The sequence below is a fragment of the Nomascus leucogenys genome, chromosome 18 (assembly GCF_006542625.1).
Source record: "Nomascus leucogenys isolate Asia chromosome 18, Asia_NLE_v1, whole genome shotgun sequence".
Classification (NCBI taxonomy): Eukaryota; Metazoa; Chordata; class Mammalia; order Primates; family Hylobatidae; genus Nomascus; species Nomascus leucogenys.
The window spans coordinates 6,522,962-6,667,140 of record NC_044398.1 but is presented as its reverse complement, the minus strand read 5'-3'; the positions used below and the strand labels follow the sequence as shown (position 1 = coordinate 6,667,140).

The following is a 144,179-nucleotide window of genomic DNA, read 5'->3' as shown; positions in this document are numbered from 1 at the left end:
ATAGCTACTTTCTTTTGTATTCTTATGTCTCTGAAAAATGTATTTTCTCCATATTGAGAGTTAGATACCCTTCCTAGAAGAATTTAGATTCTTCAACTATGCTTACATTAAATTTCTCATACTATGGTGAACACTGCTGGATAGTTACAACTGGGACTAACACAGGTACCTCACAGAAAAACTGTTGGGCCTTTGGTGGCTGGCTGGCTGGCTGGCTGGCACACCCTTTAGAAGCCACGTGCTTTTTGGTTAAAATGTCACAGGTTACTGTGCCAAGGAAATTTGATCTTTGGCGTTTTAGAAATCAAAAACCCACATTCCTACTTGATACAGTATTTTTTGTCATGTAAACTCAGGATAATTTCCTTTTTCAGGTGAGTTTATGTAAATTAACAACTTTTGTGATTTATTTATACATTAAGATCTGGATGGAAAGTCCTGCTAATAATATACATTGTATGAGTAGTGCTATTACCTACCAGTGCATTCTTTCTTTCTTTCTTTTTTTTTTTTAGAAAACAATTTCAGCTTTAGACATTCATTATTTTCAAAATTAAACTTTGGGCTCCAGCTTTGAGATAGACATAAATATTTTTCCCCTGGTTGTTTAAAAGGAAAACATACTTTGCTTCTTTATTAGAATAGAAACACTCCTCCCCAGTACATTTTTAGAATTCTTCAGACCTTTAAAGGGATGTTGCTGCTGACTTTACTACCAGAACCCCATTTGCCTTTTCCCCCAGCAATAGTTTTATGAGAATATAAATAACCTGTTTCACAACGTACTGTTTCCCACATAAGCCTTGTTTGCTTCCAAGGTCATTGTGATTTCAGTGGTTGTAATTTGGTTCAGCTGGTCCTACGATTTTCTGCAGTTTGGAGCTTCCTATCTCCCACTGATTCCCTGTAGCTTCAAAACCACAGCCTTGCAATAGAGAATGAACAAATAAGAAAGCTAGGAATCTAGTGGCCAGATCCAGGGATGGAAAGCAGAGCCCTGGACTATTACACTCAAAACGCACAGCTGGGGAAACCACACATGCTGAGCTCCCAATGTACCAGGCAGAAGGCAGAATTCTGGGCTCTTATTTCTTCCTTTTCTTCTATTTTCATTATTACTATCTCCCTCCCTTCTTTTAACCTACAGTCCTATTGCGTACTTATCCCATAGATCTATGGCATTGTTAGATGTTCCAGCCTTTCTTCAATTCTTCCCTTCCGTGCTGCCCCATCCTAATCCTATGGGGACAGCTGTACCCACTGCAGATGCACTGCACCTGTATTAGTCTGTTCTCATGTTGCTATAACTACTTGAGACTGGGTAATTTATAAAGAAAAGAGGCCAGGCGCAGTGGCTCATGCCTGTAATCCCAGAATTTTGGGAGGCTGAGGCGGGCGGATCACCTGAGGTCAGGAGTTCAAGAGCAGCCTGGCCAACATGGTGAAACCCTGCCTCTACTAAAAATACAAAAATTAGTCGGGCATGGTGGCAGGCATCTGTAATCCCAGCTACTCCAGAGGCTGAGGCAGGAGAATTGCTTGAACCCCAGGAGACGGAGGTTGCAGTGAGCCAAGATTGCACCATTGCATTCCAGCCTGGATGACAGAGTGAGACTCCAACTCAAAAAAAAAGAAAAAGAAAAGAGGTTTAATCAGCTCACGGTTCCTCAGGCTGTACAGGAAGCATGGCTGGTGAGGCCTCAGGAAACTCACAATCATGGAGGAAGGTGAAGGGGAAGCAGGCACGTCTTACATGGCAGGAACAGGAGGAAGAGAGCTAAGGGGAAAGTGCTACACTTTTAAACAACCAGGTCTCGTGAGAACTCACTCACTATCACGAAAACAGCAAGGGGGTAGTCAGCCCCCATGATCCAATCACCTCCTCTAACACTGAGGATTACAATTTAACATGAGACTTGGGTGGGGACACAGAGCCAAACCATATCAGCACCCTCTGGTGTTTATTCAATTGGGAGGAAGAGAAGTAGCAGGAGAGGCCTCCCTGGCTTCCTAGAGGGACAGTCCCTAACAGCACCTGGACCAAGATGTACCAGGATCATCCCTTCAGTACAACTTGCTCCTTTAATCTAGATTCCTATCTAATTGTTCATATATGAAAGTGTTATTTTCCACAGTGTAGGTTCAGCATTAGCTTTCTGTAGACAAGAAACGTGTTTAACCCACTGTGTCGTACAAAGGGCTTGGCACATGGTAACTGTTTCAAGAAGTTCTGACTTAATAGGATGCAGAACTTCCTCCAAAAAGATTACAATTCAAATGAGGGCAGTAACATGGGGCATTATAGTTTTATAAAGATTCCTAGAATGCCTCAGCAGTTATTATTCAGAGGCAAAAGTGACATATAAAATCTTTGTTGCATGTTTTTCAGACTTCAACCCAGGAAGCTGGCTTCTCACCTTGCCTATAGATGAGAACCCCCTGGAATGTTTTTTGAAACTACACATGTCCCACCTGCTTCATTCCCCTTACTACCAATTTTGATTCATTAGATATAGGACACAGTTGGAAACTAGGCAATTAAGTTGCCCAAGTGATTGTCTCATGCCTAGCAAGAGTACACTGGGTACACTGCCCCCACAGAATGCTGAAATGCAGAGCCCTATACTAACAACGTGGCAAAACTAATCCTTCTACACCCTGCAAAATTGCTGGGGAGGCTGTGGGTGTAGCACTCCATGGTCTTAACACATTGCCTTACGGCAGAACTGGAACCAGGCAGGGTGGAGATTCAAGTTGATCATTTACACTAAACATAGATTGACTGTTGGTGTTAGAGGTGCCTCCTCGTTGGTAAGCAACAGAATTTTCCCTTGTGTGATAAGCTCCTTTTACATGCATGACATTGGAGACTGAGGTATGTATTTGAGGCTGGCGTGCTGATAGTCCAAGTAATTAGGTATCATTGGCTGCAAAATGAAATTTTCTTAAGAGGAAAATGTATGTAAAGGGAAGGAAGAATGTACTATTTGAAAGATCTATGTTTGCCTATGTATTAGGCAAACATCCAGATGAGTTTGACTGGAAAAGGAGGAATGGTCATGCCTGATGCTGGCTTTGATCCAAGAATGTATCCTGTCTTTCCAGACTCAGGGTCCTGACCTTCACTAGCCCTGCCCTCTCCCCTGCTGACAGGGGACTCTCTCAATTAGAGAAAGGTCTTTCTTTCATTCCTCAGCTCCTCATGTGTCTGTCTGGCCTTACCCATCCCCAGCCCTACAGCATGGGTAAGTCAACAGAACTATCCGAGTTCTGTTGAGCTCAGACAGTTCTGAGTTCAAAAGAACTACTGCCATAGTACTTTTCCAGTGGCAATTATTATTCATTCACACACAGTAGATACAATAGCCATACTGATCCAAGCAATACATAGCTATATTCCCATTAACTGTCAGGATTCCAAAACACCAAATCAGTCCTGTCTCAGCCTGGTCACCTTTATTATAAAGACAGTCATATTTTTAACTAATGCAGGAAATAGGCTTGTGAACACAGAGTTAGATGAGGCTGGCTAACAGCCATTGCATTTAACTGACCAAAGAAGGCAGGGCATTCAAATCTCATTTTTCATATATCCTAACAAATAGATTTATTATGGCATTTTTGCATATGGAAGAAATATTTCTAATGTCATATTGAAAAATTTTAGAAATATCATTCTTCAATCTGTTAATAGTTTTAGAGATATGCTGCTTGAGATAATGCCTGCTTCTCCACACACTGACTTTACATTTGCTTCTTCAAATATTGCAAGACATTTTGCTGACATTCTTATCTGGAGAAAGGGAAGGCATACTATTAATATCCTATTTGATAGTGGTGAAAGATTCCAAAAAGTCAAACTGGGAGAATGAAATAGAAATTAGATGGAGGCCTCAAGTCCACGGTTGCCACTAATTAGGCATATAACCTTGCATAGTCTCTTAGCTCACTGAGCTCACTTTTCTCAGTCATACTTTTCTTTTCATTCAACATAATTTTTGGAATTATGTGCCATTGTTTAGAGTCAAAAGAGTCTCACAAATAAATTGCTTCAGGAGTTCATGCTTTTGGTTTGGAAAGACAGAGAAGTCTCATACCCTTGAAGCCAAAAGGAAGCTGCACCTGTGCCTACCTTATGCACAACAGGGCCTGCTCTTATCTTCATAAATGCTTACAGCAGTTCATAAGTCACTAACATGATGAATATGGCCCTTTGTTATAGAAACAGATGTTTCTCATTATTCTTATTAGCTGCATTAAAATAAATCACCCTAGGGTTCAGTGAGGATCAAATCAAAAGGCTTGGAGTTCACTTCATGGAAGATAAGTCACTCCAAAAGTAATTCAGAATGGTAGTTTCGACATTCACATTTAGGATCAAGTTATACCTGATGCTCCGGATCTGGCTCCTCCCCTCTTGCCTCAGGGCAGGCTGAACATTTTTCTTAGTAACTGTGGTCAGTCCCATAACTTACATTGAACGTCCTGGCTGCACAGTCCCCATCCTTGTCCTTCCAGTTGCACATCATCTGAAAGATAAAAGCCCTGGGTTTGGGAGATAGAGACCTGGCCATATATGGCACATAGTAGGAACTGAAGACAAAATTGATTCATTGAATCGAGTCTGTGTTCTGGTCTTGGATTTGGTGTGTGGTTTTGGGGAGGAGAGGGTCTAAACCTAAGTTTTCCCACATGTAAAAGTAAGAAAGTTAGACTTTGTCATTTTGACTATCCCTTTTGGCTCTATGATTTTATTATTTTTATATGTCAGCTTTACCCTAAACTTGGATCCATAGTCTAATTTTCCTGTGTGGGACCCAGTATATTCTGAACTGCTCCATAAAAGTGAAACTCTGAGTTTTGTTGTCATCATTTATAAAGATGTACAACAATATATAGGGCTGTTTTGTGGCTTAAATGAAATAAGAATGTAGGTGCCTAGCAATATTCCTGACACAAAGAAGGTACCCAAAAAATGATAGTTGTTGCTATTTTCATTATTATTATTATTATTTTTTTTATTTTTTTTTTTGAGACGGAGTCTCACTCTGTTACCCAGGCTGGAGTGCAATGGCACGATTTTGGCTCACTGCAACCTCCACCTCCTGGGTTCAAGTGATTCTCCTGCCTCAACCTCCTGAGTAGCTGGGATTACAGGCGCCTGCCACAACGCCCAGCTAATTTTTGTATTTTTAGTAGAGACGGGGTTTCACCATGTTGGTCAGGCTGGTCTCAAACTCCTGACCTTGTGATCCGCCCGCCTCAGCCTCCCAAAGTGCTAGGATTACAGGCGTGAGTCACCGTGCCCAGCCTTGTTTTCATTATTAATGACAGGTTTTCCTCTACAATTTTAGCTAATGAAGCTTAAATCAATTGGTTTTAACTACAGTATATAACTTTTTGTTTTTTGTTTTTTGTTTTTTTTTGAGATGGAGTCTCACTCTGTCACCCAGGCTGGAGTGCAATGGCGTAATCTCAGCTCACTGCAGCAACCTCCACCTCCTGGGTTCAAGCAATTCTCCCTCAGCCTCCTGAGTAGCTGGGATTACAGGAGTCTGCCACCATGCCCAGCTAATTTCTGTGTTTTTTAGTAGAGGCGGGGTTTCGCCATGTTGGCCAGGCTGGTCTCAAACTCCTGACCTCAAGTGATCTGCCCACCTCGGCCTCCCAAAGTGCTGGGATTACAGGCGTGAGCTACCACGCCTGGCCCTACAGTATATAACCTAAATCTCTAGCTGATTTTTCAGTCATAGACTCCAGTGTTGGGCAAATCCAGATTCCAGTAACAGCTCAGCCATTTACTAGGTGCGTTACCTTGGATGGGTCACTTAACCACTTAGAACCTCAGTCTTCTTATCTGTAAAACAGGCAACATTATGCCTCTCTTGCTGGTTTTCCATGAGGATTAATTGTATGTAAAGAGCCTGGTATAGGAATGGCTTGATAAATACCAGCTATAATGGCAAGTCTGTGATGTTGGACAAGGCTGGACCCAGACTTTTAAAACTTCACTGCCAGGCACAGTGGCTCACACCTGTAATCTCAGCACTTTGAGAGGCCAAGGCTGGATAATCATGAGGTCAGGAGTTTGAGACCAGCCTGGCCAACATGGTGAAACCTTGTCTCTACTAAAAATACAAAAAATTAGCTGGGCGTGGGGGGGTGGGGGGGCCTATAATCCCAGCTGTTTGAGAAGCTGAGGCAGGAGAATCACTTGAACGCGGGAGGTGGAGGTTGCAGTGAGCCCACATATCACCACTGCACTCCAGGCCAGGCGACAGCGTGAGACTCTGTCTCAAAACAAAAAACAAAAAACAAAAAACCTCACCATCCATGGGAGAGAACAAACATGTGCAATGTATTAAATTCTATTCTCCCAATTATAGCCTACAGTGATTTCTGCCAGCATTCCCCATGATGGTTTTATTTTCCCTATGTCACCTTTATCTGGGAACTTCCAGATTATTATCATGGATCTGAAAATAAGTGGGTAAGAAACTTTTAGCGGATTCCAAAGAGAAGAATAGTTAAGGCTACCTCCTTTCTGATACAGTGCTGCTAAAATACAAACCTGGAGCATCTATGCAATCCGAACCAGTGAATAATACAAAAATCATTTTGATTTGACTTTGAAACGAAGCTTGGGGTGTTTTGGCAACAATCTTCCTCTCTAATTAAGTTCTGCCCAGGATAAAATCAATTCCCATTTCCTGAGCTCACATCAACTGAAAGCAGAAAGAGGCTGCTCAAAAACCTACTTGGTTTCAGAGAAGCCCACTTTGCTCAATGTTTAGTATTTGCCACAAAAATCCTTCAGCTATCCACAAAATGCACAGAACCAGACTATATCTACTGATTAAGTGGGATGTGCACAGAATATTGATTTAATGAATTCAGCAGGCACTGCCCAATCTCATTCACATGCATCTGTATCCTTCCTGGCCACATAAAGGTCAGGGAGCAGCTCTGAGAGACACTCGACTGCTGACCCTGCCATCACCAGCTTGTGGAAGGAGGCTTTCCCCAGGGGCCCTTGGGTTGTCCACTATGGAATGCCAGTCTTCCTGGCACTCTCACTCCCTGAGGATAGGTGTGGGGACATCTCTACAGGCTGGTTAGACCCAAAGACAAGCAACATTCTGTTTAGATCACAGCTGATAAACGATTTGACCAGGCTGTGCTTTTGAGAATCAGAAAAGAATCTGCAGCTCAAAAGGAGAGAAGTTTTGAAGGGCATCTCTTCATTCTTATTCAAGCATCAAAACCTGCATCAAAATCCAACTGTTCAAGTGCCTGAAGCAGGCCTTTATGCCTAAAGAGTCTGAAATAGGGAAGTCATGACCAAGTGAAGAAAGAGCTACATTGATTTGAGTGAAACAGACTCACTTCTGAATATTATAGGTTATAGTATGTACTATATTATAGCCCATAGTTTCTGGGTACATTTTAGGGAGATGAGTACAGTTATACTTTTTCTCAATACCTGATAGTGACAGGTGACAGCATGCTGGCAGTCCTCAGAGCCCTCGCTCGCTCTCGGCACCTCCTCTGCCTGGGCTCCCACTTTGGTGGCACTTGAGGAGCCCTTCAGCCCACCGCTGCACTGTGGGAGTCCCTTTCTGGGCTGGCCAAGGCGGGAGTCCGCTCCCTCAGCTTGCAGGGAGGTGTGGAGGGAGAGGCGCGAGCGGGAACCGGGGCTGCGCGCGGCGCTTCCGGGCCAGCTGGAGTTCCGGGTGGGCGTGGGCTTGGCAGGCCCCGCACTCGGAGCAGCCGGCCGGCCCTGCCGGCCCCCGGGCAATGAGGGGCTTAGCACCCAGGCCAGCGGCTGCGGAGGGTGTACTGGGTCCCCCAGCAGTGCCGACCCACCGGCGCTGCGCTCGATTTCTCAGCGGGCCTTAGCTGCCTTCCGGCGGGGCAGGACTCGGGACCTGCAGCCCGCCATGCCTGAGCCTCCCACCCCCTCCATGGGTTCCTGTGCCGCCCGAGCCTCCCCGATGAGCGCCACCCCCTGCTCCACAGCGTCCAGTCCCATCGACCACCCAAGGGCTGAGGAGTGCGAGCGCAGGGCGCGGGACTGGCAGGCAGCTCCACCTGCAGCCCCCGTGCAGGATCCACCGGGTGAAGCCAGCTGGGCTCCTGAGTCTGGTGGAGATGTGGAGAACCTTTATGTCTAGCTCAGGGATTGTAAATACACCAATCAGCACCCTGTGTCTAGCTCAGGGTCTGTGAATGCACCAATTGACACTCTGTATCTAGCTGCTCTGGTAGGGCTTTGGAGAACCTTTATGTCCAGCTCAAGGATTGTAAATACACCAATCAGCACTCTGTATCTAGCTCAAGGTTTGTGAACACACCAATCAGCACCCTGTGTCTAGCTGGAGGTTCGTGAGTGCACCAATCGACACTCTATCTAGCTGCTCTGGTAGGGCCTTGGAGAACCTTTGCGTCCATGCTCTGTATCTAATTGATCTGATGGGGACGTGGAGAACTTTTATGTCTAGCTCAGGGATTGTAAACGCACCAATCAGCGCCCTGTCAAAACAGACCACTGGGCTCTACCAATCAGCAGGACGTGGGTGAGGCCAGATAAGAGAATAAAAGCAGGCTGCCCGAGCCAGCAGTGGCAACCCCCCTTACACACTGTGGAAGCTTTGTTCTTTCGCTCTTTGCAATAAATCTTGCTACTGCTCACTCTTTGGGTCCACACTGCTTTTACGAGCTGTAACACTCACCGCGAAGGTCTGCAGCTTCACTCCTGAAGCCAGCGAGACCATGACCACCAAGAACGAACAACTCCACTGCCCTTAAGCTGTAACACTCACCGCGAAGGTCTGCAGCTTCACTCCTGAGCCAGCGAGACCACGAACCCACCAGAAGGAAGAAACTCCGAACACAACCGAACATCAGAAGCAACAAACTCCGGACACACCGCCTTTAGAACTGTAACACTCACCGCGAGGGTCCACGGCTTCATTCTTGAAGTCAGTGAGACCAAGAACCCGCCAATTCCGGACACAATAGTATTCATACTCTAGAGATGAGGCTTTTGCATAAACTTTAGAAACGATGTTTGTGTGAACTTTGGAAACCCCACCTGTCAGATAATTCGACTTCAGTTACTCCTGGAAAGGAACTTTTTTTTTTTTTGAGACAGAGTCTCACTTTGTTGCCAAGGCTGGAGTACGGTGGCGCCATTCGGCTCACTGCAACCTCCGTCTCCTGCGTCAAAGCAATTCTCCCTGCCTCAGCCTCCCGAGTAGCTGGGATTACAGGTGCCTGCCACCATGCCTGGCTAATTTTTGTATTTTTTAGCAGAGATGGGGTTTCACCATGTTGGCCAGGCTGGTCTTGAACTCTTGAACTCAGGTGATCCGCCTGCCCAGGCCTCCCAAAGTGCCAGGATTACAGGCGTGAGCCACCATGCCCGGCCTGAAAAGCAACATTTTTTGACCTGATTCTTCTAAAGACATTCCGTATTTTCCCGGAAGGAAGGTGAGTTTGGGGCACTAAGTGGTGTGCAGCAGGGGCAGCTTTGACCTGAGTTTCTGGCCCCAGTCCCAGAGCCCCTGCCATGGGGTAGTGAGAGAGGAGGAGCCCCCCCGCGCTGTACTGTGTATTGAGCAGATATTCTTTGCTAGTATTGTGGCTGAGTGATAGTCTGAACCATTAGCTTATGTTTTTTTCCAAAACGTTTTCTGTTCTCTACCACTGCCCACTTCTCATTCTCTTTTCGCTGCCGCAGGAGAGGCTCAGGGCATGATGGGTAGCAGAAGAGTTTTTGTCCAAGAACCAAACCCATGGAAGTGGACACAGTTTGAGGAAGAGGCAGAGGCCTGGGGGACAGGAGAAGGAGAGCAAGCCTCCCTCTGGATTACAAAAGGGATTTCCCCCAGGGCACTGTCCAGGAGGAGAGAGTACACTGCGGACCCTGCTGGGATCTGTACAGAACTGGGCCCTGCTCTGAAGAGGGACTAGACTTCAGACTTTAGCTGCAGGGTGCTCCTAAGGAGGACACCCTTGGGCCTTGAGTACACAGCTTGGGAGGCAGACATGACAGAAGTAGAATCATTAGACTGCCCCAATGTGGTGCTGCCACAGTATTATAGACTAAATGTGTCCTCTCAAATTCCTATGTTGAAGCCCTCACCCCTAATTGCTAGTATTAGCGTAGAAAAGCCTCTCTGATTCAAGCTGAGACAAACCCTGAGCCAGGCTTGTTGGTGGAAAAAGGTATATGTTTTGTGGGTCATGGAGGCCAGTGGCCACAGGAGAGGAAAGGGGTAGTTTCAGAAAGGACTGAGACTGAAACCCGGGACAGACAGCAGCCAGGTACACAGAGAAGAGGAGGGCCAAAAGCCACTTTCTGATTTGGTGAGACTCTGGGAGTAGAAACAGAAAGAGCTGTGGAATTGGCCCAAGGCGACCTAGAAATTTACTCCCTTGGAGGGCGTTCTGCTGTAGATAAGCACTTCTGAGTTCCCTCTGAGGGCTCAGCTCATAGGTTGCCTGCATAAGCGACTGATACAGGCACTAAACAGAGGCGGCCAGAGGACTCACTGTCAACATCCTGCAGTGGACAATGCCTTTGACACCAGCACTCACACAGTCTTGGATTGATTGGTTGGAAGCATCCCACTGCTTGGGAGGCCATAAGGCCCCTGGGTTATTTTAAGTTTGGGAGACTCACAACAGATTACACTTCTGAGAGTGGGAGGGCTCAAAAGGAGATTCTGTTTCAGCCAGTCAATGAGTGGGGCTGGATTATGCCATAAGTTTACAGCCTTGACTGAACTTCCGGGCTGATATTGTTTGAAAAAAATAACAAGAGTTCAGCTGGACCATTGTCACCACAGTGATTTCTGTGAAGCCTCTTCTGCGCAGGGTAACTCTATAGCCTGATGCACCTTACTGGTTAATAAACATGCAAGCTTTGGAGGGGCACCCAGATGCAAACGTGGTTCTACACCTTACAAGATAAAGCACTTACTAGACAAACCTCTCTTAAGCCTCAGCGTTCTCATCTATAAAAGGGGAATACCTCCCTCATAGAGTTGCTATAAGGATTAATTTCATCACACCTGTAAAGTGCCTAGCGTACCACTTGATAGGTATTAAATACTCCACAAATTATTGTTTTTACTTTAAGGGTCTTTGGTTCTTTCTATATATGAGTTGTAGCACACAATAAACTATACCCATCTAAATCTAAATGCCAAATAATTTCTAGTTTTATATATGTTTTTCTAACATTGTGTATTTGCTTTTTTAAAAAATCTGCTTTTAAACCACTCCTGCTTTTTTTTTTTTTTTTTTTTTCAAACAGAGTTTTGCTATTGTTGCCCAGGCTGGAGTGCAACGGCGCAATCTCCGCCTCCCAGGTTCAAGCGATTCTCCTGCCTCAGCCTCCTGAGTAGCTGGGATTACAGGCATGTGCCACCACGCCCAGCTGATTTTCTATTTTTAGTAGAGACAGGGTTTCTCCATGTTGGTCAGGCTGGTCTCAAATTCCTGACCTCAGGTGATCCGCCCGTCTCAGCCTCCCAAAGTGCTGGGATTGCAGGCATAAGCCACCGCACCCGGCCTAAACCACTCCTGCTTTCTTAAGGGTCTTATTTTGTAATAATGTGGACCGAAGTCACCTTCTTCTGTTGTGTTCGGGAGGCAGTGAGGCCTTAAACAGCTATTAATGACATTTCCTCAGCAGAGTGGCACAGCATGGCTCACATCAAATGGCAGGGCAAGAACACCCACAAGGAGAAACAGGAACCCATTTGCATTATAATCCTGCATGTGGCATTTTTAATACATGCCCATATGAGGTGGATGCTGAAAGGGGTGACTGTAGGAAAGGCAGAAAAATAAAGGGAGTTGAGGATCTGGAGGCAGGAGTAATAAGAATCAATATTTTTTGAGATTCTTGGTTATTGGCAGTTCTGTTCCTGGCCCTTTGTACGCATTTTTCTCACTTCATCCTAATAATGACTATGTGAGAGGTGGCTTATTATCCTTGTTCACTGATTAGGAAGATACGTCTCAGACATATTAAGTGACTTGCCTGAGGTCACACAGGCAGGTTCTGCATCCAGATTTTTCTGACTTCAGAGCTCATTCTCTTACTGGAAAGAACAACAATGCCTCAAGGAGGCTGGTCCAGAGTCTGCACTCACTGTGTTAGGACCATACCTCTTGTTCTTTACCGTTCCATTCAGGGGTAGGACAAGATGACCTCCGTGGTCCCTCAACCTGTCACATGCTGCCCTTGTTTTGGGAAGCTCTGCTCAGGGGTTCAGGGAAGAAAAAGAAAGTGCATGGAGTGGTTAGTAATTCATACACAAATTTCCACTCAACTTTTGATTATGAAAAAAAATCAGGGCTGGGTGCAGTGGCTCAGGCCTGTAATCTCAGCATTTTGGGAGGCCGAGGCAGGCAGATCACCTGCGGTCGGGAGTTTGAGACCAGCCACCAGCATGGAGAAACCTCATCTCTACTAAAAATACAGAATTAGCCAGGCGTGATGGCGCATGCCTGTAATCCCTGCTACTCAGGAGGCTAAGGGAGGAGAATCGCTTGAACCCGGGAGGCGGAGGTTGTGGTGAGCCGAGATCGCACCAGTGCATTCTAACCTGGGCAACAAGAGCAAAACTCCGTCTCAAAAAAAAAAAAAAAAAAAGAAAAGAAAAAGAAAAAATGAAACACATTCAATGATTATTAACATTTTATCATATTTGATTATTCTGCATTTATCTATATGTACTTCTATCTGGATTTTGAAATTAAGTAGTAGATACCTTGAAACTTTATCCCTAAATATTTTGTTCTGCCTCTCCTAAGAATATGGACATTTTCTTACATAACCATATTATTATTATCACACCTAAGAGAATGAACAATCGCTCCCTATTTATACTGAAGTTTAATATCCTGCTCAGGTTAGCATTTTCTTCTCTTCAAAAGGTCTTTATACTTTTGTTTTTTGAATCAAGACCCAATCAAGTTTTACCTGTTGTGTTTGGTTAAGCAAGTTAAACAAGATCGGTCCCTCAAACTTTGGCGTGTGTTTTGTTTCATGACATTGACTTTTAGAAGAGTCCAAACCAAAGTTTGGTACATTAAGCCATATTCTGGATTTGTCTGATTGTTTGCTTGTGATGTTAGTTAACTCCCTGCTCTCTCCCAATTTTTCCCGTAAACTGGAAGTTCAATCTAGAGGCTGAATTGGAATTAGGTTAATTATTTTGGCAGGGATACTTCACAGGTGGTTTGTACTTCAAATTGCAACAGTCAGGAGGCACTTAATGCCAGATTGTCCCACAATGATGACATGAAATATGATCACTTGGCTACAGTGATGACACACAAGTCCTTCCATTGTAAAAGTATGGAATTTCCGTGAAAGCAGCCAGCAATTGGTAAATAATCGGTTCCAAAGTAACCTTATATTTGATGGTATTAGCATCCATTGATATTTATGTAATTATGTAGATTATTTAATAAATGCAACATGGTAATTTTTTAAATTATAATTTCTTCTTTATTTATTTGCAAACACATCTATGTAAAGAAGAGCTTCTTACCTATTGGGGATGAATTATATTTCCTTTTAAAAAGCCAGGCTAAGTGCTTAATTCTTTCTCTTTGCTAATTTTCAGAATAAGGAGTTGCTGCAACAGTCACCTTAAAGGGTGGCAAATTAGTTTTTTTGTCTCTCTTTCAACAGATGGACTATGTGGATTTTTACTTATTCAATTTTTATAATCAGTTGCAGTCACTGATCTTGGTGTTCAAACTGACCCAAATTTGGCTTCCTCCTGTGTCCTTTTGAGATATCCCCATCATTCTTTGGGCATTTTTTGGCGAAAGACAATGGCCAGGTTGGGCCAGGCGCAGTGGCTCTTGCCTGTAATTCCTGCACTTTGGTAGGCCGAGGCCGGCGGATCACGAGGTCAGGAGTTTGAGACCAGCCTGGCCAACATGGTGAAACCTCATCTCTACTAAAACTACAAAAATTAGCCAGGCATGATGGCATGCACCTGTAATCCAAGCTACTCAGGAGGCTGAGGCAGGAGAATCATTTGAACGCGGGAGGTGGAGGTTGCAGTGAGCCGAGATCAAGCCATTGCACTCCAGCCTGGGTGAGGGGGGTGGATCACTTGAAGTCAAGAGTTCGAGACCAGCCTGACCAACATGGAGAAACCCTGTCTCTACTACAAATACAAAAATTAGCCATGCGTGGTTGTATGTGCCTGTAGTCCCAGCTACTCGGGAGGCTGAGGCAGGAGAATTGTTTGAACCTAGAAGGCAGGTTGTAGTGATCCGAGAATGCCCCACTGGACTCCAGCCTGGGCGACAGAGTGAGACTCTGTCAAAAAAAAAAAAAAAAAAAAGATAAACAGTAAATGTGCTGTGTTGCAAAGTCACTTGAAAGTCACCCATGTGTAATGCAGTTAAGATAATTTGCTTCAGTTTGATTTCAAATTTAATTTGCTTTAATTTTTCCCTGTAATACATTTTAACAGGTAAAACATGTTTGAGCCATTATTTGAATTTGAGCCATATAGCTCAAATTTCAAAGTATATAAAAAACCTGATTAGGAAAATCTACTATATTCATTCATATCCCCTTCACCCTGTCTCCATTCCTCTCCACCTCCTGACCCTTCTAGGTAACCAATTATTTTGTCTCTTTTTGTTTGATGTTTTATTATATATCTGTATGTATAGTTTCCTTCCCTTCTCACACAAAAGACAGCAAACTGTCTTCCCTGCTCTGTGCCTTGTTTTTTTTTCCTCCCTAACAATATTAGCAATCTATCCTGGAAAATCCATGTAGTACATATATACCTTCCTCATTCTTTATTGTTACTGTATGCTTCAGTCAGCAGTCCTACGCTGTTCTTGTTGCTATTTAGTCTCAAAACAAGTGGTTTAGTTTATATTTTCTTACTTGCCCTTGTTGCCTTTGTTTATACCCTCCTGGTCCTCATCGGCATTTGAGGTTTCTGCTAAGGCTTTCCAGATGGGCAGGGGCAGAGAATGCCAGGTACAGCTGACTCCTAGAGAATTCATCACATCAACTCCACTTGCCTTTGGAGGAGATGAAGATAAGCAGGACCCCCATTGCTGCTGTTTCCCCCATTTCCAGCCCCATCACCCTGAGCTTTTTCAAGTTTAGGTGGGAAGACGAAGAGGGATGAATGAGGGGAGGTGTGTGGCTTTAATACACCTTGGTTTTAGCTTCTGCATCTATTCCTTTTCTCTTCTATAGTAGACATAAGTGGGAATCACTTCCCTCTTGTGCTAATTTAAAGGCAATTTTAAAAAAGAAAAGAAACCTGAGATTTTACTAACATTTAGAAGTCACACCATTTGGTTTTAATGGGAAGCAAATAAAAATATTGCACAATGAAGCTAGAGCTTCCCTTTCCAAAAACAAATGTTTCTGATCTCTCAGAATAGCTTTAAATGTGTGTATGTGAATTCTCTTTATATGGATTTTTTTTTCCTTGCTCATCTCCAAAGGTCATAGCACACATATTCTCCAGTTGTTGTTGTTTTTTTCTTTCCTGCTGTGTTCCATTTACCGTTCTCATAGAAGCCTGGTTCTCCCTTTTTTTTTTTCCCCCTGGAATAATAAACTAATGTTCTTTCTTGCTGGATAATTATTTTGCAAATCTCTTTCACAAAGCTCATTTTTTAGGTTGTTTGTCCTATTTCTGTCCTACTCTTTTAAAAAATGGTGGATAAATTAATTTGGTTAAATTTAAAGATTTTTTTTTTTGCCTGATTTCCTTCCAACCTTTATGAGAGTGAAATGGCAAAAAGAAAATAATGCAATGAGGTGTGTTTATCAGACAATTGATGCATGTTAGGTGCATGATTGTTGCCTGGCTTGTGAATTTCTTATGCTTTAGCACATGCAGAATAAATTAACCATGCTCTCAATATATCACCCATTGGTCCTCGGAGGATAACTGTTACATGGGACTTTGGAGAGTCCTGTGTGAGGGCTGGCATCCTTTTTAGCCTTTAAGTCAAGCAGAAGGTGAAGCAATGATAATTTCCCAGCCTGAAAAAAAGGGGAAGGGGTCCTCAGAGAGAAGAAGAACACGTATGGGGAAAGGAGATAAAAGAGTAGATGTGAGAGAAAAGTGGGGAAGAGGGAGAGAAGAGGAGAAAGGGAGAGGATTGGGGGATAGCACAGAGAAGAATAAAAAGCATCTAAACTATGCTAGAGACACAAGTCTGATGGAAAGAATTATCTGCTGAGAGTTGGAAGTCATGTTTTCCAATTCTGTTTCTGCACATCTTGCTATCCAGGGAATCTAAGGAATTTGGTGTAAATCAAGCACTTTGGGAAATATAGTGGCTTTTAAAACTTTTTTTAAATTTTTAAATAGAGTTGGGGTCTCGCTATGTTGGACAGGCTGGTCTTGAACTCCTGGTCTCAAGTGATTCTCCCATCTTAGCCTCCCAAAGTGCTGGGATTACAGGTGTGAGCCACCGAACCCAGCCATGTCTCTTTTTATTAGTAGCTAATAGTTATGAGTGTTGACCTTGTACCTGGCACTTATTCAAACACTTGGCATGGATTATGTCACTTAATTCTCATCCCAAGCCTAGGAGTTAGGTTTTATCACCATCTCAATTTTGCTGATATGGAAATCAAGGCGCAGATGCTGCTATGGTCTGAATGTTTGTGTCCTTCTCACCCCAAAATTATATATCGACACCTAATCACTAATGTGATAGTGTTAAGAGGTGGGGGCTTCTAGATGATTAGGTCATGAAGGTATAACTCTCATGAATGAGATTAGTGCCCATATAAAAGAGATCTGGAGAGCTGTCTAGCCCCTTCTACCCTGTGAGGAGACAGCAAGAAGGTGCCATCTATGAACCAGGAAAGAAGCCCTCACTAGACACGGAATCTGCCTTGATCTTGGACTTCCCAGTTTTCAGCACTGTTAGAAATAAACTCATGTTGTTTATAAGTTACCCAACTTATGGTATTTCATTACACCAGCCCAAGCTGACCAAAACAGATGTTAAGTAATTCACCCAAGACTGCACCAAGCAAATGACTGTGGCAGTCACTATTTGTTGCCACTCATCCCCCACTATCCTTCTTGCTAGCAGAGCCTCAGTAGTTTCAGTCCCAGGGGATGAATGATAACAGACCTTAACCTGTTGTGGCTCTCCCATTCTCCTTCTTGATATGCATTTTCTCAGCCTCCTTTACAGATGGCCATGTGACCCAGATCTGACCAGTGAGGTATAAGAAGTCTGCTGGAGTACTTCTGGGGAGGCTCTTCCTCCCTGATAAGAGGAAATCATATTTTCTGCTTGTCCTCTTCTTTCTTCCTATTTGGGATGATGGTATGAAGATGCCATATTTGAGGTTGTGGCAATCACCTTGCAACCATGAGGTGGTAACAAGCCAAAGGAAGAGCATCATGCAGAAGATGGCAGAATGGAAAGTGGAGTGTTGGGGGCTTTGAGGACATTGTTAGACTGATGTAATAAACCTGATTTAACCTCCCTGTACACATCTTGTTATGTGAAAGAATCAAATGTCACCATTGCTGTTGGAAATTTGTCAGATTTGAACAAACTTGCAGCTGCACGTGTATCAACTAATATGGGAACACAAGCAGATTTTGGAAACAGGAAGCCTGTCTTCATTTTAGGTTGATAGGCTGCTATTTAGTGCTGCAGAATTCATTTCCTCCAGCACCTCCCCCCCCACAACCTTGACTACAAATACAACTGTTACTCTTAACTGAGGGACAATGGCAAAATGTAGCAAATTATAAGAAAACTGGCACTGATGAGATTTCAATTTCCTAAACTATTACTTATTCTACTATACTATCTAAACCCAGAACAGTATTGCAAGTAAACTTTAGATCATCCCTCAAAGATTCCTTTCAAAGACCCCAGATTCTGTGTCTCTTTGCATGGTTCTCACACAACCACTCACTCATGACCTTTGTGCTTCCAGGATTCCAGTTTGTGCTAGCTAAAACTGTTTCACCCCATCCCCCAACACACACCTCTCTGTTTTATTAATCTTCATATTTCCAGCATCTAGTACAGTGTCTAGTATATATTAGCAACTTGATAAATGAAATTAAAATTGTCCAATATCCTCTGTATTGAACAGCTACTTAAGTCATCGGGTTTTTAGGAATTACCAGGGCATATTAACATTTTTCTGGTTTTGAGAGATGATTTTTAAAAATTAATTATTTATAATTTAAAGAAATGCAAATTGCTGAAGAGAGGAAGTTTGATAAGTTACTGATAAAGAGCAAGTGTTCAACAAATAAACTGAATTGAGCAGAATGGTCTTTTAAAAAGCTATGTGTTCTGGGAAAATGTAAACTGATTAAAGTAAAATAAGGCATTTCACTACATTGTTCTTTGGACATAAAGAACTTAATGAGCTTTAAAAATATGTCTGATTGCCAGACATGGTGGCTCATGCCTGTAATCCCAGCACTTTGGGAGGCTGAGGCGGACAGATCACTTGAGGTCAGGAGTTCAAGACCAGCCTGGCCAACATAGTGAAACCTTGTCTTTACTAAAAATACAAAAATTAGGCGGGCATGGTGGCATGCATCTGTAATCCCAGCTACTCAGGAACCTGAGGTGGGAAAACTGTTTGAACCTGAGGGGCGGAGTTTGCAGTGAGCGGAGATCGTGCCACTGCACTGTCCCGGGCCATACAGTGAGACTCCGCCTCAAAAAAAAATGTCTGATTTACAATCAGGGGGCAATTAACATGGGAAAGACTAAATGCTGTCAATGAGTGCTTCGTTTTGTCATAAACTTCATGATACCTGGGTTGGATAAGGGCTTCTGAGTAGAGTATGTTGAATTTATAGGAAAGTGTTCCCTGACATCAGTGTTAAATCTATTTCCATTTAATGCAAAAATGCTTTCCCCTTGAAAGCTGCTATTTAAACCCAAAGACTGTCATTGCAGTACAGACCAGAGTGATATTTGCAATTTGAATTGCCTCTGAATGTATTAGATGGAGATGGACACAAAGAACTGAGGAAAAGAAGTGGTAAGCTAATGTTAAGGTGTCTGGTTTTTCTCATCTGTGATGTTACTTTCAGGAAAAATTTGAGAAATTTAAAGGCAAGGACTTAATTGTTCTTTTTAAACTCTTTATGGTGTTAAAAAGCACTAAAAGCAAATGTTCATAATTTCCATTCAGTAGGCCCCTCAAAAATCACAGGAAAAAGAATAATAAAAATAATTACTACATAAATAATAACACTTTGTTTAACCTGACTTTTCTATTTTCTCTAATTGTGTCTGTATGTAAACATTTTCTTATACTTCCTCTATTGCAATTACTTTAAATGGCTTTTATGCCTAGCATAATGAGAAATTATAATGAATTCTAAAAACTCATTAGCAGTGTATTTATGAGGAATCAAAATAGTTTCTGAATTCAACAATAACCTAAATGCAAATTTTATGTTTATTATAACATGGTAATCATTTACAAAGTGGTGAACTAATAAAACCAAAATGTAGAGTATTGGAAATCCCTGTAACTTGTGTTGCCTAGAACTATTTCAGCAATAATCAACATCGAATATTTATTTTCTTATAGTGTTGTCATCTCCTGACCTGGAATGCAATCTTGGAAAAGCGTATATATATATCATCTATACTATATATAGTATATCATATATATATATATCATCTATAAAATAAATATATACCATCTATATATTAATCAAAAACAAAAATATCTATAATATTTTTGGTTAATATATGGATGATATATATTAACCAAAAAAGATGGCTAGGAGAGTCCTACAAGATTAAAAAACAAAATAAAAATAAAGAACAAAAAATAATATCTGATATTTTCCTTTAAGCGCCAAGCATACTTGTAACAATATGTTCAGTATCATCTTCCCCAATTAGGCCATAATTTCCATGAAGGTAGGGATTGTGTTTGATTTACTGCTGAAACCCCAGCATCTAGCATAGCATCTGGCAGAAACTGAGTGAATATAGCTGCAAGAAATGAACTGCACACAAGGGCTTCAGTTTATCCAGTGGTTACCCTACCAGCATATCTCAAAGCTTCCTTGTTATAGTTGCAGGATGGCAGCTGTGCCAGTCACCTCTCTTCCATCTCTTATCTTTTTCAGTTTGCTGACTTTTCCAGTAAGAATGAGGTGCTGGGGGAATGAAAGTGTTTTCTGTTTTTTGGTGTTTTTTTTGTTTGTTTGTTTCCTGTCAGATAGGATAAAGAACCCTACTGGTTGAGGGGAATGTGAACTGATTCAAGAATATGTCCTGGGTGGGCTCCATGGCTCACGCCTGTAATCTGAGCACTTTGGGAAGCCAAGACGGGAGGACTGCTTAAGCCCAGGGTTCCAGACCAGCCCGGGCAACACAGACTCTGTGTCTACAAAAAAATTAAATAAATCAATTAGCCAGGTGTGGTGGCGCATGCTTGTAGTTCCAGCTACTCAGGGAGCTGAGGTGGGAGGATCACTTGAGCCCTGAAAGTCAAGGCTGTAGTGAGCCATGATCACACCACTGCACTCCAAGCTGAGCAACAGAGCAAGATGACCATGTCTCTATTAAAAAATATATATATATACACACACATACATATACGCACACATACACACACATACACACACACACACACACACACACACACATAATTTACTTCCATTCCTTAATCATGAATGTTGAAAGTTCCATTTAATTCAGGGATTGGTTAGTAGGGTTCCTGTTAATTAAGATTTTATTTGATCAAGAATAGACAGAATTGGCCTGATGAAACAACATAAAGCAGTAGATAAATTCTCTTTTTATGAAATTCAAGCTGCATTATTTGACTTTATTGCTGCTTCATTTCACATATATTCTTTTTATCTTAATTATGGCCTCTAAACTTCGATAACATCAAAAAGACTTTGTTAAGTACTTTAATTGAACATGGCGCTGTACAAACAGGCTTATACAAAACCAGATACTTGTTATTTAGAAAGTTAAAATCACACACGTGAAACAAATATTTATAGGGCTTATATGCTTTGTGTGAATGCAGGCCCTTCCCTGATTTATTTTGCGTAATTAATAATACCTAACACTTACTGAGTCCTAACTACGTGCCAGGCATGGTGTCAAAAACCACTGTACATACATCATCTCTATTAAGCCCTGCAACAACCAGGAAGATAAGGAAGATGAGGTATTGGTAAGTTAAACCAGCTGCCTAAGGTCATACAGCTGTGACATTAATGCAGGTGTGGCTTCCCATTCCTCAACCCCTCTGGCCTACCCCTTCCCTTAACCTCCTCTCCCACAAATCTATCACCCACTAACAGCCAAAGGTGCTGACTCAGCTTTTGAAGGAGCAACCACTTGGAATAGGAAAGGGATTGTGACAAGCATGGTTTGTGCACTGTGAAGTCCCTTGAAAAGTTAAATCCCTGGGGAGTCAGGTAATATTAGTTAAGAACAGGGCAGCCCTAACAGAACAAAATTATCAGTCAGATTCAATTCCATTCTAAAATTAAAATCTGGGCCAGGTGTGCTGGCTAACACCTGTAATCTTAGCACTTTGGGAGGCTGAGGCAGGAGGATTGCTTGAGGCCAGGAGTTCAAGAGCAGCCTGGGCAACACAGCAACACTCTGTCTCTAAATAAGTAAATAAATAAAAATAAAATTGGGATGGTTGAGACTTCAAACTGCTTAAAATAACTCTTTATTTAATCTGTAGATAAAACTTAATGAAGGATATTTATGTTCCTTGATTCCCTTTATAGCTTCTGCTCTTGATCTCTCCCTCTACCATCAAATTTCCAAAGAGGAGAGATGGAGGATGTATCATTGCCTCTATTACCTCATCGGGTTCCAGTCCTCAAGACACTGCAATCTGGCTTCTGTCTCCACCCCTCTACTGGAAGCGCTCTCACAAAGGTCAGTAATGATAATAAACTATTACCATAATAACAGCTAGTGCTTCTTGTGAATTTATTGGGTGCCAAACCCTGGGCTCAGTGCTTTACAATGGAGAGAGAAACCTGGAGGCCCATAGGGCTGTGCCTGTAGATGGGGAGTTTAGTGAGCAAACCTGAGTTTAGTGGGCTCAGTTTTTAAAAATCAAGCCAACATTCAAAAACCAGAATACTTCAGCTACAGTCCTCATGGTGCCCACCCTTTGCACGAAGTGAATATATTTGCACTTGGATCTTCCTCACCTCCCTAATCAATATCACCTGCCTGATCCCTAAAGAAGCATGAGTTACTACCCACGCTTCACATAGGTATTCTGGTCAGGATTTAATAGTTGAAAGAAAATAGACCCACTTAAACTAGCTCAAGATAAAGCAGGGGGATTATGAAACAGCAACTCAAGGGCAGGAACTATGGCAGACTTGAACTGAGACTGGAAGCAAGACAGCTGTCAGCCTCCTTGTTAGTGTCTCAGCTTCTCACTACATAGTGACTCCTTTTCCTTGGGCCACAGACTAGCTTCCTCTTTTTACTCATTTCAGTCCCTTCATTGCCTCAACTTGCTCAAAGCTTCTCATCCCAACCCTATCCCAGCCTCATACCATCCCCCTTTATTCTATTGCTAACTGCCTTAGTCTTTAAATTTTCTAACTATAAATTCCTAAAAGAGGAATTTGAAGGACCTGCATGTATTTTCCAACCTGGTCACATATGTTGTAAATTACAAGCTGCAATAGGTCATGCCAGGGGAAGTACACAAATGTGGTCCAAATATTCCAAATATCTGTGACCAGGTAGCCTGAGAGTTTCCTTTAGAAGGGCTGTGGGTTGACAGGCACTATATGGCATGACTTAAATAATATCCTAAGGGTAGTCAATTATCGTTAGAATACTGATTGATAGCCATTATTTATACCCATTTTATAGACAAGAAACTTGAGGCTTATGGAGGTGATAAAATTTGCCCAAGGAAAGTCTCTATTTTCAATATAATCTTTCTTGACTTTCAGGCTAACATTCTTATGTAGTCTCTACATTTTGAAACTTAAAATTCTTCTCTTGGTTTCTGTGACAGTATACTCTTTCAGTTTTGTACTATTCTGGTTGCTCCTCTACTATTTTTAATTCCTTGTTCTTCTTCCAATTCTTAAATGTAGGCGATCTCCAAGGGACTCTTCATGGCTCCTTCTTATCTCTTTCCATATTTTCTTCTTAGGCAAAATAATAGGCTTCTGTAGATTTAGATGTATTCAGACATCATGATTTCTTAACCTGGGGTTCTTGGATCTCCCCTCACCCCCAGCCTAAAGGGACTTGATAGAATTTAGGGGGTTCATGGACTTGAATGAGAAAAAAAAATCACATCTTTATCTTTTCACTAAACTCTAACTGAAATTTACCAATTCCTTCAATTATGAATGTAGTTAATAAGCCATTGTAATAGCAGCAACACTGTGACTTTGTTACCAATAGAAATTACAGGGATTTTAATATTTTCCAATGATTGCAAATATCTCAAAATTTTATCTTTTCCCATTACTATTTCAAAATCATGACGGCCATTTGATCCACCACTCAATCTTAATATTTAATACATTAATAAAGAATCATACATATTATCATATCAAAATTTTAACATTTTGGTAATTGTTTTGCAGTATAGTTTCCTTTGTAACCTTATACTTTCAAATTTTCTATATTCAGAAACTTTTTTTTTGAGAAACCACTGATAGATTTCATCAGACTACTAAAGGGTCCTTGGCACTCCTCTTCCTCCCACACACAAAAAAGGTCGAGAACCCCTACTTTAAAACATTCTAGCCATATGGTCTATCAGGACTTGTAAAGGGGATAAAGTCCTAGGCAACACAGGAGCCACTTTCTTCAAGCCTAATGACCTGCTCAATTTTCTTAGTCTTATCTTTCAGTTTTGGCTACCCGCTCTATCTGTAGACCTTATTTGTCAGACTGGCGTCTAATACTCTCTGTGGTCTGATAACCTGGTGTTGATCTTGGACCTCTATCTTATATCCTAGATTGCGTTCTGCTCTGTTACTCTTCCACTTTGTTTACTAACTCTGGGTCTCAACTCCATACTGGCCTTGCTGTTTTACTGGATTGCTAACATATTTTCTCCTGCATACAAGGTCGAAAGGTGAACCTTTTCATTCAGGGTGGAAAAAATGGAGGATTCTTCTTTAAGTATAGTTCTGATTATATCCTTCTGTTCCTCAGAATGCATCTGGACACAGAATGCTTATGAGCTTCTCAGGGCACTTTTGGTTCCATGAAACAAAAACTATTTCAGGTGACTTAAGCAAGATGAGGAACTTATAGATACAGGGAAATTACACAGCCCTCAAGAGCAGGGATATACGAACAGGTTGAACAGGATCAGAGATTGGCAAACTTTTTCTGTGAAGGCCAGATGTAAATGTATTAGGCTTTGTGGGCCATACGACCTCTGTCAGTCTACCATGGACAATACCAAGAGGAATGTGTTCCAATAAAACTTTATTTACAAAGCAGGCAGCCACGTGCATTTGACATGCAGGTCATAGTTTGAGGACCCTTAGATTACAGTATTGTCAGGACTTTTTCTCAAACTTAGAGCTATTATCTTCAACTCTTTTTTACAAATTCTCTGTTGTTCTCTTTCTACTGACTAGCTTCTTCAGCTTCCCTGATTCTCATGTTGGAAGCTCTGAGCTTCCATGTCACAAATTCAAGCTCTCTTGTTTTCCCAGTTCCAATTCTGAATCTTTAGGGTAGAAATGTTGCTTGGCCTTGCCTGGCTCAGGTGCTCACTCCTAGATCAATGAGCTGTGGTCAGAGGGTTAGGCCCTGCTGTATGCACAGGGCTTTGGGGACCCTTACAACCTCTAGAATCAGAGGAAAGGAGCAGAAATCCCACGGAGCTGAGGAGATAACCCAGTGAGAAAGTCCTTTGTTGGCATTCATTCAAACCTACTTTTTCAGCATTGTCCTCTTCTAGTCCCCTCATATTCCTTTCTGAAGCAAAACCAACTCCTTGCTGTTCTCACACACCCTGAATAGTCTCACCCTGCATCCTCCCTATCTGCAGACAGAAATTCTACTCATCTTTAAAGTACCTTCTATAATGGCCACCTTTTTCCTTTACATCCACACAACACTGTATTAGTACAGTGTGTCTTGTTCTGTCACTATTTCTGTTTCTGTCTTTTTCTTTCCCAGACAATAGGTGCTCTGCTGACAGAGAAATGACTTGTTCAACTTTTTATCCACTCTTCTACCTTTTGCAGAGTAGGCTCTGAGTTCCAATTATTTGAGTTTAACTATATCTTCATAGCTGAATATTTCCAAACTGAAGAAAATGCTGACTTTCATAAAGACTTGCATTTATATTGGAAATATGGCATCTACTTTTAAGAAAATTATTTTCTACTTTATAAACATGCATTTCCACATTTATGGTAGCAAAATTAAAGTACATTTGCCGAGAGATATGAAAGACAGCAAAACTTCTATTTAAAATTTTAAACACGAAGAAGAAATAAAGTCCCATTAGGACTGTCTCTTCTATTATTGAAGGAAATTTAAAAAGATTCCTCCTACAGAAATGGCTTTAAGAAAAGCAAGAGGAAAGGCTATAAGCTTGAAATATTCATAACTGCTCTAAAAAATACTTCATAATGATTGCTCTTTGTGCAAGAAATGTATCAAAGAGCCAGAGACCTCATCATCTAATTTCTTACTTTTTCTTAATTAACATTGTTCCCAGACCTCTGCTAAACTCCCGTGTTGAAAGGAAAAAAGTAAATACAGTACAGCAGGGAAAACTGGTTCCTTTCAACAAAACTGTGAGAGAGGCTTGAGCTTTTGTCAAACAGAAAGCACTTGATAAAAAACTATTCCTAAACTATTAGCAACTATATAAAAGCTTTTTATTTAACAGCATCCTCCTGGGAAACTGCGCTGGAATGTGCAGCGGTTCTGAAAAAGGCACAAATTTGGCTGAACTGTAAATATGAAGTGCACAGAGGCGAAGCCATTGTGTAGGGAGGGGTGGGGCAGATAGGGTCCTGATTTCCAATGTTGATAGAAGGATTCCAATTTCGTTTGGTATTTATTTTTTCCTACTACAATTACAGTTTTGCTAAGAAAAATAAAATATTGGTTGTGCTCCCACCTGGGTTTCTAATTTTCGGTGTGTACAGACGAGAGAAGACCTCTCATTTACCCAAAAGAATCACCTTTCTGCAATCTCCAGTGCTACTGGACAAACAAACGAGCCCAACCCCACCGCCCACAACTCCCGAGCACCCGGGTCGCCGATCCCGCCTGCTTCAGGTAGCTGGGGTTTGCCCGGTACGCCAGCGGCCCTGAGACGATGTGTGCCCGCAGCTCGATCGTGTCTGTTGGCATTTCTGGGTGTGGATGCTCCAAACCAGTAAACCACAATACAGAACCCAAGCCTGGACTTTGAACCGAGCCCTTTTGCCTAGTTTGCTTTTTCCTCGTCAAGCCAGGATCCTTGCCAACCCAATTCACAGCTTCTGCCCGGGCTGCGGCTCCCCTCCAGCCACCTGCGCCTGTTCGGGATCGAAGCGCAGTCTGGAGGGGAGCTCAGTCCACCAGCCACTCCAGGGAGAGACGGAAACTACAACTCCCATCAAGCCCCGCAGCCGGCTCCCTCCTCCTCCCTCTCCTTCCCCTTCAGCCTGCGGCCGGGCGGCGCTGGGCTTTTATCTGCGGACCCGGCGGGAGGGAGCCAGATCCCAGCGATCTTCCCCGACGGCAGCGCTTTACCTAGAGGCTGCCGGCGGCCCGTAGCGGGGTTCAGCTCTGCGTCCACACCAGCCCGGAGCCCAGGGGGCAAGGGGTCTGTCCCGGGCGCACCGAGAGGATGGTCATCCGCGTGTTCATCGCCTCTTCCTCGGGCTTCGTGGCGGTGAGCGCGGCGGGGGCGGGCAGCAGGTTGGGGTCGCGGGGCGCGGGTCCTGCGGGAGGCGCGCGGCGCTCGTCACTGCGCGTCCTTGCGCTCAGCGCGTCCGCCCGCGGGAGCCCGCACCCGGCAGGTGATCCATCACAGTCCGTCAACAATGAAGAGGGCGGGGAGGAAAGGTGGGTGGGGGACCCCGGCCTCACCCAAATGCCCACCCTGCCTGGCCTGAAAGGCAGACAACGCGGCCTGAAAATGGAGTCCGAGGGAAGACCCCAGCTCCTGTTGTGTGTGGCATGGAAATTTGGGGAACGGGTTGTTCAAGAGCTTCGGGGGTCCCCCTTCCCCTAGTTTAGTTCTTCCCGATTTGGGACCTTCAGACTGGTTACGTTTTGCACGGGAGCCTTTTCTGCTGCTTTGGTTTGTTAACCTAGCTCCTGAATGAAGCAAGTTTAAGTGGGAATTGCTCTCTGTCCTCCCTTCCCCGCCAGCAAGTGCATTTGTTTAGTTTTATATCTGCGCAAAGAGAATAGTAAAATTAGGTTTGTCCTGCTGTGGTAGGATTGTTTGCTTTCACTGTCTTTTTTTTCTTAGGGTGCCATAAATATTTTTACATCTTTATGTAAATGTGTGTGTATGCACGCATTTTCTTTCCACCTGTAATGCTGTGGAAATTTTATCCTGGGGATCTGTGAATTGTGGTTTTCTATTTAATTATTTTTAGCTATTCTGTTTGGTGGATGTTCTTGAATTTTTTTAGACAAAATTTTTTTTTTTAAAGAAAGAAAAGTTAAATAGCTAGAGATGTCAGAATTTAAGGAAAAATTCAGTAGTTAGTATATTTGACAGCCCACTAAGGGACATAGCACATGTGTTTTACATGATTATTGAGACTTGGTTTGCTTAACCAAGAGTTCAGCTATAGATTTAAGAGCCTCCTTTGTGACATATATAATCAAGTAACATCAAAAAATGCATTGTAGATTGCTTAAATTTGGTCTGGTCAGTTGTCTGCCCAGTAGCTCAGTCAGATTGTTCCAAAATTTGCTTCTTAAGTGAGTGGAGTGGAGGACGGAATAAAATATTGTTTGAAAATCCTTGTAAACCACTGAAGTTTTTTATTTAAAAAGAAACCAACACAATCATACAAAGCCCCTCCACCCCCATTTGTACTAGAAACAATAGATGGGAAAATCCAACTTATCCGTATGTGCAGACATGTTGGGGTCCTCAGACTTCTGACAGTTTCTGGTGTTTCTAGCTATTTGGGTTGCTTAGTCATCCCTGCCTTTTGTAGATTTCCCCACTGAAGCCACACTTCATGTGTTTGCAAACTGGCACTGTTTCAAGGGTAGATTTGTTCAAATGCACTCCTTACTCAGAATGCTACAAAGCTCTTGGTTTCACCACCGACTTGCATGCTTCAATAATTGTCCCAGTAGCACTATACTGATTCTGGAAGGAATGGTTTTTATCCCTTCCACAAGAGATAAAGCCTAGACTACTTTGAGCAAGTCAGACCAAGTCAAGGTAGTGACTTGGCTTATCCTATTAGTAGGTAGTATATTGAGATGGTTTTGGTACTCCACATCTTTGTTTTTTCAGTGCCATTAGCAAATATTTATTGCCTGCCTGCTGTGTGCCTTTTTAACTTTTAAATTTAATGTTTTGTGTTTTGCACATGGAGCTAAAATTAAGAGACTTAAGTTTTAGTGTGGGCCCCGACTAGTGCAGTGTAAGCTTGGATAAGGTGCCTCATCTCTGCCTGAGTTTCTCTTCTGTAGAATGAAGGATTTTCATGGGTAACTCAGAATCGCACTCTAGCTTTAAAGTATTTTGACGTCACCAGGTGAGTAAATGTGGATGAATCCTTGTAACAGCTTCTTTTGCTTGAACAATATACCTACCTATTAGTCTCAAGGTGAATTTCTTTCCTTGGACATTTTACTGTGAAGGCCCAGATCCCCTCAATGCCCTGCCTCGTAGCATGTGTTCTGACATGGTTTCGTTTGAGTTAGGGGACATACGCAGTTACCACATGGTTACAGACTATAAACACTAATTATCTATTTTAATGTTCTGCTGTTTGAAGATCCAGTCTTTTCAGGTTTTAGAAAATCCTTGTTTGTTGAGTCTCCTCAATTATATCTTATATTAATACACAGTTATTCATTGAGTCTCCCCTTAGAAAATCCTTGTTTGTTGAGTCTCCTCAATTATATCTTATATTAATACACAGTTATTCATTGAGTCTCCCCAATTGTAGTTTTATCTCCTATATCAGTACACAGTTTATCTGTAATATCCATACTTTTAGTGATGTTAAGGTTGTGTTCATATGTAAGAATAATGATTTCTAAGAACCAATGAGGGTATTTAGGTCAATTCTTGGGCTGGCGAGGCTAATGGGGCCAGTAGCATTAAGCTATATTAAGCTTTAGTGGCATAGCCATGATGTGTTCCCTCCAGCAGTGTTGGGTTGACTGTTGATAGTGATTCATTTGGTACCCAACTGTGACCAGCAAGTGCATGGGAGAACAAATAATTTGATTCTTGAGTCAGTTTGGTTTTAGCTGAAGTTTATTAAACCGCAGGGAAGGGATGTGACCAGAATTAGACTTAGCCAAGTAAGTCCCAGGATTTCCAAAAAGCTGCTCCGCTTCAATCATCAGTAGATTTAAACAATCTATTTAGAGAAAATCATCCTATTTTCTTCTGATTCCCCTAAGCTCTCCAGCTTCAGCACTTGGAATAACTAACACCAGGGGATGATTCCTCTTTTGTCTTCCCTGGCTCCAGGTGAAGTCAGCTTTTACTAGGAAACAAAAGCAATGCCATATTATTATGCTACAGATACCTGAAAATCGGATATCTTACTCAACTGACCATGTTGCTATTCATTCACATTGTATTGTAGGGAAAATTTTTGTTCTCAGTTCTAAGAAAACAGTATATTCATAGAAATGCCATTTTAAAATTTAATTTATTCTGGATGTATTCCTGAAAGGGGAAGTCTTAGTAACTTTGTCCAGGAAATATGTGAATATGACTTTTTACTTTAAAAACACTGAAATCCATCAATTATTTCATTGATTCCATCAGTCAGTTATTTCATTTACTCATTCGACAAGTATTTTCTAAGAAGCTGCTGCTTGCCCAGCTCTGTCGTTGGTCTTGTGGGAAGCTAGAGAATAGAGGGTGTGATCTGTGTCTCCAAGGAATTCACAGGTAGGAGATGAGTTGGGAAAGGTAGTAAAGTACAGCCTAAGGACACATGCTTCTTGCAGGAATATTATTCCAGAGATAGAAATAACATAGGAAGCAGAGAGATGCATTGCAGGATGTCAGATAAAGAGGAAATGTGCCAGAAATCATCAAATATGCATGTGGGAGCCTTAGGCAGATGGCAGGGAGAGGAATTGGGTTAGATTTGGAGCCTGGGAGAGAGTTCTTGAGCCCATCCTGCTCAAGCTGGAAAGGGGGAGCTTTGGGTGGGACGGGGTAGACTCCTGAAAGAAGACGGAAAGAAGCCCGTGCTGACAAACTCTGTAGTGCTTAGCATCTCAGAGATGTCTTTAGTTTCTGCAGCTTGTCTGCTGCCTGGAGCCTTTTGTTTCTCAGGGAACATGGAGCTGCCTGGCATTGGGGGAGCCCTAGTTGTGTGATTTCAGAAGAATCTTTACCTTCCTACTTGCCTTGACTAACATTTCTCAAAAAGTAAATAAAATCTTTTACTCCTCATTAAAGTTCCTGGGCTCTGTTAGAGTTGGACGGAAATCTAAAGATATTTTTAGTGAAGCCCAACCACCTAATTTCTTAGGAAAGGAAATTTAGGCATAGAGATTAAGTGGCTTTCCCGGAAGCCATTTATGTCCAGTCAGTGCAGAGCTGAGATTTCATAGGAAGCCAGATTCCTGATGTCTGGATGCATTCATTCATGCATTGAATGATTCATGTATTCATCAGACAATCACTGAAAACTTGCTTACCCAGGCTCTGTGTTAGGTGATGTTAGGTGCTAGGTGTATGTGATGGTCAGAACAGACATGGACTCTGCCCCCATGGCATAAATCAGTGCTATCTCTCTCCAGTTCAGAGACTTGGGATGCAAACTGTTTAATCAAGGATAGTGAAGGATTGATGCTGGCTTGGGAGATGTTTCCAAGGGGCAGGGTGAAGTGAGCTAGACATCGGTATATCCCTGGACGTTGGAGAGCAACCATCACTGGGAGCAAAAGATAGAAAGGTATTGGAAGTAAAGTTGGAAATCATGGATAGGAGTTCAAGTGAGGGTGGGTGTGGAAGGGGAACACATGGAAACCATGCTCAGAGTTGTCTTGCTGTTTGCAACTGTAAAAAGTGCATACCTACTGCTTTGGGCGATTTATAACTAATTTATACACAAAATTACCAGGTAAGGTGTTACATCCCCGTGAATGTATTCATTGAGGCTTCCCTGTGTAAGGACACCTCAGAAAAGAGTTCTAAGGCAGTTAAAGTCAGGATGTGATCATGTAGAATAGAGTGGGTATTAATTCCTAAGTTACTCTAATAACATGAATGACAGTATAACTGGCCACTTTAGGATCTTTAATTCATTGGATCCTCACTGACACGTGGCAGGGTAATTATTATTTATTCCCATTTTCCAGAGGAAGAGACTGCAGCAAGCTGACCAGACTGAGATCATACTCAGTAGGTGGGGGGACCTTTAATCAAACCCTGGTGGGCAGGTGGCTTTAGAGCTGCTAGAGTAGAAGTTCTCCCTGTGGGCTCTGTAGCATGCTGGGGGAATGAGAGTATCAGGGGTACTTCACATCCTACAGTGTGTGGGACAGCTCTGCACAGAGACCTGCCCTATCCAAAATGCAAGTGGTACCCAGTGAACAGAAACAGGGCTGAGGGACATTGGCAGAGCAGGGTATGGAGTGAGGTTAGAGAAGAGTTGGGAGCATACAAGTGATCAGAAGAAACAGGAGTAAGTTGGGGGCCCAAGGAGAGGATGTGGTGGTGATGGAAGGTCAGAGTGAGGAAGTTTGTATATTAGTTCTCTAGGGCTGTCATTAACACAATACCAAAAGCTGGGGTGCTTAAATAACAGAAATTTGTCTCAACATTCTGGAAGCTGGAAGCCTGAGATCAGGGAGTTGATGGGGTTGCTTCCTTCTGAGGGCTGTGAGGGAGAGTCCTTTCCATGTCTTTCTCCTAGTTTCTGGTGGTTTGCTGGTGATCTTTGGCATTCTTTGGCTTGTAGATCTATCACCCTCATCGGTGCCTTCACATTCATATGGCATTCTTCCTCTATGCATGTATCTTTGTGCCCAAATGTTCTGTTTTTATAAGGACACAGCCATACTGAGTAGAGCCTACCCTAATGATGTCATCTTACCTTGATTATCTGCAAACATCCTATTTCCAAATAAGGTCACATTCATAGGTTCTGGGGGTTAGGGTCTCAGTATCTTTTGGGTGAGACATAACCTATAATAGCATGCAACATGAGGATTGAAATAAAAAGACTAATTTATGGAGTTTTTCTCATTTAATTGGAAAGACTGGGCCACATTTCTTGACACTTAAAGGCAGCAGTGGAATATTGAAGTATATGAAACTATTGTCTATGTATGAGGTCTTTTGCTAGAAAATGGGATTTATTAATATCTCAAGTGAAGATCTAACCTCAGTTTTTCTAGTACATTTTAGTATTTCCCAGATTTGATGTGCTTTTAATCCATTCTTCAGTAACATTTAAACTTAAAAATATAATCAAGGGTATGGACTCCGTTATGAAATTAGGAGCTGTTTACCCATTTGTATTTGGATACTTTAAGCATTTCAATCTACTTGAAGAAACTAATTTTTTTTTAGACAAGATAAAATAATTTATTTGAAAATCAAAATGTGGCTGGGCACAGTGGCTCATACCTGTAATCCCAGCACTTTGGGAGGCTGAGGCAGGTGGATCACGAGGTCAGGAGTTCGAGACCAGCCTGGCCAATATATAGTGAAACTCCATCTCTACTAAAAATACAAAAAGTAGCCTGGTATGGTGGCAGGCACCTGTAATTCCAGCTACCTGGGAGGCTGAAGCAGGAGAATCACTTGAACCCAGGAAGTGGAGATTGCAGTGAGCCGAGATTGTGCCATTGCACTCCAGCCTGAGTGACAAGAGTGAAACTCCATCTAAAAAAAAAAAAAAAGAAAGAAAGAAAATGTATTTCACTTACAATTACAGAAGAAAACAAATCGAGTTGATCAAGAACTATGTCTTTGAGTGCAGAGAGATTGGTGGTGTTTTATTTCCCTGAAATTCTCATTGACCCAGTTATTCAAAGAAAAACATATATGATAATGTTTCAAAATTATATATTATTAGAAAGAAACATTAAGATAAGCTTTAAATTCTGGAATGATACTTCAAATTCTGCAAATATGCTTTTACCCATCATACAAACTATTTTTATTAAGAAAATAGAAGAATTAGAAGTTTTTTTAACTGACACATAATTATACATATTTATGGGGTATCTAGTGATATTTCTGTATATATAATGTATAGTGATCAAATCAGGGTAATTGGCTTATCAGTCCCCTCAAATATTATTACTTTGTGTTGGGAACATTCAAAATCTCTCCTAGCTATCTGGAAATATCTTACAATGCTATAGAATGCTAGAACTTACTCCTCCTATCTAGTTGAGAACATGTATTTATCTTTCTGTCCCTGGCTTATTTCACTTAATGTAATGTCCTCAGGTGCATTCATGTTGCCATAAGTACAGGATTTTATTCTTTTTATGGCTGAATAATATTCCATTGTGTATATATATCATATTATCCATTTGTGTGTTCAACACTTAGATTGAGTCCATGTCTTGGCTATTGTGAATAGTGCTGCAACAAACACGGGAGTGCAGATACCTTTTTAATATACTGATTTCCTTTCCTTTGGATAAATTCTCAGTAGTGGGATTGCTGGATCAAATGGTAGTTCCATTTGCAGTTTTTTGAGAAACTTCCATACTGTTCACTGTAATGCTGTACTCATATACTGCTTCCCACCAGCAGTATATGAGTTCCTCTTTCTCTGCATCCTCATCGCATTTGTTACTTAGGGTCTTTTTGATAACAGTCTTTCTAACTGGGGTGAGATGCAATTTCATTATCGTTTTGATCTGCATTTTCCTGATGATTACTGATGTTAAGTTTTCTTTTTATCTATTTCTTGGCCATTTGTATGTCTTCTTTTGAGAGCTATCTATTTAGATCACTTATCCAATTTTAATTGGATTTTTTTTTTTTGCTGTTGCTTGGGTTCCTTGTATATTTTCAATATTAATCTTCTGTTGACACGTAGTTTGCGCCTTTTCTTGCGTTCTGTAGGTTGTCTTTTCACTCTGTTGATGGTTGAGGAAACTAAATTTTGACGTATATTTATAATATGAAAAACAAGGTGGTTTGCACATTGCAGGAAGACTCATGTAAGATGGTGTATTGATTTTTTTCTGTTTTTCAATTTTTAAAAATCAAAAATTGAAAAGGAAAAGAGCTATTGATGGTGAAAAACTCAGCAGGCAACAGGAAGCAGTGTGAGATATTAATTAAACAATATTTCTTCCTTAGTTATTTTTCATCTTTGATTTATAAGAAGTTCTTAAATGAATTGTGTTTTTTTCTATCAAATTAGAAATGGGTGACAGAATAGAAAAAAATCTAGATTCATAGTGAATGTTTCACTTTCTAAAGTGGAAATTAGCATGACTTACTGATCATTGTATATGGAAGTTTAAAATACTTTATTATGTGCCAGGTGCAGTGGCTCATGCCTATAATCTTTGCACTTTGGGAGGCTGAGGCAGGCAGATCTCTTGAACTCAGGAGCTCGAGACCAGCCTGGGCAACATGGCAAAACCCCATCTCTACAAAAAATATAAAAATTAGCGGGGCATGGTGGCATGCGCCTGTAGTCCCAGTTACTTGGGGGGCTGAGGCAGGAGGAGTGCCTGAACCTTGGGAGGTCGAGCCTGCAGTGAGCCGAGATTGCGCTACTGCACTCCAGCCTGGGTGACAAAGTGAGACCTTGTCTCAAACAAACAAACAAACCCCAAAACCATCACCACCAACAACAAAAATACTTTATTTTGAAATACATATTTTAAAATGGGGTCTAGAAATTATTACTTCACTTGCTAAATGTCAGTTTTTAAAAAAATCACCCTCCAAGCTCTAAACTCAGGAGACCCTTTTAGGCTTCAGGAGTTTTTCAGCAGGAATTCCTTTAAATGGGTATTATTTTAGCTGGAGAGTTAGAGATTTAAGTTCTATTTAAGCCACATTCCTGTATTCATTTTTTTCTGTGATTAATTTTATTTTATACTGTTTATCCATGATGCAAAAAAAGAGGTTAGCCTTAAAAATTTAGTGAACATTTTCTTTCTTCTGTGACATGGCAAATGCTTGTTAACTTTTGTGGGGACTCTTCTACTTCAGGTTATATACAGTTGTCTTTTGAGGGTCCTCCTTCTAGTTTTAGCTTAAGAACATATCAATGAGCCTTTCTGTTTAGTGTCTTTTAGATAGTGATGAATATGTGCCATGTCTTAGTTTCTGGGGGGCACTGGGGTGGCTGGGAGGAGTAGGGCAGGAGGGGAGGAGCTGGAGATTGGAAGCCTGTACCAGCTAGAAACTGCACAACCCAATTGAAGGCAGTGCAGTTTCCCTTCTGTCTCCCTCTCTTAATAGGCTTATCTGACTTCATCTGTGAGCACTGGCTAGTTTCTCAGGAACTGGACTGTGGTAATTTACAGGGTTAGTATTGCTATCTCTTTTATATTTGATTGGTTTTATTTTCTAACTCTAAAAAAGAAATAAAGCTTGGAAAAGCACTTAATTGAATGTTTCCCTTCTGGCTCATGACAGCTTTGCGGTGGGATGGAAAGCTGAACTCAGACGCCAGCATCCAGGCGGATGGGGCCCCACCTCCCTACAAACTTAGGCACTTTTAGGCTGGCACAGCCTCTGGGACAATTTGGGAACAATTTTGTTGGTCACCTTTGTTACTATTGACAGCTTATTCCCAAGGGGATCTGACTCTTTTTGAGCTGGTTCAGTATTTGGCAGAACTCCAAGGGGTTGTTTCCTGGAGCTGACCCCTGAAGTGGAAGGTATCCAGCAGGGTGTGTCTGCTTTGCTGTGGGGTCTTGGCGGGCCCTCTGCCAGCATTGCTTCTCAGCTCTTGGAGCAGACAGGGAACGTTGGGGTGCGACTGAGGGCAGGGGGTTCTAACTACTTTAGGATGTGTTTGCCATTTCCTCCTGGGTCATGGCCCAAATCTGAAATGACTTTTTGTCATCTTCAGTCTAGTGGCTTTAAGAGTGGAGGACTGAGAGTAAGAGACACACAATTAGGTGACTTGATTGACAGGTCAGTTCAGTGGTATTTGATAAATGCAAATATAGTTAAAGTCAGCAGCTATTGCTACATACTGATCTAATATTAAAAACAAAACAAAACAAAACAAAAAACCCAAAGAGCAATAAGCATAGCTTTTGAGTTATCTTGTTTTCCTTCTGCATGTTCCACAAGGCGTGGGAGTGTGGTCTTCTTCATTCATGACATTCCCATGTGTATTAAAGCTCAGTGGTTCGCTCTCTTGCCCTTTTGTGTGTGTGTGTGTGTGTGTGTGTGTGTGTGTGTGTGTGTGTGTGTGGTTTGTTTTAAATCACAGTCTCTGCTTATCTTTCACTGGTTCTCTTTTAATAATTATGTTCATTAGCACAGTTTCTTCACATGGGAATTGGCCACCTTTATAAGCCTGGGCCTTTCATTGATGGGAGTTTAGATTTCACTGTTCTTTTATGAGAAACAAACTGCTTACTAGCCAAAATAAATGTCTGGGTTGAGTATGCGCTGATTTCTTTAATTCTGGAGTCAGTTTATATTCAACCCATGCACCTACCTCTCTGTCCTGGCTATGGGAATCTATCATTAGAGAACAGTGTTATGGTTAAGGCAGGGGCTGAGTCCAAATCCTAGCTCTGCCACTGATGAAAGGCATGACCTTAGACAAGTAACCTTAGCCTCTTCATTTGTAAAAGTGGGATAGGAATGGTATTTTATGCATAGAAAAGCTCTTATGAGCTTTGAATGAATGAATGATTTTGCATTAGGCATTTAGCTGAGTGCCATGACATACTGAGTACTCAGTGCATGTTACCTACTTTTTCTGTATCATAATCATCTTCAGTAGTAGTAGTAAAACAGTAAAAAAAAATCACGATGACCTTGAACTGTGTAAGTTGTTTAACAATCCAAAAATTATATACAGTACATACTACTTACTAGGCTGAGAATGCATACAGGTATAATTTTGGGAGAGATTTTAGTAAATTTAAGTGTAAAGGGCTTTCTACTTAAACGTATAAGAACATTATAATTTGAGCAGGCCATTCACCAAACATACCATTTAGTTAGAGTTCTGCTGTAATGTTTGGATATTTTATAGGTACATGGCATGTTGTGCATGACCCATTCAGATCACATTTTCACTCCCTCTAAAGTGCTTACTACTATGCACATGGTCACTATTCTTTGCTATACATAATACAGTCAGCCCTTGGTATCTGTGGGTTCCATATTTGTGGATTCACCCACCTGTGGATCAAAAATAATCAGAAAAAAAGTGGACAGTTGCATCTGTACTGAACATGTACAGACTTTTTCTAGTCTTCATTCCCTAAATAATATAGTATTACAACTATTTACATAGCATTTACATTGTATTAGATATTATAAATAATCTACAGATGATTTAAATTATACCATGTTTTACATAGGTTATATGCAAATACTATACGACTTGATGTAAGGGACTTGAGCATCCAAGGATTTTGGTATCTAAGGGACACCAAATATACTGTGTGTTGTTTTTTTAGAGCCCTGGCTTGATTTAAGGATTGCTGAATAATGTATAGATTTCATCCCAAATGACAACTCTGACTGTTGGATAGTAGCTGCCTGGAGAGCCGGGAGAGAGGTTTTGGCGCCTTGACTGGGATCAGCAGGAAAACAGTGCGATTGATTGTTGATGCCTGCTCTGGTACCAGAGAGAGGATCAGGGCTTATGCCACGTATTTGCCATCCCTGCCTTAGACTTCATGTATTCAGACTCTGTCTTTCAGATTCTTGTAACTGATATAGAATATGTTGAGTCTGTGAGTAACAGGGAAAAGGCATATGAAACACCAAGTTGAATTGATGGATATCCTCTGCAAACATCATGCCTTGTCTGTCACCCCAAATTTGGTGGGGGTTGGGGGCAGTGAAGGGCCAGGATTTCTGTGTTTAATGAAGATGAATGGAATTTCCTAGAATCCTGACTGTGAATCTGAACACTGTGAATTTTGAATACCTGTGAAACATAAGTTGGGCTGGCAGATGGGCAGATAGATGATGGTAAAAGCAGTAAGGGGGCTTTGTGGAAAAATGTGGGAGACAGGAGAAGGAAAAAGACACCTGGAAGAGGGGACCCATTGTGCTGAGCCTTGGAACACTGAAAGGGCAGCTGAGCAATTACTCTTTATCTGTGTCCAGCAACGTGGTACAATATTTACTTTATGTCATTTCATCTTTACAATTGTCCTACAAACTATGATTTCTTGTACTCATTTTACAGATGATAGTGTTGAGACACAGGGTAATTAAGTAGCATGTCTAGGATTATTCAGCTCAGTGGTAAAACCTAGACTCAAACCCTTTTCTTCTGATTTTGCGCCTGGTACTTTTTTTATTGCCCCACATTGCTTACCAGAAGAGCCCCTGACCAAGAGACTGGTGAGAACCTGGGTTGTGCTATCGCAACAAGCATGCTAGAATAACAGTGTCTGAGCTCAAGCTGTAATAAAGAGAGGGAATTGTGCAGGACTCCTGAGGAGTGGTTCCAGGGGTCTCCACTCAGCTGCTGAGCTGATAATTGTAGGCATGATGTCCTTAGAGCATGTGAAAGCAATGGCTTTGCTTCTTCAGAGACTGATGGAAGCTAAAAGGAGTATGATTTAAAATTGAAAACTAATATTTTGTGATAATAATAATGAGTACCATTCACATGTGCAGGCAGTACTAGGGGGCTTGCGTTTGTTATTTGTATTCTTTAAAGTAACTTGGTATAGTAGCTGTTCGTAATTACCCTGCCTCCTCACAGAAGAGTAAGAAACCCAAACTTTAAACAACTTGCCTTGTCATAGAACCCAGAAGGTTCAGATAGCCAGATCTGTACCATCTTCTTCCTATAGGCCATGTCCCAGAGGAAGACTTCAGAAGTTAAAGGAAACGAGAATAGGCAGTGCTCCGAAGAGACTGTTTAATGTTTTGTTGGATGTCCTGAAACTAAATGTATGATTTCCTTCGAATGTGGTTCTCTTGCTGTGTGTGATAAAGTTGAATAAAACCAACTTGATGGGTTGAACTGGAGGGAGCAAGATTGGGTGGGAGGGCAATAGGTAATACGGGGAAAGAAAGGTTGGCCAGGATGGCTGTAACCCAGAGATGGGGTCATAGGCAGAGATATTTAATATATTGGGGCCTTTTGAGCAACAGATCCATGGGGACAAATGGTTGCTGTGGAGGTGTGCTCCCTCATCCTTTATGTCTTGAACCCTAGGTTACTAGGAGAAATGTTCTCTATGGGCTGAGTATGCCCTGTTGTATGCCCTGCACAAAAGTGTTCTTGTGAGTGGAAGAAGTTTATCAATATATTGCAGCCTACTGAGGGAATTGAATGCAAGAGAGGGCGTAGAAAGTAGGAGGCCAGAAGGGCCTGGTGGAAGGGAGGGAATTGAGGGTCTGGGGGAGTGTAGACAGCCTCCATCTGTAAAGGGAAAGATTCAGTCAACACACACGGGTAGGGAGGAGGTCTGCAGGAGTGGTCAGTGAAGCTGCTGTTTACACTCTTCATCTGTCCAGTTTAATTGCTCCAAGATCATTGCGCTTTGTTTATTGTCAACCATCTCTCTAATATTAGATTATTTATATGTAAGTTATTGAGAGAGCCTCATAAGCTTGGTAGATAGAAGAAATTTGTGTGATGCAAGGGCAGTGATGAGTAGAAAATGTAGACTCTAGGGGCAGAAAGACCTGGATTTGAATTATGGATCTGATACTCTAATGGGCAGTGTGGCTGAACATGCCTTTTTACTTCTCTGGATCTCAGAAAATCTACTTGTAAAGTTGTTGAAGCTTAATGAAATAGCAGCCATTATTATTATTGAGTGTCATTTAAATTTAAGTTGGCAATAATTTTCTGATTTTTTTCAACTTTAAATGAGCTATAAAGATTTAATTAAGGAAAAAATAATGTTCAAATAATCACATAATAGGTCCTGAGTTGGCTGGGCGTGGTGGCTCACCCCTATAATCCCAGCACTTTGGGAGGCCGAGACAGGCCGATCACCTGAGGTCAGGAGTTGGAGACCAGCCTGGCCAAAGTGGTGAAACCCTGTCTCTACTAAAAATGCAAAAATCAGCTGGGTGTGCCAGCGGGCTCCTGTAATCCCAGCTACTCAGGAGGCTGAGGTAGAAGAATTGCTTGAACCCAGGAGACGGAGTAGGTTGCGGTGAGCTGAGATCATGCCACCGCACTCCAGCCTGGGTGACAGAGTGAGAGTCTGTCTCAAAAAAAAAAAAAAAAAAAAAAAAAAAAAAAAAAAAAAAAGGGGCCTGAGTTAGATGGAACATAGCCTTAGGAACACCCCAAACTGTCATTGTTTATTAAGGTTAGTGTAGGCTGGAAGTCAAAATCTGGTTGCAAGTCTGAAACACCCTCTTTCGAGTTAACATACCACTTTAAATTCTTTTGAGCAAATATTTTAAATACTGGGAGATATCTTTCTTAGACACAAACATAACCTGGATTTCCATACTTCTTAAGACATCTGAAGGTTACTTGATCCTGGCACCTCACTCCATTGTGGCATCATGGCATCTTGGCATGGATCCACTGGAACTGAGTAGTGATGCCCCCTTGCCTTAGGGCCTGTATCCTTGGTGTCTACACAGCCCTTCATCATTCTCACCATTTTCCCAACTCTGAGCCATTTGTTACTGAGCTTGTATATTCTTTTATCTTATATTAGAAAGTATTTCTTGGCATCTATGTCTATCAAAAGTGGGAAACCATAAGATTATATCGAGAAGGCTATATATATGTTTCAAGAAGAATGGGAGCCAGCAAGTTTGTGTGTGTGTGTTAAAGGAAGGAAATAATAGTTTTAAATGATTATTAGTTGTTTGCTGGCTTCATTATTTCACATTATTAACTGTCTGACTTCTGTTGGCATTTGAATATTTGATTCTTTGGAGAGGTTGACTACTGTGGGGTTAAAAAGTACCTGTCTATTTACTATGTGCTTGGTGCTAGCATGGTGTCAGCCTCTAGTCACTCTGTAATCTCAAAACTGCTACTCTGAGGTTATTAACTCTAGGGTGGAACTGGCTTGAAAAGCTTGAAAATAGTTGATCATACCCTAAACCAGGGTTTGTCATCAGTGGTATTATTGACATTTTGGGCTGGACAACTCTTTGTTGTTGGGGGTTGTCTTATATATCGTAGATATAGAGCAGTTTGCCTTATTTCTACCCACTGGGTGCTAGTAGCACCCTTCCTCCTGGTTGCAACAACCAAAAATGTCTCCAGACATTCTCAAATGTCCCCTAGGGGACAAAATCGCCCCTGGTTGAGAACCACCACTCTATAGTATCAGAGAGGAAATGGTCTCAATCTGAGAGGACTCAGATTGCTTTAAAACTGGAAGGAACTGAAGAGATCATTTAATTCGTCTTCCTCTTCTGATAAGGTATGACCTGTTAATGACTAGTTCAAGTCTACATTGCTTCCAAGCTCAGGATCCATTGTCCTAATACTTCTTGAACAGTGTATTGTGGAACTAGAATACTGCATTGGAAGTTGGGAGACTTGGAATCTGGTTCTGGCGTTGCCAGTTAATCAGCTTTATGTCTTTGGACAAGAAACTTGGCTTCTCTGGGCTTCAGGTTTTTTGTTGTGTTGTTATTGTTGTTTCGTAATTGAGATATAATTCACATGCCATAAAATTAACTTTTAAAAATTGTATGTCCCAATGTGTTTTTTTTGTGTGTGTATGTTTACTATGTTGTGCAATAATCTAATTCCAGAATATTTTATCACCCCTATTCATGCCTATTAGTAGTCACTCCCCATTCTCACCTCCCTCTAGCTCCTGGCAAGCACTATTCTGCTTTCTGACTCAATGGATTTGCCTCTTCTGGACATTTCATGTAAATAGAATCATAAATGAAACCTTTGATGTCTGGCTTCTTTCACTTGGCATAATGTTTTTAAGGTTCATTCATGTTGTAGAATGTATTAGCACTTCATTTCTTTTTATGGCTGAATAATATTCTGTGGTATGAATATACCAGAGTTTGTTTATCCATTTATCAGTTGATGGATATTTGGGTTGCTTCTACTTTTTGGCTATGATGAATAATGCCACTCTGAACGTTTGTGTATAAGTTTTTGTATGAACGTATGTTTTCAGTTCTCTTGGGCATATACCTAGGAGTGGAATTGGTGGTTTGTATGATAATGCTATATTTTGTGTTTTTGAAGAACTGCCAAACTGTTTTCCAAAGTGGCCATTTCATTTTACATTCCCACTAGCAATGTATGCAGGTTCCAGTTTCTCTGCATCCTCTCCTATATTTGTGATTATTTGTCTTTTTCATTGTAGCACTTTTAGACAATGCAGTGGTATCTCAGTGTGGTTTTGATTTGCGTTTTCCTAATGACTAATAATGTTGATTTTTTTTTTAAGAAGTGGTTGTGGGTATCTTTTTTTTTTAAATCTCTTCTAGCTCTGGATTTCAGATTTTTCTTCTGTTCCTTGCACAGACCATATGAATAACAGAATTGAGTCTTTAGGGAATATATATTTTGGAAACTAATTGGGTTAATCAACTCCTATGTATTTATGAATATCTTTTATTGTCCAGTGTTCAGCCATGTTCAGGATGCAGAATGAGTATATGGCATGATCCTTTCCCCCAAACAACTCTTAATCTTGGGGAGCAAAGATGAACATAGAAAATTGGGACAACACAGGCTCGTATGGAATATAATCCTAGATGTACTCATCCTGTAGGTAAATCAGGAGGGCAGGTGTATCTATTTGGATGAAGGCAAAGAAAGTCATCAGAGCCAGATAGAAAAATAGCAAATCTTGAGTTGGGAAGGTGGCTGTTTTTAAGATTCTAAAAAATTTTACTTATTTAAAAGACGCCAGTGGAAAGTTAAAAGACCTAAATATTTTGTATTTATTGTGAATTGGAACAGATGTCGCTTTCCCTGTTCTTTTTTGTCGAATAAATGAATTTGATTTGTATATCCACGCTGCCCTTTGTTTTAGACTTGATGACCCCTTTTTTCCATTTGTATGTATTTCCTGTAGTGTGAGAGCAAGACAAGTGGCTACACTGTAGTTAATTCCACAGCAATGTTTTAATAGCGAGCTTGGTTCTAAGAGATAATTAACACGAATGAAATGATTAATAATTCACCTTTGAGTTCTTTTTCCATTAAAGGGAAAAAAATCATCTTGTTAACAAGATTAAATCTTGTGTTAGGTTCAGAAACCTAGAAAAACTGCACTGACCTTTCAGAGCTTACAGCTTCCAGGCCTTTTTGGTCTGGCATTTTGGGCCCTATGTGATCTGATTCTGACCTACCTTTGCAGCATTTTCTCTCTCTATTCTTTTGGCATCTATATATGTATAATATTTGACTTATATATATTATATATTTTATGTATATTACATATATGTGCTGCTTTTTGCTTTTTCTCTCAATTTCCTATCCCTTTCTCATGCTATTTCCTTTGCCTTATTGTGCTCACTTTGCATTGTGTCTAGTAAGATTGCCTCATTTCGTCAAAGCCAGTAGCATTGCTATTTCCTGATGAAGGCTATCCTTTCCTCTCCCTTCCACCTTTGCCCTCCAAACTGAGAGACTTTTTCTTCCACCTCCCTCCATGCTGTAGATTGTGGAATGTTTTCTCCTGGCCTCAACGCAGTCAAGGTTCTTTGAGTTCCTAGTTCTTCACGGTTAGGGACCTGTTCTGTTTATCTTTTAATTCCCCCACGTTTCCTTTTAGAGCACTTGGCACATAGTATTTTATTGAATGAATGCAAAAGAAACACTGTTTCTGTATTTTCCGTATTAGAATAAAGCTAATCAAGAGTTTATGACCATGTCAAAGAGGAACGGGATTAGAGTGTAGCTAGAAGTCTACATTGGAAAACATAAAGGCTGTGAGGGACATGATTTATTTTACTGCTCTTAAATAAGTGGCAGGAAGAATCTATGTTATTAAAGATAACTTTATTGTAGAATTCTATTTCGATATCAGAATTCTAGAACCATGTAGAATGAAGCAGGAGACCTGGAAGGAAGCAGAAAAGCCACTGAGAGATGATTAGCTCTTCATTCTACATTCTTCATGGCAGAGGGCCACCCTGTAGGATCACCTCACCCAGAGGACTGTTAATGAAACAGGCAGAAGTCCTCAAAGCCCAAGTGAGGGAAGTCATAATGGGAAGCTCTGAGAAGTGACAGCTCCCTTCTTAAGGCAGAATTAGAGATTTCCAGAAGCATAGTTTTAGACTGTGTTTGGCATAGAGTGAAACAGCAGACTTCTACCTTTGAATGGACTCTGGAAATGTCAGCACACCAAATCAAAGTACAAAAATGGATCATCATGAAGATTCTTAGTCTAGAACAGATTAAATCAGGTTTGGCATATTTTGGTTTGATGTCTCTGCTTTACAATGCAGAAACATATGTGGTATATTTTAGAAAGATTTCTAAGTAGAAGTAGTTTAAAATAAAATATAATAGTAAATTTGTGTTTGGCAGGGTGAGCTTCAAGTATACAGAAAACCTTAATTTCCAATCCCAGGAGAAAGTCGGTTATTTGCTCCTAACTCTGGCCCCCACATTTGCAGCTCCTTTTTTGCCTTTCATCGTCTCTTCTTTCTACCTTTTGTTATAATACTTACAGACTTTCTTTTCCCATCATCCTAGGAGCTGTTCTTTTTGTGTTTCTCCTTTTTATGTTTCTGCTGCTGTGCTTCTCTTCTTTGTCTACACATAGGTGTAGCATTTTAGCCCCCATGCACTTTTCCCTTTGATTGCACTGGCTCTATAGGCATGCCTCTGTTAATGCCAATTGGAAATTGAAGTTACTTGTAAGCAAGCTCTGTCTCTTCCCTTTAGACTTTGCACTGCATCAAATTAGAGGCTTTGTTTTGTCACCTGTGTTTCTCTAGTTCCTCGGGAAGTGTCTAGCACATTGAAAGTCCTTGTAAACATCTGAGTGAACCTCTTGACCTTTTTAAAGGGTTTTGGTTTGTTATTTTTAATGCTAGTTCTTATGTACTCTCTGTCTCTCTCTCTCTCTCTCTCTCTCTCTCTCTCTCACACACACACACACACACACACACACACACACACACAGTTACCCTAATTCTCCTTTGTTAATTTCTTCACTTTTTCTTTGGAGTCAAGATGGAATGGAGAATTATCTGGCTGAAGATAATAGAGAAATTTGAGGTGGAGAGACCAGAATTTGGAAGCATACTCCAAGTTGGACATTCTTCTATTTGGAATGCGGGAATTAGGATCATCTGAGGGAAGGGCAAGTGCCTGTAGAGATTTCAGAAAGATACGAAAGTTCCTAGTGGCAGTTATGTAGGACAGAAATAGCATTGAGTCTCCAGCTAAAGTTAGATAGTTGGAGTTTTGAGTAGACAGGGAAGCTAACATTACTCAGTAGCCCAAGGAGGGAGGAAAGCACCGATGAGATGACCAACTCAAGACAGAAGGTGAGTCCATAGAACGCAAGTGTCTTAGTCCCTTTGGTTGCTATAAAGGAATACCTGAGGCTGGGTAATTTATAAAGAAAAGAGGTTTATTTGTCTCACAGTTCTGCAGGTTGTACAAGAAACATGGCACCAGCATCTGCTTCTGGTGAGGGTTTCAGAAAGCGTCTATTCGTGCCAGGCATCATATGGAGAGAGGAAGGACATGAGAGAGAGAAGGGAGGAAGGTGTCAGGCTCTTTTTAAGAGTTCTCAAGGGGGAGACAAGAGTGAGAACTCATGCACTCTGGTCAGAATGGCATCAAGACATCCTTGAGGGATCTGCCCCCATGACTCAAAAACTTCCTGCCAGACCCCACTTCCAACATTGACAATCAAATTTCAACGTGGGATTTGAAAGACAAATATCCAAATTATCAGCAGGTGAGGGCATCCAGACCTTCCCTTAAGTATATCAATTTATGCCTACTATGGAAATGTGAACTAATTATATAAGTATACATAATTATATAAATATATAAATATATATAATGTATAAATATATAAATAATTATGCAAATATATAATTTTATAATTATTAAAGTGTAATTCTGGAAATCATCCTGTTCTTTATTTTTTTTCAAACGTAAATAGAAGTATTTTTTAGATAATCTGTTAGGATAACTTTTCACACAACTGAGGACTGACTGATACAGAAATGAGAACAACATATTACAAAACACATTGTGTTGCAGAGTGGCATCTACGCACATTGATAAAGGCATGGCCTTTGGCTGGTGTCCTGCAGTTCTTGTCTATGGAAAATACTATCCTCAGCAGGATTTCCTTCTTACTGCCGAGGATTTTGACTATACAGCAATTTTTGCTGTAGCTGCTCTTCTACAAAGTATCCTCTAATTAACAGGAGGCACATGTATGAAGAGTTGTATATAATTTTCAGAGAGAATCTCATCAAATAGTGGCATTGTAAATTCATATTTTATGCTTGGATGACTTTTTTCTTTAGAAAATAAACATACAATCTTGACAGGAAATGTAAAAACAGTAAAATCCAACCACCCTCATCTTTCATTCCATGGTTCTGCTAATGTTTTATTAAGGCTTTACATCACTAAGTACTAAGGTTTTTTTTTTTTTAATGCAGACTAAAAGTAGTTTGTTATACACATGTTGATGGAGAAAGTAGTTAGAGCCACTTGCATTACATCAAACAGGGGAATAAATCAGCTGCTGGGCATAAGCAGCCCCTCTGAAGCTACCCAACTGAGACCCATGGGGGTGCAGATGTGATGTGCACATTGTCTTCATCCTCCAGAGAGGTTGATGGTTGTCAGGGAAAGAGGCACAGACACATGCGACTGTTATTAAACAGTGCAAGGCTGTATATTATTAAATGCTAGTTTGTGGTGACCGTGGGTATAAATGGGAGTTTGGTGAAGGAGATGATTCTGGAGGGCAGTAGTTAGCGTAAATCAGGGTTTCCCAGCCTTGGCATTGCTGGCATTTTGGGCTAGATAATTCATTATTGTGAGGGCTGTTCTGTGCATTTTAGGATGTTTTAGCAGCATCCCTGGCTTCTACTTATAGGTGCCAGTAGTATCCTTCTCCCAAATTCCCTCAGCTGTGACCACCAAAAATGTCTTCAGGCATTGCCAAATGTCCCCCAGGAGAGCAAAATCACCTCCAACTAAGAACCACTGGGCAGGCTTAGTTGCGTGCAGTGTGGATTTGAGGCTGAGTTGTGAAGAATAAATAGACCTTGGATAGGAAGTATGGACAATATGGAGGAGATTTTAGTGGAGAAGAACCTTTAAAGTGAAGACTCAGAAGTGTGTCTGCAGCAGGGCTACTCAAGGTGTGGTCCATGAACTTAACTGTGTTACCAGTGTAAGTACTGCAATTGAGGGTAATCATTTAGAAACTTTTATGGTGACTTTACTGAGTAATTTTATCAACTATAGTAATGAAAACTTCAGGTTTATAGCTTATCTTTGTTATTTAATTTTTCTAGAAATTAGTTTCTCATTTTATAAAAGTATCATTCTGCAACAGATTGGAACATTAGTATAAGAATGACAGCAAACTGGTCCTTGGCCGCTGAGACTTTGAGAGAGGCTGTGACGAGATTGGATTTCAGGTGTACAGTAGGACATAAGGTAGGCTAGGTGTGGCCCAGATGGAGCATGGAGTCAGAGTGATTTCTGAGATCTCTCACGGTGCCTGACATCTTAGGCTGGTACTCAATAAATATTTTCAGACGAATCAATGCCTGGAAAACCTCCATGCAGAGGAGAATGGACCTAGCAGTAAGGAGGGGGTCCCAGTGGATATTTTGGGTTGGGGGTGACTTTTAGAAAATTTTTTTTTTTAAATCAGGAACTATAATCACATCATATAACACTATGTAACATTCTATATTTTTGCCTGCTGATATGTAACATAGTTAAGTTTATTACAAACATTATTTCCTACGACTTATGGTATAAGTGCTCCTTTTCAAGTATTAACACTTAATAGTGTTTAATCTACAATGTAACATTAGGTAAATCAATGATAAATGTATATAATGCAATACACTGTGCCACCTCTCCCTACCCTGTGTTAAGGTATTATTAACAAAATCAATTAAGAAAAAAACAAGACAACTATTATAACTGAAACGAGGCTATGAACATCACAGATGCATGACTGAGTAGATAAACAGCATTTCCCCTTAACATGAAGGTCATTTTGTCAGAGACTCCTATATCTTTAGGTTAGCATTGTTATAGCAGCAGCTAGTCTTCAGGACAAGATCAAAAATTTCAAGCAAAAAAGACAACGAGTTACTCTGAGAAAAAATCGATCCACATTACTAATAAAAGAAGCAAACTGCTGGTTTCACCTTAACATAAAATTGGGTGTGTTCCCTTTCACATGTGATTCATATTAATATCATTTTGTCTGTCTCTGTGGTTTCAGTCTTTAAATCATCTGATTATCTCCACTTAGGAAACTTTCTAGTTGCTTACCCTGGAACCATAATTATTTGAAGCTGTGATTTATTTATTTTAGAACTTATTGTCAAATTATGTGTGTCCTGGCTGTTGGGATTTGTGAACAGTCTAATGTCTGGCATGAAGTAACTTTTGTGATTATTTGGCAATATTTATAGCTGTCCTTTAAAGAAATAAAGGAGAGTACATTTTGGTTCATTTACATTTTCTGTGAATAGAGAAAGGCCTGTGCCCTTGGCACTGTTTTCATAATGAAGTTAGTGGGTCTTTTGCCTGAATTAGCAGTGAAATGAGGAAAGAGATGGGGTATGGAAAAGAGTAATTGAAAGGAGCTCAAGAAAGAGTGGGCATAAACACAGGAAACCGACAAAGATTTGGAAAGCACCCCAGAGATGGCAGCAGCAGGTTTTGGGGTGGAGAATGGTCTGGCTGTTGGCCAGGGTGACTGAGCCATGTATGTCTCATTGTCCAGCTGGCTAGCTCAAGCTTCTTCACTCGGTGGTGGTCTCAAGGTTCTAATAGTGGTAAGAAGGAGAGCCCCAAGTACTTTTCAGGATTCTGTTTATATCAGTCTTGCTAATCCATCAAGATTCAAGGGATGGAGAAGTAAACTCCATCTCTTGGTGAGAACAGTTGCGTTGTCATAGTGTCAGGGTGTGGAAGCACAAGGTAGAGAATTTGTGAACACTTTTATAACTTGCTGTAGTGAATGAAAGAAGAAATAATTTTTTTCATTAATACTCCAAATCTTAAAATTACTCCAAATCAATTGCCACTTATTTTAACATAGCTGGTGTGAAGTACTGTGGCTTACAATCCTATTTTATTCATTTATTTATGAAATATGATTGTATTCACTGAAGTTTTGAGAAGGAAAGGTAAGAATATTTGGTGTGGCATTACCACACTGTGATTTATTTTTGCTAAAGATCAAGTGAATTTTCCAGTCCTTTCCAGTGAACAAATGGATGGAATTTGTGTGGGATTTTGTTTGACAATATGTGCATTGTAGCTCAGAGTTCAGAATCTTTGTTTTGAATTTTACAAATGCTGTTTTAGTCCCTGTTCTGTTTTCTTTTCTCATAGTTTCTACTCCTTTACAGATAAACACTGATGGTGAACCCCCTAACTTCATATGCTGTTGTTGTTCCATCTTGATCACGGTTTTGTTGGGTTTGCTAAGCCAAAGGTGAGCTGAATTAAACCCACCGAATAAATTTATGCTTCATCTTGGTTGTTTTCTTGGCTATATTATTCTTTTACTCTCCCTACAAGCTTCAAGAGGTCTAGGAGAAATGTTTTGATAGATGTTTCTTTGTCTTCCTCTTGGAGAACTTGAGGCACACCTGGACAAAAGGACGAAAGAGCAGGTGGGATTGCAAGTGTCATGTACGTGCTTGAGGGGGGTGGTGTTAAGGTTTGATCCCTTTTACTTTTATTCCTCTCTGGTGCAGATATCTGATTCTATTATGGCTTGCCCCGGGAATCTGTCTGAGAACACTGTGGCAGTTTTTCCTTGTCTGACCTGGTTTACATCCTAGCAGGAAGGTATACTTTAAGTAACCTATTACTTAATTCATTAAAAGTGTAATTAATCTTATAAAGGGGGAATTAATGACACAGTGAAAATGTTTACAAGCAAAAATCTTACCGGAGATGTGGTCTCACTTTGCCACCCAGTCTAGAATGCAGTAGTGCAATACCTGGGTGCTTTTGTCAGGGAATATTTAGTTGAGAGGGTGACCTTAAAGCTGAGGGCCTAAGAGGGAGCATATGAGTTAGCTAGGTGAAGCTGGAAAGAGGTTTCATGGGCTGCTGACTACCTTATGGGAAGTTTTGATACAGGAAGGTTAGTGGTTCCCCTAAACCACTTTTGTACCATGGGTACAATTGAGCAGATGAAGGGAGACTGCATAGGGTTAGTGTAGAGCAGTGGCCCCTTAAGCTTAAGCATTACTTGGGAACTTGTTATATTTGTAAATTCATTTTTTTTTAAAACAGCACTATTGAGATATGATTAGCATATCATTTAAACTATTTAAACTATACAATTCAGTGGCTTTCAGGATATTTGCAGAATTGTCAGCTATCACCACAATTTAAGAACATTTTTATTACCCCACAAAGAAATCTCACACCCCTTTAGCAATGGGTCCCCAAGCCCCCCACCTTTCTCACTCCAGCCCAAGGCTACTACCGATCTGCTTTCTGTCTACAGGGTCACCTATTCTAGACATCTCATACAAATGGAGTCATATGATATGTGATCCTTTATGACTGACTTCTTTCTCTTAGCATGATCTCAAAGTTCATCCATGTTGTACATGTATCAGTACTTCATTTTTATGACCGGATGATGTTCCATTGTTTAAAGATATGAAATACAGATTCTTGAGCCCCATTCCAATCTTCCTGAATCTGAAACTCTAGGGCCTATGCACCCTTCCGTAATCTGTGCTTTAACAAGCCCTCCAGGTGACCCAGATTCACCCAAGGGTAGAGAGCCACCTGCAGAGGGAGTGGGAGGGGGCAGGGAGTCGGAGAGTTGGGCACTTCTTATCACTGCCTGGGCCTGGGTATGGACTTTTTTCTTCATCTTAAGGATAATGAGAAGTTACTGAAAGGTTTTTAAAGCATAGGAGTGAAACCATCTAATTTATGTTTTTTAAAGAAATTCATTTTAGCTTTTCCATGTAAAGTGGTTTAGAGGAAATCTAGCTAGAAGAAAATGTAGGAAGCTCTAGAGGAGACATGAGGGTTTGGCATGGGCCAGTGGCAGTGAAAATGGAGAAATGTGGATGGGTTCAAGAAAAAATTTGAAACCAGAGAGGTCATGACTTGGTGGTTAATTGCATCATCAAGGTGAGTCAATGATGATGTCCAGGTTTCTAGATTAAGCTGGTGAATGGGTGGTGGTGCCATCACTAAGATCTGAATTTTCTGGTTTTCTGATATGTGAGTAAATCTTAGTCACCCATTCTTCCTTCTAGAATACACTCTTCCAGGCAATTCCTAGAGGAAACATTGGATAACATTTGAATATATACCATGTGGAAAATACTCTTGGGAAGACATATCACAATACATCAAGGACCATAAGTACAGTTGGCCCTTCCATATTTGCAGGTTCCACATCCTTGGATTCAACCATCCATGGACGAAAAATATTCAGAAAAAAAGAACAGTTCAACAATAAAAAAATAAAAATTTAAAAAACAATACAGGGTAACCACTATTTACATAGCATTCACATTGTATAAGGTATTATAAATAACCTAGAGGTGATTTAGAGTATAAGGGAGGATGTGTGTAGGCTACATGCAAATACTACACCATTTTATATCAAGGACTTGAGCATCCTTGGATTTTGGTATGGGGGTTGGGGGGAGCTCCTGAAACTAATTCCCTTCAGATACTGAGGGACAGCTGTAACATAAATATGAATGTGTGTGCACACACTGAATCTGCAGTAACTATATATTAAAATAAAGAACATACATGAGAAAGTGGGAAATAAAGGTGTCACCAAATTGTTTAGACTTAGGGGTGTGTGTACAAGTCTTTTGAAACCTGATGAATTTGCATAATTTAGAGAAAAGAGATGGAGCAAGAGGTTTGAGATTGCAGTCAATTCTGAAAGGAATGCACAGCAAGATTAGATTCCAGGGTTCTGAAGATGCGATGAACATGGGAATGGCTGACGAGAGTAGGACCAGGAGACTATGGAACTTTTTTTTTTTTAATCAAGAGCCAATGAGGAGTATAAAATTCTGAAAAAGCAGTGATATGCGCTTGAGAAGAACACTCTTGTCTGCTTTTAGATGGGAGAGAGTAGGACAGTAAAGAAATGCTTGGAGGTATCAGCATCAGTGGGATAGGAAAGGGACTGTAGCAATGGGGGAAATAGGCAAGATATAAGGAATAGTAGAATTTCCAGTATTTGGTAGCTGAAGGAGACAGTGAAGAAGAAAGAAAAAGAGATGACTTTGTGGTTACTAGGAAACCAGAAGAGGATGTGGCTCTTGTAGCTGGTGGTGGAGGAGTTGTAGGGAGGGAGGGCTGTGGAAGACGCTGATTTTAGGCTTTTAACATGAACAGATAATTACAGAATTAAAACTTAAACATAGTTTTGAGAAATAAATTTATTAAATTTGAGGTAGCAGGTTTTATAGACTTGTTAATTTTTTTAAATTTTTTTTTTTTGAGGCGGAGTTTCGCTGTTGTTGCCCAGGCTGGAGTGCAATGGCATGATCTCGGCTCACTGCAACCTCTGCCTCCTGGGTTCAAGCGATTCTCCTGCCTCAGCCTCCTGAGTAGCTGGGACTACAGGCACCCGCTACCATGCCTGGCTAATTAATTTTTTTAAAATTTTAATTCAGTTCTAGTATTATCCTACTTAGCTATTTTTAAATTATACAAATAATTAAAAGCAAATATTGTTTCATTAATGTATGATCTGGAATATGAAGGGAATTGACTAACCTATTCTGGAAATACAGTTCCCAGTTGGAAAATATGTACAGATAATAATTTGTTAATGGTGGATTAGATTTAATTCAAGTTAATAGGAAGAAGCATCCAGCCATGGGCAGGGCAGTAGTAACCTCTTTTTGATCCGTTCTAAAATATGCCTTTAAACTCAAGAACAGTAGACTGTAAATTCTGACACCTGCCCAAGTTTCAGTTAAGGAACTAAATGAAGTGATTGGATTTATTTTATTTATTTTTTATTACACTTTAAGTTCTAGGGTACATGTACACAGTGTGCAGGTTTGTTACCTAGGTATACATGTGCCATGGTGGTTTGCTGCACCCATCAACTCATCATTTACGTTAGGTATTTCTCCTAATGCTATCCCTCACCCAGGCCCCCACCGCCCGACAGGCCCCAGTGTGTAATGTTCCCTGCCCTGTGTCCAAGTGTTCTCGTTGTTCAATTCCCACCTGTGAGTGAGAACATTCAGTGTTTCATTTTCTGTCCGTGTGATAGTTTGCTGATAATGATGGTTTCCAGCTTCATCCATGTCCCTGCAAAGCACATGAACTCATCCTTTTTTATGGCTGCATAGTATTCCATGGTGTATATGTGCCACATTTTCTTAATCCAGTGTATCATTGATGGGCATTTGGGTTGGTTCCAAGTCTTTCCTATTGTGAATAGTGCTGCAGTAAACATATGTGTGCATGTGTCTTTATAGTAGCATGATTTATAATCCTTTGGGTATATACCCAGTAATGGGATTGCTGGGTCAAATGGTATTTCTAGTTCTAGATCCTTGAGGAATCGCCACACTGTCTTCTACAATAGTTGAAATAATTTACACTCCCACCAACAGTGTAAAAGCATTCCTATTTCTCCACATCCTCTCCAGCATCAGTTGTTTCCTGACTTTTTAATGATTGCCATTTTAACTGGCGTGAGATGGTATCTCATTGTGGTTTTGATTTGTGTTTCTCTGATGACCAGTGATGAGGAGCATTTTTTCATGTGTCCATTGGCTACATAAATGTCTTCTTTTGAGAAGTGTCTGTTCATATCCTTTGCCCACTTTTTGATGGGGTTGTTTTTTTCTTGTAAATTTGTTTAAGTTCTTTGTAGATTCTGGATATTAGCCCTTTGTCAGATGGGTAGATTGCAAAAATTTTCTCCCATTCTGTAAGTTTCCTGTTCACTCTGCTGGTAGTTTCTTTTGCTGTGCAGAAGCTCTTTAGTTTAATTAGATCCCATTTGTCAATTTTAGCTTTTGTTGCCATTGCTTTTGGTGTTTTAGTCCTGAAGTCCTTGCCCATACCTATGTCCTGAATGGTATTGCCTAGGTTTTCTTTTGGGTTTTTATGGTTTTAGGTCTAACATTTAAATCTTTAATCCATCTTGAATTAATTTTTGTATAAGGTATAAGGAAGGGATCCAGTTTCAGCTTTCTACATATGGCTAGCCAGTTTTCCCAGCACCATTTATTAAATAGGTAATCCTTTCCCCATTTCTTGTTGTTGTCAGGTTTGTCAAAGATCAGATGGTTGTAGATGTGTGGTGTTATTTCTGAGGGCTCTGTTCTGTTCCACTGGTCTATATCTCTGTTTTGGTACCAGTACCATGCTGTTTTGGTTACTGTAGCCTTGTAGTATAATTTGAGGTCAGGTAGCGTGATGCCTCCAGTTTTGTTCTTTTGGCTTAGGATTGTCTTGGCTATGCAGGTTCTTTTTTGGTTCCATATGAACTTTAAAGTGGTTTTTTCCAATTCTGTGAAGAAAGTCATTGGTAGCTTGTTGGGGATGGCATTGAATCCATAAATTACCTTGGGCAGTATGGCCATTTTCACGATACTGATTCTTCCTATCCATGAGCATGGAATGTTTTTTCATTTGTTTCTGTGCTCTCTTATTTCCTTGAGCAGTGGTTTGTAGTTCTCCTTGAAGAGGTCCTTCACATCCCTTGTAAGTTGGATTCCTAGGTATTTTATTCTCTTTGTAGCAATTGTGAATGAGAGTTCACTCATGATTTGGCTCTCTGTTTGTCTGTTATTGGTGTATAGGAATGCTTGTGATTTTTGCACATTGATTTTGTATCCTGAGACTTTGCCAAAGTTGCTTATCAGCTTAAGGAGATTTTGGGCTGAGACGATGGGGTTTTCTAAATATACAATCATGCCATCTGCAAACAGGCACAATTTGACTTCCTCTTTTCCTAATTGAATACCCTTTATTTCTTTCTCTTGCCTGATTGCCCTGGCCAGAACTTCCAACACTATGTTGAATAGGAGTGGCGAAAGAGGGCATCCTTTTGTGCCGGTTTTCAAAGGGAATGCTTCTAGTTTTTGCCCATTCAGTATGGTATTAGCTGTGGGTTTGTCATAAATAGCTCTTATTATTTTGAGATACGTTTCATCAGTACCTAGTTTACTGAGAGTTTTTAGCATGAAGGGCTGTTGAATTTTGTCAAAGGCCTTTTCTGCATCTATTGAGATAATCATGTGGTTTTTGTTGTTGGTTCTGTTCATGTGATGGATTACGTTTATTGATTTGAATGTGTTGAACCAGCCTTGCATCCCAGGGATGAAGGCGACCTGATCGTGGTGGATAAGCTTTTTGATGTGCTGCTGGATTCAGTTTCCCAGTATTTTATGGAGGGTTTTTGCATCGATGTTCATCAGGGATATTGGTCTAAAATTCTCTTTTTTTGTTGTGTCTCTGCCAGGCTTTGGTAACTGGATGATGCTGGCCTCATAAAGTGAGTTAGTGAGGATTCTATCTTTTTCTATTGATTGGAATAGTTTCAGAAGGAATGGTACCAGCTCCTCTTTGTACCTCTGGTAGAAGTCGGCTGTGAATCGGTCTGGTCCTGGACTTTTTTTGGTTGATAGGCTATTCATTATTGCCTCAATTTCAGAACTTGTTATTGGTCTATTCAGAGATTCAACTTCTTCCTGGGTTAGTCTTGGGAGGGCGTATGTGTCCAGGAATTTATCCATTTCTTCTAAATTTTCTAGTTTATTTGTGTAGAGGTATTTATAGTATTCTCTGATGGTAGTTTGTATTTCTGTGGGATCAGTGGTAATATTCCCTTTATCATTTTTTATTGCATCTATTTGATTCTTCTCTCTTTTCTTGTTTATTGCTAGCAGTCTATCAATTTTGTTGATCATTTCAAAAAACCAGCTCCTGGATTCATTGATTTTTTGAAGGGTTTTTTGTGTCTCTATTTCCTTCAGTTCTGCTCTAATCTTAGTTATTTCTTGCCTTCTGCTAGCTTTTGAATTTGTTTATTCTTGCTTCTCTAGTTATTTTAACTGTGATGTTAGGGTGTTGATTTTAGATCTTTCCTGCTTTCTCCTGTGGGCATTTAGTACTATAAATTTCCCTGTAGACACTGCTTTAAATGTGTCCCAGAGATTCTGGTATGTTGTGTCTTTGTTCTCATTGGTTTCAAAGAACATCTTTATTTCTGCCTTCATTTCGTTATTTACCCAGTAGTCATTCAGTAGCAGGTTCTTCAGTTTCCATGTAGTTGTGTGGTTTTGAATGAGTTTCTTAATCCTGAGTTCTAATTTTATTGCACTGTGGTCTGAGAGACCATTTGTTGTGATCTCTGTTCTTTTATATTGGCTGAGGAGTGCTTTACTTCTAATTATGTGGTCAGTTTTAGAATAAGTGTGATGTGGTGCTGAGAAGAATGTATATTCTGTTGATTAGGGGTGGAGAGTTCTGTAGATGTCTATTAGGTCTGCTTGGTGCAGAGCTGAGTTCAAGTCCTGGATATCCTTGTTAACTTTCTGTCTCATTGATCTGTCTAATACTGACAGTGGAGTGTTAAATTCTCCCATTATTATTGTGTGGGAGTCTAAGTCTCTTTGTAGGTCTCTAAGGACTTGCTTTATGAATCTGGGTGCTCCTGTATTGGGTGCATATATATTTAGGATTGTTATCTCTTCTTGTTGAATTGATCCCTTTCCCATTATGTAATGACCTTCTTTGTCTCTTTTGATCTTTGTTGTTTTAAAGTCTGTTTTATCAGAGACTAGGATTGCAACCCCTGCTTTTTTTTTTTTTCTTTCCGTTTGCTTGGTAGATCTTCCTCCATCCCTTTATTTTGAGCCTATATGTGTCTCTGCACATGACATGGGTCTCCTGAATACAGTACACTGATGGATCTTGACTCTTTATCTAGTTTGCCCATCTGTGTCTTTTAATTGGTGCGTTTAGCCCATTTACATTTAAGGTTAATATTGTTATGTGTGAATTTTATCCTGTCATTATGATGTTAGCTGGTTATTTTGCCCATTAATTGTTGCAGTTTCTTCATAGCATCAATAGTCTTCACAATTTGGCATGTTTTTATAGTGGCTGGTACCAGTTCCTTTCCATGTTTAGTGCTTCCTTTAGGAGCTCTTGTAAGGCGGACCTGGTGGTGACAAAATCTCTCAGCATTTGCTTGTCTGTAAAGGAGTTTATTTCTCCTTCACTTATGAAGCTTAGTTTGGCTGGATATGAAATTCTGGGTTGAAAATTATTTTCTTTAAGAATGTTGAATATTGGCCTCCACTCTCATCTGACTTGTAAGGTTTCTGCCAAGAGATCCACCGTTAGTCTGATGGGCTTCCCTTTATGGGTAACCGGACCTTTCTCTCTGGCTGCCCTTAACATTTTTTTTCCTTCATTTCAACCTTGGTGAATCTGACAATTATATGTCTTGGAGTTGCTCTTCTTGGGGAGTATCTTTGTGTTGTTCTCTGTATTTCCTGAATCTGAATGTTGGCCTGTCTTGCTAGATTGGGGAAGTTCTCCTGGATAATATCTTGGAGGGTGTTTTCCAACTTGGTTCCATTCTCCCCATCACTTTCAGTACACCAATCAAATGTAGATTTGGTCTTTTCACATAGTCCCATATTTCTTGGAGGCTTTGTTCGTTTCTTTCTATTCTTTTTTCTCTAAACTTGTCTTCTTACTTTATTTCATTAATTTTATCTTCAATCACTGATATCCTTTCTTCCACTTGATCAAATCGGCTATTGAAGCTTGTGCGTGTGTCACGAAGTTCTCGTGCTATGGTTTTCAGCTCCAGCAGGTCATTTAAGGTCTTCTTTACACTGTTTATTCTAGTTAGCCATTTGTCTAACCTTTTTTCAAGGTTTTTAGCTTCCCAGCAAAAGGTTAGAACATGCTCCTTCAGCTCGGAGAAGTTTGTTATTACCGACATTCTGAAGCCTACTTCTGTCTACTCGTCAAAGTCATTCTTTGTCCAGCTTTGTTCCATTGCTGGCAAGGGGCTGCGACCCTTTGGAGAAGAGGTTCTCTGGTTTTTGGAATTTTCAGCTTTTCTGCTCTGGTTTCTCCCCATCTTTGTGGTTTTATCTACCTTTGGTCTTTGATGTTGGTGACCTACAAATGGTGTTTTTGTGTGGATGTCCTTTTTGTTGATGTTGATGCTACTCCTTTCTGTTTGTTGGTTTTCCTTCTGACAGTCAGTTTCCTCAGCTGCAGGTCTGTTGGAGTTTGCTGGAGGTCCACTCCAGACCTGTTTGCCTGGGTATCACCAGTGGAGGCTGCAGAACAGCAAATATTGCAGAACAGCAAATATTACTCCCTGATCCTTCCTCTGGAAGCTTCGTCCCAGAGGGGCACCCACCTATATGAGGTATCAGTCGGCCCCTACTGGGAGGTGTCTCCCAGTTAGGCTACACAGGGATCAGGGACCCACTTGAGGAGGCAGTCTGTCCATTCTTAGAGCTCAAACATCGTGCTTGGAGAACCACTGCTCTCTTCAGAACTGTCAGACAGGGACGTTTAAGTCTGCAGAAGTTTCTGCTGCCTTTGGTTCAGCTGTGCCCTGCCCACAGAGGTGGAGTCTATAGAGGCTGTAGGCCCTGCTGAGCTGTGGTGGGCTCCGCCCAGTTTGAGCTTCCTGGTGGCTTTGTTTACCTACTCAAGCCTCCGCAATGGTGGCCACCCCTCCCCCGGCCAGGCTGCTGCCTCGCAGGTTGATCTCAGACTGCTGTGCTAGCAGTGAGCAAGACTCCCTGGGCGTGGGGCTCACCAAGCCAGGCACGGGAGAGAATCTCTTATTCTGTCAGTTGCTAAGACCATAGGAAGAGCACAGTATTTGGGTGGGAGTGTGCCGTTTTTCCAGGTACAGTCTGTCATGGCTTCCGTTGGGTAGGAAATGGAAATCCCCTGACCCCTGTCCTTCCCAGGTGAGGTGACGCCCCGCCCTGCTTCAGCTCGCCCTCCAACCAATCCGAATGAGATAAACCAGGTACCTCAGTTGGAAATGCAGAAATCACCCGTTTTCTGCATCGATCACACTGGGAACTGCAGACCAGAGCTGTTCCTATTCACCCACCATGGAACGGACTTATGATTGGATTTAATGTTTAGCTCTTTTTGCATGCCAGGCACTATACTATGAACTTTATGAACATTATGACATTTAAATTTCACTGCAGTTCTCTATGCTGAATTATTATCTGTGTTTTACAGATGAGGAAACCAAGGCTTTGGTAGAATAAGTAACTTGGCCAAGGTGACACAGACCCAACCCTTTTTGACTGTTCAGGACTAGAACATTAATAAAGCCAACTGGCCCAGTTGAGGATCAGGCTGCTGTCTTTGGCGTCACTGTCACCGTGTTCAGTCCAACAGAGCCACATGTTCACAGACCAACCAGCGTCCCACACAGACCTCAGTGTCCTGCTTGCAGCAGCCAGAACTACTTCCCATTCGTCAGTCATATAAAGGTTTTTGTTAACAGTTTGATAGTTGAAATCATGTTATGTTCCATGATATCAGTTAGCTATTCCAGGAAACCAATGGAAAGATAGAAAGATGTTACATTAAAACAACTCACTGAAATATTTCATTTGAAAGACTTTAGGAGACAAGATTTAGAAAAATCTGTGTAAGGTCCCTGTGTTTTAGTACTGCTAGGTAGACCACTACTAATAACCATTTGTTATCATTGAAAAAGTTGCCCAGGCGTGGTGGCTCACGTCTGTAATCCCGGCACTTTGGGAGGCTGAGGAGGGCGGATCATGAGGTCAGGAGTTTGAGACCAGCCTGACCAACATGGTGAAACCTCGTCTCTACTAAAAATACAAAAATTAGCAAGGTGTGGTGGCAGGCGCCTGTAGTCCCAGCTACTCAGGAGGTTGAGACAGGAAAATCGCTTGAACCCAGGAGGAGGAGTTTGCAGTGAGCTGAGATCGAGCCACTGCACTCCAGCCTGGGCAACAGAGAGAGACTCCATCTCTAAATAAATAAATAAATAAAAAGTCAGCAAATTTGAAACACTTACATTTTTTATAAAACATCTTTAGAACACACCGAAATCTCCAATGTTAGAATAATGTTTAAATACATTAGCATAAGTCCTCAATATAATTCATACATGCAATAAGATAACTATGGAGATTTTAGAAACAAAAAATATTTGTAATACAACAGAAACATCCTTCCCCAAAACATTTGTTCTGATGGCAACTATATAAAGTATACTTCTAAATGTGGACTCCCTGGAAGGTTCTATGAAAAATAAAAGCCTCAGCGTGATGAGATTATGTGCTTTTTAAAAGTAAAAAATTTCAAATGGGAAAGATGATTTACCATGTTATAAACATGTAAAAAAGAAACCAATGTAAATTGATCAAGAAAACAGGACCAAAAATACTGACTGGTTAAAAAGAAAACCAAAGTTAAAAGTATGAATTCAAGCTTAATAATACTTATTTGTTTAATACAAATATATGCCTATGTTAAGTGCCAGGAACTGTGCTAGTGATACATAGATGGAAAACCACAGCATTTTCTATCATTAAAATTATATTGTTTCAATTTATAACATGTACTAACAGTTTTTCAAAAGTTGACCTTTATTTCATAATCTGTCTTTCTGACAGTGATTTCTATAAAACTCAAGCTTCCGTCTTTTGTAAGTCAGCCTCTTTATCCCTGGCTTGGTAATCTGGTATTTGCTTTCTAGTAAGGTAAACTGAAATAGAAACTGGAGACACTGTACTTTATGTATAATCTCTCATTTAGTTAAGCAGCATTAGAACATTGCCAGTTAGCAAATGGCTTCTTGGGGGTTACTCTACACCCCCGCCCTACTCCCCAACAATGAGGCATACTGCTGAGGGTTTCAGTTAGGAATGTGTTCATTTGCAAGTAACAGAGAACCTGTCTAACTTGAGCTTAAACAGAGGTGTTTCAGTCTCTCCTGGTAAGTCTGGAGGCTGAACTTGTTGAGGGCCTGCCTTGCTGGGATTCTCTTGGCCTTTTCTGATGCCTGTCACCTCAAGGTGGAAAGGCTGCCCCGCACCGCTAGCCCTCACATCTGGATGCCAAGCTGGAAGAATGAGGAAGGGCACGGACGAGGGGCCTTAGCAATGTAATCTGTCGGCTTCAGCAGGAAAGCCAAGCTCTGTCCAGAAGCTCCACCTAGCACACTTGGGTGTACACCTCACTGGCCAGATCTGGGTCACATGGCTGCTTCAGCTATAAGTGTGGCTGGGAAAACTGGAGCTTTAGTTTTTTAGACTTCACAGGGCAGATCATGAATGGCTTTGGTGTAACTAGGCTAATGTCTGCCACAGTACTTTCTGCCATTTGCATCCTCTTTTATGACAGCATAATGCCTAATAAGGCCAAGGATGGGGTTTTATTTAAAGAATTTGCCATGAAATTAGGTATATTTGAGGTACCCTACTCAATCACTGGAAAGTTCCTGAGGTCTTTGACAAGGGAAAGAGCCTCAGTCCTTTCCTCCCTTTTTAATTGAAAGGAAGAATCGTCTTAGGGCCTTCTACCTTCCTTAATCCAGTCCAGGCCCTCCTTTGTAAATTTTGTCAAGCTATTTAAAAAAAACTTTCCCCTTCTATTTTCTCTCACTGTCTTTGACTTTTTTCCATTTGAGATACGTAAGAGGTCCTAATCAGCCTTATGTCTACCCCAAGTCAGAATAAAGAAAGCTGTGTGTTTGAACTGTGAAAGCAGGTGAAATAAAGAACTGTTGTGTTGAATATCTAAAGCCTTTGAAAGCACTCAGAGGTTACTATATTTTTGACAGAGGCCATATCTAGCACAAAGATAGAAAAGCTAGTATGTTTGAGTGAATGAAACAATTGAGCAGGTGCCCATTACTGTTTAGGCCTTTTCTTATTTAATTTTCTAGTGAGCCTATAGAAAAAAGATAATTGGGTTCTGTTAAAAGCTTTACGCAGATTATATTTAACAGAGTTTTATTGAACCAAGAATATTTTGTGAATTGGGCAGCCCCCTGAACCAGCATAGGTTCAGAAGGACTCTGACACTGCTTCATAGTCACAAAGAATTTATGTACAGAAAAAGGAAGTTAGGTACAAAAACGGGAATAATCTAATGGAAGTTAGATTGGTTACAGCTTGGTGCTTGCCTTGTTTGGACACAATTCGAATAGTTGGCTGCCTTAATTGGCTAAAATGCTGTGATTGGTCCAAGAGTAGGTTACAGTCTGTTTACGTATCTAGTTAGGTTACAGTTCACTATGGATGGAGAAACCTTTAGGCTGAACTCAAAATATGTAAGAAGGTAGCTTTAGGCTAAGTTTGTTTTTTTTTTTTTTTTTTAATTGAGACAGAGTCTCACTCTGTCACCCAGGCTGGAGTGCAGTGGTGCGATCTCAGCTCACTGCAACCTCCGCCTCCTGGGTTCAAGGGATTCTCCCACCTCAGCCTCCTGAGTAACTGGGATTACAGGTATATGACAGCCATGACAGCTGGCTAATTTTTGTATTTTTAGTAGAGATGAGGTTTCACCATGTTGGCCAGGCTGGTCTCGAACTCCTGACCTCAGATCATCCGTCCACCTTGGCCTCCCAAAGTGGTGGGATTACAGGTGTGAGCCACCGCTCCTGGCCTTAGGCTAAACTTAATTTAGCAGTTTATTTCACAGGTTTGGAAATGGAAGCTAAGAGAGAAGCCAAGTAATATCTCCAAGGCTACGCATCTATCAGGGTCAAAATTAAAACCAGGACAACCTGACTCTAAAATATATACTTCCCCCGAACCCCCCTCCCCCCCGGTTTTCCTCATTGTCCTCTGTGGCTCATTTGTCTTCAGTTAAACTTGCTATCCCATTATTGTTCGTATTCAATCTCAATGTTAAAAAAAACTCTTATTCAAATTGATTATGTCTCTTTATTTCCTATTGAGTCCCAAGGTTCCAGCATCAGCTAGTGAGTCCCATGCTGCAGCATCAGCTATGTATACCCTGGAATTCAAACATAACTAGACCTGTCCGGAAGCCTATGGAAGGAATCTGGCAGGCTCTGCTTGATTATATAAGTTAACTGGCATCCTCCCAGGAAAGAAGTAATCCTACAAGAAGAGAGTAGAGGCGTGCAAGTTTACTTAGCAGTCAGTGCCACAGAGTAGGGGGTTAAGGCTGAGTCACGTGCAAGGTAATTATTTAGCCTGTCTTCTGATCCAATCCCTAGGGACTCTTGGGCCAGGAGGTTGCCAGTGAAGGTTCCAAGTGTCTTCACTAAGATTTCCACGGGTCATTGAGTTTTCACTCGGAGTCAGGAGACTCCGCAGCTTACTGCCCAGGGCCCTGTGGGGGTGAGTCACCAGGGCTTGGGTGCAGGCATTGGGGTCCTCAGGAGATTGACAGATCTGGAGTCAAAGGGTAAAGGCTTATCCATTCAGTGGCCAAGAAGGCTGCTTCAAAGCACATCTGAGGGAGGAGTTTGCTTCAGAGCTCCTGAAGTTAGTGGGGGGAAGTGGTTGAGGGTAATAGAGTACTAAGGCCGTAATGGGAAGCAGATTCAGGGAAATACCCTGAATCTCAATTGCCATATTTGCAAATGTATCAACAATTTGATAAAACCATTTGAGCAAAGCAAAACACTTTTTGTTTTGTTATGCACTTGCAACTATTAAAATTAACTGACAATAGAATTTATTTAAACATGCAACTACATACTAGTTTCTTTTTCAATCATTGTCAGAGTTAGAAGCAGTCTTTATTCGCATTAGGGTCTAGAGACTCTTCTGAATTATTTCAGCTATGTACAGTTAAATGGAGCATCCTAAGCACAATGCTTTTCAAAACTGTGCTGCTTTGGGATTGAGAAAGACTGTCATTTGATCCACATTCCTGTTGGGCTAAATGTAAGTTACATTTGTTCCTAAATTAAATTACTCACTTAGTTTGAATAGTTTCTCTTGACCATCACCTGGAAATCTTTGATGTTTAGGACTGGAATAATTCTTGAATCATCCATTCGGTTAATATTTATTGAAGGCCTCCAGCACGCTGGTCTTTCTGCTTCCAGAATTGATGTTGTAGAGAGAGAGGTGAGAACAAAAACAAGGAGACATATAAATAAATAAAATTTTAATAAATTTAGGCAATAAAACTTCAGCAAGGTGGTTAGAGAGGGCTCTTTGAAGAGGTGATACTGAAGGTGAGCCCTCAAGGATAAAAGAATCAGCCCTATTGTTGGTTGGGGGGAAAGTTCCCCATCTCACAGGCCTTTCTACCTGTGAACGTCTTGTCCAGTCCTTAACAAATGTTTAATAAAACTGACAAAATCTCCTGGCCTTGGGGAATCTATATTCTTTTTTTTCTTTTTTTTTTTTTTTGAGACGGAGTTTCACTCTTGTTGCCTAGGCTGGAGTGCAATGGTACGATCTCTGCTTACTGCAACCAGGTTCAAGTGATTCTCCTGCCTCAGCCTCTCAAGTAGCTAGGATTACAGGCATGCACCACCACGCCTGGCTAATTTTTGTATTTTTAGTAGAGATAGGGTTTCACCATGTTGATCAGGCTGGTCTCAAACTCCTGACCTCAGGTGATTCCCTCGCCTCAGACTCCCAAAGTGCTGGGATTACAGGAGTGACCCACCACACCCAGTCGGGGGATTTATATTCTAGTGGGGGAGATAGACAAACAAATACATAATATCTACAGTCTGTCAGATGCCAAGTGCTGTGGTGAAAAATACAGCAGTGGAGGGGAAGTAGAGAGTTCTGGGGTAGCTGGTAAAAGTGTAAAATCAGGTGGTCAAAGGAGGGCTCACTGAGAAAGGGAACTTTGACCCAGAAATGGAGATCTGTGATCTAGCTCAAAGGTTGGCAAGCCTTTTCTATAAAGGGCAGCTAGTCAATGTTTTAGGCATTGGGGGATCACACAGTCTCTGTTGTAACTTCTCAACTCCGCCATTGCAGGGAGAAAGCAGACATAGACAATATGTGAGTGAATGGGTGTTGCTGTGTTCCCATACAGCTTTGTTTATGGACACTGGTGTTTATATTTCATATAACTTTTACATGTCATGGAATACCATTATTCTTTTGTTTTTTGCCCCCAACTGTTTAAAAATATAAAGACCATTTTTGGCTGCAGACCATGCAAAAATGGTCAGTGGGCTGGATTTGGGCCTTGGGCCATATTTTGCCTACTCCCAATCTAATGCAAAGGGTTCTGTGTTCCCTTTAATTGCTTTGTATGGTGTGTAGTAGTGTTTGAATGTTAGGGTGAAATGCACTCTTCATCCTTTTAGATAACCTGCCTGTTTTAGTTCCAACATATTGGTTGTTGCTCTATGGAGTAGGTTAAGCAAATTCCTGTTTATCCAGTGACAAATATTCACTCACATATATTAAGTTTATGTCTTACAGCTTTTATTGCCAGGCTCTACTGTGCAGTAATAGCTGTTATTTTCAATCCTTCATCATAATACAGGATTTCTGAAGTCATTTTAAATAGCAATTAAGAATTGCATTTGAGTGCAAGCTATAGAAAACTGGATGAAGAGTGGCTTAACTTATTAAGGGTTTGTTTGTCTAATACAGAAAGGTGTAGAATAGGTTGTGCATGAAGAGACTGGGGTGGCGGCTACAAAATGTCATTAAGGATCCAGGCTACTGTCTTTCTGCTTGAGCATATAGTATTTTCACATATTTATGGTGTTTGTTTTCACATTTGTGAAATGGTTTCTGCACCTCCATGCACCATATCTGCATTTCTGCAAGTAAGGAGACTAGAGAAGGGCAAAAGCCTGCTTTGTGTTTTCATTCATTTAAGTGAAGCCCTCCCAAGGACTGTCTGCCTCACATCTCATTGGTCAGAACTGTGTCATGTGATTACCTCTGACAACAGAGGTGTTTGGGTAAAAATGATTTTGTAGCTGAGCACATTGCTTTTCTAAGTAAAACCAGCCTTCTGTATTTAGAAAGAGAGGGAGATTGGTTACTGGGTAAATAACTACCATTGTTTTGCTTCCAAGGGTGTTTAAGTAAAAAAAAAAAAAACCAGGTGAGTTGAAGGTACCTTCCACCCATGGATCAAATGACATAGATGAGGTCAGGCACGGTGGCTCACACCTATAATCCCAGCACTTTGGGAGGCCGAGGCGGGCGGATCACCTGAGGTCGAGAGTTCGAGCTCAGCCTGACCAACATGAAGAAACCCCATCTCTACTGAAAATACAAAAATTAGCCAGGCGTGATGGCACATAGTGGAGGCTGAGGCAGAAGAATCACTTGAACCCAGGAGGTGGAGGTTGCAGTAAGCCAAGATCGCACCTTTGCATTCCAGCCTGTGCAACAAGAGCGAAACTCTGTCTCAAAACAAAACAGAACAAAAAAATGACATAGATGAAAGCAGTGACTGTTGGCCCACAATTTACTTCTCTTCCATTTGCTTAGGAAATTCCTTTTGATATTGATTGTAAGATTCATTTCACTTCAGAAGTGTTGAAATGTGGGGAGAATAAAAAATTCATTGTGTGGAGGAAATGATTGTGTATGTTATGGCTATTTGGACTCTGGAGTTAAGCCCAGCACATGAAGTGCCCTTGATGGCTTCCTGTTGCCGCATGGGAAGCCTCTCTGTTACCTGGGCCCCACCCAGTAGGCTGATGTGTTCCTCTAAGTTCCTGCTTCCTGAACTGCCTGCCCCCGCCACTCTAGGGGGGGGTGCTGTCAGTTCCAGGCCATGTTCACCTCTGCAGACCTTACAAACAGGCTGTGGTAGTGTGACACATCTTCCTTCCTGATGCTAGTATCACAGACGTCCACTTGAAAACTTCCTTCTCCAGATTAAGTTTCTCCTACCTTGTTACTTGGGTGATTTGCTATAGTACTAGCTAATTTTCTAAGGTTTTACCTGTTTTGTTTTTTCTTGTCTTCTTTTTAATCATCTGCCCTTTCTTATAAGTGAATCATGGGGGCCAGTGACTCAACAAAATGCTTTGAGTTCTGCTTCATGTCACATCGGGAAAACGTGATTTGTATAAAACAGGGCATCTCTGTGGTGTGTACTGCCATCCTCCAAGCTGTTCTGTGGAAGCTAGGGTGCCACCTCTCTCTCGTTAAAATACATTCCTTCTTTTTACTCTTTTGAATATTAACACATTTATTATAATGTTCAAAACATTTTAAAGTAAAACTCTTGCTCCCACTTTGTTTCCTTACCCAATTCCTGCTCCCCTAGCCCTTGGATAACCGCTTCTGTTAGTTTCTTACGTGACCTTCAAGAATTTTTTAAAACAATGTAAATACAAGCAAATATAAATGCGTTCTTATTTTTCTCCGTTTTTTTTGAAGTGAGCTTAGTCTACATATGGTTCTGCTGCTTGTTTTTCTTTTTAACCTACTAATATGTCTTGGAGAGCTTTTCATAACAGCGTTAACAGTACATACAGAGCTTCTCTTTTTTTTCTTTTTAAGCTGCATAGTATTAAAGTGATCTCTTTAAAACACAAACCTGGACATGCCTCCTGGTCATCAGATTGAAAAAATATAGTATATATAGGGGTTTGGCACTATCTGTCATTTCAGGTGTCTTCTGGGGGTCTTGGAATGTATCCCCCATGGATAAGGAGAGACTACTGTGTTTTCATTCCATCTCAATTAGTTAGTATGTACTCTTAAATTAAGAAGGTAGGCAACATTTTGAAAACTTTGCAGAGATGGATTTGCAGCTCCTCAAGAGCACATCTGACCCCTAGTGACTGAAGAAGGAAAAGTGAAAGATCAGAGGAATGAAAAGGGTTAAGAAAGAGTTCAAAGTAAGATGATATTCTTTGTTTACTCTCACCTTAGAAGTGGAGAACATTTTTCTCCTGTGAATTGATGAAAGGATGCTTTCATGGTAGTGGCTACAGCTGTGGAATTTCTGAAGAAGGCTGCTGAGGGGAATAAAAATGTTGCTGCTGTCATGAATCAATGAAATGTCGACATCTCAGATAGTCTATACATGGTTTTCACATGGTTTTGGGCAAAGGGAGCTTTTATGACTATAAATGTCAACTTCTTGCAAGGGTAAGGGTAGGGTTGGGGTGGGATGGGGAGTGGTTATGGCCCACTGAGAACTAAGTCACTCTGTCATCTCATAGTCCGTTCTTTCCAAGCCACCTGAATTGTGCTCCCGAGTTCTGGGGAGTCTAGGTTGATGAAACGACTGTGTTAGTGGCCAGGTGCAGTGGCTCATACCTGTAATCCCAGCACTTTGCGAGGCCGAGGTGGGTAGATCATCTGAGCCCAGGAGTTTGAGACCAGCCTGGGCAACATAGAGAGACCCCATCTCAAAACAGCAACAACAACATCAAAGACACGACTGTGTCGGGACTGGCTTAGTCTTCCATTGGATATCTAGTGAGTGGACAGTGCGTGACACCTACATAAATCACTTCTTTTTTGGTATCAATGACATAAATCTAGTTCAGTTTGGAAGTATATACATACTGTTTCAGATAAGCATATCTACTTATTTGTTTGTCTTCTCTCTTTAGATAAAGAAGAAGCAGCAAGATGTGGTTAGATTTCTGGAAGCCAACAAGATAGAGTTTGAGGAGGTGGATATCACAATGTCAGAAGAACAGAGGCAATGGATGTACAAAAACGTCCCCCCGGAAAAGAAACCCACTCAGGGCAACCCCCTGCCACCTCAGATATTTAATGGCGACCGATACTGTGGAGTAAGTGGCTAGACTGTTATCATGCTGTTTCTTTTTATTGTTCAGAACACGTCACCTAGAGTGCAGGTGGGTTTTTCCAGTGAAGACTGTGCCTTCTTCACCCAATGCCCATTCAAATCCGCAAGTCTAACAGAGGGTGAAGTTGAGACGGGATGTGAGTCCAAGGTCATGGACTGTGTATGTATGTGCGAGGGTTGTGTGGTATGTGAATGTAAGTGCACATGTGTCTGTCAATCTGAGCTCTGTCTTTGCTTTGGAAACAGAAGTAGGAAGGGAAGCTCTGTGTGTGTGTGTATGTATGTATGTATGTATGTGTGTATTATGTTTTAAATTTTGAAGCATTAAAATAATCATTTTAATTATTAATTTATTAATCAAAATTTTTTTATTAATACATTTTAGGGGGCAGTAGTAGAGGGGGATAATTATCTTTGAATATCCCTTTATGGTATAAATAACTGCTAATAGCTGATTGTAAACAAGAGTTCCATTTCTTATGATAATGAGCCAGAGGGATCATTAAGAATATCAGTGCACCTCATATATGAACATATATCAGGTGCTTTCCTGCTGCATGTAGCATACGAGAAGATGAAGAAGTCGCTTTCATCTATCTACCTATTTTCTTACTCCTTAGGTTAAGAAAAATAATTGAGAAACTTGTTTCTAATGAGTAAGTTAGGATTTGCCTTTTGCCATATCTCTAAGTATCTAAGTCAGTGTTTATTCTTGGACCTGTACTATAGTTATTTAAGGACGGTCTAAAGAAGAAGGAGCTACAGAGCTGAGGTGCTTGAGATTAAATAAATAGCTAGGCTGTAATTAGCATGGAGGAAAGGAATAACAGCCTTTGGTGGCTTCAAAGAAAACAATCCTTTCTCCCACGTGCATAATGGGGAATGAGAAGTTGCAATATAAAGCCATGTGTAGATTATACAGGGAATTCTTACCTGTAGCATCCTGAGGAGAATCCTGAACATGGCATTAGACATAAGTTTGAGTACTAGTACTGCCTTATGTCAGCTGGGACACCTTTGGGAAGTTACTTATCTTTTTAAGCCCCAGTTTTCTTATCTTTAAGCAAGGGATAATGTCTGTCTTACTGTGTGATCATTTCAAAAGCATTTGTTAAGCATATTATTATATAAAAATGAAAATTGTTATTTTATGGGGTTTTTAATATCATTATTTTATATTTTATTGAGAGAAGTATGTGGTAACCAAGGGTGTATTTTATTCATGATTACCAAGGATATAAAATGTACTCTTGTGCCTGCAGACCTAAATGAAGTAATAGCTGAAAATGTTTGCAAAGTATATAGTTCAAAATAAAATTAAGCCATAAGTCAAATAGTGCTAGAAGGCTTAAAACAAAAATATAGCAGTTTTCTGTCCCTCGGACTTCGAGACTTTGAAAATGCTTTTATTCTAGTCTTATGGTTTAGTGGTAGTTTCTGGGTACAGAATTCTGGGTTGGAAAGGATTTTGATGATATTGATTCAGTGTCCTTTGGTTTTCGCTGCTACAATTGAGATGTCTAATGCCATTTTCCTTGATTGTTTATGGTTTTGTCAGTTTTTTCTATGAAAAATTTTAATCTCTTAATCATATATGTATTCACCACATCTTTTGGTGAATTATTATGGTATGAGCTGTTTTTCATTCACTGTGCTGAGTGCTCAGTATGCCTTTTAAGAAATTCTGTGATTGCTGATTACATGTGTTCTTATATTATTTTTCCTGAAAATTTTCTCCCTACGTTTTTCCTTGTTCCCTTTCTCTTGAGTGCCTATTAATTTGGATATTGGATTTCTTACATTGATTTTCTAATACTTTAATCTTTTTTTCTAATGTCCATCTATTCGATTTTTGTTCTTTCTGAGAAAGAACAAAAATATATATATATACATATATATAATCTATTTTATATATAAATAAATATATAAATCTATTTTATATATAAATATATATAAAATCTATTTTATATATAAATATATATAAAATCTATTTTATATATAAATATATATAAAATCTATTTTATATATAAATATATATAAAATCTATTTTATATATAAATATATATAAAATCTATTTTATATATAAATATATATATATATATAAAATCTATTTTATATATAAATATATATAAAATCTATTTTATATATAAATATATATATAAAATCTATTTTATATATAAATATAATCTATTTTATATATATAATCTATTTTATATATAAATTTATATATAAAATCTATTTTGAAAATCTTTGTTGTTTTGTTGACTTATTGAGAGAAAGGAGGTAGAGACATCTTTGTTCTACCATGATAGAAGCAGAAGTGTTCAGTGCTGTTTGAATAGAGGAATATATTGAATGAATAAAAGAATATAATGTAAAAAATAGTTAACTTTACTCCTTATTTTTATCTCTTTATGACTTCTTCTAGCTATCTATGTATCTTTGCCCTTTGAAGTCTGTGGAAATTTTTTCAAGTAGACTATCTGGGAGCTGGCTAGAGGTTTATATTACATATTGATTAAACTGTGCCAGCTAAATGGCATCTTCTCTGCTTAAACAGTGTTAGTCCTGTGGTGGTGGTCACGACAGCTATTGGTGTACGCACTGTCATCATAGTCTGTTCTGGCAAGAGTTTTGAGACAGTGTTGGCTCTTATCATGGTTAGGTAAATTTGACTTTGACATAAGCATTAGAGGGCAACTAACCACAGGCCTTGTTCATCTCACCTGCTTCTGTGCACCTTGCTTTACCTAGTGATAGTTTCTACTGGTCTCATCTGGTTGGTTAACCTGTAGAAACCTACCACATTGCGAGTGACATGATCCAGAAAGCTTGTACATTTTTATTTTGTTTTCTGGAATTAGAAAATTATTATTTTGGGGAGTGGAGGCAAGATGGACGAATAGGAAGAGCTCTGGTCTACAGCTCCCAGCGTGAGCAACGCAGAAGACGGGTGATTTCTGCATTTCCATCTGAGGTACCGGGTTCATTTCACTAGGGAGTGCCAGACAGTGGGTGCAAGACATTGGGTGAAGCGCACCATGCGTGAGCCGAAGCAGGGCGAGGCATTGCCTCACTCGGGAAGCACAAGGGGTCAGGGAGTTCCCTTTCCTAGTCAAAGAAAGGGGTGACAGACGGCACCTGGAAAATCGGGTCACTCCCACCCTAATACTGCACTTTTCCAATGGGCTTAAAAAACAGCACACCAGGAGATTATATCCCGCATCTGGCTCGGAGGGTCCTACGCCCACGGAGTCTCGCTGACTGCTAGCACAGCAGTCTGAGATTAAACTGCAAGGCGGCAGTGAGGCTGGGAGAGGGGCGCCCGCCATTGCCCAGGCTTGATTAGGTAAACAAAGCAGCCAGGAAGCTCGAACTGGATGGAGCCTACCACAGGTCAAGGAGGCCTGCCTGCCTCTGTAGGCTCCACCTCTAGGGGCAGGGCACAGACAAAAAGACAGCAGTAACCTCTGCAGACTTAAATGTCCCTGTCTGACAGCTTTGAAGAGAGTAGTGGTTCTCCCAGCACGCAGCTGGAGATCTAAGAACAGGCAGATTGCCTCCTCAAGTGGGTCCCTGATCCCCGAGCAGCATAACTGGGAGGCACCCCCCAGTAGGGGCAGACTGACACCTCACACGGCCGGGTACTCCTCTGAGACAAAACTTTCAGAGGAACGATCAGGCAGCAGCATTCACGGTTCACAAAATTCCACTGTTCTGCAGCCACCGCTGCTGACACCCAGCAAAACAGCATCTGGAGTGGACCTCTAGCAAACTCCAACAGACCTGCAGCTGAGGGTCCTGTCTGTTAGAAGGAAAACTAACAAACAGAAAGGATATCCACACCAAAAACCCATCTGTACATCACCATCATCAAAGACCAAAAGTAGATAAAACCACAAAGATGGGGAAAAAACAGAGCAGAAAAACTGGAAAGTCTAAAAAGCAGAGTGCCTCTCCTCCTCCAAAGGAACGCAGTTCCTCACCAGCAACGGAACAAAGCTGGACAGAGAATGATTTTGATGAGTTGAGAGAAGAAGGCTTCAGACGATCAAACTACTCCGAGCTACAGGAGGAAATTCAAGCCAAAGGCAAAGAAGTTAAAAACTTTGAAAAAGAATTAGACAAATGTATAACTAGAATAGCCAGTACAGAGAAGTCCTTAAAGGAGCTGATGGAGCTGAAAGCCAAGGCTCGAGAATGTCGTGAAGAATGCAGAAGCCTCAGGAGCCGATGCGATCAACTGGAAGAAAGGGTATCAGCGATGGAAGACGAAATGAATGAAATGAAGCGAGAAGGGAAGTCTAGAGAAAAAAGAATAAAAAGAAATGAACAAAGCCTTCAAGAAATATGGGACTATGTGAAAAGACCAAATCTACGTCTAATTGGTGTACCTGAAAGTGACGGGGAGAATGGAACCAAATTGGAAAACACTCTGCAGGATATTATCCAGGAGAACTTCCCCAATCTAGCAACGCAGGCCAACATTCAGGTTCAGGAAATGCAGAGAACAACACAAAGATACTCCTCGAGAAGAGCAACTCCTAGACACGTAATTGTCAGATTCACCAAAGTTGAAATGAAGGAAAAAATGTTAAGAGCAGCCAGAGAGAAAGGTCGGGTTACCCACAAAGGGAAGCCCATCAGACAAACAGCGGATCTCTCGGCAGAAACTCTCCAAGCCAGAAGAGAGTGGGGGCCGATATTCAACATTCTTAAAGAAAAGAATTTTCAACCCAGAATTTCATATCCAGCCAAACTAAGCTTCATAAGTGAAGGAGAAATAAAATACTTTACAGACAAGCAAATGCTGAGAGATTTTGTCACCACCAGGCCTGCCCTAAAAGAGCTCCTGTAGGAAGCACTAAACATGGAAAGGAACAACCGGTACCAGCCACTGCAAAATCATGCCAAATTGTAAAGATCATCGAGGCTAGGAAGAAACTGCATCAACTAATGAGCAAAATAACCAGCTAACATCATAATGACAGGATCAAATTCACACATAACAGTATTAACTTTAAATGTAAATGGACTAAATACTCCAATTAAAAGACACAGACTGGCAAATTGGATAAAGAGTCAATACCTATCAGTGTGCTGTATTCAGGAAACCCATGTCACATGCAGAGACACACATAGGCTCAAAATAAAGGGATGGAGGAAGATCTACCAAGCAAATGGAAAACAAAAAAAAAGGCAGGGGTTGCAATCCTAGTCTCTGATAAAACAGACTTTAAACCAACAAAGATCAAAAGACAAAGAAGGACATTATATAATGGTAAAGGGATCAATTCAACAAGAAGAGCTAACTATCCTAAATATATATGCACCCAATACAGGAGCACCCAGATTCATAAAGGAAGTCCTGAGTGACCTACAAAGAGACTTAGACTCCCACACAATAATAATGGGAGACTTTAACACCCCACTGTCAACATTAGACAGATCAACGAGACAGAAAGTTAACAAGGATACCCAGGAATTGAACTCAGCTCTGCACCAAGCACACCTGATAGACATCTACAAAACTCTCCACCCCTAATCAACAGAATATACATTTTTTTCAGCACCCTCAAACTAGAACTCAGGATTAAGAAACTCACTCAAAACCGCTCAACTACATGGAAACTGAACAACCTGCTCCTGAATGACTACTGGGTACATAACGAAATGAAGGCTGAAATAAAGATGTTCTTTGAAACCAACGAGAAGAAAGACACAACATACTAGAATCTCTGGGAACATTCAAAGCAGTGTGTAGAGGGAAATTTATAGCACTAAATGCCCACAAGAGAAAGCAGGAAAGATCCAAAATTGACACCCTAACATCACAATTAAAAGAACTAGAAAAGCAAGAGCAAATACATTCAAAAGCTAGCAGAAGGCAAGAAATAACTAAAATCAGAGCAGAACTGAAGGAAATAGAGACACAAAAAAACTCTTCAAAAATTAATGAATCCAGGAGCTGGTTTTTTGAAAAGATCAACAAAATTGATAGACCACTAGCAAGACTAATAAAGAAGAAAAGAGAGAAGAATGAAATAGATGCAATAAAAAATGAAAAAGGGGATATCACCACCGATCCCACAGAAATACAAACTACCATCAGAGAATACTACAAACACCTCTACGCAAATAAACTAGAAAATCTAGAAGAAATGGATAAATTCCTCAACACATACACCCTCCCAAGACTAAACCAGGAAGAAGTTGAATCTCTGAATAGACCAATAACAGGCTCTGAAATTGTGGCAATAATCAATAGCTTACCAACCAAAAAGAGTCCAGGGACAGATGGATTCACAGCCGAATTCTACCAGAGGTACAAGGAGGAACTGGTACCATTCCTTCTGAAACTATTCTAATCAATAGAAAAAGAGGGAATCCTCCCTAACTCATTTTATGAGGCCAGCATCATCCTGATACAAAAGCTGGGCAGAGACACAACCAAAAAAGAGAATTTTAGACCAATATCCTTGATGAACATTGATGCAAAAATCCTCAATAAAATACTGGCAAACCGAATCCAGCAGCACATCAAAAAGCTTATACACCATGATCAAGTGGGCTTCATCCCTGGGATGCAAGGCTGGTTCAACATATGCAAATCAATAGATGTAATCCAGCATATAAACAGAACCAAAGACAAAAACCACATGATTATCTCAATAGATGCAGAAAAGGCCTTTGACAAAATTCAACAACACTTCATGCTAAAAACTCTCAATAAATTAGGTATTGATGGGATGTATCTCAAAATCATAAGAGCTATCTATGACAAACCCACAGCCAATATCATACTGAATGGGCAAAAACTGGAAGCATTCCCTTTGAAAACTGCCACAAGACAGGGATGCCCTCTCTCACCACTCCTATTCAACATAGTGTTGGAAGTTCTGGCCAGGGCAATTAGGCAGGAGAAGGAAATAAAGGGTATTCAATTAGGAAAAGAGGAAGTCAAATTGTCCCTGTTTGCAGATGACATGATTGTATATCTAGAAAACCCCATTGACTCAGCCCCAAATCTCCTTAAGCTGAGAAGCAACTTCAGCAAAGTCTCAGGATACAAAATCCATTTACAAAAATCACAAGCATTCTTATACACCAATCACAGACAGAGAGCCAAATCATGAGTGAACACCCATTCACAATTGCTTCAAAGAGAATAAAATACCTGGGAATCCAACTTACAAGGGACATGAAGGACCTCTTCAAGGAGAACTGCAAAACACTGCTCAATGAAATAAAAGAAGATACAAACAAATGGAAGAACATTCCATGCTCATGGGTAGGAAGAATCAATATCGTGAAAATGGCCATACTGCCTAAGGTAACTTATAGATTCAATGCCATCCCCATCAAGCTACCAATGACTTTCTTCACAGAATTGGAAAAAACTACTTTGAAGTTCATATGGAACCAAAAAAGAGCCCGCATCGCCAAGTCAATCCTAACCGAAAACAACAAAGCTGGAGGCATCATGCTACCTGACTTCAAACTATACTACAAGGCTACAGTAACCAAAACAGCATGGTACTGGTACCAAAACAGAAATATAGATCAATGGAACAGAACAGAGCCCTCAGAAATAATGCCGCATATCTACAACCATCTGATCTTTGACAAACCTGACAAAAACAAGAAATGGGGAAAGGATTCCCTATTTAACAAATGGTGTTGGGAAAACTGGCTAGCCATATGTAGAAAATTGAAACTGGATCCCTTCCTTACACATTATAGAAAAATTAATTCAAGATGGATTAAAGACTTACATGTTAGACCTAAAACCATAAAAACCATAGAAGAAAACCTAGGCATTACCATTCAGGAAATGGGCATGGGCAAGGATTTCATGTCTAAAACACCAAAAGCAATGGCAACACAAGCCAAAATTGACAAATGGGATCTAATTAAACTGAAGAGCTTCTGCATAGCAAAAGAAACTACCATCAGAGTGAACAGGCAACCTACAAAATGGGAGAAAATTTTTGCAACCTACTCATCTGACAAAGGGCTAATATCCAGAATCTACAATGAACTCAAATTTACAAGAAGAAAACAAACAACCCCATCAAAAAGTGGGCGAAGGACATGAACAGTCACTTCTCAAAAGAAGACATTTATGCAGCCAAAAACACATGAAAAAATGCTCATCATCAGTGGCCATCAGAGAAATGCAAATGAAAACCACAATGAGATACCATCTCACACCAGTTAGAATGGCCATCATTCAAAAGTCAGGAAACAACAGGTGCTGGAGAGGATGTGGAGAAATAGGAACACTTTTACACTGTTGGTGGGACGGTAAACTAGTTCAACCATTGTGGAAGTCAGTGTGGCGATTCCTCAGGGATCTAGAACTAGAAATACCATTTGACCCAACCATCCCATTACTGGGTATATACCCAAAGGACTATAAACCATGCTGCTATAAAGACACATGCACACGTATGTTTATTGCAGCACTATTCACAATAGCAAAGACTTGGAACCAACCCAATGTCCAACAACGATAGACTGGATTAAGAAAATGTGGCACATATACACCATGTAATACTATGCAGCCATAAAAAATGATGAGTTCATGTCCTTTTTAGGGACATCGGTGAAACTGGAAATCATCATTCTCAGTAAACTATCGCAAGGACAAAAAACCAAACACCGCATGTTCTCACTCATAGGTGGGAATTGAACAATGAGAACACATGGACACGGGAAGGGGAACATCACTCTGGGGACTGTTGTGGGGTGAGGGGAGGGGGGAGGGATAGCTTTAGGAGATACACCTAATGCTAAATGACGAGTTAGTGGGTGCAGCACACCAACATGGCACATGGATACATATGTAATAAACCTGCACATTGTGCATATGTACCCTAAAACTTAAAGTACAATAAAAAAAAAGAAAATTATTATTTTAACCTGGAGAAGCTAGGCATGTGAGGCATAGAGTAAACAGCTGCTAAGCTACTTGGTAACCAGTGTAGACAATTGCCTTCTCTCTCATTTAGCAGTTGAATATCTTGCCTTTTGGAAGGAGTTCCCCACTGAATGGAATCTCCCTGGCACGACCAATCAGTTTTTTCTACCCCAGAATTTGAACATTGAGGGGATGATGTAGAAATACGGGGTCAGTTGGAGGTTGTATGTGGCAGTGAGTGTCCAGGGGTGATGGGGCCAACCATAGCTGTGGCTAGTGTCCTTATGCAGCTGATCTGGGGTGTGACATGAGTGTATTCTTGGCTACCCAGACAGGGAAATTCCTTCTGTTTTCTAAACTGGTCCTCTAGTTTTAATGCGGAGTCTTGCCAACTCCCTATGATACCTCCATAATTCATAATTCCTCTCCTTCAAAGTTGCTAGTATCTTTCTCAGTTATTTGCATCAAGAACCCAAACCGCCACAACTTATTCTTGTTGATTCCCTGGAGTGGAATCAATCCTTACTGTGAACAGGATTCTTCCTTCTCTGAGAATGTGGGTGATGAGATTCTAAAGGTAAAGGACCCAACACTTTGGCTTTTATGATGAATTGTAGTGTCTGATTTGGATTTTAGAAAGCTCTGGGCCTCATGTCCAAAGTTTTAACTGTTTGTTCTCTCTCAGTGGAACTGGCATTTGTGCAATGCATCAGAAATGAAAACTCACCCACTTATACTAAAGGAAAATACCTATTCCTCTTTCATTTCTTTTCTCTCTCTCTCTATTCAGCAAACAGATGATTTGGATTTCTTTATATAATTTTTCTTATTTTTATTTTAAATTTTCTTTATTGTGATAAAAACATATAACACTTACTATCTTAAGCACTTTTAAGTGTACAGTTCAGTAGTATTAGATGTATTTATATTGTTGTGAAACAGATCCCTAGAACTTTTTCATCTTGCAGATCTGAAACTATATCCCTTAAACAACTCCCCTTTGCCCCCTTCCTCAGCTCCTGGTAACCACTATTCTACTTTCTCTATATAAAGTATCTACTTTAGATACTTCAACTAAGTGGAATCACACACTACTTGTTTTTTTGCAACTGGCTTCTTTCACTTAGCATAATATCTTCAAGGTTCATCCATGTTCTAGCATGTGACAAGATTTCCTGCCTTATTAAGACTGCATAATATCCCATTGTATGTATGTGCCACATTTTGTTTATTTATTCATCCATTGATGGACATTTGGATTAAATTCACCTCTTGGCTATTGTGAATAGTGCTGCTATGAACATGGGTGTGCAAATATCTCTTTGAAATCCTGTTTTCAGTTCTTTTAATTTTTAGAATTATTTTATATTTCTTTTATTTTAGATACAGGGAGTACATGTGCAGGTGTATTACATGGGTATATTGCACTGGAATAGTGAGCATAGTATCCAATAGGTAGTTTTTTTGACGCATATCCCCTTCTGTCACCACTCTAGTGGTTTGCAGTGTCAACTGTTTGCATTTTATGTCTATGGGTCCTCCATGTTCAGCTCCCATTTATATGTGAGAACATGCAGCATTTGGTTTTCTGTTCCTGTGTTAATTTGTTTAGGATTATGGCCGCCAGTTCCATCCATGTTGCTGCAGAAGACATGAGTTTATTCTTTTTTAAGGCTGCATAGTATTCCATGGTGTATATGTATCACATTTTCTTTATCCAGTACATCATTGATGTGCACCTAGGTTGATTCCATGTCTTTGCTATTGTGCATAGTGCAGTAATGGACGTATGAGTGCATGTAACTCTTTGGTATAATAATCCATTTTCTTTTGGGTATATACCCAGTAATGGGATTGCTGGGTTGAAAGATACCTCTGTTTTAAGTTCTTTGAGAAATATTCAAACTGCTTTCCACAGTGGCTGAACTAATTTACCAACAGTGCGTAAGCCTTTCCTTTTCTCTGTAGCCCTGCCAGCTTCTGTTGTTTTTTGACCTTTTAATAATGGCCATTCTGACTGATGTGAGATGCATCTCATTGTGCTTTTGATTTGCATTTCTCTGATGATTAGTAATGATGAACATTTTTTTTCATGTTTTTTTTTGGCTGCTTTTATGTCTTCTTTAGAGAAGTGTCTGTTCATGTCCTTTTAATGGGATTATTTGTTTTTTGCTTGTTGATTTAAGTTCCTTATAAATTCTGGATATTAGACCATTGTGAGACGCATAGTTTGTAAATATTTTCTCCCATTTGTGGGTTGTCTGTTTACCCTGTTGATAGTTTCTTTTAAATATATACCTAGAAGTGAGATTGCTAAATTGTATGGTAGTTCTATTTTTAATTTTGGGGGGAACAGCCAAACTATTTTCTATAGCAATTGTACTATTTTGCCTACCAACATTACCTACCAACACTGCAGAGAGGTTCTAACTTCTACACATCCTCACCAACTTTTTTTGTTATTTTTTAAATGGTATCTACTCTAATGAGTGTGAGGTGATAACTCATTGTGGTTTTGATTTGCATATCTCTGATATTGGCGATGTTGAGCATCTTTTGAATATGTTTGTTAGCCATTTGTATATTATCTTGGAAGAAGTATCTATTCAGGTTCTTTGCCCATTTTAAAATTAGGTTATTTGATTTTTTTGTTTTTGAGCTGTAGGTGTTCTTTATATATTTGGGTGGTAATCCCTTATCAGCTATCTGATTGGCAAATATTTTCCTCCACTCCATAGGTTGCCTTTTCACTCTGTTCATTGTGTCCTTTGATGAACAAAAGGTTTTAACCTTAATGTAGTCTTGTTTGTCTATTTTTGCTCTTGTTACTTGTGCTCTTGGTATCATATCCAGGAAATCAGTGTTTGCCAAATCCAATGTCATGGAGCTTTTCCCCTGTGTTTTCTTCTAGGAGTTTTATAGTTTTGGGCCTTGGGTTTGTGTCTTCAATCCATTTCAAGTTAGCTTTTGTACCTAGTGTAACATTAGGATCTAACTTCATTCTTTTGCATGTAGATACCCAGTTTTCCCAATACTGTTGAAGAGACCATCTTTTTTCTCAATGAGTGGCCTTGATATGCTTGTCTGTTATTTGACCATGTACAGAAGGGTTTATTTTGGACTCTCTGTTCTGTGCTATTCGTCTGTATGTCTGTCTCTATGTAGAATCACACTGTTTGATGACTATATCTTTGTAATATGTTTTGAAATCAGAAAATGTAAGTCCTTTAAGTTTGTTCTTTTTCAAAATTGTTTTGGCTGTTTAGGGTCCATTGATTTGCCGTATCAATTTTAGGATGATTTTTTTTTCCTATTTCTGCAAAAATTGCTGTTGAAATTTTAATAGGGATCATGTTGAATCTGTAGATTGCTTTGGGTATTATTGACATCTATAATATTATCTTCTAATCCATGAGCATGGGATATCCATTTATTTGAATCTCCTTTAATTTTTTTCAGCATGTTTTGTAGTTTTCAGTGTACAAGTCTTTTACCGCTTGGTTAGGTTTATTCCTAACTATTATTTTTGATGCTGTTGTAAATAAAATTGTTTTCTTAATTTTATGTTTCAGTTATTTATTGTTAGTGTCTAAAAACACAACTGATATTTTTTGTGTGTTGATTTTGTATCCTACAACTTTGCTAAATTTATTAGTGCTCTTTTATTTTTATTTTTTAACTGGTGGTTGGAAATGGAAATTCAGTCAAGTTTCATTTGACTAGGGGCACATTAACTAGTTTGTGGATTAACCCTCAAGGGGAAAAAAACACAGTGGCTAATCAGATAGTCAAGACAGATTGGTGCAGTTTGACTGAGGATGCCATATCTAGAGTCAGGCATTAGGTGAAGCTGGGGAGAAAAACCAAGTGGGGTGGAAAATGTGGTTGGAGTTAGCCATGTAAAGTTCTGTTTTATAATGAAGAAAGAAGAGCTTAGCTGAGAGACAGATGGCAAACTGTTTTTATTGAAAAATAACCTTTATATCATTTTCCATGAGTTTTAATGTTTTAAAACTATTGAGTTAATTTTGTTTTAGATGCTGTTTGTGGAATGTTAGATTTGTGCTTTAGCATTGGACAAGTTGCTAACCAAATAAGATTATGTTAAAGCTTTTTACTAGTTTTGTGAAGTAGTGATTTGGGGCTAACTGCCTGCATTCCCCCATACTACCTTAGTTAATTGAGGCCTGAAAGTAGGCTAGAGATTGATTAGACTAATTTTCAGGAGGAGTATGAAGGGTAAATTACCAGCAGTTGGTATTTATGGTGTCTCCTTTCCTCTTCATTCTTTGTCATGAAAGGAGACAAGGAGATGTGTTAGCATTTTCTCACCATTTGTAGAGGCTCAGAAGCAGAGCCCAAGCACAACTACGTATATACAGTTGCAGTTCTTCTCAAGTGCGGTGTTTATGTAAGACTTTTGGGAACACTATCCTGGGAGTAGAAGTGTGTTTGGAATCTTTTTTTAAGCATAAAGAACCTAATCCCATTATTACCAGTTTAAAAAATCCCCGATCCCTATATAAGATTTCACTTTACGTAGTCCCAGCTACTGGGGAGGCTGAGGCAGGAGAATCACTTGATCCCAGGAGGCAGACGTTGCAGTGGGCAGAGATCGCCCCGCTGCACTCCAGCCTGGGCGACAGAGCGAGACACTGTCTCAAAAAAAAAAAAAGATTTCACTTTAAAACACTACACTATTATTTTATACACACACACTACACACACACACATATTTCAAGTGCCCACACACAAACAAAAAATATGGTCTTCAACTACGGTCTGACAAAAAGTTACTGGAAAGAGATATTTAAAAGTATTTATGATGAATTAATTGGTTATTCAGCATTATTTTTATTAGTGCTCATTTCCCCAGCACTAAAATCAATATGCAAGTACAGAAAGTTTGACAAATGAGAATGGGAAAAAGGGGGAACAGTCAGTTTTACCTTTCAAAGAAGACTGCAAACATTTGCTTTATATATTGCCTCTTTTTAATTTTTTTAATTATTTAATTAATTTATTTATTTATTTATTTATTTTTTGAAATAGAGTCTCGCTCTGTAGCCCAGGCTGGAGTCCCAGTAATGGGATTAGGTTCTTCATGCTTCAAAACAGATCCCAAATGCACTTAAAATATATGATCGCAGGACAACATTCCCAAAAGTCTTACATAAACACTGCACTTGAGAACAACTGCAACTGTATACACTTAGCTGTGCTTGGGCTCTGCTTCTGAGCCTCCATAAATGGTGAGAAAATGCTAACATATGTCCTTGTCTCCTTTCATGACAAGATGATTATTATATGTGTTGCTGATAAAACCAGAGTTGGGTTTCTCAGTACCTGGGGGTGCCCAAAGTCAGAGAAGACTGCCCATCTGCCCGGAGCATCCACTCGACTTGAAGATTTTCATCATGTTGCAAAACTTAATATTTTTAATAGCAAAACAAACACTGGTACTATAAAGACACATGCATATGTATGTTTATTGCGGCACTTTTCGCAATAGCAAAGACTTCAACCCAAATGTCCACCAATGATAGACTGGATTAAGAAAATGTGGCACATTTACACCATGGAATACTATGCAGCCATAAAAAAGATGAGTTCATGTCCTTTGCAGGGACATGGATGAAGCTGGAAACCATCATTCTCAGCAAACTATCACAAGGACAGAAAACCAAACACCGCATGCTATCACTCATAGGTGGGAATTGAACAATGAGATCACTTGGACACAGGGCAGGGAACATCACACACCAGGGCCTGTCCGGGGGTCGGGGGCTGGAGGAGGGATAGCATTAGGAGAAATACCTAATGTAAATGATGAGTTGATGGGTGCAGCAAACCAATGTGGTACATGTATACCTATGTATCAAACCTGCACGTTGTGCACATGTACCCTAGAACTTGAAGTATAATAATAAAAAAAAATACTGGTATATTATAGGGCAAGATGTCTCATTTCCATTAAGTTTTAAGATTAAACAAAGATTCAAAGGAATTTCACATTTATGGGACCTGCTTCAAAATCTGTCCTTCAATCCTCTAGATCAGGGATCAAGCCACCTGGTAAATATTTTAGGCTTTGAGGGCCACGTAGTTCTCTGTTGCATATTCTTTTCTGTTTCGGTTTTTATTAGTTGTTTTTATTTTGTTTTCCAACCTTTACAAATGTAAACATCCTTCTTTTTTTTTTTGAGATGGAGTCTCACTCTGTTGCCCAGGCTGGAGTGTAGTGGCACAATCACCGCTCACTGCAGCCAGGTTCAAGCAATTTTTCTGCCTCAGGCTCCCGAGTAGCTGGGACTACAGGTGCATGCCACCATGCCTGGCTAATTTTTGTATATTTAGTAGAGATGGGGTTTCACCATGTTTGCCAGGATGGTCTTGATCTTCTGACCTTGTGATCCGCCCACCTTGGCCTCTCAAAGTGCTGGGATTACAGGTGTGAGCCACCGTGCCTGGCCGTAAACATTCTTCTTAGCTCACAGTCCCTTCCGTAGTCTGCCCCTGCTCTGGACATTGCATTCACATTTCCCTCTGCCTCTTGGAGTTCCTTAGTGGATATGTTTGAGAAACACTGGATTGGCTGTTTCCCAGGTCTCTGTCCTGACAATTGAGTGTGTCATCTGGTAGAATGGAGTAGAACAAAATGATGCACAGAAATTTTCACCTACGTCATAGCCTCTCTGCAGTAATAATGTGTTACTAGAGCTCTGTTTAGAGTCAGTGAGGAAAACAAACAAACAAACAAAAAGCAAAAGTCCAAAACTGTAACTGTTATCCACAGGAGATTGCACTCTATTTCAAAGATATGGATGTTATTCATTTAGGGCTAATGGCTACATCTACTATATGATGCTTAAGGGAAAGCCCTAAAAATCACTCCACACTGATCTTTCTTACCTCATATACCCAGTTGATTACCAAATCCTGTAATTTTTACATCCTCCATAATTCTGCCCTGTTTCTCTCTCAAAGCTCAATCCAAAGGTGTGTTGTTATTACACTTTCTCTAATTAACTAGGACTCTGTTTATTACTTCTTCTCCCCCATGCCCAGCAAACTTGTGCCTTATTACTGCTAGTATGATATTTATCTCATAGGTTTTTTTAAATGTCTTTGCTTTCAGTTGGTTTCCAAGCACCTTGTGCTCACCTTTACCCTATTTGTCTTAGTATCTGGTATCCAATAGACTGCTAGAAACACAGAACATACCTAACAAACATGGTTATATGAATGGATAAATACCTACACAGGTGTTTTCAGCTCAGGAGGTAGCCAGCCTATTCTGTTGGGACATGCCTTGTCAAGGTTCTGAGCATTTGCTGTACGTGATTTGAAGTCCGTTAAGCTAGACTGTGCTGCATTCCCATTTTATTAATAAAATTCGAAGCCAGATTGTTAAAAGCAATCTTATTGAATCTACTTTTAAAGTTTTACAATGAAATCCATTTAGAAAACTAACTCTGTTAGAAGCTCACCTATCCCACAGGCAGCATTTTCTTAAGAAACTTTATCTGCATTTGAAAATCTGTATTCCAAGGCCTTCTGTCTAAAAGATCAGTTATCTAATCAAGGATAATGTTCTCCATCAGATGTTTTCCTGTAAATATTCCTATGTGGCATCTTTCCAGATACCAGGAGGGGAAAAGTTGAGTAGTAGAGAGGGTGTGATACAAATTCTCCTTTATGGTTGATTGCTGATCAGCTGCATGCCCGGAAGCACAGCAATATAATTAGATATTCTCTCCTGTTTTATCTTTTCGGTATAACTCTAGCTTTTATTCTTCTGTCTATAAATGTTTAATCTCCCATTTTCACCTTCCTGAGTTGTTTGCCTTAATATTCTACAGTGATGAATTCCTGGGATTGACTTTCATAAAAATGATGACTTGTGCTGTGAATACTGAAAGCCTTCATCCAGACAGTTTGAGGCCTCCCCAGTTGCATGGCTAGCAGTATATCTTAACTAATAGCCAAACTGGTGGTTTTCTTACTGTTTCAAATTCTGTCTCTTTCTGAACCTCATGCAGTTGGGGTTAATGAAGAGAGAACAAAACTGTTAAGACAACCAGGCCATGTTAATATCACTTTGGACAAAGGGTCCAAAGTGAAAAGTTGGTTTTCCTCTGCTCTTCTTTCTGCAGCTTCCCTCATTTCCCCAACATGTAGCCTTTTCATGAGGCTCTGCTTTGTCATTTTTCTAAGTTCTTGCCATTCATGTATTAATATGTATATTCCTTGATTTTAAATATTGGACAGTATTTACTTTTTCCTTTGAAAGTTGAAGAGAAATTGACATTCTCATTTCTCCCCTATTTTGATATATGAATACACATACACACATGAATTGCTGAAGTATATGTCATACTCTCTTTTGTAACTATAATAATTATATAAATGTATATTATATGTATATTGTTATAATTATATAAATACTATTCCCTACAGAACTGCTTAGTGTGAGCAGCAGTAGATAGAGGAGGGTATGTAATCCTATTTTACTAAATCCCTGTGGCTTAAGGGAGAATGACACAAATGTCAATATCCAAGGGAACCTCTTAATACATTTTAACTTTTTCATTTCTTCCACTTCACACTTGTCTGGCAAACCTATGAGAGAAATAACTTTTCCTTCTTGTATTTTTTTTTAAATTTGTGTGTCCTGAAAATAATTTTGTTAACATAGTGTGCCTACCTAGTAAACCTTCTGAATGCTTTAATTTTTTGTAAGTGTTTCATTCTTAATTGATCATTTTGTTTAATATAAAAGACTAGATTTAAAACCAAGTTCCCCCAGGAAGCATTGTTCCATTTTCCATATTCGTTGTATTGATCGGAAGACTTCATGTCTGCTAGATTAGATTCTTAAAGGTAGGTTGTTTCGCTTCTTTTTCTGGAAAGTTTTAGAGTTTTCTTGGAGCTTTGGAATTTCATCAGTATGTGCCTTTAAAAAACATTCTGCTCAGCAGTTAATAGGACTGCTCAATCTGAAAACTAATGTCTTTTTTCACTTGAGAGCAAGTTCTGTTATTTCTTTGCCCTTCCCCCCCTCCCTTCCATTGTCGTTCCTTTTCATCTTCAGGATCTTTTTTTCCTTTTGGATGAAGTTTTACTCTTATGTTCTAACTTTCGATACTCTTGACTTATCTAGTAATTTCCATCTCTTGGTCTTGACATTCTACATTCTGAAAGGCATTCGTAACTTTTATCTTCTAGATCTCTAGCCTGGTTTTTAGCTCTATGCTATCCTGCTTTTTATTCTTTTTATCTACTTTCTAATTTGGCAGTCAAACTTCATTTTCAGGCGCTCTTTTGTTTCTTGTTATTCCTTTAAAAATAGTGGCTTGTTCTTGTTTTGTGGATGCAGCATTTTCTTTGATCTCTCCAAGGATATTAAAAAGCGTTTTTTTACAGTTTGGTATATTCTGTAAGTTATCTCTATGTTCTCCAGCATTAGTTCTAGTTGTTAGTTTTTGGCTTTCTTAGGAGCCGGCTTGGCTTCCCCCAGTCCCTCACAGGCCTGCTTTACGTTGAGCAGGAGGGCTAAATAAGACTGTAAGAGAGTGGGGGCAGCACGAAGCAGACAACTCCTCAGGTGCCCATGAAAGAGCCACATCCAGGCAGCAATGGACTTCAGTGCGTGTCCCTCCAGGGTGAACTTCCTTTCCATTTTTCCCTTTCTGTGTCTGATGTGGGGTCAGGGTGACCACAGACTGTGCTGGCCTCTCTCAGGCTCCTGAAGCCTCACCGGGAGTTTTCAGCATATAGGGAGCGAGGGTTCTTTGGAGAGCACTTCTCTGGAGCTCTGGCCAGGGCTGGGAAAAAACTGTGTAAGCCATTGCAAATGTACTTCTGTTTTCCATTGATTGCCCTGCCATAGCCTGCTCCAGAGTGTTGCGTTCATTGTCTCAGGCTCGTGATTGCCGCGCAGGCTCCTTGGGAAGGACTGTTCTTCTATTGGTTTGGGCTGTGGTTTCCCCTGCTGTGTTTTCTCTACCTGTTTGGTTGTATTTTATGTATTCTGGGTATTTCTTAAAATTTTGTGGCTGGTTCCTGTTCCTAGGTTTTCTTCCCCTGCAGTTTAAATTGGCTCTTGGGTAAGAGGGGAGGTAGATGTATTTGCTTGCTTTGTTGTCTTGAACCTGTATGGTCAGAACTATTAAACAGGAATTAGGAATTTGAGATTCTCACCTTTGGATTTGCTCATATTTTGGTATTTGGCATAAAAATTGCCAAAATGAAGCTGTTTTAGATAACTGCATCTTATCTATCCTGCCAGGATTGGAATTGTCTACTATTATTTGATTTCTATAGCAAGATTTCATAAAGTAGACTATAGCACTAACAACCTTTATCCACTAAATCAAGAAATTCTGCTTAGAGGCTACCCTTTGGCTTGAAAGAAAATTTGAGAAGCAGCCACTGTTCATTTTAAGCAGCTGCAGCAACTCCTATAGTCTTAATAAATTGCTTTTTAAAAAATATCTTTCTTTTGGGTAAAACAAATTTACTCTGGCTCATTTAGAACTGGTTGCTGCTATACCATTTCCTTGTTTTTGTTCCCTCCAGTTTTCTGTTTGGTTATGTCCTTGGCATGAAGAAATAATGTGGGCCTGTCACTTAATTGTGATTGACTTAGCCGTGGGAAGCCATACAGCTTATCAGAGTGGCTGCTGTGGGCTTTCCTAACCGTTCTCTCCAGAGACACTGAAAGGGCAAAGAACATTAAGGTGTTTGTCTCAGATGCTTGCTTAGTCCATAATGGTCTAATCGGAGTGCACAGATAATGTCCTTAAGTAAGCTTTGTGGAGGAATGAAACTGTTCTTAACTCTACCTGTTGTAGATTTTATCATGAGCTTAGAAATGTCGCTAACAGTGCTTTTCACTTGAACATAAACAGAAGTGTAGGTGATGAGAGATTTTAAAAAAAAACAAAAACAAAAAACCACAACTGTTTAGGTTGCTATATTCTTAAAATTACAGCATTTAGATAAATGTTCCCTTAGTGAGTTGGAGTAGCTTGGTTATGCTATTATCTATACAGTTCAGAGATTTTTCTTTTTGTAGCGATTGGCATTATAAACAAAGTGAATTTTTTGTCCTTTGTCTTAAATGGAATGAAAATGTACCAGCTTCTGAAATGGGCAATTTTACCTTGAATATGTTTTATGTGGTTATATCTTTCTGCAAAGTAAATATTTACTAATCATCATATTATGTAATTACAAAAGGTTGATTGTCCTGAAATGTGCAATCTACAGATGTGTATTTACAAAACACTCTAGGGAGAGTGCCTTAGACTATAAGGAATTCAGTGAGCCTATTTGGAAACTTTATGTGAGTTTTAAAAATACAGTGTTTTAACCTTTGTAGTAGGAACCCTAAGGTATTTTTTAAATACGTATAAGCCTGACAAGTAAAACAAATTTGATAAGAAAGCAGATTTTTTTCTTTTATTTAAGAATGCTTACAACCATAAGAATTTGTGTCTTAATAGAAAGTAGTTTTAAATTTTTAATACTATATTAATCTTAAATTATTTCACATGCAATTTAACTTATCTCTATCATATCTACTTTTTGTTTAAACATGACAAAGAAAATATTAATAGTTTCACTTTATATTTATATACTTTAGGATTCATCAGGCCACTCAAAAGCTTTTGAATGTTAGAAAGTAAATTTTTCACACAATTCTTTAAAACTGGTAAATAACAGAATAGAAATAGGATTTACTTGTTACTAACATGATATACCTAAAACATGGCATGTCACTAATTAACAAATGCAATTCATCTATCTACATGACAGAAATTAATGGTAACCTGGTGTCTGTCAGGTACTAGTCTAACACTGACTTTTAAAAATGATTTTCTTTAAATCATTCTCTTTTTCAAGCTAATTACCAAATTTTATATTTGTCATTTGGAAGCAGTTAATTACGTTAAATAAAAATTTCTGTTCTTTTGGGTGGATCCCATTCAATTTTTGGATAAGAAGCACCCTGCTGGCAATAGTGATAGGGCACTGAATTAAAGGTTCATAACATAAAAATAACACTTATAATTATTATGAGAGAAATACAGCTTAAGGGAAATTTTTCTAAAAGTAAAAAATGTTGCTATTCTGAGATTTCTAAACATCTGACATTTCTAAATACTTTTCTTGGTGACTGAACCTTTAAGAATGGTTTCAATTTAATATGGACAAATGGATTATTGATAATGTTACATATTTTCTCTGCATGAGAGAAAATGTTATATATACACAGTTTTTTTTTTTCTTTTTTTTTTCAATTGAGACAGGGTCTTGCCCTGTTGCTCAGGCTGGAGTGCAGTGGTGCAATCTCAAAATTTTGAGGCTGCAGCCTCAAAATCTGTCTACTTTATAGGTGTTGGTTTATATATATGAAACTTGCATGTGAGAATTTACCTTATTTCCAATGCTGTGATTTGGGGCATTGGGATCATTTTAAGATTAAGGTTTTTAATTATAAACACTGAAACCTGAAATACAAACATTAAGTCTCATTGTACCTTGCCTTTTGCTCTTTTACATGCACAATATTTTTGTGTTACCACTTAAATCTTTTGAAAGTAGAATTCATACTACATTTATAGAGATTGAGTGAGGCATTGTTTATGTTTTCTTTATATATTTCATTAACTTTTCATTCTTGCATTTTTTTTTTTTTTTTTGAGATGGAGTCTTGCTCTGTCCCCCAGGCTGGAGTGCAGTGGCGCAATCTCGGCTCACTGCAAGCTCTGCCTCCCAGGTTCACGCCATTCTCTTGCCTCAGCCTCTCCGAGTAGCTGGGACTACAGGCGCCCGCCACCATGCCCAGCTAATTTTTTTGTATTTTTTTTTAGTAGAGATGGGGTTTCACCGTGGTCTCGATCTCCTGACCTTGTGATCCGCCCGCCTCGGCCTCTCAAAGTGCTGGGATTACAAGCGTGAGCCACCGCGCCCGGCCTTCATTCCTGCATTTCACACTGACCTTAGAGTTGTTTGTTTTTGTTTTTGTTTTGACATAGGCCCTCCCTCACTCTGTCACCCATGCAGGCTGTAGTGCACTGGTGTAATCATTGCTCACTGCATGTAGCCTTGAACTCCAGGGCTCAGTTGGTCCTCTCACCTCAGCCTCCCAAGTAGCTGGAGCTGCAGGCACATGCTGCCATCCCTGGCTAATTTTTTAAATATTTTTTAGAGACGGGGTCTCGCTGTGTTGCCCCGGCTGGTCACAAACTCCTGGCCTCAGACAATCCTCACACCTCAGCCTCCCAAAGCTCTGGGATTACAGGTGTGAGCCACCCCAAATGACCATGTAAGATATTTTTAATCACACAGAGACAGATGGTAGCCTTTTAAAACAAGATCAGGGATAGCATTTTGATGATCAAGTTACTAGCCCTCAATTTTTCTCATTAGTATCTCTTCCCTTACCTATTCAGTTAAACAAGACAGGGGCAATTTCCAAATAAATATCTGCAGGAACAGGAATACTTAGGCTGGGCTTTACACCTGGACACAGCTAACAGTCCATTTAGGAGCAACTCTACTGGATTCTCCTTTATTTTGTAGAATTCTGGAGTTCCAAGGGATTTCACTAGTATTCTGATACAGAAAGAAAGTCTGAGAAGGTTAAAGGAGTTGATCAAGGTCATAGATAATTCATAGTGGTTTGCTGGACGTCACATCCACGGTTGACTAAACATATACACCACTCAGTTTTCCAGAAATGAATCTGTGGTTGCATCAGACAGTGGTTGGTGCAAGTAGAAGGATAACACCCCTCTTGGCTGGGCATGGTGGCTCACGCGTATCATGTCAGCACTTTGGGAGGCCGAGGCAGGACGATTGCTTGAGCCCTGGAGTTCAAGATCAGCCTGGGCAACATAATGATATCTCATCTCTACAGAGAGGTGGTCTGTTTGTAGAGGGGGTTTTCTCTAAAAAGAGGTGTTATCTCTATAATTTCTCTCATGTACATAGATGAATTTTTTATATTTTTTTCTACAGAAAATGAAAAAAATAGCTGGGTGTGGTGGTGTGCACCTGTGGTCCCAGCTACTTGGGAGGCTGAGATGGGAGGATCACCTGAGCCCAGGAGGTAGAGGCTGCAGTGAGCTGTGAACACACCACTGCACTCCAGTCTGGGTGACAGAGTGAGACCCTATTTCAAAAACAACAAAAAAGATCCTTCTTCTCCCCAAACCTGATGAATTAGAGCTAGGCCATGTAGGGCCTTTCACATTACATTAAGGATTTTAGTCTGTATCTTACAAGGAGTGAGAAGTCTCAAAGGAAAGGATTTAAGCAGAGGGTGAGATCAAATCTGTTTTTATAAAAATCAGTCTGTCCTCACTTTGAGAGAATGATGGGGTAGAAATAGTGAGATTAGACAAAGGTTGATAAGTTGGGGTGCTGTTGCAGAAGTCTAGCTTAGATCAGGTTGGTAGAGACCAATGTGGAAAAATTGAGAGGCTTAAGGGATATATAAACTAGTGGTTGAGGGAAGAAAGGAGTCCTGTGATGTGTTGATTTTGGAGTTACAGGGCCCAGTAAATAGTGGTGCCATTTTCTGAGACTTCGATTTGTGGAGTGGAAGATCATGAATTGTCGTTAAGACCTGTTGTGTTTAAGAGTCTGTGAACAGTTAGTGACTTTTATGGAACCAGAGCTCAGAAGAGAGGTCAGGGCAAGAGATTGTGAATTTAATCAGGGCCATGGCTATGAATGAGCGTCCCCCGGGAAAGACTTTCGACTGAGTAGAGGCTGAATATGGTATAGAGAGAACAGGTATACTAAGTTACATACAGTGGATATGTTAAAGGATGGAACAAATCTAGCCGTAATTCAGCTCTCTTCCTCTGCCTACCACATTCAGTATAGTCAACAAATTGTCAAGTAGAGAAAGTATGTTTTGAACAGAATTATTTCTTGAACTCTCGTGAGGGAATTATTACTCAACTCTTTGGAAATAGCTTCATTATAAAGAATGTAACATTTTCAGTCCATGAGATTTTGCCTGCATTTCATGCCAAACTTTGACCTGTTTTTGTGGCATAATTAGGATCATATTTTGTCTTACAAGAAATTACAAATTTTCTTACAAATTCCATGAAATCTCTACATCCTAGAGCTGTTAGGAACCTCCAATTGCTCAACTGATACCTTCTTTACTCAATGTTTCATATAGTTTCTCAAATATTGCATGTTGAAATTGAACTCCAACCTTCCCTTCAGATTGTTTTTTCTCGTCTTTTTCATCAAGCCAGAAAGTTCAGGGCCACTTTAATTTTTATTTCTCCCTAATCACCCCCATCAAATCCACAACCAAATATGATCACTTCTACCCCCAAAATGTATCTGCAGCCTGTCTGCTGCCCTCTGCCGTCAGCCCAGCTGCCACCATTGCTTACTGCAATTGCCAAAGCGTACTCCCTTTTCTCCCCTGCTTTCCTTTTTGCTGCCCTTTTTTGAGCCATTCTCCACACAGTTATTTAGGTATTTTCTTAAAAGAAACTAGATCATTTTGCTCCCTTGCTCAAAACCCTTATATGATTTCTTTTGGTACTTAAGATAAAATTCAAGATCATTTTCTTGGTTTACAAAGCCCAGCATATGTTGATCCCTGTCCACCCTGCCAGCTTCACACTTCACTGGTGCTGCTCCCTGCCCAAGAATGCTCCCATCCCTGTCCTTCACTTGGCCAACTCTATTCATCCTTCAGATGTAAGCTTCAATGCCAGTTTTCAAAGACGACTTGGCCAAATATCTCTTTTCAGACATGTTGCTCCTTCTTGGCTTGGTCAAGGAAGGCCTTTCTTTAAAGCTGATCCTAAATGACAGAAGAAGCAGCCCATGAAAAACCTGAGGCTACTGCCTTCCAAACCACAAGACTCAATTGCTAAAGCTTTTGGAGAAGAGGATCTGTACACAGAACCAAATAATTCAAAGATTTTTTAATCAGACAAGGCATGCGTTGCAGGAAGCGAATCTCTACAAGTTTAGATGCCGTTGGCTTGGCTCAACAATGGATTCGTTAGCGCTCAGTGACTCCAGCACACGTGGTGCCCCATACTTGGTTTCCTTTGGGGCAGGATGCATCCTAGAGTACAAAAAGTGTGAATTTCAAGGTCAGTGAAACATGAACCCAAATATCAGTTCTCTCACTTATTAGCTGTCAAACTTGGACAACATATTTCTTTGCCTTGAGCCAGTCTCTAACCTGGCAGGCTGTGGTGAAGATTTAATAACATATCATTTATAAGACACTTAGCACAAAGCAAATGCCTAAAATGATTGTGATCATCATTTGCTTACATTATTTATCCTTAGGATAAAGTTATCAAATTACCAAATTTTAAGACCGCTTTACATATGATAAATGCAAACTTTTGAAAAGAAACAGTTGAACACATTGACCAGAATTCCTTGATGCCTTCTTGTGAAGGTAAGAAGAGAAAAATGATTCTATATGTTTGAGGCAAAGGTAAATATATAGAGAATATAGTTTCTTTTAGTTTTTATTTGATCTTTTTATTCCTTCGAAGGAGATGGTCTCGAAGAATGTGGAAAACTTCAGAAGCAGAATAAGACACACTTTCATTGACACATGGAGACCTTTACAGCTTTGTTTACCCGGTGATTTTTTCAAAGCCCTAGATAACAAAATATCAAGAGTGGAATTGGGAGGCAGCCTTCCATACTGAAGACCTAGAGTAAAATCTTAGGTCAGAGTGATTCCACACAGACAAATGTTAGTTTGGCCCACAAAGGAAAAGGAGTGTGTTCCTATTTGATTTCTGTCACCAAATGTTTTACATTTTAATCTTGTCATAGGTTTTGGATTAAAAACTTGTTACATTCTTCATCATACTAAAATAAATTTTTACGTGCAAGCAGACTAATTCAGCAGATTTATTTAGCTTTTCCCTGATCTGGACGGAGCAATGGTACGTTTTTTACTTCCATAAAGAATTTGTCCAAAGCACCAAATATAAAGATAATTGTTTGCTTTTGTTGGTTTATTTTCTCCTTCCCTTTTTTCTAGGATTATGACAGTTTTTTTGAATCCAAGGAAAGCAACACAGTCTTTTCATTTTTAGGCCTGAAACCACGGTTGGCATCAAAGGTAGGTAAATCTTTTCTTATTCTTGTTTTAGAATTCATCTCTTTTGAATTTTTCTTAGAGATGTAGAGTGACGGTGTTAGAGGAGTGCATATATAGTTTCTTAGATTTGGGGGTTTTGCTTCTTCTGATGCATAATTAGAGACTACCCAGTGTTAAAACATACAACAGAAGCTAGTTTTGTGTTTTTCCCCCCATTTTTCAATTGTTGCTATAAATTAGAATATTACCTTATTTTTAATTTATACCCCATTCTTCCGAGAATTTAAGGTAGCAAAAACTAGTAGGTGCTTTCTGTTTAAAATTGCAAATTTTTTTACTTTACATTTTTTTAAATAGCAGACTCAGAGTCATATTTAAAGGTGTTTTAAATTTACTTTCATTGGAGAAGAGATGGTCTATAATAATAAATGGTCAACCTTGAAAAAAATCTTCAATTCCTTAATCAAAATATTTTGAAGCCACTTTATTAAGTCATATGTCTTTTAGAAAACATAAAGGAGCCAATATTTTCTCATGTTTAGAACTAGAAATGATGTGTGTTATCACAACTTTATTAAGCTTGTAGATTCACTTTCAAAAAAGAAAGAACATTTCTTTATTAAGTAAAGTACTATTTTGATATTATTTCTACTTTGAAAACACACATTTTCTTTCTGATTATGAAAGTAGCCTAGACTCCTTTTTTTGAATTGGGAAAATATTAAAAAAGGGTAAAACAAAGAATTAAAATCACCATCCAGAGCAAACCACATTGACATTTTTGCGTATTTCCTTGCAGTCTTTATATACATAGTAATTGAGGTTTTGAGTGTTTCAAATTGAGACTGAATTCTAATATGTCTATTTTTAACACAACTGAAATAAAAGTACATTTCCTAGAACTTTGATGTCTGAAAATAATAGGTCTTTTGAGGCTACCCAGGATTTGTACCATCTCTGGCATACATGTAGGAGGAAGGCAGGGACCCTCAATAACATAAATTATACACCAGCGTCTGCAGTGCATAGCCAGTGTGAAATCTTGCTTTGTTTTTACATCAGTAAGTCCACAGATGGTTGTGGGTGGTTTCCATGCACATGTTTTAAGCAGAGGCAAAACCCACGCATACCGTATTTAAAGGTTCTTAAAACTACTTTTATAAAGATGGAACATTTGAATACTTGTTAGGAAAATTAGAGTATTTTTATAACGTATTTCATCCAGAGATATTAAAAGTCCAGATTTATCTTCAAAGAACTGGAAAAAACTAGGATGGGGTAGTCTAATGGATACATAAATCCAGCGGGCATCATTGTCTGTGCAAAAACCTTTTAAAAAATACTGTTTATTCCCATTTTCCCCAAATATGTAAATTCTTTAGAGACTGTGGGCTGATTTTTTTATTCTTCAAAGAAATGTATTTTCTCACCAGTTTCTCAGGAAACCTATGATGTATGAAATACACATACTCACATAGTTTGTGGCCATAGTATTAAAGTTGATCTTGGTGCCACTGAAGTTAACTTGATTTCAGGGGACCATCCCAAAGGTAGTGAGGGCCCTGGACACTGCCCCCATTCAGCCCACCGTTTTCAGGGACCTAAATCAGTTGTACCTGGGCAGGAGTATCTGGCACCAGAGCAGATGTCCATAGCACAAGGTCTGTGCCACTCTCCATGAACCATTTAGGGCTTTAAAGGCTAGTAGTAACTCATACTTCATCGTTGTATGAGAGAAGTGAAAATGTCTTCAAGAACAATTTAGCATTTTCTCTCTTCTAATCTTGTATTTTTCACCTTGTTAGTGATTCATCGTAAAGTCTACAGTCTAAGGCTTTGACAGAGTTTTCACAGATTTAATGTACTAAAAGATGAAAGCCCTCTTTTCTCTTTTCCTTTCCTACTCCCTGTGTAGTATACACACATAAAAAACACGGCAAGAAAGCCTATCAGGAAACATAAAGACATCATTAGCACCTATAATTGCTCTTACATGGTAGGAGAGGACATTCACGGGCCCAACAGGCCCAGGTGCAGTGTAGGCTCTGACTGGGCTGCCCTCCATAGTGGGAGGGGCAAAGGTAGGTTAGAGGTCTCTAGATGGCGGCCTGCAGGCCACATTGGCACTGGATATGTTGTTTGTCCTGTGAAGAGTTTTTTAAAGTATGTAAATGTTAGATGGTATGGAATCCCTGGTGGGGGTGGTGGGGGGATCTCAGTCTCCCTTGTGGTTGGCTGGAGCCCACAGTGGCTGGCCCATCGTGATAGCCAACTAATTCTGAGAAAGGGAGGCCATTTCACCAATACTTTTTAGGTAGAAAACCGTCAAAGTTAAAATTTAGTAGACCCCAAGAAGGGCCTGTCATAGAAGATTATACTTTCAGATCCCTAGCTTTCAGGGGTGATATCCAAAGTAGGTAACAACCGGTCAACACTGGGTGCTGACTGGCCAGAGTTTGAGCAGGCCACAGAGGTCCCCTGTGCCAGATGTCAGCTCCTTATCCATTGGCTTAAGGGGGAGGGTGTGCAGGGGTGGCAGTCGGGGAATCGGGGCAGCGACTTTACTAACAGATATGGTTGTACTGGAGTGGTTCTTCATCTTAGGTTGCTATTAACGGGCATCTGTGCAGGCCCTCTGAGCAAGGTAACCCCCCACCCAGCCACACACAAATGGAACAGTACCTCTGAGAGGAATCTCAATAGGTCATTGAAAACATGCAGCTTTCTTTCCACTTTTATATTTGGCAGGTCGGGTGGGTGTGATTTAAATCTGGGCTCTGATGCTGAAACCCGGGATTTTCTCTTATCAATCACATGGAGGTGATCTGTTATGATTTCCAACATCTCTGTTCCTGACATTTAAAAAACCCCCGCCAAGGGTGAATTTTCTTGTCGATGTAATGCAATAACCTTTTTTTTTTTTTTTTTTTTTAATAGGCAGAACCTTAGAGAAGAAGAGTGGAAGATGACGGAGATGCATTTTGAAGCACCCCCGGTACTCAGTACGCACATGCTTACCTAATGCATCACTGTGACAAAAGCCACATGCATTATCAGTAACTTTGCTTGCCACGGAAAAGGTGTTTTTGAAAGATGTGGCTATAATGGGAATTGCATGATTGCTTTAAACCAAATCAGGTGGTGGATTTTTTTTTTCTTATTCTATTTGCCTGCAGTTGCCTCACTCACCTGGAAATACCGTCACCTGTTACAGGTGTACTTTCTTAATGACTGAAAGATAAGTGGGTAGCACCGTCAGAGAGAAAATGTTGGATCTGCCCTAGGTTATAGTAGATGCCGGAATTGTGTAAACCCACTTCTCTTTAAGCTGCCTGGATTGCAGCTTTGAAATTTGTCTGCCAAGTTGTTAGAATCTTTGAATCAGAAGGAAAGAAAGCAGCTCTGGTTGACAAAGTGTGTTGAAGATTTTTGCTGCAGAATCAGTTACAAACATCACGGTTCCCATGCTTTGTAATAACACCTGGTGAAAAAGTTAGCTATTCTAGACTTGTTTTAGTAATGGAAACTCTTACCCCTGCGTATTATCCAGGCTCCTACAGATGTTTCCAGAAATCCCTGTTGTAACATCAAGTGATCAGAACTAAGTTACTGGGATGACAATAATTGCTATTTGAAATATATGCTTCTTTATTTCTTGCAAGGGGCAGGTTTCACCCAAATGCCTAAGGCTGCTTGAAAGATATATTTTAAGTGGTGCACTAATTAGTAAATTTATAGGAAAATTGTCTGATGAGTATCTGAAGGCATTTTCAGCTCTAGCAATTTATTTATAATACATAAGTTCATATATTTTTTAATGCAGCTCCCCTAACAGACAGCTGCTGCTTCTATTTTGTGAAGGGACTATATTTTTGAGAAAGGAAAATCTCAGTTAGATATATTTTATGAGCCCTTGATTAGACATATTAAAATATGCCAATATTGTAGTAAAATTCAATTTTTCCTTTTGTTACTTTTCATTTGCCTCTAACTTTGCTTGCTCATATTTCTGGCCAATGTACAGCCTCATATTTTTCAGAGTAATACAGATACATGTTCTCATTCTGTATATGAGCACAAGTAAGTTTTCAGAGCAACACGTATGAGAAAGAGAGTAACCCAGAATTGTACTTGTCAAGAAAAATCTATACTCCTATTGGAGTGGATGCTGATAAACATCGAATGTATCTACTTCATTAAAGCAGAGGCTATTTTTCTGCATTCTTGTCCCTATAACAGGGATGCTTAATTTTTTTTTTTAAAACTTAAAGAGTTTTAAATTGCCAAACATGGGAACAGCCTTGAATAGGATAAATTTTCAGAGGGCTGCCTAAAATATTTTATTTCTAGCATCCTGATTCTGGACTTCTCATTATAATTCTGAGCAGGAAATTTATAAGAAATTGAAAGAGCAGAAAAATTACAGACTTGTCACATGTGCCCAGCACTCCGCCCCATGCCTTGCTAAATGTAGACTAAAGAACTTGTTGAATGCTAAGGCTGAAATCCCAACCTGAGATTTGTAGTCCAGGATTACAACCAGAAGGAAAGTATGACAGATTTCTACTTAACTAGAATGGACACATGATCCACAGTTTTCTCTTCAAGGGAAGCTGTTGTCAAATTATGGATATTACTGGTTAGTTGTCATTAAGTAAGATCCAGGTCAAATTCCATTTGACAAATCCCAGGGACTATCCAGGAATTTTTTTTTTAACTGGATATTGTGTCTGAGTATGTGAGTCTTCTGATAAAACTTAGAATTTCTTTTTAAGCAGTTGTAAAAATTGTCATGTTGTAATTCATTACTCAGCTAACATTTAGTCTACTCTTGCTAGTGAGTGCCAAGAACCAACTTGGTAAGGTTGAGGCTTTGCAAGTTAACTGCTGGGGCTATACGATCAATACCATACTTGCTAGACAAAGCTACCCAGATTTGTCTTATATTACAATTTTTGAGTTAACCATAGTATACCTATTATGATTATAGTAAACAGACTAGTGGGTAGTAATGCTAAATTACCATCACAGTTATGTACCATCTCCCCACCCCATTTTTTTTTTTTTTGATCAGCAAAGAAATACAGGAGACCAGTCTCGAGTGGTGCTGTGCTTGTTACGAGTGAGGCAGCAGCACAGTATGTGGCATTTACGTGGTACCCAGGCTCCACGGAGTACTGAGATGTTGCCCTCTGGGACCACACTTAGTTCAGAGAATATGGGGTCCTTACTTGTATTCTTTTATCAGCTGATTTCAAAACATATAATAATGATTTTCTTGTTCCCTTCTTTAACCAGCTGCCTTTAGATTTTGATAATCACAGTCTTAAAATACTAGGAAAGAAGTGGATGGGAATTGTAGGCATAGATTTCATATCAAGGGCATTTCAAGACAGAATTTTTACTTCCTGTAGTAGGCTTGTTGGAGCAAAGGAAATGTGCTGCTAAAGATCAACTTATGCCATTTTAAAATTAGATAAAATACGGAGTGCCATCCTGCTAGGTGTGTACAGACCAGAAGAAAATTTAGTTGGGAAAATACTTGTTTTTCCAAATTCTGGTGTTTTATTACAGTCAAAGAAGAGGAAAGCAAGGTATTTTTTCACCTCAGACTCTAATATATTCTAGATTTGTTTCTGTTTTATAGATTTAATTCAATACCTCCACATAGATGTTTTTATATTACATGAATTTAATAATAAACTAAACTTTTTTCTGTCTCCCGTTACTGAAAAGTACCAAAGCTTCTTTCTGTTTTGTTTGATTTTACTGTAGGGTTTTGCTTTTTCTAGAGATACTTTTCATTTAACAGCTTTTGTTAAGTGTCAGGCTCCACTTTGCTCCGTATAATTATTGTTTTCAGATTTCAACTTGTATGTGTTTGTCTCTTAAAGCATTGGTGAAATCACATATTTTATATTCAGCATAAAGGAGAATAAAGTCCAGGAAACACATATTCTGAAAATGGAGTGTTTGTTCCCTACCATTTTTCACACCTCCCTTAATTTTAGTTCTGTTTAGTTGAGAGGCTGTGATTTTACTCTTGCCCGTGAACCTCATGCATGAAAGCAGCACATTAAATTGTAAAAATACAAACCGATCGTGTGATCATTCAAGGAGCCAGACATGAGGTCCTGCACGAGGGTGTTGGGAGGACACCACAGATTCATCTCAGACAGTGATCAGGACTGAGGATGGAGTTAAATCACTCAGCCCCTGGGTGGGGTGGGGTGGTTCAAATGGATGACTCATCTGAGTACACTGAAGCCACAGGCTGGTGGCCGTGTTCCCCGAACTGGGTGCAGAAGACAAGGGCAGAGTGGCTGCGGCCCCTATTACCTTTATAGCAGCCACATCAGAAAGCAGAAGAAAACAGTATTTCTGAAGGCGTTGTCTGAGGTCGATCTCAGCACTGAACGATTTCAAGCCCTATGCACCAGAACAGAAGGAGGGTGGAGGAAGGGATCAGAGGGAACAAGCTGTAGGTTTGCAGAAATGTGTGAAACCAAAATGATCACTGCCTACTTGTGATTCAAGCCTTCTTCAGAGTTTTCCTAGTTCTTCTAGAAATACATGTCAGGTTTGTTTGTTCATCCTTTCTGTCAGCATAGATCAAGCCCCTAAAATGTGGTAAGTATTATCAGAGCAGGACAATACCTCTACTCTCAAGTATGAGGGGAATAGAAACAAAACAGCAATTTTAGCCAGGGTTCAATGATAGACTGGAGGTAAATTAAGAGCCTCCAGGCTGTGATTCACCATTTGAGACATTATACATAATTTTTTTTGTTATAAGCCATTTGAATTTTTAAAAAAATTCATACGTGCAATGGAATATAGATATGTATATACACATATAATATATATGCTAAAGTATAAAGAGTAATAATAATGACAATAAACAAACCCCTGTGTGCCTACCACCCACCTTATTGCCTTTCCTTTGAGGTACCGTGTGCTCTTTCCTGAACCCATCTCTATGCCTGTCTGATAGAGGGAGCCCCTATACTGAACCTCGTGTTGACCATAGCCTTGTCTTTCATCACTTTATCTCCATGTATGTATCCTTAAAGAATAGTAAATGGAATTAAACTGAATGTATTCTTCTGGCACCTCCTTTTTATGTTCATTGCCATCGGAGTTTTTTCACTGCTAAATATTATTCCATTATGAATATATCACGTGTTCTCTTCTCTAGCTGGTGCTTATTGAACTGCATCTTTGTTTGAAATAGAAAAAGGTAATTTTGCTGTGAATATTCTTTTATGTGACTTCTGGTATACATACTCAAGAATGGATGTATACCTTGAATAGAATTGCTGGTTTATACAATAAAAGCACATCATCAGTTTTAATAGATAGGGCCAAATTGCTTTCCAAAGTACTAATTTATGCTCCCCACCAGTAAACTAGAATTTGCAGGACTCTAAATCTTTGCCAGTGTTTGAGATCGTCAGAGCTGCATTTTTGCCAGGCTGGGGAGTATAAAATGTTACCTCATTGTGGTTTCATTTTGTAAATTTTTTAGTATTAGTAAGTTGAACATGTTTTATTATGGGAATTCTTATTTCTTTTTCTTGGCAATCCCTCTTCATGTCTTTTGCCTTTCTTCGTATTCAGTTGTGTTTTAATGATTAATTTTTAAAGTTTCTTTATATTTAATATTTAATTGGTAAACATTTATTTAATCATTAAAGTGAAGAGAAACCAGATTTAGAGTAGAAAACTTTTCTGAGGCCATTTCCAGAAATATGCTAACCATGTGAATCTTTATTCTATTTGGAGAAAATAAAGTTAAATACATATATATTTTTTTTCTTGTGTGCTATTTTTTACCTTGTCAGCATATCAGCCAACAGTTGACTTTGGGAACTCCTCTGTGCTCTAGAAGGGTATCTTCTTTGAAGCCATTTTAAAGCTTATCAATTCCAGTTATTTCGTAATAAATTAATTTTATTAATGTTATAATCTAGTTTTCTGCTACAGAATTTCACCAACAAGAAACCTTTTTTTTTTTTTTTTTTTCTTGAGACGGGGTCTCGCTCTGTCGCCCAGGCTGGAGTGCAGGGGCGCGATCTCGGCTCACTGCAAGCTCCGCCTCCCGGGTTCACGCCATTCTCCTGCCTCAGCCTCTCCGAGTAGCTGGGACTACAGGCGCCCGCCACCACGCCTGGCTAGTTTTTTGTATTTTTAGTAGAGACGGGGTTTCAACGTGGTCTCGATCTCCTGACCTCGTGATCCGCCCGCCTCGGCCTCCCAAAGTGCTGGGATTACAAGCGTGAGCCACCGCGCCCAGCCCAAGAAACCTTTATATAGACTGTATGTTTATATATGCACATCTCCTTAGTATGTCACCATATAATGGGCCTAGAGCAATAGGCCAAAATGATGTTACACGTAAAGGAACATCAAAAAATTACTTCTTTAAGTAATAGGAGATTGCATTGAACCTATACCCAATTAAATAATCCTGAAGCTGAGTGAGGTAGATCAGCATCATGCTGAATATGACCCAATGTATTATGGTGGCAGCATGTTCCCATGTGTAAGCCAACTGGCAGGTGGAAGAACAAGAAACTAGAATGCAGTCATATCTTCTGGGCCCCTGGTAACTGAGGGCATGACATTTTTGATAGACTGAGGACCCTGGTATTTGAAAGCATATTCACTGAAAACTTGGTGTTGCTTATAATGAATAGGACAAAGATTTAGACCTTTATGTAAAATAGCACTCCACACTGTTGTAATATACATCATTTTTGGCCCTACAATAATAAAATTCATTATAACGAAACTTTCCACTAAAAAAGCTCTAGCACAAGAATCTATCATACTAATGTCACAGAAACGAAAGCTCTGCAGTTTAGAACAGTGCTATCCAGTGTGGTGCCAACAGACCATATATAGCTGTTGAGCACTTGAGTTGTGCGTAGTTGAGTTTGTGATGTGAATGTAAATATATTCTAGATTTTGAAGACTTAGTGTGAAAGGAAGAATGTAAAATATCTCATTAATAATTTTTATATTGGTTATATATTGAAATAATATTTTAGATATATTGGGTTAAATTAAATATTAAAATTTATTTTTCCTTTTTGTTAAGGTGGCCACTAGAAAATTTAAAATGACATATATGGCTTGTATTATATTTCTACTGGACAATATTGCTCTGTACAAACCTCTTTACCTGAATTTACAATAGAGAAATTAATACCTTTAAAAGGCTTTTTGGGTTTTGGCAAAATGTCACCTTCTTTTCTTTGTAATACTGAAAGGAAATGTGAATATCTTCAGGAACATAATTTTCTAATACTGCTGCCAAGATAAATATTTTTCTCATTTTGCTTTTTCGTCCCTCTAGTTTGAAGCACTTTTTGTAGTGAAAGAGAAGGTTATTTTTTTTTTCCTGGAAAAAACAGAATAATGTTTGTATGTTCTCATAATATGTGACATCTCTTTATGTGTCCAGTCTCTTGTTACTGCATCATCGTATAAACTCAGTCTCCTGTTGAATTGGTTTCTGTGAACTAATTCGTAGTGGCATGTTATTGTGTATATTTAAGGCATACCACATGATGTTATAAGAAACATATTTGTAGTAAAACTGTTACTATCGTGGAACAAATTAACATATCCATCATCTCACATAGTTACCCGTTTCCCTCCTTGTGGCAAGAGCAGCTATGATCTACGCTTTTAGCAAAAATCCTGAATAGAATATGCTATTAACTACAGGCCTAACATTGTGCCTTTGGATCTTTAGGCTTGTTTATCCTACATATTTGCTACTTTATATCCTCTGACCTACATTTTTCCACCTTGCCTCCCAACTCAGACTTAGTAACCACTGTTTTATTCTCTCTGTATTTGACCTTTTTTTTTTCCAGTTTATCCATGTTGTGGCAACATGATCTGCTTTGTTAAGGCTGAATACTATTCCTGTCTCTGTGTGTGTGTGTATACACACCTACACTATAGCTTATCAATAATAATGCAACTGCAACGTCTCTGTGTCCAGTTTCTTGACTCTGTCATCTTATAAAGTTGATGTTTCCTGTTGAATTGGTCTATATCTGTGAATTAAATCATAGTGGCATTTGTATATTTTTTTCCTTTTTTTAAAAAAGGGAACTTAATGAACCACACGGATACCATCTACAATCTGCAGAACAGTGATGAATATTAATAGGATTTAGTCCTAAATTTTCTAAAATGTTAATTCTTTGTATCTATAAAACTCAGTTGAGCTTGTAAGAATATATGAATAACTTGGCCAGGTGCAGTGACTCATACCTGTTAATCCTAGTATTTTAGGAGGCCGAGGTGGGAGGGTTGCTTAAGGCCAGGAATCCAAGACCAGCCTGGGCAACACAGCAGGATCACTTCTCTACAAACAATAAAAATGTTAGCCAGGTGTGGTGGCACACACCTGTAGTCAGGAGGCTACTAGGGAGGCTGAGGCAGAAGGATTCCTTTAGCCCAGATGTTTGAGGCTGTAGTGAGCCATGATCACGCTATGGTACTGCAGCCGGGACAATGGAGCAAGACCCTGTCTTACAAGAAAAAAAAAGAAGAAGAAGAATATATGGATAATTTGCCTTTTAAAAGTTCCATTCTGGGCTGGGTGCGGTGACTTATGCCTGTCATCCCAGCATTTTAGGAGACCGAGGCAGGCGGACCACCTGACGTCAGGAGTTGGAGATCAGCCTGGTCAACACGGTGAAATCCCGTCTCTACTAAAAATATAAAAAATAGCCGGGCATGGTGGTGCACACCTGTAATCCCAGCTATTTTGGAGGCTGAGACAGGAAAATTGCTTGAACCCAGGAGGCGGAGGTTGCAGTGAGCTGAGATCGCGCCACCACACTCCAGCCTGGGCAACAGAGCGAGGCTCTGTCTCAAAAAAAAAAGTTTCCTTCGGGCATTATTGCCAAAAATTAAAAACAGAATGTGTAATTATTAAGGGAAAATTCTTCCTTTCCCTGCTCAAGCTTTTTTTTTTTTTTTTTTTTTTTTTTTGAAGACAGTCTCACTCTGTTGCCCAGGCTGCAGTGCAGTGGCACAATCTTGGCTCACTGCAGCCTCTGCCTCCCAAGTCCAAGCAATTCTCATGTCTCAGCCTTCCAAGTAGCTGAGATTACAAGTGTGCCCCACCACCCCCAGCTAATTTTTGTATTTTTTTTTTTTTTTTTTTTTTTTTTAGTAAAGACGGGGTTTTGTCATGTTGGCCAGGCTGGTCTCAAACTCTGGACCTCAGGTGATCTGCCCGCCTCAGCCTCCCAAGTGCTCGGATTACAGACGTGAGCCACTGCGCCTGTCCTGCCCAGGCTTTTTAACCATTTCTTTTTGCTATTCTCTTAGCATAGTAATTTTGGGGGAAAAACCAGTATTATTTTTGTCATTATAATTGATGGTAACAGCACTCATTAAGTGGAGGAATTTTTTTGCATAATTTTGTTTGGGATCCTTTCCTGAAATAAGAGTGATTATGTTATACCCTTGCAAGTCCAGGAGATGCCAGCCATCTCTGTGTGGTGTAGCTACTTCACATGTTGCTTTGGGTTTCATCCTTTGTCATTCTAATGAATTACTACACACACCTGTGTGAGATTTAGCTTTTGGAGATTTAGCTTTTGGGTTTGCCTGTATTTATCTTGTCCCAGGTAAATACAGACAAACATTGTTCATGATAATTTAATTTAGTTTATTGATATGATTATCCCATTTGTTTACATTCTCTTTTATTTTCTTCCCTGCCTGTCTATTTCAGGTCATGTACTAATAACATCACTAGGTTGAAATACGGATTCTGGGCCCTGAGACAGCCCACAGCTTGGCTCCAAGACCAACTCTGAGATCAATAGCTGGGCTAAAAGACCAGCAATTTGGCATGGACTTTGTGACCCTAGCCCAGAGTAATCCTTTCCTCCCTCCTTTCCTGTCTTTAGTGGTGAACCACTCTTAAACAATCTGCTCCTAGCCATGTCCTAACCAACTAGTGTGGCTAACAAAAGTGATGACAACAGCAATATTTTCACTTCCCAGACTAGGAACCAGAAGGAATAACTCCAACTGCAGCCTCCCTTACTGTACTGTTTTACATACCTAGTAAATGTTTATTATTATGCTGTATCCTAATCATAGATGAGGAGCTGAATAATGACAGTTTTTCCATCCTAGTCATAAGGGGGCTGTGCAAACAATTTTAGCAGTTACATATTTAGTAGGTTAAAATGACTCCAGCATTCGGACTTGTGTATGGCTTCTGAACAACAGCAGCAGGAAAGCCCTGCCCTATCATTGACCCATTGAGGGCACTAGGCTGCCTCTAAGTGAAAACATTCCAGAGTGACCCAGTTCTCTAGAGGCAACTTTACCCAAACTCCAAAACATGTAACCAGTTAAATCTGCATTGTGGATGGGCAAGATACTGCTGGAATCAGATAGATGCCGGCAAAATGACAAGTTGATGCTAAAGGAATTTAGGTGGTGGTGGTGTCTACCTGAAAAGACAGCTGTCTCCCTGAAATGCCACATTTTAGAAAGTTGTGGGGAAAAGAAAGAGAGATCAGCCTGTTACTGTGTCTATATAGAAGGAAGTAGACATAAGAGACTCCATTTAGTTCTGTATTTGAGATGCTGTTAATCTGTGACCCTACCCCCAACCTTGTCCTCGCAAGAGACTTGTGCTGTGGTGACTTAAGGTTAAAAGGGTTTTGGGCGGTGCAGAATGTGCTTTGTTTACTGAGTAAGGAGAAAACCGCCTTTAGGAATAAGGTGGGGCTTGCTGGAGCAATACTGCTAAAAGGTTTATGGAGATGTTGGCATATACATCTCAAAGCACAGCACCGGTGATGGTAAAGATAATTGAGAATAAATACTAAGGGAACTCAGAGGCCAGGGCCGGTGTGGGTCCTCTGTAAGCACAGCACCGGTCCCCTGGGCCCCGCTTTTCCTTCTCTACATTTTGTCTCTGTGTCTTATTCCTTTTCTCAAGTCTTTCGTCCCACCTAACGAGAAGCACCCACAGGTGTGGAGGGGCAGGCCACCCCTACAGAAAGTGGATTTTAAGTGTTGATGAAGATCTGATTTCCACAATGTTTTCACCATAACTGAAAACTGCTTATTAGTCTCCCTGGCGCAAGTGGCCCTTTTATTGCTAATATTTTTCAATACCTTATAATTTAATTCAAATGTTTTTCTGATTGAAATAGCATCCTTTGCAACAACAGATAAGCTGTCAGCCAAAGCCTGAGAATTTTGTGCTAACAAGTCATTTTTTTTCTTTGTACTTTGGTTTGTGTCTTTTACCTGATGAACATCTGAGAAAGGAGAAAATAAGCCTTCTCTTATTTCAGTAAGGGCATAATCACCAGTCACCAGTTTAAACCCAAATATGTTGTTATAAAAAACAAATCCATTATCTCTTATCTTGTATTAAGACAATTTTATGGAGTATGTTGATACTGAGTATTATATTTGCTTGCATTATATTGTTGAAGAAAGTGTAGCGCTCTGTAACTTACCTGTGAGCGTAAATGTTCACTGTTTAGTATCTCAGGAGCTGCTTTTTTTGGTGTTTTTTATTTTGTGCTATTTAATTTGGGTCAGCTTTTGTATTCATTCGTTTTCACGCTGCTATGAAGAAATACCTGAGACGATAATTTATAAAGGAAAGACTCACAGTTCTGCATGGCTGGGGTGGCCTCAGGAATCTTACGATCATGGCAGAAGGGGAAGCAAATATGTCCTTCACATGGTGGCAGGAGAGAGAAGTGCCAGCAGGGGAAATGTCAGACACTTATAAAACCATCAGATCTTGTGAGACTCACTCTAACAGGAGAACAGCATGGAGAACCACCCCCATGATTTAATCACCTCCCACAAGCTCCCTCCCCCAACATGTGGGATTATAATTCAAGATGAGATTTGGGTGGGGACATAGAGCCAGACCATATCAGTTATGGAACCCAAAGAGAGCAATTACTTGTATGTCCTTTTTTAAACTTGTATACAATAAATTTGCATATAAAAACGGACTCTACAGCCAAATGAAATACATGGTTTATTAGTATGTGTTTATCTGATAAATATATGGCCATGTACTGAAAAGTCTAGTTTTTTTCTTACTGTATCACTAGAACTTTGATTCCTGTCATCTTTTCTGCTGACAATTACCAGTTAGAAAGTTTGAAATATTTTTCGTCAGTCTAAGACCAATTAGGAGATAAACATCACACCATGATTTAAACAGGGGAAGTTAAATATAAAGAAATGCTGAACTCTGATAAAAGAGTGACTATCAGATATAAGAAAACTCTATATTTTTTCTTAGGGGTAGGGGAGACTATCCAAGGAAGGACAGACTTGGAAGGGCTGCTGGGCTTCAGACTCCTTGTGAAGTTGTATTTGCAGTCCACTGGATGGTAGAGAAGTTCACTGGGCAAGCAGGAAGCAGCCCTCTGGAGTGCAGGCTGGGGCCAGGTGAGCCTCAGCCAGTGGCGGGGCTTGCAGAGAGAAGGGGCGCCAGTGCAGACAGGAGGTCTGGAGTACATGGTGTTCACATCAAGAGGGCTGTGTGAGGTTATCACCAGGCCAGACCAGAGCTGCAACTTCCCTGAGAGGCCACGTGTTCTGGGCCCCTGAGTTGGGGCAGAGCTACCTACACTGCTGTCATAGCTTGCAGCAACCAGACACTGCAAGACAGTCTCCTCCCTCCTGCAATATCCCTTCAGTACGCTCCACCACAAAAGCTTAACATTGTGCTCAATGTGAAGAAGAAAATTTTTAAGGATTTCTGTCCATGATCACAGAACAGGTATTGAAGCATGAATTTGGAGCTAAGATGCAATAAACTGGAAACTGGTACATGTCATAAAAGGATTCTGTAAAAGAATTCTCTTAGTGGCTTTTCATCTGGAATTAGTCATGTTCATTAACAGCAAAAGGTTTCAGTGTTTTGTGAAGTGTAGGTAATTTAAGTGAAAATTTGCATTACAGGAAATACTGATGCCTTGCTATCAAGTATCCAAAACTTCGTTGTGGGAAGCTAGCAACTCAGTTATTAATCAAGCTAATGAGTGGCTTATAAGAGATATAACTGACAGGAGGACGCAAGGTTGGGAATATAACATGGGCTTCTGGCCATCCTTACTTTGTGGGTCTATACTCGGTTCCACAAAGCTGTTGAAATTTAATTTAAAGGAAAAAGCATGGTGCTGAAGTGCATACTTACTGCTTCTGAAAATGACTTTTCATGTAATCAGTTATTCTGGTGACATACACGAATCTATTTTTAGAGCTTTGGGCTTAGCCCAGCCCTAGAATTTCTCTTTAATTTCAAAACAGTAAATACAAAAAGCCCAATGGTTCTATAAAGGACCTAGATATTGGCTCTCTTTTTGTTTTTAAGTTACTCCTGTGGCAAATAGGAAATTGAAAAAAATTGTCTCTAGCTTCTGACCTATTCATTCACCCTAAAAGGTCTTACTTATAATGGAAGACAAGGAAGGTGATTAGGAAATAGGAGGTGCCAGATCCAATTAAATCCGGTGATTCTGTGCATTCCCAGACTCTCGGTCCATGGTGCCTAGTGATTAAGTGGGTGGTGATAGATGGGTAGATGATCCTGCCAGACATCTTCCCTTTTTTAACTCTAAGCAAGGCTGAAGTAAAAGAAAAATTAATTTTACTGGGAAAGCAATTGGTTTCAAAAGATGGCTTGTCTAGGACATGCCATTCCTTACCAGTGTCTCTCCGGCTTGATGCTTGAGCCCTTGGTAGGCACCTGTTTTCTGTTGATTTTCCCATTGATATTTGGGGTTTTTCCTACCATCAAGACATGTTTATCAAGTCAAGAGTAGCAAATAGGTATTCACAGTACTCCTGCCATTCTGGACTTTGTTGGGAATGAATATGAAAGTAACTTCCAGTGTGGCTCTGTCATATTAGGAGCTTATTATGCAGTGTTTACATCATTGTGGTGTGGCCAAACCCACAGTAGCAGAGAATCTGTGTTGGCGAGGAGGCTGTACTAAAGGCCTCTGGACCCATTTAATTCATAGGCTCTATGCTATGGATTTTGCAGATGTCTACAAATCAGTGCTTAACATTGGCGTTAGTTCCAGGAGCTGGTTAACCTCACCCCATAACCTCAGAATTTGTTAGGTATTAATGTGGAGGCTAGGGACAGACAGGGAGATCTGGGACTATTATTTTACGGAAGTATTAGTTAACTGAACATTCTGGTTTCTCCAACAGCCAAAAGGAAGAGTTACTGCTGGCTTACAATGAAAGCAGACCAAATCATGAGACTATTTATTTTTATTTTATTATGTAACTGCCCACTTATTTCCATTTGATTGATGTTCTTTTATATTCATACACATTTTTTAACCCTTAAGTAGCACAGTCAGTTCAGTCACTAATATAACCTTTGGGTTGTTTCCCTGAGAAAAACTCTGGCCTTCATGGGCTTCTTATTAATTTCAGCTCTAAAGTCAGAAATCAACATGAATTGCATGCCTAACAGAAGTCTGACAGTTTAGCAGTTACTAGATATAGCCCTTAATATGAGCTAACTGCTGTTCAGGATTTTTCTTGGGTAGAGCAAGTGGGTGGATGATAAAAACAGCATATTCTCTCGTCTTACAATAACCTTGATTGTAGTCAAAGTTCTTTGCCTAACAATAACTTTCATTATATTCAAAGCTGTCAGAAAATGACTGCATAGATATTAAATGTAAGATTTGGAAAACATTCATTTTTAGATATGTGTGTGTGTGTGTGTGTGTGTTAGTACATATGTATATATATAAGGGGACATTAGTCTTAATTTTTAGTTCTACTAAGTCTCAGTTTAAAAAAGTGAGAGGCAGGTGTGGTGGCTCACGCCTGTAATCACAGCACTTTGGGAAGCCAAGGCGAATGGATTGCTTGAGTCGAGTTCGAGACAAGCCTGGGCATTGAGGTGAAAGCCCATCTCTATAAAAAATAGAAAAATTAGTCGTGTGTGGTGGTCCACGCCTATAGTCCCGGCTACTTGGGAGGCTGAGTGGAAGGATCACTTGAGCCCAGGAGGACAAGGCTGCAGTGAGCCATGATTGTACCACTGCACTCCAGCCTGGTGAGAGTGAGACTCTTGTCTCAAAAGAGAGAGAGAGAGTGAGAGAGAGTGATTCAAGGACTATCTAAATAAAACATTCTTTCCAGTTATTCAGGTCTCAGCCTAGGCTATGAAATGTGACCTACAGCATCCATCAGAAGTAAAATGCAATAATTACACATCAGTGTAACAGGAAGAATATCATGCAATGCCATGGCATAAATAAGGACACGTGAAAAAAGGAAACAATTCTAGCATAAAGAGGAAAAATAGAACTGATGGTTTTTGTAAAAGCTTGTCGCATGTTTTCAAATCAAGACAGGCAAGTCTTCCAAATTTAGCAATGTGTAGAAACATTCTCATGAAATCAGAAAAGGAGGTACTGGAGGGCAGGTGTTCATCCTTTCCAAACTCTTCTAAATTCTCCCACCCAGCGTTCATTTCAGATTCAAAATACCATACATTTACATTTATAAATTGAAATTTTAGAATGGGAAAGGACCAAGTGTTAGTACTAGTGAAGCTTCAGGGTATTTCCAGAACTCTAAATGCATCTGCCCTTTAATGTTTGCTGCCACTTGCTTTCAAAACCCAAATCAACTCATAGTTGTTTCCAAAAAATGCATGCAAATCTAGTGGAAGGGAAAATACCACAAAAAAGTGCTGTATTAAAAAAGCAATTATTTATGTGTCTGTGGAACTGGGTGCACCTTTAACAAATACTTCTGATAGTCAAGCAAATCCAGAATGTTCTAGTGCTGACATGGGAAACAGAACTAAAGAATAAAATATGAAAGTAATCAGGTATATCATTTACTCTCATTTAGTTAGAATTTTGCTCAAAAAACGAGTTAGAATGGAGCAGAGGAAAATGGCGAGGTTCTGTGATTAAGTAGATATATATTATATATATACATTTGCTGTATAATCTTGGAAAAATACTAAATGTGTGGCACATAGGTATACAGCCGAGTGCCCTTTGATAGCAGGACTTGGGTGGTAGCGACACCTAGAGGCCTCATCTCTGAGTACAGTGACAGGGTGGGCTTTGTGTTGTATTTTAACCCTCGCCGTGGTAAATAAAAAAACCTGTGAAGACAGCTGTGAAAATAAAATCTACCCTTTCAAAAGGCTATTATGGTATATGATATTTATTTATGTTAAATTAGAAATGAAGGTCTGGGAAAGGGGAAGCTGCAGTATTTCAGAAAGTTACTTAAGTGGGTCAGGAAACCTGGGTTCTGGAAGGAGGTGGGCGTTCCTCTCCTCTTGTTAGGGGGAGCAAGGAGGGAGAGACCTGACGGGGAGCAGGAGCCCATGGCCAGAGGCATTATGCTCCAATTCACATGATTGCAGTATTCATTCTCAAGGAGTTCTAGAGAATTTTAAAGTAAATCATAGACCACACAAGATTCCCTATAGCATCAATCACAGGATTTTGCATTGGTTAGCAATAGAAAATACGCACATAAACATGACTGCGTTTTGGTAGAGTGCTGTAGCGTGGAGGCCACTGCTGTGCTAGCTGAGCCAGCAGAACGCTGGGGACAGAAGCCATGGGGATGTGAAAGGTGCCTTTCCTATCAGGTCTGAGAGCCATCATCTGGGCTTCCCTTCACCTGGGCTTTCCATGCTGCTCAGGGAGATAGAACGTAACGACAGAGAAGATGAGCCCAGAGGCACTTTTCTATTCACGCGTTCTGCAAAAGAACATTAATCAAACACTGTATTGGTTTCCTATACCCAAACTTAGTGGCTTAACACAACAAAAATATGTCTTGGAATTCAGGAGGTCAGAAGTCTAAAATGAATCTCACAGACTAAAATCAAAGTGTCTGTAGGGATGCTTTCCTTTCTGTTGACTGCAGGAGAAAATCCGTTTCCTTGCCTTTTCTAGCTTCTAGAGACTGCCTACAAGCCTTGGCTCAAGGCTGCATCACTCTGACTCTGACACTCCTACCTGCCTCTTAAAGGGACCCCGTGATTACACTGGGCCCACCCACATAATAATCTAGAATAAACACCCCATCTCAAGATCCTTAATTCCATCTGCAAAGTCACTTTTGCATGTGTAAGGCAATGCACTCACAAGTGCCAGAAATTGGGACGTGATCTCTCTGGGGGTGGGGTTGAGGGAAAGAGGGCAAGGGCATTATACTTCCACTTACCACAAGCGTTATGTAAGCCAACACGTAACCAGGCACAGGAGATATAAAGTCCCTGCCTCTGATGGAACGGGATTGGGGGTCATGCAAATAAATCAGATTTTCCAGCAGTGCAAAAGAGTATAGATAACTCAGGAAGAGGCTAGCTCAGCTGAGGCAATCCGTTCACATACCCCAAGCAAGTGATATTTGAATTAAGTCTGACAAATCAGGAAGAGTTAGACAGATGGGTGGAAAGGGAGTTTTAAGCAGAGCAAAGAGCATATGCTAAAGTATAGAAATGGATAAAACAGCTCGGCAGTTTCCATGATTAACAAGATATTGGATTGTGTTGCTGAAAGTGGCAGAAGATGAAACTGTACCTAATGGCTCAACTGTGTTAAGAGAGATTGTTCTTCCTCTGATAATATCTGTTCTGGGCTCAGAAAAGAGGAGATTGATCTTCTCTTACATAAACATTGCTTCCCAGTGTTCATGGTGTTGGAAATTATGTTCAAACCTGGTCAAACAGCCAAATGTATTTTAATTTACCTTTTTATTAGCCACTTCTAATGATAAAAGAAAAAGGAGCTACAAAGCTAGAATGAAGATAAGCAATTGATGATCCAATGAAATTATTAAAAGACAGTTTCTAGAGAAAGATGTATAATATATTTTTCATAAGGCTGTTAATATAGTTCTATTCTCTCACCACTGGCCTCATGAAAATTTTAGTGAGATTTTTATTAAGAAAAAGATCACCATGATAAAGACCCAAAGGTGAATTGTTACAAAATGTGAAACAAATGTGATATTATTGAACCATTTCATACTAACAGCTTGTAAAACATCTATTTCTCTGTTATTAGGGAAATTTTATTTGATTTTTATCTTTTGAATATGGACAGATCAACAGCTGGTGCCTGTTTTCCTGAATGACAAAAGATATAAGAAATGTGGCTAGGAAATTGTGAAGGTCAATTAATTCAGTCTCCTGACCTACTCAGACCCCTCGCCTGCGATGTTGGTGAGAGGCGTTTCATAAGGAAAGCACAAAGTTTAATAAATATCTGAAAGCTCATTTTGTGCCAGGCATCGTGCTGGGCCTGCAGGAAACAGAGTAAGATAGATTTGCCCTCAAGCAACCACTGAGTGGCTGCAGGTAAAGGGTGGGGAACATATATGTGTAAGCAGCTCCATTATTGTCTATGTCAGACGATATAATTGAAAAATATCCAGGATGAAAGTGCTACTAAAAGAGTGGAAGGACACTTACCTAATTCTATCTTGGAGAGTCTGCCAGAAAGGTCTTGTTAGAGGAGGTCATTCTTGAGATCAATCATGGATGAATGAATGAATGATCAACCAACTAATTAATCAGTAGAAGGAAGTTTCCTGGGGAAGAAGGCTTGGAGGAGACAGCATTGGTCAGAGGCAATAGCATATGCAAGGGATTGAGGTGGAATAAAGGTTACACATGATAGAGGTATCACAGATGTATTCTGGGCAATGGACTAGATTGTAATGAGCCTGGTATGCTATACTATAAGATTTGAAAATTAACCTATAAACCCCCAATACCCAAAGTGTGGTCCAAGGACCAGCAGCATCACATGAACCTTCCTAGGCTCCACGCCAGGCTAGAAGCACATTTAAACAAGATCCCCAGGTGATTCAGGGTCACATTAATGTGTGAGAAGCATTCCTGTAGATATTGAAAAGCATTGATGGATTTAAAGTAAGAGTGTGAAGCAATCATATTTGTGTTTTCAGGAATTCACAGAGTTTGGCAGTGAGAAGAGAAGATGAGGTATGGGAGAAGGTGATGTGGGGAAGAATAAAGGCTCAGAGACCATTTAGAAAGTTAATTTATGGATGATAAGAGTTTGAACTAGGGTCATGGCCATGGAGATGTCTTATTAACTCTTGGGGAAATGGAGAGTAAAGGACTCAAATGTTCTAGCTTGGTTGATAGATGCAATTATCCAAAACAGGGAGCTTAATGAAGCTCCTTTTGGACATCCTGAGATTGTTTGAAGCACAGGTGAAACAGTCAGGTGGATAATTTCACCATTGAACAGCACCGTGACTGTGACAATTCAGGAAGCTCTGAAGAACAGAAAAGGAAGTAAAATCTGAAGAAGTAGGAAAACCAGTAGAAAGCATTGTATGGAAAACCAAGGGGAAGAAAGTCTCAGAGAAAGGTCAGGTCAAATGAACACTAGAGCATATCCTTTAGATTTGACATTCTGGGAGTTTGGGAAGAATTCCTTAGTTATTAATGTACCAAAAATTCAGAAATAATTACTGAAATTGAGCAATCGTGAACAGGAACGGAATAGGGTCAGTGGTAGCCAGAGAAAGTTACTAAAAGCAATGTAAGTTGGGACACGTATAATTCTAGTAGCAGGTGTTATTTTTAAGGACTCTCATGGAAGCAGGTTAGCCACTTAAACATGAGGATACTTGGGCAGAAATCTTATAAAAGCCCACTGAAACAGGGGAGCCCAGCAATAAGGTAAAAACTGAGAAAATGGAGATCAGAGATGCTTAAGGCTCTATAAAGATTTTCACAGAAGGAAAACAGATGAAAGAAAGGAGTGAATCTTCTTTTTAAACTGGTCATTTAGAACGACATAAGTTTGTGCCATCTCATTAAGAACAGGTGCGTGGAGTTAAGCCTTCTTACTGTCTTATACAACTAACAGCTTCCCAGTCAGCTGTTCATGCTACACAGTATATTGGAAGCTCTCTGCATTTCACTCCTAGGTGTAATTCTTTAGTGTATTAAAAACGGGAGGCTTCATTAGTTTCTTAATTAAGTATTAATTTATCATATTCTGTGAGCTACATTGAGCTATTTTTTAAATCACAGTAATTTACTTTTTAGTATCTTCAAAAAAATGTATGCTTCCAGGGATCTTCTACCCAGGAAACAAAGCCCACGGGAAGACCTTCACATAGAAACGTTAAAACATCACAGACACTTGGGTGACTAGCTGTGTCTAATTTTACCTTCTGCCATGCTAGAATAACTCATTCAAACTTAATTTGAAAATATTCTTTTCTGTTCCCGTAATTTTTGTGTTTCTTGTCTTTTTAAAGTAATTAAAATGAAAAACAAGAGACTAATTGCTATACTTGGAGTCTTTATTTTTATGCAGTCATTGTTTACACTAATTTCCACCTCTAAACAAAGCATACTAAATCTGAAAGTTTTTTAATTGCCTGCTAATTGAATTAGTTCAATTGTTGGCCCTACAGGGAGACCTCCCATACATGGTCTTTATTCATTTAACACTATTTGTTTCCTGTCATCGTTCCCAGTTTACACACTTCCTTCCCACTTGCATAGTGTACATAATTAGATTCAACTGGTACTGAATCCAGCTGCTAGCCTCTTTAAGCCCACCCCACTTTCCATAGCAGTCCTTCTCACTGGGCAGCCTGGTGTCCACTAAGAGCTCACATCACCAGCACCTGTTGCCACAGATCACTTTGGTTATGAGATGAGTGGGACCAACCACTTTTCTTAAATTCAAGCAATGATAACAGAATGCTGATTTGAGAACTGAAGTCAACACACCAGGCATGGCTGGAACTTGACGCTCCCCCTGTGTTGCCAGAGTTGTTGCTCTCCAGCTCTCTGCCCGTATCGGGGTCTAGCTTCATTCCACAAAGAAGGTCTTACATGCAGAAGGAAAAATGGCCCCAGGTTCTCATGGTTTTTAAAACTAAGGGCCACATGATGAATATCATAGAAAATTTTAGACTGCCTGGGTCACACGCCCTCTCTACAAGACACCCTACCAGAACCACACAGAGTAGAAAAGGATAGCTCCCCAAAAGAAAAGTTAGGGGGCTATTGCCAGATGACAGAAGCAATGCTGGTCAGGTGAAAATCACAGGTGTCTTTCACATTCCAAATAATGAGTGAAACTAGCCACTTGGAGATTTTCTGAAAATGATCAGGGAAAAAAAAAAAAGCAAAGCAAGAAATGATAAGACCTTGTGAAAAGCCAAACTTTAAGACAGGGACATGAATGACAATGTAAAAGAAGATGATAGCATAATTGATCACAATATGATACCGGAAGTAATGTGAACCGAAGGAGAGTAGTCCCCATAGAAAAGGGGAGACAAAGAGCAGAAATCTGTCAGTGAGTCCCACAAGGGACCCTAAGAGGATGATGGAAATATTGTGTTTAACACACATATTGAGCACCTGCTATGTTCTAAGCAAGTGGCTTTCAAACTTTTTGACTATGAGCCACAGTGAGAAATATATCACATATCAAAACCACATACACACAGACACAACACACTCCAAATAATAAAGCTATATTAAATGATGTTTACTCTTTTATTGTGCAAAGCTCTTGACACTTCTCATTCAGTTTGGAGGCCTGCACTGCTGAAGGCTAGACCGTGGAACAGGATTGCCATGGTTGCTCCACCCTGGCTGGCCCAGTCTCAGAGAGCGGATGGCACCCCTTTCCCAGCACTCTCAGTTTTCTACAAGGGCAAGTGATTGAGTGGCTGGAGGCAGAGGGATGGGAGTCTGACAGATACAGACTGGAGTTCTTGGTGCCAAAAGGACAAAAACCTGGATTCCACTTCATTACTACTTTTTGTCCTCGTAGCAATCATTTTACTTCTCTAGGCATGTAGACTGTCTACGAAGACAGCTGCCAATACATTTTTCCACCTCGTACCTACAGACCACTTCCCCCATCAAGAGGGAACGCCTCTTTTCCCTCCCTTAGAATCTGGCTGGCCTGGTGACTTGCTTTGACCAGTCCAATGTGGTGGATGTTCTAATTTTAGGCCTGGACTTTATGAGACTTGGCAGCCTTTCCTTTCACTGTCTTAGGCTCCAGCTACCATGTAAAGGAGCTCAGGCTAGACTACTGCATAGTGACAGACCACGTGGAGAGACCCAGCCAGCCTTCCCACACGGGAAATCCCAGCTGACATCATGTGGAACTGACCTGCCCAGCCGAGCTGATATATCCTGCAGAATCATGAAAAATTATAATAAACTGTGGTTGTTTTAATCCACTAAATTTTTAGGGTGGTGTGTTTCACTGCACCAAGTAGTATTTCTCTTCTTACTCCTCTTCCCCGGCAGCAGGCCTCAGAGCTCTGCCCCTCCATGTGTTGGAGGACGGCAGAATGGAGGAGGAGATAATTCAGCCAAGCTCCCCAGGTAATCCTGATACTACCCTCTTGCAGTTAAGGTTAGTTTGGGCTGCAAGTAATAGAAAAAGCCCAGTTACAGTGGCTTAAACAACATGGAAGTTTATTTCTCTGTCATGCCAAAGCCTTGAAGTACTTTGTAAAGGAACTAGTCAGAAACAGCATAGAGTGCTAGGATTTCTTCCACTTTGGTCAAGAACATGCCTTTCCAACATACTAATTACATAACCTTATCTGCTCCCAAATTGGAATTTGCTGTTTCAGATTACTAAAGTGATGCTTACTGTTTTACAATTGCCCAAGCTAATTCTGAATACAGGTATTTGAGTTTAGCTTAGAGCACCTTCAGGGAAGCTCTTCAAGTTTAGTTATGACATTCTAGTCTCAGTTTCATTGATCAAGCTTGAAGAGATTAACTTACGATAAGTCATGTTTTTTGGAGAAACCAAGAAGTCTGTGGTGGGTTAATAACTAGCAGAGATGAACTTAATCATGATTGTTAAGCTTCAGAGCTCCTCATGTGCAATCTTTCAAGGCTAGGGAGGAAGCCCTAGCAATATACTTACATGATCATACGTTTGTGTAAAATTAACCATAAGACCAACTAAGACTGTTGTCTCTTTCCCTTCTGATGTATTCCATCACCATTTCTCGTGTGTCACTGTGCTGGATTGGCCATAGGTCAAAAATTTGACTAAGGGGAAGTTGAATTGGGAATACTCTGAGTTTGAGAAGTATTTGTGTGGTTTGCAGTCCCTCCTCTGTGTAGAGAAGTGGTTGCTAGGTGTGGAAGAACTCAGGAATACGCCCACTGCCCTCTGTGCTGACTCACAGCGTCATGGCACAACGATGCAGGGCCAGAAGTGGAATCGTGCTATGAGCACAATCAACAGCAGCTGCCAGTGAAGTGTATAGACGTAGAAGAATAAAGAAAAGTTTGTAATGTGCAGAGCCATGAGCTAGATTGTAGAAAATTCTTCCAATAATCAGTGTGTGAAGTTGTAGACAGAGAATTCAGTTTTCATTGATGTTCTTTTGTCAAAACATAAGTTCTCTCTGGTCAGGAGACAATAAGTGGCATATATAATTACAAAAGCACTACACACTTTTTTCCATTTTTATTGGAATTTTGCGAAATAAAATTAATTGGAATTCCTGTGTTTGGAAGAACAAACCTGTAGCAAATCAATGAGCATATCTGTATGTGACATGACATGCTTTATGCATCCCAATATATTGGATTGCATCTTAGCAATTCGAATACACGCTGTCCTGATACAGTCTGGTGGTTCCCAAAAGAATGACCCACAAAATTGAGTTCTGAGAGTGCTATGAATTGGTCACTGTGTATGAAAACTTGAAATGCCCTGAAATCTTACAACACATGTATAAAAGAAATTTGATAGAAGTTTCCTACAAATATACAGGCCATTCCCAATAATGAGTTGTGAAGTCAGAAAAAACTTTTCTAAACTATCGATAATTTTTAAAAGCTCAATAAACTATGCTAAAAGAAAGAATAAGTTATTTCTATTTTCTCTCCAAATTGGATTACAAAATAATTTTCATATGAAGAGATGATCGAAGGACATACTACCAACACTGTGGAAAAAGATATTACACACATGTGTTAGACTTTTAATTACAAGAAATATGTTAATTTTTGGATTTGGGAATGCTGTTTTTAAAAATTTATAATTTGATGTGATATATTTTCTCATTCTTACAAAAATTTATTTTCATACCTAACTTTGTATTCTGCATTTTGTGTAAGTTCCAGGACTGATAAAATTTAAATCCACCCATGAAAACTCAAAGAAAATCTTGATCGATTCAGTTAAATAACTTGTTTTTCCTAAAAGAGTGAGGCTTTGTGTTGTGATGAACCACTGTGATGCTAGCGTTCAACGATAGTGTTCTCTGGACCTGCAGATATATTTCTCCCAGTGCCGTAGGACACAGGCTCCCAGGTGGTGTACCAAGTGTGTATCTTGGCATTGTCTATCTACTGGAAGCATCATTTTGTTAATATTCTATGAATGGTTCTAGTCTCTGATAGAGACAGTTTTATTCTCTGTTGAATTCCACATTGTGTCAGTGAGCAGAGACCCCCTACACCAAGTCCACAGTCAGCCATCTCAGTGGCCTACCCTTGCTAGCTAGAGAGCCACAATGCCTTCATTGATGTGGGTTGTATTGGGCACTCCTGCTATATGCCATGGTTTCTACCTCTGGACTTACTTGTGCTGAAAACACATGTTCCTTGAATAAAAAGATGGTGCTTCTTTTTTTTCCTAGCCAAAAAATGAAGTTAATTAAATTATGTTTAACTTTAAATTCCAACTACAGGCATTTCTTTACCCCATAAATTGTAGACTTTGCTGTATCTACCTCCATTTTCCTGATGTCCCCCTTTAAAATAAACATTTCCCTTAGAGCAATTCAACTTTAAGCAGAAAAGAGAGAGACATTTAATAATCAAGTACAACGATTACCCAAACAAGTTCTCTTCTTCATTTGCATCTCTATTCCCTAGATAGTATCCCAACTCCAAATATGTTAGGTTGGTTAACAAGAAAATGTTTTATGCACTGTCCTTTAATTAGAGTTCAGGAAGTGGTACTCCCAACAGATGACTAAATGTATTCCTTTATTTTCACATTGTACAATTGTTGAATTTATGGCATTGAAGAATGTACCAAAATCATTCACCACTTATTAGTATTCATTGTAGAAACTGACCTGAACTTCATGATTTAAAAAATAACCTTCTTAAGCACCTGAACATTTAAATGTGTTTTATTTTCATCTGAAAGGTAAACAAATAATTTTTCCATGCTAGCAATTTGTCTTTTCTCTTGACATTTTTTTAATTTACTTTTGGAAGTTTCTTAGAATTTCTATAATCTAACTCTGATTGCCTAAAGAGCCACATTAAAACATAATAGGAAGAATTTAATGCAGAAGTTTTTTTAAAAAATGAACAACGGGAAAGCTTTTGGATTCACTTTCTGAAACAAAGCAGTTACCTTTTATTTTTAAGTTTAACCATTGTCCTTCCCTCTCTGTTGGCAGAAATATATCATGTGATATTAGATAACTACGTCTCTATTCTTCATAGAATTTAGTGCATTTAGTAGTATAATCACTCTATTCTACAGAAATTAGCCTAGAACCATGTTTCAATTTCAGTGCTATCAATACTTGTCCATTCTAGTTACTCAAGTGATTGTGGATTGATTAGCAAAAGGTTTAGATGTTTTGGACATCTCCTTAAATATAAAACTGAGTAGTTCACATCTTCTCACCATCCATACTAAATTTACTTGTACATGGAAGCGATGCATTATAATGCATCATGAAGTGGTAGTTTAAAGATTTTGTTTACATTTTTCCTAACAAGACCATTTTATCAAGCAGGCAAGATCAATCTGATAATTGGTTATTTTCTATTTCATACCCATAAGAGCCATCTTAATCATGGAATAGGTTTTATTTATTATTATTTTTCTCCAGTCATGTTATTCTTTTACAAGCATAAGTGAATTTATGTCAGTGTTGACAAGCATCTCCATGTAAGATCAAACTGGCCTTTGGGTGATTCATTCCTAGCCAGTCTGATTTGCTCAAACTGGGGGTCATTGACATGGCAGTAAAAGTCTCCTTGAAAGCATCACCTTTGAGACTCACTGACTCCTAGTAAAAACTATACCCAATGCTAAATCTGTTGGAAAAACTAACAAAAATATTCTTATTTAATTTATTTAAAACATTTTTTGCTTTATTGTATGAGCCAAAATTTTTAGGGTTGGTAACCAATTTGAATGGTTAAAATCTGGGTCATAAAGGCAGTGTAAAAACAGTAGCATCTGGCCAGTATGATGGCTCATGCCTGTACTTCCAGGACTTTGGGAGGCTGAGGCAGGAGGATCACTTGACTTCTGGAGTTCAAGGCTGCAGTGAGTTATGATAGCACTATGGCACTTCAGCCTAAGTGACAGAGCAAGACCCTGTCTCAAACCAACAACAACAACAATAATAATAAAATGGTAGCATCTGCCATTAGCCATTTCAGTGAAACGGGAGTCTTTACACTCCTCCTATCATCTTCATGGGCAGGTGGTCATGGACCTTCATGTGTGCATCTTTCTGATGGTCTTCTCCCACCTTCAGAGCTTCAATTACTGTTTCTCAACAAACCAAGGAGGACGTGGTCACCTATGGGCCACTGAGGTTGGTGTAGCCACTATGTTGCCCTAATTATTACCACACTAAAATGGAAAATGCTACCTTAGGTCAAAAAAGAAGATGAAAAAAAATTTTTTTAAAAGAGGGTGACTGTGCTGTGTGTTTTCTGAAACTTTCCTAATAGTAAAGATAGTGGGTTTGATTCACTGTCAAGTATTACACTTCCTCCACATTTTCTTCAAAAATTCAGAGAGAAGCTCTGGAAAGGCTGTGTCAAGAGATAATAAGATGTATCCTGAGCTCCACTTAGAATGCCTCTCCCTCTGTCAGTCAAGGTTGATGGTTTCCTCAATTCGTTTGGGCTGCTGTAACAAAATACCATGAACTGGGTGGCTTAAAAACAACAGAAATTTATTTCTCGCAGTTATGGAAGATAGGAAATTAAATATCAGGTGCTGGAAGATTCAGTGTCTGGTGAGGGGGCCTGCTTCCTACTTTGTAGATGGTCTTCTTGTTGTGTCCTCATATGGGGAAAGGCAAAGCAGCTCTCTGGGGCCTCTTATAACTTTATAAGGGCTTGAATCCCGTCTATGAGGACTCCACCCTTATGACCTAATCACCTTTCAAAGGCCCTACCTTCTAATAACATCATCCTGGGGGTTAGGATTTCCACATCTGAATTTTGGGGAATGCAAACATTTAGACTATAGCAATGACTTTAGCAAGTGTCCTCTAAATCTCTCTCCTCTGGAGCCACTTTTCCATTTTATTCTAATCCTTTCTTTGTCCAGTAGAGTAGGGAACGTCTGTGGTTCCGCAGTTGGATAGGACAATTTTTCTGGTGAGCAAGTAACCTGGGCTAGTGCTTGTACTCATTATCTTTTCAAAGATGTTCATCAGGTTCTTTTGTAAGTAAACTGTGATGTGCCTAAATTTACAGCACTAGCTGCACAATTTCCACCTTTATTCCTAGATTATTCCTAGACCCTTGCTGTATCTTACTCTCAGGAGCTCTATCTGATGTTTTCTCTCCTCTCTTGTAAAGACTAAGTTGTATACTCTGTTTCTTACTGCTCATCTCTCTCCTACTGGAATACCAACAGAATTTGCTGTTTCCTTTGTGCTTCCGTAACTCTTTCCTGTGCTATTGCTTTGATGAGTGCCAATTTTTTACTCCTCTTCTTTATATAAATATGCTAAGTTTCCCCATTGTCAATTGGACAAATCCTTCATCCTGGCTTTCAAAAATCTTCCAAAACCCCCATCCTTCTCTTTCCTTCTCTGCTCCATCTCCAAATTCTCCCAGCCATACCCATCTGCTTCAGCCTGGCTGACTGCTCCTTTTTTGGAGTGTTTCTCTCTCCCATCCTATGCATACCCATGGCTTCTCCATTTCCTCATCTGTGATGCCTTTTTTCCCCACCCCTTGCTCCAATCAGTCTTTAAGCTTCAATCCAATTCCCCCTTTCTTCTTTAGGAGGTTTTTCTTGACTGCTTCTGCTGACTTTTTACCACATTCTTTTTTGAACAGTTCTATAACTTGTTACCAGAATTTCTCATTTGCCACTTGACAATCATCATTAATTTAACACATTTTCTTATTGCTCCAAGGAGATTATACATTTTGAAAAACACGGTCCACCATTTCCGCTTCTCATCCTTCTGTCCTGCTGACTTTAGCTCAGGGCCTTCCAATGAGGGGCACTAACTAGGTGTCTGTTGAGCAAATGGCCTGCAGCATCTGGTGGTGGACTGCTCTGCATCAAAGATGAGCATTTGTTGTCTCCTGCCTAGTGGACAGCTTGTCCTTTTCCCCAGGCTGGAGGGGATGTGACAGCGTGTGAGTGGCAATTGCTAATTCAGTTGACTGCTTGGCATACTTGGAATTTGCCTGCTATGGGGAGGTCATCTTGCCCCGGCGGCAGCTCAGTGATATTCTTGTTAGTTATTTTGGAACACTTGGTCCACTAACTCCCATGTGAAGTATTGTTGATCTGTCTCCAATATGTATTCAACTTCTTTATCCTACTTATTACCAGTAGGAATTATACCTCATACTTGTATGTGCTTTCGTGTATACTTTTGCATTTGAACTTCAAAATAACCAGATGAGGAGTGAAGAGCATATGATGTTGAACTGATCTGCAGAAAGCTGAGATGATTAATTGGCTTAATTCACAAAGTTTTCTGTTTATCTGTCCAATTTCATACTATCATCAATAAAAAAATTTAGCAGTTTGGGCCGGGCGTGGTGGCTCACACCTGTAATCCCAGCAATTTGGGAGGCTGAGGCAGGTGGATCACTTGAGGCCAGGAGTTTGAGACCAGGCTGGCCAACATGGCAAAACCCCTTCTCTACTAAAAATACAAAAAAAAAAAAAAAAAAAAAAAAAAGCGGGTGTGGTGGCGCATGCCTGTAATCCCAGCTACTTGGGAGGCTGAGGCAGGAGAATCATTTGAACCTTGGAGGTGGAGGCTGCAGTGAGCCGAGATCATGCCACTGCACTCCAGCCTGGGTGACAGAGCGAGACTCTGTCTCATTAAAAAAAAAAAAAGTAGCAGTTTGCATTTGATGTAGAGTTTGTTGTTTTTTGTTTGTTTGCTTTGTTTTTCCTGCTAGCTAATTCTCTACTCCTCCTCATCTCTCATCTTCTGAAAGCTTCTGTTTTGTTCTGGTTTCCCATGAAGCAGGAATACCTTAATGCAGCCCATTCCTTGCCCCAGTGTTTTGTGACACAGGCAGAGTTTCCATAATCCAAAAATTTGAAACCCAAAATACTCCAAAATCTGACAGTTTTTGAGCACTGACTTGGTGCTCGAAGGAAATGTTCACTGGAGCATTTTGGATTTCAGATTTTCAAATTAGGGATGCTGAATAAAATGCAAATATTCCAAAATCTGAAAACATCCAAAATATAAAACACTTCTGGTCCCAGGCATTTCGAATAAAGGATACTCAACCCCTGTATCTAATATGCACATCCCTGCTCTCACTATTGATGATATAGTATAGATGTTGAAACACTATTTCTATAAAGGGCTAGAGTATAAATATTTTAAGCTTTGCAGGCCATGGGGTCTTTGTCATACTTGCTCAACTCCGCTACTGTAGCATAAAGTCAGCAATAGATAATACATAAATAAATGAGGTGACGGTTCTAACAAAAGTTTTATAAATAGTGAGATTTGAATTACTTGTGTTATGGGTCATTAAACAGTCTTTTTATTTTACTTTGTAGAATCATTTAAAAGTGTAAAAGTCATTCTTAGACTGTAGGCTTTGTAAACACACGTAGTAGGCCAGATTTTGCCTGCAGACTATAATTTGCCAACCTTTGAAACAGTGTGTAAAAGTAGAGCCTAGATGTCAGGCAGGGTACTTTAATTAGAGACAAAATGGGCTTGAGCCCAGTTTCACGGCCTATGGAATTTCAAAGCTGTCCCTAAGTTTCCTGTCTGTCTTTGGTGGACAAATGCCCTTATGGCCTCCTGTATCTCCTGGCTCCTTCCTGCTTAGGTCAACCCTCTTTTCCACACCTTGCTAACCTTCCTAGGAAACACACACTCTCCACTGAGCTCCTTAGTGAAGTCTCCACCCACACAAGTCTTCTTAAACAAAACAAACTTTACTGAAGATTTCAAAGGAGGAGTTTGTCACCGAAATCCAGGCAATGTCCATTGGAACTGTGACGTTACACTTCTTACAATGTCATTCTATCACTTCACCTCTTTCTTTTTTCCCCCCAAATAAGATTTTGTGCACTTTAAAAGGACTGGCTCAACTTTTTGCAAAAGCATTATCTTTTCTCCCCTTTTGAATGTTGGGCAGTCATTTATTCATTCACTCAACATGTGTTTATCAAACATCTAACACAGTGCTGTCTGAGAAAACTTTCTGCAATGATGGAACTGTGTTCCATCAACATGTGTTTATTGAACGTCTAATACAGGGCTGTCCAAGAAAACTTTCTGCAGTGATGGAACTATTCTCTATCTGTGCTGTCCAAGACAGTAGCCACTAGCCACATGTAACTCTTGGACACTTGAAGTGTAGATATAGTTTGGTATCCCTTATGCTTGGGACCAGAAGTGTTTTGGATTTTGGATTTTTTTTATATTTTGGAGTATTTGCATCATACTTAGCAGTTCAGCATCTTTACTCTAAAAATTAAAACTCTGAAATGCTCCAATAAGCATTTCCTTCGAGCATCGTGTTGGTACTCAAAGTTTCACATTTGGCGGCATTACAGATATTAAATTTTTGAATGAGGAACACTCAGCCTGCAGTGAGACTGAGGAACTAAATTTTAAACTATGCTTAATTTTAATCAACTTAAATTTAAATAGCTACACATGGCTAGTGCTACCACATTGGGCAGCATAGACCTACCATGGGCAGGCCACTTAGATGCCCTTAGAGGCTCTATAAATGCTTGATTCCTAAAACGTAAGACAATATTGGGTCTGGGCCCTCATTGCCACTGTGTTGGATTTAATTAAAACTCCACAGTTTATCATGGCTGCCTTGTAATCAATAACTTTCAAAGCTTTCGCTTTTTACCCCTGTCAAGTAGCTGAAGATAGTACCTGGCTTTTTTTTGTTTTTTGTTTTTTTTTGAGATGGAATTTCACTCTAGTCACCCAGGCTGGAGTGCAATGGCATGCTCTCAGCTACTTCAACCTCCACTTCCCGGGTTCAAGCGATTCTCCTGCCTCAAGTGATTCTGCTGCCTCAGCCTCCTGAGTAGCTGGGATTACAGGTGCACGCCACCATGCCCGGCTAATTTTTGTATTTTCAGGAGAGACAGGGTTTCACCACGTTGGTCAGGCTGAACTGACCTCAAGTGATCTCCTGACCTCGAACTCCTGACCTCAAGTGATCCACTTGCATTGGCCTCCCAAAGTGCTAGGATTATAGGCATGAGCCACCACGCCTGGCCAGTACCTGGCTTTTAAGTTTCTTTCTTGTTTTTCATATCAGTTGTATGCAAATGCAAAACTTCTTTTCCCTCAAGAGCACATTCCTCACCCAAAGTATATCTTCAGCCATGTGTCCAAACGCTATATTGATTCTAGTTGTTTAATCACTAAGTGCATAGACACAACAGCTGGTCTTCATTCTTAAAGCTCTCCATTTAGGCTGAATATCTCATCTTAAATGCTTTAATAGTTAACATGGGATGATCCATATGGAAACTATCCTATGGAAATATTGGTAGTTTGCCTACAAGATTATTGATCAAGTTGGATTAGGAAGACTGTGAAATAGTGCCAGGACATTTCTCAGAAATGTCGATAGATACTTAATCATTGTCGACAAACATAATCTTTCTTTGGCTATAAAGCCAAACTTTTGTAACTGTCACAAGAATATAATTAACCTGTATATTATTGCAAAGCTGGAATCACTGTTGCCTGGCCACTTAGTACATCCTGCCAGAGGGTGTGATATTCAAATACATATGAATCTTGGGGAAACCTGGATCTACAACCCAAGAGGCTAAATTAGTGTTGGAATTCACTACAAAATTGTGAGTCAAGACCAAGATGATATCTAAAAGGGCCAGTATATTCAAGAGACCAGTTCATTCTAGGCTTCCCTACTTGTCTGAGTCCCTTAGCAAGTGATGTGGATGTAAGGTTGTTGGCATCGTCAAGATATGAGATATCAATAAGAACTTTCCAAATTAAAAAAAGTAGATTGCATATAAAACTACTTTGGACCTTGTAATGTAATATCCACTTAACAAATGTTAGTTCCCTTTTTTCCCCTTTGCTTCCTGGCTTTTGGGACTTTAGTCCTTAAGGAGTTACCACCTCTATAGGAGTCCTTCATCAGGGATGCCATGACCAGACCACCCACCTCCATGGAATAGAGGTACCCTAGAGGAATTTGTGGGCAGGATGGAGGGAAAATCTAATTCTGTACAAGCTGCTCCAAGCAGTGTCACAACATAGCAAATGCAATTCCTCTCTACTGTAAGTATTGTAAACACAGAATACAAAATATTCTCATATAGAATGTTTCAGGAAACATGAGCTCAAACTAAAAACCACTAAATGCCAGAATACATAAGCCACCATAACCAAGAGTTCGCAAAAACAATGAACTGAAGAATTAGAATATGGATTTTGGAAACATTTGATACCAGAATATAAAATGTTAATGTACTTTAAAAGTGTTTAAAATTACTGAAAATATGAATGGGACCAATAGAATTATAATAAAGCCAAGCAAGTTAAAAAAATAAAACTTACAGAAATAAAAATATATAATGATTTAAATCAGAAACTCTGTTAAGTGAAATAGCAGTTAGACCTAGCTGAAAGGAAATTTGTAAACTATAAATTAAATCTGAAGAAGTCACTCAAAATGAATGACAGAGATAAACAAGACAAAAAAAGAAAGATCTATAGTAAGGAAGTTTAACTACATTCAGTTAAGAGTTTCAGAAAAAGACAATGGAATAAAGAAAGATAATATCTAAGAAAATACTGAAAATTTTCCAAAATTGTAGAAAGGTTCAAATTCTCAGGTCCAGGAAACCCAAACAAATCCCAAACCAAATAAATAAAAGTAATTTTTTACTTAGACACATTGATGTAAAGTGACACAGGAAAGTTTATGAATGGTTCTAGGAAAAAAGGACAAATTATGCTAAATTAGACTAACATGTTAACTTTTCAACAAAAATCAATGAAAGCTAGAAAACAGTGAAATCAAAATGCTGCAGGAAAATAACTACCAACTTTTAGAATTGTATGCTCACAGAAACTATTTTTTCAAACAAATACAAGCCAAGAATATTCATTATAAGTGCTGTACATACAAAATAAAATGCAATGTCTAAGTTAAAGGATAATTTACAAATTGTTCTCTATAACCATATGTTACTTCTATAACCAGAAATCAAAACTGCCACTCATATGTATAACCGTGAGTAAATAATGTTGTAGATTCAAATTTCTATGACCGGTGCCTAGCACAGGACCTGGTACAGGATAGATGATCAACAAGTATTTGTTGACTGACTGAATATTTAACATCATTAACTATTTTCCATCTATTTGACTCTTCCTATTTAAGCATGTCATTTTCTATAGCCATCAAGTATATCAGGGCTCTGATGTTCATCTGCTAATGGCTAAATTGGTTTGTCTCAGGTAGGAGAACTAATAAGAGCTATTTTAAATAAATCTAATGTCACTTCACACTGAAACATAGTTGCTGGTAATGCAAAAGGGATTTCAAGTCCCATCACATAAGTAACAGGTAGTATTCAATTCCATGAGAGTCAATAATATCTATGGCAGTGTAGAACTGGAGGATACTACTTTCCTGTGGGGACAAAAGATTTTAAACTATATTTTGGCATAAGCTTAAATAAAACTTTGAAGAGCAATGGATAGTTTGGTGAAGAAAACACCTCCTGGTGATCAAGAGAACTGGGTCCTAGCTCAACCCTCTCTATGACTCCAAGATGATCACCTTGACAATGAATCTAATTTACGTCAGTGAACTATGGCTCTTAAACTCTGTGCTCAAGAAGGTTTCACACTGTTTTCACTCTATAATATTTTACTACAAGAATGATTTTGATAATAGCTCCACTGTTCCCATCAACGAAAGAGCTACAGCAATATCTTTAGTGTGTCTCCACTGGGACTTTTTGAATCTCACTGTGGTCTGAGTCCACCATTAGGGCTGACTTCACCCTTAGGTATGGGAGGCACTAGGGCCCACGATACTTTTAGGGCTTCATGAAAATGTTTTCATTTTAATGTCTCTTAAAATTAAAAAAGAACATAACAATCATGAATATAACAATAAATGCAGACTGGATTATATTTGTCTTTATACCAACTCAGTCACAAATATAAATTTTTATTATTTTTTATGGAGGAAAGCAAAGAAGTCATAATACAGCCCTACCTACTTTAGGTTCAGGTGTACAGGAATTTATAAAACTTCAGATTAGATAAAACCTGGGAGACATTACAACTGTCTCTGCATTCTAGGTCCAGAAGTTAGTAGTTAAACTTAGAAAGACAGTTAGATTTTGAGACTTAAATTAGCAAAATGAACGTAATGAATGAGGTTAATAATTTGCAAAAAATGACCTCAAAATATAGGAAGCCTCTCAGGAAAAACAAAGTAGGGATATCTGCGATAGTAACTGTAATCATTATTGAGCATTTATTATGTGCAGGTGCTGCACTAAGTGTGTTATGTGCATTATCTCATTTAATGCTCACAATAACCTTATAAGGTAGTATTATTATTATGAACTTCATTTATAGAGGACGAAACTAAGGCTTATAATGATTAAGTTAACTTGCTGAATATCATGCATTTGTTAAGTGGCAGAAAGAGGATTTGAGCATAGAGTTTGATTTGGGAGAATGCAATAATGCCCCCAACAAAAGCCCCTTACCTTGTGAAAGCACACTAAAGCCTCCGTGGGATTAGCAGAGCTCTGTAAAGGCAGAGTGAGTCTGCATGAAGCGTAGGGAAGAACAGCAGGGACAAGGAGGACTCCAAGTCGATTAAAGCTAAGCTGAAAGGTAAAACTCTAAGGCTAATAGAAGAGAATGTAATTTGTCTCATGACCAAGTATTAGATAAAAACCTCTTAAGCAAGACACAAATCAGTGGAATTCTGTAACCCTGCCTATCAGAATGATTCCCAGGTTAAGTAATTGTCAATGGGCCTTTCATGAGGAACTCCTGAACAAGTTTCAAAGTTAAGAATAGACTGACAAAGTTGCAGAAATGCCCTTGGGGAAGATTTTGCTTTTCTAAAATCGAAGTTTTCAGTGGTTGGAAAACAAGAGCATGAAACATTTTGAAATTAGTTGTAATGAATATAAAGATGTGGCCATTCCAACAAACTCATATGGAAGAGGGGAGCAACAGATAATGGGATATCGGGACTGAAGTAGAGAAGAAAAAAAAATAAGCGACTGTCTTTAGCCATGCTGCTAAGGGTTCTGAGGATTTCTAGTGCGTTGGAACTCATAAATACCAATGTGTGTAATGTTTGTAGCTTGTAGTAAATAACTATGCACAAACTAATTTAGAGTAATTTGTTTATAGTTCTTATTCCATATGGTCTCTATTAAGTTATTCTCTTCATTAAGTTATGAAAGTAACTTATCAGAGTTTTTATAATCTTTATTAAGGGTGGAATTAATAAGACTCTCTAGTATTCATGTCTATATCAGATTGGCCACACTGTTGTAATCACCATGTCTTTTGTTCTTGGATGCTTTGACATGTTGGTCCTTGATGACCCTGGAGAGACTACTCCTTTCAGGGTTAGCTAATTTCTAAACAACTCACCTGTAATTGTGCCTATCATATTCACACCAACCAATTCAGAGCCTATACCCTGTCGACCACCTAACTTTATTGAGCTCTTACACATGGGACCACTATCCACCTGCCCTAATCACCCAGGGTCAGGTACCAGACAACTGGGGATATCCCTATACCCTAGAGCCCACTGAAATTATTCAAACAAGTCAATTCTAGGCATGGTTACCCTGCCTCACCAGATTCTTCCCACAAGAACCACAATAAAGGCTCTTCTCCACATTTCCCCCATAGCTCCCTCTGCCTCCTGACCAACCCAGGTGCCTCTCCACGTGCCCCCCATGGCGTGGTGTGCCTCTTTCTCTACGAATCTCTGAGTATGACAAATTATCTTTTCAATGGCAATTGTTTCCTGATCTGTCAGCCTTGCCATACCTAGATTATAACCTGCCTTTCAAAATAATTGGTCATTATTTTTAAGATTCTGGTGATCTGGGTAGGAAGAACAGGTTAGAAGCTTTCTTCACTGCATTAGTCAGCTTGGGTTGCCATAACAAAACATCATAAACTGGGTGGCTTTAAACAGCAGAATGTGTTTTCTCACTATTCTGGAGGTGGCAGTCTGAGGTCATGGCTGCAGCATGGTCAGGTTCTGGTGTGGGCTCTCTTTCTGGCTTACAGATGACCACTTTCTCATTGTGTCCCACAAGGCAGAGACGGACAGAGAGAGGATGCTTTCTGGTGTCCCTTTTTATAAGGACACTAATCCCATCCTGGGTGCCCCACTTCATGACCTAATCTAACCCTAATTATCTCCCAAAGGCCCCATCTCCAAATACCATTACATGGGGTAGGAGGGTAGCACTTCAACATAAGAATTTTGAGGGCACAAAAATATTTGGTCCACAGCACCTCCTCAGCCAGGTTTATTCTTATCTGGGTGTGTGATACACATGATGAAAGAGCTTGGGAGTGTTTTTTTCCATGATGGTTAGAGACGAAAGACACATGATCTAGCAAATGTTCATATTTTGGCCACTAGATAATTAATTTCTGTGGCTGGGTGAAAAGAGTGAAATGTAATTATGTCAAGGGTATTGGAGAAAGCAAGAGAGAAGGAGCCATGCTTTGGCGTGACTCCTTTCCTGCTAGTCTGAGGGGAAGCTGAAGAATGCACTGTGGAGAAGTGAAGGTGGCAATGCACTTGAGAAATTAAAGTCAGGATTACTAACTGACACAAAATAAGGGTAAAAAGATTTTTAAAAGAATATGAATTACTTTCATGGATAAGTTGGAAATTTGGAGAATGAAAGAGGAAATAAAATTATATCTTAGGCCATGATATGTACTCGACTTTAGATATTTTAGGAGACAAGAAGCCCTCAGACCCCACTGGTCCTCCCCTCAGCACTACAGAACCAAAGTTCATGGCCTTCCATACTCCCTAAGAGTCAATTGCAGAGAGAAGTTTACTCACCTCCGGGAGAAATCTGGAGAAAGTAATGCCTGCTACCATGAAATGGGACATTTATAATTCATCACAGAAGGGATGAGCCTTCATCATTTCTGTAGGAAGTGGAAGTGCCTGTTTCCTCATGTTTCCTCATCTACAAAACTGGGATAATAATAGCACTCGCCTCTAAAGGTTGTTGTCAGCTGAGATACGTGTGTGTGTGTGTGTGTGTGTGTGTGTGTGTGTATAAAGCTAAAGCACCGGACATTTAGCCTAGTTGGTTCATTGTGGCTGCTCTAAGTGTTAGCTATTACTACTACTCACATAACATTTTACAAATGAGGGAACTGAGACTTTAAGAGAGACCAAATATCTGTCCCAGGGGTTATATAGTTAGTACATGGCTGGGCTGTGCTCAAATTTTGAACCCCAAATATACCCACTCAACACTATTCTGCTTCCTCTAATGCAACAAAGTTCATTCGCTTTTGTATTACTGCACTGAGACCTGTATGATTCATCCATCAAACTCCCACCTTCCATTGTTCCAATTCCATGCTTTGTCAAGCAACCTTTTGTGCCTTCCTAAGATCCTGTGTTAGAGGTGTGCTCTGAATGGCAGTGGATGATCAGTCATTAGAAAGGATTATTCCTGGCTGGGTGCAGTGGCTCACGCCTGTAATTCCAGTACTTTGGGAGGCCGAGGCAGGCAGCTCACTTGAGGTCAGGAGTTCGAGACTAGCCTGGCCAACACAGCAAAACCCCATCTCTACTAAAACAACTACAGAAATTAGCTGGGTGTGGTGATGTGCACCTGTAATCCCAGCTACATAGGAGGCTGAGGCAGAAGAATCACTTGAACCCAGGAGGCGGAGGTTGGAGTGAGCAGAGGTAGCACCACTGCACTCCAGCCTGGGGGACAGAGTGAGACTCGGTCTCAAAGCCAAAAAAAAAAGAAAGGAATATTCCTGACATTTCTGTCTGTTTTTTGTCGAGTGGGGAGGCATTTTTTTGCCAGTTTGTTTCAGCTTTGTGCCTGGTAATCATAGACATTACCATTACACACATTTACCACTTACCACTACATACGTATCTGTGGGATAAACAAACAAAACACCTCTGTGGGCAATTGAAGGAAAAATTGCCCACCGAATCTATTATAAAATCTGTCATGTGTTTGTGCCCCAATCTAAAGCAATTTAAAAATCCATTCTTTTTTACAGGTAAATGGGAAAGTTATTTTCACTTTACAAAGTCAATTATTCACTAGAAGATTTCTTTAAAAACTGGACATTTGTTTGTCTGAAATAGCACAATAAATATATACATAAGCATGACTTTTGATAAGTCTTCTTCCCAGTGCCCTACCTTATATTGCAGCCACACTGACATGGCTTGATAAATCTGTCATCTTGATTCATGCCTCTGTGCCTTTGCATAGGCTGACCCCTCCCGGAAAGCCCTTGCACACACTCTACCTATTGAAACTCCACTTTAATTTCTAGGCCCTTTTCAGGTACCAACACTCACGTGGTAGTTCTGTTGATCAGAACTGATCTTTCCCTGGTGTTTTTCTGCAGTTTTTGTCTGTGTTCATGGTAAACACCTCTGCTGCTTCCTAATTATAAGCTCCATGAGTAAAAGAGACCCTGGCTAAACTCTTTTTACTTCCCAGTGCTCCATGCTGAATAACTTGTCTTGCAGAGAATGTTCTCACAGTTTCTCCCTAGATACCACTTACAGCAGAGGAGTACAGGCCTTCAGACTACTCCAGGAGGGTATTTCTTTGGAGCTGTGCTTTATCTTGAAAATTCATGTGAATTTTACATTCAGTTCTATTATGTAGTATTAGTAATTTTAATATAAAATTGGTTAAATAGACACCTATGTAAAATTTAGACTCCAGAAACTTCCCGCCGTTTATGCTCCAGTCAGTTAGACTTTCTAACACATGACTGGAGAAGGGAGTGAACTCTGGTTCTGTGGTGCAGAGGGGAGGACCAGTGGGGTCTCAGGGCTCCTTGTCTCCTAAGAAATGTTCGCATTTCTCAGTTGAACAGTATAAGCGGAAGCTTTAAAATGTTTGTGGAATTAAACAGTGTAATGTAATGTAAAAAGTATTTGTTCCAAATGCCAAATAATTGAGAAAATATAGTCAAAACAGAGAGAGGCAGCTTATCCTTCAGAAGCCTAGAATAACATATCGGAGTATTATTTTAAATAAGGTAAGGCCTCCAAAGTGCATTGTACTCACATTTCCTGATGTTTCCCCTACCTTCTCCAATTCTCATGTTCAACTTGTGATGATTGCATTAACATGCTTATAGCCAGTTGCTCTGAAAGGCCACAAACAAAATCCCACACAAGGAAAAGTGCCTCCTGATTTCCATTTTGGCAGATATTTTAGCCTATGAGATTTTGGGCCTGTGCTCATTCTCGTGATTGTGTTAGTAAAAAAGATGCAGGACACCTAGCATTAATATCTAGTTGCAAAGGAAGTACAATTCAGTTTTTACTGACATGCTTTACAGAGATTTCTAAGATGGCCTAAGAAAAGAACAGATTAATAAAAAGCCTCAGGAATTAAGTAAGCTGCTGAATGAACATGTAAATAAATAAAACACCCCTAACTCTTGCCCTCTGCTAAAATAAATACTAATGCTAAGGGACTCGAAGAAATCATTTCCTAAACAACATTCCTAAACCCCAAAGATGCTAAATGCTTCCCAAAGGAAATATCTCCATGATAAGCTGATCATGGAATGAAGTGTAACATAGAACTGTCTGGAATCTGTATGGGGAAATGTGTTCATGCAAAAACCTGGTGCTCTGCATTATAACCTCTAACAATAATCCAATTGAAAATGCACTTTGGCATTTTCTTCCTTTACATCTTTTGTGTATCCTAGCAAGAGCCTTATTAATATTTTTTAAATGGATAAGGGACAGTAGACCAGCACACAGAACCACGTGATGGAATTTTCTATCTCCGTAATAGCACCTCCCTCAATAGCTCTTAAATTCCTCGTATAATGTAGATTTAAATGTCAGCAAAATAAGAGTTAGTTGCACATGTACTTGGTCAGGTGTGAAAGAGTGCTTTTATATTTTTTTTCTCCTTGAATATTTGCTTATATTTCTCCCTCCTTGCCTGCTTACAAAACTAACAGACAGGATTTTCTGTAATCTGGCTTTGACAATGTAATGGAATGTCTTGCGTACATTGCCCCTTTTTTAATGCTTATCAAACAGCACCATTCCTTGCATTGGGACTCTCTGAAACAGCCATTGTGTCATTTATGGCTTGGCTGTCTTTCCAGTGCTGCCGAGTATTTTCTGTTGCACTTGGCGGAGATTGTATATATGCAGTAAAATCACTGAACTGAGGAAGAGCTGCCTGCCTGCTGTTCCCGCAAGGCAAACAGCTTTCAGAAGGGCAACTCACCACAGATTCGATAACATTTCAGTCACACTGTGACGGTGCATACAGGTTTAATCAACTTCACCACAGACATAATTCATGGTGGATCCCTTTTGTTTCACTTATAATCAGAGTGAATACACACGGGAAGCTTATTTAGCCCCCACCATTCCTCATCGGCTGCCATGATAAACATCGATTGTATTTTCCAGGGTCAGAAATGATGAAATCAATATCTAACATGGCAAGTTGTATTTGCCCAAACTCCTTCATTCAGATTCCTTGACAAATTTTAAAACTTTTACATTGCATTTATTTTAGGGATTAAGTTTGTGAGCTTATAGATTTAAATGTCAGCAAAGTAAGAGTTAGTTGCACATGAAACTGACTACATTAAATTTTAAAGTGAGAGTAGGTATTATTAAGCCCCACACACAGAAGTATTAAAATATTTTACTGTTATGATCCACTAACTCATTCATTGATTAATTTGTTCATCATTCCTTTGTCATATATTAATGTAGCACTTAGTATTTTTCAGAGAGCTTGAAAGTAGAAGGTTAGGTATTAATCTGTTTTCTGTTACTATAACAAAATACCTGAGACTGGGTAATTTATAAACAACAGAAGTTTATTTTCTCATAGTTCTGGAGGCTTGGAAGTCCAAGATGAAGGCATCAGTATTAGGGGACAAATGCTGTGTCCTCACATGGTGGAGGAGCAAAAGAGCAAAGGGGCCTAAGCCAGTTGTCTCCAGCCCTTTTGTAAAGCACTAATCCATGCATGAGGTAGAGCCCTCATGACTTAATCACTTCCCCAAAGGCCCCCCTTCTTAATACCCCCACAATGGGGACTAAGCTTCAGCATGAATTTTGGAGACACATTCAAACCATAGCGGGCATTGACATATAAAGTTGCCTTCAAATTGTAAAACTTCATAAAAATGTTATATTGGAAGTACTTTTTTGTTTCATTTTATCCATTCATTCATAAAAAGTAAGGTAATTACTGTGTGTGGCCCAAGACCTGTGCTAAGAACTGTGTGGATTTAAATAAGGACTAGCCGCCATTCTCTAGGAGCTCACAGTTCAGTGGAAAAGAAAGAGACACATAAAAAGAAGATAACTGGCAAAGAAGTCACAGATTAGGTTATCTCATCCACAGGAACCTCACAGGTGATCTGCTCCACGGGCCCTGTAGAGGAGGCAGAAATCAGAGAAAAGAGAAATGCCAGCTCTGAAATGGCTCAAGGTATTTTAGGAATGATGAAAAATTAGAGTGCTAGGAACAGGAATAATAAGAAAAGCTACCAGAAAAATAGGAGGAGGAGCCAAAATATAAAAGGCGATGTACCATGCTATGGTGCCTAGACTTCATTCAGTCATGGAAAACCATTGGCAATTAAACAACTGCGTGTCTAATAAAATTTTTTTCACCCTGTATCATATTTTATTGTGTTAAGACAGTTTATTTTATGGTAAAATTAATCATAGTAATGATAAGTCAGTGATGCTACACTAGACCTTATTGATTTCCAAAGGTCTTATTCTGCTCTTGAACCTCTCTGTGAGTGTTTTTAGTTCTTTAAAATGTTGTAAGAACAGTTTAAGACTCAGAATTGGCCTTCAATAGCTTTGTAACCTTACATAGGCTAATTGATTTCTCTAAGATATGGTTCCCTATCTGTCAAATAGGTATAATTATTCCATACTTCCAAACGAGCTCACGGGGTTGTGGTGAAAATTAGATTAAATATTGTGCATGAATTATTTTTAAGACAGTGGAACATGACACACGAGAAAGGTATTATTATCATTGTCATTATTATTTTTATTTGAGAAATTGAGTTCAACCTGAATTACTTGGCAATTAGTGATCAGAAACAATTTTCTTCCCTGGAACACCAGATATGTAATAGCTAATTTACAAGCATGTAGTAGAAATTTCTTTATTTAAACCTCAATTTTTTGATAATTGATGAAAACGTCTTTAGGTGAATTGCCTGAAAATAAGTCAAAAAGAGAAGGCACATAGACTCCTCTGGTTTGAACAGCCCCCAGGGTCATGCAGTGTGTTATCTGCACAACCAGGCACAATACCTTTGCCAACATAAGAGTTTGATAAGAGCAAGAAGGGAATAGTGGAAAAGCACAGATTTTGAAGAGATTTAAGCTCAGAATTTTGCAGAGTTGAAAGATACAGGCTGCTCTGCCTATGGAGTAGCCATTCTTTATTCCTTCACTTAATAAATTTACTTTCACTAAAAAAGAAAAAGAAAAAAAGGGAGAAAGATATAATTCATTGGCCCCAAAACATACTCAGAGCATGATAAATACACACTCCCAGCTCTACCACTAATCGGCTGTGGACACTGATCAAGATACTTCAACTCTTGGTGCTCTTGTTTCCCTATCTAGTAAAAGAAAATATTAACAATGCTTGCCTATGAGGGTTGTGGTGAAGTAGAAGTGAGTTAAAATTTGTATTCAACATATGGTACAGAGTAGGCACTTGAAACATGTTAGCTATGATTATAAAGGAATGCCAGTTAGACAGCATATTTATCACTGGCAACAATGAATGACAGAGGATAATACACTAATATCTTTAAAGTGCTAAAGGAACAAAAATTTCCAGTCCAGAATTTTATTAAGCCTAGATAAATTATAAATGAAAGAAACTGTCATCAGAATGAACAGGCAACCTACAGAATGGGAGAAAAATTTTGCGATCTATCCATCTGACAAAGGGCTAATATCCAGAATCTACAAAGAACTTAAACAAATTTACAAGAAAAAAAACAAACAACCCCATCAAAAAGTGGGCAAAGGATATGAACAGACACTTCTCAAAAGAAGACATTTATGCGGCCAACAAACACATGAAAAAAAGCTCATCATCACTGGTCATTAGAGAACTGCAAATCAAAACCACAATGAGATGCCATCTCATGCCAGTTAGAATGGCAATCATTAAAAAGTCAGGAAACAACAGGTGCTGGAGAGGATGTGGAGAAATAGGAACACTTTTACACTGTTGATGGGAGTATAAATTAGTTCAATCATTGTGGAAGACAGTCTGGCGATTCCTCAAGGATCTAGAACCAGAAATACCATTTGACCCAGCAATCTCATTACTGGGTATATACCCAAAGGATTATAAATCATTCTACTATAAAGACACATGCACATGTAGGTTTATTGTGGCACTATTCACAATAGCAAAGACTTGGAACCAACCCAAATGCCCGTCAGTGATAGACTGGATAAAGAAAATGTGGCACATGTACACCATGGAATACTATGCAGCCATAAAAAAGATGAGTTCATGTCCTTTGTAGGGACATGGATGAAGCTGGAAACCATCATTCTTAGCAAACTAACACAAGAACAGAAAACCAAACACTGCATGTTCTCACTCATAAGTGGGAGCTGAACAATAAGAAAACATGGACACAGGGAGGGGAACATCACACACCAGGGCCTGTTGGGGGTTGGGGGGCTAGGGGAGGATAGCATTAGGAGAAATACCTAATGTAGATGACGGGTTGCTGGGTGCAGCAAACCACCATGGCACGTGTATACCTATGTAGCAAACCTGCACGTTCGGCACATGTACCCCAGAACTTGAAGTATAATAAAATAAAAATAAAAAAATAAAAAATCTAAAAACAATTTCTTAATGATAAAAGTGCCTGAGAAATAAAGATAGAAAACCATAGCTCAAAATAAATAAATAAATGTTTTAAATCACTGAATTGTAAAGAAGAAAATGATATTTTTCATACCAATCCCTAAAACGTTTACAACTCATTAACCCATACTAAAAGATTATTAAAGGATGGACTGTGCAAAAAGAAACAAATTCAAAAGGCCTGAGTTACAAGAAACAAAATTCATCATAAAACAAGTCTTAATTAGCTATTGACTATACAGGTTCTCCTAATTTTTGTTAACAAAACGTAAAAATTAAAATCAGGTGAAAATAACAGGAGAGTTGCTCAATGACTAGTTAAAGCCTGCTAAGGCCTGTGTCCTATACGGTAAGATTAAAATACTGAAAAACCTTAAACATTCTTAGAAAAATATATAGCTAAATATTTATATTTTAAAATTAAGAGTAGTATACTACCCCCCCACTGCTAAATTTGACTGGCTAAAAAAAATACGGGTAATTTGCAATGCATTAAATATTGGAGGGGAAAACTTAAAGAAAAACAAAGCAGAAAATACAAAATAAGATGGTAGAAACAAGACATTGTTTGCAGTAGTATAAATCAGTAAACAATATAACAATCGCCAAAAGGAGAATGGATAAATGTTTGTACAGTTGTTCGATAGTAAAAAATAAAGCAGGTCATGTGAATGAACAAGAGGAGCAGGTATCAGTGGGCTACAGTTGAAGGAAAAAGAAAGTTTCAAAATATACATAGGGTATGGTAATAGTTATCTAAATTTCTAAAGTATAAAACCACAGGAAGGAAAGGGGAACTGAGATTGGCCAAACCTAACAAATTTGTCCAAAGTTACTATTTTCATCTATTGGTGATTTGTTGTCACAATTTCTTAGACTTTTCCAATTGTTTTATGAAAAACATCGTATGTGTTTATTTGACATTCTTATTTTTTCAGATTTATTTAAAATTTTAAACTCTTTAAAAATATTTTTAAATTTTTATGAATACGTAACAGTTGTACATATTTACAAGGGACAGGCGATATTTTGATATAGTATATGATGTGTACTGATCAAATCTGAGTAATTGTATATCTGTCAGCTTAAATATTTATCATTTCTTTGTGTTGGGAGCATTTCAAATCTTCTAGCTATTCTGAAATATATAATAAATTATTGTTAACTATAATCTCTCTTGTGCTATTGAATGGAACTTATTTCTTCTGTCTAAATGTACTTTTGTACCCATTAATCAATCTCTCATCATCCTCTGATGTCCCTTCCCAGCATCTGGTAATCATTTTTCTACTCTTTACCTCCATGAGATCAATTTTTTTAGCTCTCAAATGATTGAGAACATGCAACATTGTCTTTTTGTGATTGGTTTATTTCTTTTAACTTAATGTCCTCTAGATCCATCCACATTGCTGCAAGTGACAAGATTTTATTCTTTCTTATGGCTGAATCGTATTCCATTGTGTATATGTACCACACTTTCTTTATCCATTCATCCAATAGTGAACACTCAGGTTGATTTCATATCTTGGCTATCGTGAATAGTGCTGCAATAAACATGGCAGTGCAGATATCTCTTTTGGATATTTACCAAAAACTGAGATTGATGGATCATATGGTAGTTCTATTTTTAGTTTCTTTGAGGAAGTTTCATACTCTTTTCTATAGTAGCTGTATTAATTTACATTCCACTCACAGTGTACAAGCATTCCCCTTCCTCTGCAACCTTGTTAGCATTTATTTTGTCTTTTTGATAACAGCCGTTTTAACTAGGGTGAAATGATAACTCATTGTGGTTTTGATTTGCATTTCCCTGTTGATCTTTTTTTTCACACATTTTTTGGCCATTAGTATACCTTCTTTTGAGAAATGTCTATTCAGATCTTTTGCCTATTCTTCAATTGGATTATTTGTTCTTTTGCTATTGAATTGAGTTCACCATATAGCCTGGTTATTAATGCCTTGTCAAATGGATGGTTTGCAAATATTTATTCCCATTATATATAGGTTGTCTCTTTACTTCATTGATTCTTTCCTTTGTTGTGCAGAAACTTTTTAGCTTGATTTAATCCATTTTTCAATTTTTGCTTTGGTTGTCTGTGTCTGTTGTTCCCCTCTTTGTGTTCATGTGTTCTCATTGTTTAGCTTCCACTTATAAGTGAGAACATGTGGTATTTAGTTTTCTGTTCCTGCGTTAGTTTGCTAAGGATTATGGCCTACAGCTCCATCCATGTTGCTGCAAAGGACATGATCTCATTCTTTTTCATGACTGCATAGTATTCCATAGTGTATATGTCAGAAAAGTTTTAGAG

At 39.6% G+C, this 144,179-nt stretch overlaps 1 protein-coding gene across 1 annotated transcript; it reads left to right on the top strand.

Annotated features, from left to right (window-relative positions):
- Positions 1-26,584: 26,584 nt before the first annotated feature.
- On the top strand, positions 26,585-102,450 carry SH3BGRL2 (SH3 domain binding glutamate rich protein like 2). The gene is made up of 4 exons (XM_003258265.3): positions 26,585-26,935; positions 69,100-69,285; positions 95,294-95,374; positions 98,291-102,450. The coding sequence occupies exons 1-4, from the start codon at positions 26,891-26,893 to the stop codon at positions 98,300-98,302; spliced, it is 324 nt and encodes a 107-aa protein (XP_003258313.1). The 5' UTR covers positions 26,585-26,890; the 3' UTR covers positions 98,303-102,450.
- The last annotated feature ends 41,729 nt before the right edge of the window (positions 102,451-144,179 follow it).

What these genes read in the sequence shown, in the direction of transcription:
- SH3BGRL2 (XM_003258265.3), top strand. Translation starts at nt 26,891, where the DNA reads ATGGTCATCCGCGTGTTCATCGCCTCTTCCTCGGGCTTCGTGGCG. An exon ending in CTTCCTCGGGCTTCGTGGCG is followed by an intron (nt 26,936 to 69,099) that starts GTGAGCGCGGCG and finishes TTCTCTCTTTAG; the next exon opens with ATAAAGAAGAAGCAGCAAGA. An exon ending in ATGGCGACCGATACTGTGGA is followed by an intron (nt 69,286 to 95,293) that starts GTAAGTGGCTAG and finishes CCTTTTTTCTAG; the next exon opens with GATTATGACAGTTTTTTTGA.